Below are 107,701 nucleotides of genomic sequence, written 5' to 3' on the forward strand. Positions count from 1 at the left end.
TCTGAATAAACTTATTTTTTCCTGAGTCAGGTTGGCATCAACTCCACTGATTGGGCTTGTATATATATATATATATATATATATATATATATATATATATATATATATATATATATATATATGTAGCAAAGTTCATTAAACCAATCATTGGTCAATTCTCCAAATGAAGTCCATAGGTAATATGACATACTCATAGTCTGACAGTGTGTCTGCAAACTAAATAAAACCTAAACATGAAGAGGACCTTACACTTCAAGCTCAGAATCCTTAAGCTTAGAAACACTATTTGCAGCCACTAGAACTGCCACCAGTGCTCAGAGCAGTCAGTGATATCCATCCAGTTCAGTTTATCCTTGATGCTCCATGTCATGTTGGATTTGATTGTGTCCATGCTGCATGGTAAGGCTTCTCACATTTCCACATACTTTGCCTCATTAAAAGGATGTAACATGCATGCAGGAAGACTTGAAAACCATTGCTAGTATTAGAATAGCTTGTATATTGTTCAGCCTGTTTTGTCAAACTGTAAGCAGAAACTCAATATATTTACAGCACTGCTTAGAACAAGTGCATGAGTGCTTTCATCATACCCCTTCTTTGATATCCAGATGGACCTACCTTAATGATGCTCTCCGACTGCAGAAGTTTCCCCAGTTCTCCTTCCCCCATCAGTTCCTGGTTGGCCAGAAGATCAAAGATGTACACTTGACCTGAACACAAGCACACTTGGAGCATGGTCATAGGACCACTAGGCCCCAGATTCACACCTTCTGCATCCACACCAATTGGGGAGCCTGCCTCTATCACACTTGCCACAATGCTCCTACACTCCTTGGTGTTCACTACAATCCTCACATTTTTCAAGTTCCGTTGGGCTATGCTTTGCTCGGACAGAGACCCTGACGTCTGAGAGTTGTATGCATTTCTTGTCTGCTCAGTGTTCTGTGCTATTGTCTTCATGAGGATGTTTCCCACTCTCTGCTTCAGTGTCTGCTGCTGAAAGTTGGTTGGTGGGCAGGTTTGCAGAGATGCAGGTGGACTTTGGGGACTCTGGGCTGGTTCTTGACTTTGACAGGACTTTGATATCTGCTTTTCCTTGAGAGGCACTAGGGTGACAAGATTTGAGTGAACTGAAAACTTGTTTGAGTACATCTTGATGAAGGTGGAGAGGTCTTGGGGTGTCTTGAAAAGCTTTGACCACTTCTCATATCCAAAGTATGATGACACATTGCTGAACAGCTGATCAATGATGGTGGGGCCATTCACAGACAAGCATGTCTGAAGAAACTCGAGAAGGTCCCTGGTGAGTTCTTCATCTACCTTGGGCTGCTCCACTTCAATGTATGGGTGCCTCTCCTTGTCCTCATCTTCTGTCAGCATCACTACTCATCTTTAACAATGAAGACATCAGGAAACCTCTCTAGAAAGTCATGGAATTCCTTCACATGTTGTCCTGATATGTGGCGAACTTCAGGGGGAGCCTGAGATCGGTGACCAAGCAAAGACTTGATTGGAACTTCTGTGCCTGGTCCATACTGCCTCAGCTTGTTGCTAAAGTAGTCTGATGCCTCTTGTGCATAATCCCGAGTTCCACGCCCACTGTTGTCGCTTGCTGATGGCCCAGCAGAGAAGTCCGTCACATTGACACTATCACCTTCGATGGTGAAGATAGATGGGTACTGGCTGAGGAACTTGTGGAGTCCAGATTGAGATCCCCCAGCAATCTGTCTCATCTCCTTAGTGAATCCCTTGGTTCCGAACTGGCAGCTGAGGTCATGGAGAGTCCTGGGCTGACCCTTCTCGATGAGACGATCCAGGAAGAAGAGAAGAGTAGTATTCCGGACGTAGTCATAGTCCTGACCGTTCATTCTTGCATCACACCCCACCCTCACTTGTTACACTTTGGCACACTGGTCGGAAGAAAAGGAAAGAGAAGAGAGCCCGCTACTCTACTAAACGTCGTGTCTGCGGCACGACATGTTGCATTCTTGATGGGTTCGAGATTTCGACGATAGATGGCAATGAGCGTCAGAGATCGCGCTGATCTTAACACATGGTCAAAAGATTTGTACGATATTTCTCATTACGTAGAAGTAGAAAATTACAGTGCATTTGAAATCACTCAATTGCTTTTATGGCTATTTTGTCCTGAAAGTGTGTAATGGCTGACTGAAATAGTTCTTCAAAAACATTTGCATCACTATGGACCGTGCCAGAGACTGTATTAAACAGCTGACGTGGGAAACCAGGGCTGGGTGCGTTTGGCGCTGTAGAGACAATTATCAAGCTATATTGTCCAGCGTTTATTGGTGCGGCGTTTCGGTGGTTTGGTGCTGATTGGTAGCAAATTTACCGCATTTTTCTGTGCGCTGAATTGTTCTGTACGGAGGGGGTGCGGATTGCATAGGTGCTGAGCTACATAGTGATTTTACAGGCCCGTCATAAGGTAAGCATTTGTCTCTGAATGTAGGGTGATTTTGACCCGTCTTACCCCGCTTGCATTGCAGCCGGACTTTCTGATGGGGATTGGGGCGTGGACAACCATTCAAATGCTTGGGCTCAGTAATAGGACGATACCTTGTGATGCTGTCTAATGCTAATCATGCCTGATAAAGCAGTGGCATCACAGCAATTTCACAGCACACATCGTAAATCAGGACACTAAAGTAGGTGCATGGAAGCCACCAATTGCAGCACTTAGGGTCAATTTTGAAAGCAATTATAATGGGATAAAGCAAAATTCATGCAGAAGGCTTACAACAAATGCTTCAATAAAACACTACAATAGATAATGGTACAGCTACAATGACAACAATTAAGGACAGACATCAAATGCAACAATACAATAAGAAACATGCTCTCTATGCTTATTTCAAATTCCTTTTTTCAGTTAAGATTTCAAATTATTCACTTCTGCAGTGTTATTTTCTTAAATAAAACCCAATAATTATCAGAATTTTCACATCTTGTAGTAGGGGAGTGCTTTAACATTTGGCCACCTACATGGTGAGGATGTCAGTATTTTGTCATGTTGCTGCAACCCCAGCTTTTTCACTGTTTCCCCTTGCCTTGCTCAGAATTGATGAACCAGCACTGAGCTAGGTGGTGGCCTGTCCATCATTCCTGCACACCCCACTGAATGTACTTTAGAACACTACCAGGCCCACGCATGCCCCCTTTACAGCCTCAAGGCATATGAATTATTGTGTGGAAGTACCTTTATGCCTGGAGTTTCTTGCAGGTGACTCCCATCAGTGACAGGCAGCATGAATTTGTTAGGCTAATTAAGAAAGCAGAGGTACATGCTAAACCACACTTAGCAGCTTCCCACATGAAAAGCTAGTCTTAAAGTGCAGACTAAAGGGCTGATGGGAGAGTTCCACTGGATCTTAGTATTCCTTGGTATCAAAAATAGAAGACAGTTTTCAGGGGCATATGCAGATTTTAATTTTAGGGACAGGACCCTGCGATGTCTAACTAAAGATTCATGCTGCATGTAGACAAATTGTACGTCATGGCACAGTGCTAAAGCACCTGTTTTTTATGTGCTTATTTTTACACTTGCCATGATTTTTGTATTATTTACATATATGCAAATTTATATTGATTTATGAGAAAATGCAGGCCTGGTCTTGAAACAATTGTCACTCATTTCTACCATTTGCTGAGACTGCCCTGTATCATTGCCAGGACCCATACATGTTGATAAGCTGGGCTTCTTGTGATCACTTGGAACTCCTGACAGCAGTTGTGAATCACTTCAGGAGCTCTATTCATTAATCTGCCTGGGCATTCTAGACTGCTTGGGCCTGCCATGTTAAGTTTTTCTGTTTGCTGAGAGGATACTCACTGTCTGGGGGTTTTGCTGATTCAGAGAGATCTGCACACTTGCCAGGGGCCCCACATGTTAACCTACCTGGTCATTTCCAGTCCTTCAGACAACCACCACATGGGTCTTGAGCTCCTCTCTGTTGCTTGGAGGAGCCAGCACTGTTGATCCTGTGCAATTTTACATCAATTCTTGGTTAGCAACACAGTTGCACTCAGAAGAAGCTAGTTGCGCATGAGCTTATGTCAACATTAGGTAGACATAGTTTGACCAATGCCACATCAGACAGCCTTAAAGTACATAAGTGAGGGTGTGTAAATGGTCTACTCAGCCAGAGCATTTCAGTTGTTATTGGCCCGGACAACATGGCTTCATCAGATGGTTGAAGTCGACCTCTGGTTTGGCAACCCACCGTGAATGAATGCTTTTGTCTGTCAAAGGCTGGTTTAGGAACAAGACTGTGTTGTCCAGTTATTTGCATCCAGCCAGGTTGTTGTAGAACTGGGTCATGTGCTTCCCTGTTGTTGGTATTGAAGTGATGGCAGCTGAAGGATCCTCTGCCTCTATACAGCACATGGCCAAGCTCCTGTGCCAGTTGGTTGCCTATTGCTGCACCATTTCAATCCACCTCTGGTCTTGCTCATAGAATGGCTACCATGTGACTACCATGCTCCAGAACCATGATGTGAAGTGATAGAACATGACAGGAACGCATGTGGGGAGGGAGATTGGTGTGGCCCAGTTGCCAGAACAATCATCCTTGTTGGCAAAATGAAAACACCATTGAAGCCTGAATGGAAGTGGGTCTCACCACTGAAAAAAACATGTCCTACCACAATTTACCTGCAGATGGGACAATCCTATGAACAAGTGGTTGTGTTTTGAATATCTGCGCTGGAATGTGTGTTGTGCTGATATGAGAATTACATGTGCAGTATGTCACAGTGATGCTTGGTACTGATCCCTGGACATTGTCCTAAACACTGCAGTGAAGAAGGGATTTCGTTTAGAAAGCGTTTGGCCACCACAGCATGTGATGCCCCCCCCCCCCCCCTCCACATCTTCAAGTTGTCAGCATGACTTCCCTGTTCGCGCATTTTGTGCTGACCTTGTTCTTGATGTCACCAGTATGACGATGCTGATGCGCTGGGTGTTTATGGCGGCCGTGATCTTCGGCCCATGGATGGCCATCTTCACAAACCGATACCAGTCGCCTTGGCTGGACCAGAACCGACAGATGCTGCTGTTCTACCCCTTTGTCCTGATCGCCGCGTTTGGGGTGAGACTTATATATGTATATGACATTGCCTGCCTGGAATATGCAGTTTGAGAAAGAAATGTGTCATACAGGTTTTTTGGTTGGCTATGTTACAGACAGTAGTCTTTTAAGGATGGCAATCACCTCTGGATGTTTTCACCAACACCTTCCACAAGCACTGTGCAGTACCAGTTGTTTCTGTGAGCAATGCAGTAGTGATTTGTGGGGCACCTAAAAGGCAAGCAGCCATATGAGTGTTATAGTAGTTAATATCTATAAAAAATTATCAAAGAGATTAACAGACCCACCACAGTTAAAAGTATAATCATTGCAGGTCCTCGTGGTGGCTAGTAGCTAGCTGGAAGACATATGTTAAATATTCCAGCCTGTCAGCCACAGTGTGTCCTTTTTAATCTTTGGATTAGTTGATGAAGCTTGGGTTTATATACACTAAAACATTAGTCTGTGTCCTGTCCTCTCAACCATCTGACTCGTGCTGCTTTTGATTTTAAGGGAGTGTTCCACCTTTTTTGTACTCTTGTGCCTTTGTACTCACTGCTTTCATACCAGTGACCCGGATTCAGTTGTCATGTAGTCCATATTCTCTGGTCTCAGTCCACATATAGCAAGCAACTTGCAATGTGACATTTCTCATCATGTGGCAGGATTTGAGTGCATTTATATTTTTCCAGAAAAAGTATTTTGGCGAAATGAACCAATTGTAGTATCGTGTCCTTTGTTTTTAGGTCTGAAACCTGTCAACAGTGTTGTTAGCAAATTTATGCTTAATACATACAAGCATGCCATTCCCTCGGTTATGCTGGTCGGCGTGATGAATTCCGAACCTTGTACTGCTCAGACGATGCTACCACTTTTTTGGATGGTGCTTAATAAGCATTTTTCAACTGATAATGTAAACCTCATATCTAGTACCACGAAATATGGTACTAGATTTTAGATACTAGATTTGTGCGGTTGAGACATTAAGGGATATAATCGGTCGCTGTTCAGCCTCGTTCGTGTCAAGCTCTTAACGACTTTTCTTTTCCCAGGTGTATTCTATTGTCGTGATAGCCTGGCGGGTGTACAATTTCAACGACTGCGAAGAGGCCGCCCTGGAGATTCAAAAGGTAAAAGGTCTCATTTGGAGAGCAAGTAAAATGAAAACCAGCTCGTAAGATATGACCTTACACCACTCTATGCTGCATTTACTAACATTTAGACCTAGTTTCTCTACTTACCACTGTACTGGCATTAAACTGCATGCTGTAGCTGCAGCCTATGCGGAATCCGAGCCGTGTACCGGTTAGCGTGAATAGTTGAGCATGTGTGGCAGATCCGATCGGCAAATGCGATTGGATGCTGTCATCGGACGATACACTAGCAATAACAAACCCAATAAATCAAAACATACTGGCGCCCTTACCTGCTACGGATTTTAAAAAGAAGATTCCGCGAAACAGAGATCTGTTTCAGGGTGAATTTATGTGAGCAGGCACTGCCGCGTGATCTTCATGCATACGCCTTAAAGGGAAACACCCCACCTTTTATGCATTTTTCATGTATTGTTTCATCAGACGCATGCAATTTGATCAGTAACACCAGTTTTTGCGAAATCCTCTGATTAGCGCAGAATTTTGATTTGAAGTAGCCAGCCCTGCGGGAGAAATATAATGTGGTCTCCTGCTCGCCGCTATAAGAGTAATACATTTAATTTCCCTTGCTTTTTTGGACGAGTGTGTTCTGCAATATTTGTAATACACTAGTGTGTCAAAATGTTTGTGTGATAAACGCTATGGAAAGCTTGAAACACGCTTAGGCAAAAAGATAAGCGAACAAGGATCTATTATCCCGCGAATTCAACGAAACTTCAGTTATGGCTTCGTGTTCTCCCCTATCGTGGTTAACAGAGTGGCTCTTCTTGAGGCGCAATGTGGCTTTGAGAATGGAGGATCACATGATCCATGTGACGCACTGGCTCAAACTTTAGCCAACGAGTTTCTCGGCAACAAACCTGTGCCCGCTGAGCTCATTACAAACGTCCTCTTATTTGCGCCAGTAGGGATGCGCAGGGTGGTTCTCATGACGACGGTGGTCGGGAATGCGAGGAGGAAGCGTAGTGCTGTTACGAAGTGCTGACAGGATAATGTGGACCCAAGGATGGTTACAATTGATACCATGATTACGTCTTGACGGTGGTGCAGTTTCACCACCCAGTGTTGTTATTTGGCATAACTGGTCCAGAGGTTTCACAAGAGTATGTTCTTTGAAATTTGCCCCAAAGGTCTACGGCCTAGGGCCTGACACTGCCTTTAAGATAGATGCGTCCACCGATTGCAAACACCGTGTTTCTTTTGCAGTAAGTTGTTCTGGTCGCCGATGTTAGGTTACCACACGCCAGGCAGCCTTGCGCGCCTCCATACAGTCTGTGATCCCTGGTCCAGCGGCACCTGTTCATGTAGTCGTGCTGGGAATATGAGGCGCCACCTGACAGCAAACCCGATTAAGACCAGATGTCCGAAAAACATGCGCGAAAGGCGTTCCGAAACGATTTGAACGTGGAAGCAACCCCGAAGATCGCCGTGGCATCTGTCCGTCTATAACTGCCCTATAAGCTCCTGTAGCTGAAAGTTGCGATGCCGCAACGAATGGCCTCTCTGGTAGATAGCCCACGGGCCGGGATCACTGCCAGCGAGTGGACCATCACGACAACTGCGGTCTGCTTTCAGCCCGGTCCGGCGACTCCCGCAGCCGGGCCAGGGCTGGGCGACGCGACGACCCGAGTGCCCGCCGAACGGGCCGCGGCGAGGCGCCGCAAGAAGGGGCCGCCGGACGCGGTGGCTGAGGTTCGGGAGCCGGGCGGCGCGCGGCGCCAGCAACAGGAGCCGCCGGACCCGATGGCTGTGGTGGCGCCGCCGGCCGCCGCGGGGCGCCACCAGCCGCTGCTGCCGGCCGCCGCCGGGGACGCGGCGCCGGCCGACCTGGAGGTGACCGACCCGGAGTTGTACCGACGCCGCGCTGACGCGCTCCTGCAGGAGATCAGCCTGCCCTCGGAGGCGGCTCGTGCGGAGCTGTTTCGGCGCACGCGCCACGACCGGCAGGCGTGGTTCGAGGCGCGGCGCGGTCGCGTCACGGCCAGCGTCTTCAAGCGGATCGCCGGCATGCGCGCCAGCACGTCCTGTCGCAGCGTCGTCGAGACCCTGCTGTACGGCGCCGGCCGGGAGCTCGACACGCCGGCCCTGCGCTACGGCCGCCGGCACGAGGAGAAGGCTATCAGCGCGTACGAGCGCGAGATGGGCTGCACGGTTCAGCGGCCGGTGGGCCTGGTGGTGCACCCCCAGCACGGCTTCGTGGCCGCCACGCCTGATGGTATCATCAGCAATGAGCACATTCTGGAGGTGAAGTGCCCGTACCGGACCGCGGATGCGCGGCTGGAGGCGCTGGTACAGGACGGCAAGGATTTCTTCCTGGACGAGGAGATGAAGCTGAAGAAGAATCACGCGTACTTCGCTCAGGTGCAGTGCCAGCTGGCCTGCACGGGCGCCCGCGTGTGCGACTTCTTTGTGTGGACGCCCCGAGAAACGGTCTGCGATCGGATCACGTTCGAGCCGGAGTTCTGGAACTGGCGTTTGGAGCGCGTGCGCGAGTTCTACATGCAGTGTGTGCTGCCCGAGCTGGTCGACCCGAGGAAGATCCGTGGCCTGCCCTTCAGAGAGCGCACGTGCTTCACCGCTCTGCAGAAGTAGACGGACACCTGGAGAAGACAGTCTGCCGTTCAGTGCCGGTTATCACTTATAGAAAGTGAGGGGACCCACTCATAGAGTTTAGGTCACCGCATGACCATAAGATGGCTGTGGGTGATATTTCTACGCAGCAGGTACTGCATGGGATGTTCATATGCGCGTTGTAGACATCAGCTTTTCAGCATTTTGCACGACATTTAGAAGCTGCTGTGCCTGGAGTCGTTCAATGACGTAACCGGGAACTCGCCCTGGTGATGTCAAAGCGGATCACAGCGGTCTATCCCAGCCAGTTTTGAAACAATCACAGCGTGATTGGGAAACTTTCGAATCCCAAACGGAAAGCCAGATCTCTTTTCGGGGTGTAGAAGGCGTTCAAACGATTCCATCGCGACGTGGCAAATCGTATTTTGCCACATCGTGGTGTGGTCGTGTGTCAATACACTACCCGACGTAGTTCAGTCATGGGTGGAGGACGGTGATGTACGCTCACGTTAAGTCATCATGTGAGCTATGGCCGTGAGTTGCACCGGTATTTTTCTCGAGCGGAGAGGGTCGGAGGATTTATGGTGTTGAAGTCGCGTTTGGGATTTCAGGCTGTGAACAATGCCGTAAAGGGCGTTAGATGGCTGTGTGATTTAGGATGCTAAAGTCGAGTTTGGGAGTACAAAGCATCAGCTATGCCGTGAGCTGATGTTAAATGTTTTATGGTGTTTTTTTTTAAAAATCTGCATTGCGATGGCCTTTTGGTCTTATGCCACTTGTCTTGTAATTTGATACAAGGACAATATTTCGAAGGAAAAACAGCCAATCTCAACTTGTGTTTGTGTCGAAATCCAGTCTTGCCAGTTTTCCATAGAGATTGAAAACATGCATCGCCGTCTGCACATTTTGGTCTCATATATCAAGATAAAACTATGTGCACACTGAGACAAAACAGTATCTGCATATTAAGATAAAGCAGTTTATGTACAAAGTGCAACACCACCTTCGGCAAGCCATTCGTTTCAGTCGGAATGATTAGCATGGTAGTGATGGTAGCAATCATACCCTAAACAAAGTTTCCTTACCGCTTTGGGCGGTGAGCGTGATGAGTGCATGCCCTGGCCGCGGTGTGGCCATTTTAAACAGACAGCGGCCGTCTTCGGGATCGGGGCCGAACATGTGTTTCGAAGTTTTCCCTTGGTTTTGTGCGCACCAAAGTGTTATTGTAGTACCGGTGCATGATACACAAAGTATGTTTTAAAATGGGATTACATCTATGAATAAGAGCTTTGTATACGTATTCCTTTTCCCGCGCCATTGTTTTTTATTTCTAACGGCTTAAATTCATTATAAGCAGGTTTAGCCCAGGTACCAAAGGCGTTGCCGACAAAGGTTCGCGCGAAGGCGTACTGGTACCCAGCAAGTAAAAGTATGACCTCCACCGCTCACCACACCAATATATATATATATATATATATATATATATATATATATATATATATATATATATATATATATTGGTGCGTGCGTGCGTGCTTGCATGACCTTACTGTACGTAGAACTAGAACCGTGGTACATGTGGAAGGGCGTTGTGTGGGCCAGTATGAAATACTTCCATTCACTGATTGAAAAACGTATCTGGAAGAAGATGTCGCACCCATTTGACATACGTTAGCGTAGGAAACACGTGTGCGTAGCAGTATACTTAGTTGATACCAAGTCGCTGGAATGGTTTTATTGTAATGTATGCTTTTTTGGGCGTAGTGTTTATCCTCGCCGCTAGTAATTAGCGCTTTTGTTCGCTTCACCTTTTGTTATTCTTCCCATCCTTATGCGTCCGAGACACCCTGAATGCTCCGTAGGTGTGATATCGTTTGGTTGGGCCATGCGGCGCTGCCTTGATGAGATCTTCCGCTAATTACCACAATTGTGCTTTGCCAGCTGTAAGATGTGATATGCTCTTAATGTGGCCATTGCCTCAGTTGCCAGTACGTTCCCAGCAGCATGCTCCTATTACGCATTGCTAATGCCCCGCGCGTGATAAGTATAAAATGCTCGTTGTCACTAAGTCACTAAGCATATACCCATACCTTCGCAATGTTCGAAGCGATATACCATACCGGTATATGCCTACCCATACCTTTTGTCACTAAGCATATACCCATACTGGCCCAGCTCCGTGTCCCACCTGGAAATCTGGCCTCTAGCTCTGGTGTGAGCTAGTCGCAATAAGATGTTCGGAAACAGCCTTGGGTAACTGCTTGGTGACGATTGTTTCAAAGGCATGTATTTTTAAGTTCACTTAACCAATTATGCAGTCCAAGCAGGTTTTCAGGTGGGCAGGAGATCCGTGCATGGAATGCAGGCGCCGTCGCGTGTTTTGCCATACCTGTCATGCCCTGTTGTTGTACGTTTTCCGCTGGCCTTTACGCATGGAGGTGCCGCTGCTGTCTTTTTCTCAGATTTAGGCACTGCGCCTTTTTATGTCTCAGCCAGACCGAAATTAGCTACTACGATGTGGTGTGTTGTATATTACACGCATCAGCAATTTGTACTGGAACTCTGTCGTTCGACCTCTAATGCTCAATAAACGTTGGTGATAGACCCTAAAACAGGATATGTTCTGAGTCAGCGCGGCCAGGGGAAGGCTTGTGGAATACTGGTGCATGGGTGTGGTTTGCTATTCGGTTTGGGGGGTCCAGCCCCCCCCCCCCCACTCCAAATTTCAGATAGTTGGCTGAATCGGTGAAGAAACCAGTTTGTTAGTGTATTTAAGGGTAGGCTGCGTTCTTTCCCTGCTCAGACCCCCTCCCCAAGTCATGTTGCGAAACTACGCCCCTGTTCTGGTGCTGATCTGACCACTGTGCGTGACGCGGCGCGAGCAAATAACAATTTACCGATGAGGTTAGAACGGCCTGGGGCTAGCGTTGGTGGTGGTCGGCTCCGCACCCAAGGCAAGTGAACACTTGAAACTGATCCGCTTCACTTGAAATTTGTCCCCTCTGCGCCATTTGAAACTTATCAGAGCAGCGAAGAATATCGGCTGCCGCGTGCTAATCGATTGGACATCTGCCAGTTGTGAGGGGACAGGCAGAGTGAAAACCAAAATATAGCGATCAATAGAGCCCACAAGCAAGGCCTTAGAACTGCATAACAAGTTGGGTGTGGCTCAAGTAGAGGGTTCCTGCGCGACTGTTAGTCCGTAGCATTACATAAAGAACAGCGGGAATAATTATAAGCGACGCGCAGATCATCAACAAGTGGGATAGTTCGTCAGCAACTCTTTCAATCGGCAACGGCCAGACCAGAGCCAAAGCAGTCGAATCAAGCGTACTTCCGACAAAAGCGTACGATGTGTCGACGGCCTCTTGACGAACGTCTTCCCGACATGGAAGAACAGAACCAAGACTCAACCTGGCTTAGTTACTCAGCGCTCGACTGGGGTTAATGAATGACGTAGTAGCATAGGGTCCTATAGACACGCAAACGCCCTGGTTGGTGGGAGCACTGGGGTCAGATAGCCCTTTATGGAATCGTTACACATATGAATAAATTGCGACAATGCAACTAGAATATGGGCCTTATGATTAATATATATATTTTTCCGGACCGATAAAGGGTCTCTCCATTGCAACGCAAGGCCTCCTATTTCAGAAAAGACCCATTATATAGAATGTGCTCCATTTGAGAAAAGGGACTTCTCAGTTTATAACGTGAGTCTTCGTAGCCAGCAAAGGGCCTGTTGAACCCACAACGGGGCCTCCTGATCTAGACAATGTGGTGCCTAAATCATAACTGCCGATTCCTTGGCCAGAAAATGTGCCTCTTGATACGAAACGGGTCTACTGGGCCTGATTTTCTCTAGCTCATTTATGCGGTCTCCTTGATCCAAATTGCTAAATATGCGTAAGCTTCAAAGCAAGAGCGTAGTTTCGCTAGATGACTTGGGGAGCAGTGAGGAACCCACGCCGAAACACGCGACAAGCGGGTTTCTCCTCGGATTTGCCCTAATTTCAACCAAAGTTGAGGGGGGCGAGGCGGGGCGCTGCAGGACATCCTGCAGGACATCCCGCACACACACACTGAACAAGAAACTACACCCTCGCTAGGAAGCTTTAAGTAAAAGAGCTCCTCCAAAGTTTGCAGGGAACAAAAACATCCCGTTCCGCCCGTTACCAGTAGGGAGGGGAGACATTGCTCCCGCCCCGCCCCTCCCCCTCCCTCCCTTACCACCATCTGCTGCGCCGCCTTTGCGCGTTTGCGCTGAGATTAAACGCCGCCTAATGCCCCTCAGCATGCCCCAGCCAGTGTCAACACACGCTGACTGCCAGACATCTGGACTGTGGGAGAGGGCCCTTGTGATCCCGGGGGTCCACAGTCAGGCATGGCACCCCGCGTGTGCATGGTCGACGGTAGTGAGCCGCGGCACCCCGTTTTTCAGCAAGGAGCAGAGCCGTCCCGCGCCGCGGCCTCAGCTTGGCATGGCGTTGGACGGCGCTCGTGGTTTGAGTGTGAGCACTCCGATGCTGTGTTTGGTTAGCGGCGCGTCTGGGCTACTGACTTGGAATGTTAATTTGCTGATTTCCCCCTCCAAAACGCTAACAGCGCGGTTTGTTTACCTTTGACGTCATCTGTCGCCGCTAATTGTGCTCGCGGCATGTTTTCTTCGGCGCGCTGCGAGCTTTGCGACGGAAGCGGTGCCTGTCCCGCCTTTTTCATCTGTATCCGCGTCTGTTACAGTGGATTGGAAATACCGCGCCCACACATAGCTTTATGGTAATTCTACAGATCTATGAGGGCAGTCGTGTAGATCAGATATAAAGAGAGGTATGTGCTGGTGGACGAGAAGCTCTACTCTATCAAGTCATATATTACGTCCATGTTTAGGTTAGTGGTGCTAAAGTTTTTTCGGGGGGGGGGGGTGTTCATTAAATTGATACGTGTACTTAGTAGATCAGCTCCGCCCACCCACCTTGCAGCCCAACTGGGGAACGGCCCACTCACTCAGGGGGTGGTGGTACCGCCAGGCTACCGCAGTACTATGCGGGGCGAACGACGCCTCCCACACGGCCAGGTATAACCGGGGAGACCCCTGTCCGTCCTGGAAGGGGTCTCTGTAAGCGGGGAGCCGGTGTCCCCGCAGGGGTACCGGCGATCCTCCACCTTGCTTCATCCTGCGTCCTCGCGACACCCCGCTTGTCCGGAGTAGGCTGCATACGTTAGCCACGGGTGGGCCGAGAGCCCCGTAGGAAGGGGGACCCCGGCCGGGTACCCGCGCATGCGCGGTTTAAAGCTCGGCGGTTGGCCCCCAGACGCATGCACGTCTGCCCCACCGTTAACCATTGTCCTTCATCCCACAGCCCTGGAATGATCATTTCTGGTCGAAAGGGCTCTAATAAAAAAGCAGGGGTACCGGCTTTGGCTGGTGTAGGGGGGCAGCTACCCCTCGGGTCCCAGCTCCGTGAACGGGTGGACAGCGCAAGCTGTTCATTTCAGGGCCTGGCGACCCTGCCGGTACGTGAGCTCCTGTTCGTTGTCTTGCCCGCTTTCTCTCCATCAATCGCATTCCGGCGTCCAGCCCTGTCGCCACTTCTCGTTCTCGTTTTATTGGGGTCGCTGTTCCCCCTTCTCCCGCGTCCCCGGTTTTATCATATCCTGGTGGCTGAGGGACGCGTCGCACTTTGGCCAGATTGTTGGAGGGACGCTGGGGGCCGTAGCGTCCCTTACGGGTCTAACGGCTGGTCACTCGCGCTGCGGCTGGGTGCTCCGTGCTGGTCTCCTTGTGGGGCGCCTGGCCACGCCCAGCGGCGGAAGGGATTAAGGGGCGGCGGCGCTGGACCACGGGCGGGACGGGGAGGGGTCTCTCCGGTTACATCTGGCAGCACCACCACCCCTGGGTGAGTGGGCTGTCCCCCACTTGGACCCCGATGTGGGTGAGGAGCCTCGGTGCCGAATGATAAACCATACATTCATGGCAACTTCTAACAAAAGCCAAAAACACCCGCGCTCTTAAGAGGGGGGGGGGGCAAAAGGGGGGCGAACTAAGGTTGCACGGCATACCGCATTTGCTATGTTTTCACCTTCGTCGACGCTAGCTGAGCGTGCCTCCTGCGTGCCGCAACACCACGGATTTGCACGCTTTGCTACGTTATCACAGATGTATGGGGACTCAGCGTGATGCAAAGGAAAGCCTTGATATAATAAAGACAGGCCTTCAGCTGCTATTTTTTGGGTATCATAGCTATTGTGCTGAGTTATAGATCTTCAATAAACCAGGAGCCAGGAGGTACTGGTTAAACGACGTTATAGACCAGACATTGCTTACATGGACAGTGCTCAACAATTCAAGCTGTACCCGATAATACTTGCCCATTTGCGCATACTGAGACGCCTTGTCATCCTCTGCACGTCACGCATTCTGGCATGTGCCATGTCTGCTCATATTCAGCCCCATCATCGGTTCGGCGCGGCTTTGACGCCGGTGCAGATGTGGTCACGGCGGGCTGAAGGGCTGGCTGGCTCCGTGCGGTGTACAGACCAAATCTGGGCATTTGCGGTGCGTTGGAATTCGTGTCCAGGGCTAGATGGGTTCAGATTCGTATTCGAATTCAGGAATCAAATCATTCAGTCAATCAAATCGCTTTTATTCGAATGTTAAAATCGATTCATTGGACTAGCATAACGCGATGAAAAGGAGGACGGGTCATTCATTCCGATGCGAACCAGCATATGCTCATTCCATTCAGTTCATCTGAAGGAAGTGTGAGCCCGGCTGATGTGTAAAGCTTTTATCGCAAACTGATGGCTTTCCGGATAAGACGTAGTTTCTAGGATCATTCCTGATTTCAGCGTTGAAATCCTCGTTTTTATGATCTGAAGGAAATGTGAGCCCGGATAGTATGTTAAGTTTTCATTGCAAACTGATGACTTTTAAGACTCGACATCGTTTTAGGATCATTCCTGGTTTCCGGTATTGAAATTCCAATTTTTATTATTTGAGGACCCGCAAGATGACAACCTATTCAAATCCTGCGAATGCGACCGATCAGCAGCAGTACAGCGTGCCTTACGTCAGGCGTTGTGTGCGCCAGGATGGGCGCTCTGACGATCTGCCGGGCGCAGAGACGGCAGCTGCGGGCCGCTTGCCAGCCGCCCCGACGGCGCGCCGCTCGGTGCCCGAGTGGCGCCGCCGTCCCGGGAAATCCGGCCGCCGTATGGCCGCGCCGGGACCGACACCGGCGCGCCCGGCTGGCGGCGGTCTGCTCCGCTCCAGCTGGCTCATCATGCCAGCTATGGTCAACTCTGGTCAGCTGCGGTTAGGTCCGGCCAGCTGCTGTCAGCTCCTGACAGCTCCTGTCAGTTCCAGGCAGCTCCTGTCAGCTCCTGTAAGTTCTAGGCAGCTCCTGTCAGTTCCAGTCAGCTCCTATCAGTTTCAGGCAGCTCCTGTTAGCTCCTGTCAGCTCCTATCAGCTCCCGTTAGTTCCAGGCAGTTCCTGTCACCTGTCAGCTGCGGTCGGCTTCTGTCAGCTGTTGTCAGTTCCAGTTAGCGTACACCAGGCATGATCTGTTTGAACTAGACAAGACACACTCCTCATGGCGTTGCACACGACACTGCGGAGCGTACTGTACTAGCCCGACCTTGAATGACAGGGAGATGTGTAGAACTCGACGGGAGTTACATATTTGTCCTTTGGGTTACTTGAAATGGCGCTTCGCCCATCGTGTAGGTGTCCACGAACGACGTCTTGATGACACAGGGGCTGGCGGTAGCGGCAGCGGCAGCTCTAGACGTCAGCGATTCGCCACCTTCCGAAGGTGCTGCGTGGCATGGAATCTCATCGCTGCATTTGGACGACATGTGTGAGCGCACTTTAGGAAGGGGCTCCCTCCCTGAAGGGCGCCTGCTTCTCGCCTTTTAGGAAGGGCTAGACTTGGCCTGCCACACTGGCGCGCGTACGCCGCAAGGACCCCCCAGACGCCGAACACGTGCGTTCGAACATGCAGGCATGTCGCGCGCCGATAGAACCGATTTCAGTGGGAAGATAATGAACAGGTATCCTGGGCCTACCTGGGCATGGGCCATACGGCACGCAGGACGTCGCTGAGGTGGCGGCTGTGCGGCTGCTGGTACCCGGTACCCGGTACCCGGCTGCTGGTACCCGGACGGGAAGTGGCTCGCTAGTCTTCCGTGACGCTGTTGATTCCCGGAACACGGCAGCAATGGTCTCGCAACGCTGGTGGCGCATGACCCGGGTTTGTCTGACGCCTGCGTCAGTGTTTCCCAGGCCTCACTTCTGGCGTCCAGCTGAGGCCTTCTCTGCCCGACTTCTAACCGTCGACGTTTGGCTGACCCTGAGTTGTGTGTTTGAAGATGCAGTATTAACCACGCTCTAAGATGTGTAACGATGTTTCTTTTGTCCTCAGCAAATCAAGGAGGCCAAAGAAGATCTGACGAAGAAGGGGTTTAAATTCGTCGAATCATAAATGGACGACGTATAACGTCATTGGTGGTGGCAGACAAGGTTATCATTGTCTTTGCATTGTGTCTTTGAATATGTACCACAAACTGCTGCCGTCCTCGTTTTGAACCAGTGTGAGGGCCCGAGTGAAGATTGGCGCCCATCTTGATGCAGGGTTGAGGAAATTTTTATAGGTTCGTTATCACTTAAGGTGTGCGAAAAACGTATGCATTCCTCCAAAGCTGTTTTGTGCGATATTGGTGTCCGCCTAGACGAAACTATGAAACTGTGTGTTTTCTTGCAGTGGGAATGTTCACTACGTGCGCGTGGTGATACTCCGAAGGGCGGTTCAGCCGTCGGCCCGGTGGTGATACTGGTTGTGAGAGACATGCGTTTGGTGTCACCGATTCTCGGAAGTGTATTTGTCTATCCTCATGCAGCTCATTGCAATACATGTCGAACATCGTGCCACGACTTGTTTCCATCCGGCTTCGAAGATAACGACCACCGAGGCAATTCCATGATTTTTTGCGCTGGCATAGAAATCACGCGTTCGAAACGCACACGCATGTCTTGCTTCAAGGCCGGACGAGTTCGCCCTGAATGCTCAGAGGTGGACTGGGTTCAAGGGGGTCACGTGCCACGCTATCGTCACCGCCGGCGCCGTCACTGAGTCAGCAGCCGCGCTGCAGACCTTGGTCGCACCTGTGCCGTATCGAACGCCACCGAGTGTCGTGTCCGAACTGTCCCGGTTACAGGTCCGAAGGTAGTTCGCGCGCATCGCCCGCTTCTAACTCACGCAGTCTGCGCTGATTCGCATTAGGCATGTCCCGGTGTTTCCTCATGCGTTTGAAGGCGAAACGGACCGCTAGAATGGGCAACGGATCGACATCCAGATCGTTATGAAAAGGCAATTTGCGATTAGAGGGTGCGATTCATCATTCCAGAACCGACGAAATGGGATCATCGTTCCCACTGAGAGCTCTTGCAGGACTGGATGGCAAACATATAGTATGTCGCGGCTGGCTAAACTTGCCAAAATGCACAAAACTAGAAGAAAATGACGCATGACATTGTAAGAGACCTGGAAAGAGGGGTTTTCCGTTTGACGTGTATTTCTCCGTTTTGGTCCAATGACACTTCGGAACTGCGCGTTGGCCCATCACATGGGCTCATACACTTCGCTTGCGACTGGAAAGTAAACGCGAGGGTCCTAGAACGGATTCCTGAGGTTGCGAAATGAAAGCAAATACGGGTGACTCAGAATGGTTGGTTAATTGCCCGCCGTCAGATAGGACGCTGGCGTTGATTAAGCACGTGTGTCTGCTTATCTCCCCCGCGCCGCCACCCTGGCTGTGAATCACTCGACCCGATTTACATTTGCGTTCACCACGTCGTGAATGGCTCGAAGCACGGACCCAACGCCCTGAGCCAGCGATTGGACGGGTCTCTAGCTGACGGGACGAGACACTGGCTCCCGCTGGTGGAGGCGCAGCTGCCCGCGACGTGTCACCTCCCCGTGTGGACGAGACACTGGCTCCCGCTGGCGGAGGCGCAGCTGCCCGCGACGTGTCACCTCCCCGTGTGGACGAGACACTGGCTCCCGCTGGCGGAGGCGCAGCTGCCCGTAACGTGTCACCTCCCGTGTGGACGAGACACTGGCTCCCGCTGGTGGAGGTCGCACCTGCCTGTACGTGTCACCTCCCCGTGTGGAAGGAGGCACTGGCTGGCCGCTGGTGGACGCGCAGCCTGCCTCGTGACGTGTCACCTCCCGTGTGGACGAGACACTGGCTCCCGCTGGCGGAGGCGCAGCTGCCCGCGACGTGTCACCTCCCCGTGTGGACGAGACACTGGCTCCCGCTGGCGGAGGCGCAGCTGCCCGCGACGTGTCACCTCCCCGTGTGGACGAGACACTGGCTCCCGCTGGCGGAGGCGCAGCTGCCCGCGACGTGTCACCTCCCCGTGTGGACGAGACACTGGCTCCCGCTGGTGGAGGCGCAGCTGCCCGCGACGTGTCACCTCCCCGTGTGGACGAGACACTGGCTCCCGCTGGCGGAGGCGCAGCTGCCTGTGACGCGTCACCACCGTGTGGACGAGACACTGGCTCCCGCTGGCGGAGGCGCAGCTGCCCGCGACGTGTCACCTCCCCGTGTGGACGAGACACTGGCTCCCGCTGGTGGAGGCGCAGCTGCCTGTGACGCGTCACCACCGTGTGTTGAGGTGGTTGTCAATGGCAGCTCGGGCTGAGTCGTGTCAATTTGTGCGGCCGACTAACCTAGCGATCGTCGTGTTTACATTCCACAGGTGATAAGTTGCGGGGTCAAGTCGTGGGCTAATGAACTCATAAGCCATCTGTGTCAAAAGAGACCGTGACCTCGCACCTTCGCCAGTGCGCGTAAAGTGGCTGCAGACTGCGACCTGGCCGCCGACCTGGGTTGAGGTCATTGTCAACCCTTCATTGATGGATATCAGTGGATGCCCATCTAAGTTCACATGATTGCCAGCCTTTGCTGGGCATAAATTTTCACCAAGCGCAGACCCTCGGTTCAATTTTCGAGTGAATTGCGGGCGTTCCCGTTGCGCTGGTTTCAGAGCGTGGCGCGACCGGGCCATCCATGGAAGTTCAAAGTCCAGACGAGTTTAGATTTTGTATCGGTTGTATCGGCATCGTATCGGTTGTAATGAAATAGCTCAACCCTTAGGAACTATTGCTGGCGCCAGTTAAATGATAAGACGAGGTGAAATTTTAAACAAATCTAACGGAAACACGTAGATGAATAGTTTATGTTTCAGCAACTTACACAAGACGTTTTGCACGTTCGTTACCTTGACATACCCTCTCATATTTGTTATCATCCACGCGCAAAACGCGAAACAGTAGCGCAACTTTCCTTTGCGCACCACCGGGTCCTTTCACTATCGGTTCCATGGCCTGGCTTCCCGGCAATTGTGCACCATTCGCTGTTTGCACATAGGTGCCAAAGTCGACTCTTTGCTTCACCGAGGGGTGATTGCGTGCATTGAGTCAAGGTTACAGCATAGCAAAGCTTATGAGCGGCCAGCACTGGTTGCTGACCTGCATATTGGGGTAATTGGTCGCTGTTCTTGACATCCTGTGTGGGTCGGGTATAACTCTCTATCACTGCGTTGTAAATCTGGTGACAAATAATAATATGATTGCCGGAATATTGGCGAACGGTAACAGTGGTAATAGCGGCGTAACATGACATCTAGCTGCGAAAAAATTGCTGCGTTTAATGAATTCACGAGCTGAGTAGGTACTTGCTGCCCATGTTTGGCCTTGCCGTGTCGTGTCCCTCTTCTCCATCCCGACTCTGTCAAAGCAAGGCTTTGCGTGAACAGCTCGAGGCCCGAACGGTCTTGCCCTGCTCCCACGCTGCCCTTGCTGCCTGAGGTTGTTCTCGCTCGTCACACGTAAAACAGCCAGGACATTATGACCACAGCAGACACGCGAGACATGTCCGCCCGCTCTCCACTCGCCTCCCCCGCGGCTGCACTCCCCTTCCGCTGCGAGCCAATTCTCCTGACGCGCTCCACTGTCCTCCCGCCGCGGCTCGCTCCCTTCCCGCCGCCGCTCCACTCCCCTTTCGTCGCAGCTTTGTTCCCTTCCCGACGCCGCTCCACTCCCCTTTCGTCGCAGGTCTGCTCTCTTCCCGCCGCCGCTCCACTCCCTTTTCGTCGCAGCTCTGCTCTCTTCCCGCCGCCTCTCCACCTCCCTTTCGTCGCAGCCTTGTTCCCTTCCCGCCGCCGCTCCACTCCCCTTTCGTCGCAGCTCTGTTCCCTTCTCGCCGCCGCTCCACTCCTCTTTCGTCGCAGCTTTGTTCCCTTCCCGCCGCCGCTCCACCCTCCTCCCGACGTGACTCCACTCCCCTCCCGCGGCGCTTCACACCCGGCAATAGCCGTCCGTTGCCCACGTCCCCTCATTCGCAGCTGGTTTTTGCCCAAGACTGGCTGGTGCCAGCGGGCTGCGCGGCGCAGGTGCCGGGGGCGGCTGAAGGGGGCGCTGCGACGCGGCCAGCCCGGCCGGCGGGGCGCGGATCCGGCCGCCGCCAGACGCCGCGTGGCAGGGGTCGGAGCAGCGCGGACTGGGCGGAGGACGCGGAACGGTGAGCGGCGACCGCGTCAGAGGACTCCGGCTGTGGCGTGCCGTCCAGCAACGTGAACGGGTCAGCAGGCTGGCTGGTGGACGGATCAGCAGGCTGGCTAGCGGCCTGGTCGGTGGACCGTGACTGCCCAGTAGAGGAGTGGGACCGAACGTCGAAACGGAAGAACGTGATCGTCGTACTAGCTGTCGGGGTCAGTGACCGCGGCTAGCCATCAGGGAGGCCTACGATTGGCCATGAGGAGGCTGCGATCTATGTCCGGATCCGAGGGCCCAGATTGATCCGACCGCGGAGGGCCGCGACTGAGCAACAGCAAGACGAGTCGACTACCAGGGCTGATCGTGACCAGCACGCCCATGAGGATGCTGGCTGCAGCGAGGGCGGCGACGCTGAACCTCCTGTCACTGGCTGTGCTGGCCGCGTGCCTGTCGGCGCCGGTGTCCGGCCAGGGCGCCGTGTCCGCTCCGGACGCGGCCGCCTGCCCGCTGCCGGACAACCTGCCCGGCCTGCGCTGGCAGCAGACGGCCGAGGTGCTCAAGTGCTGTGCGCCGGACGAGGCTCTGGTAAGCCAGCCGGCCGGGGAGCCCGCGTGCCAGCCAGTGCCGGCGCCGCTGCGCTGGCGCCCACTCCTGCTGAACGGCCGCAGCAGGAGGCTCGGCCCGCCCGACGACCGCACCGGCGTGCGGTACGCCAACGTCAGCTGTGAGGAGAAGCACTTCTGGCTGGACGGCGTGCAGCCCGAGCAGCAGTTCGACCTGCTGACGACGGGCCAGCTGTACCTGCGCTGTGCGGACGCGCTGTTCCCGGCCGGGGGCTTCTGCGCCGACCGACTGCTGCCGGCCACCGCGCCTCCGCCTGGGGACGAGGCCGCCCTGGAGCAGCAGACGGCGGCACGCGTCTGCAACATCAGCATGCACCAGGCCAGCTCCCTGCTGGATCCGGAGACGCTGCAGCCGGCCTGTGCGCGTCACGTGTGCGCGCGCAAGTGTTGTCCGCGCGGCCTGCAGATCCGCGCCGCCGACCTGGCCTGCGTGCCGCAGCGCGCCCCCTGGCGGCCCGTCTTCCATACGGAGCACACGCGGGAGGTGAAGGTGGAGAGCTTCCTCACCATGCCTGGCAACCCCGTGTGCGGTCCGTCGGAGGCGGGCGCCTACGGCAGGGTGTTCGCGCTGCAGCCGGCCTACGACGACAAGGATATATTCTACTTGCAGCGTGATGGCACGCTCTGGGTGCCGCAGCAGAGCACATCGTTCGCGCCGTCGCAGTTCTGCGTGGATCAGGCGCGCTACGTCTACAACAGCACTTTCAGCATCGACTACGACTATGCCATCGCCTGCTTCGGCAAGCCGCTGGCCAGCGTGTACACGGCCACCTACGTGTACCGCTTCCTGCTGGTGGTGTCGGCGCTCTGCCTGCTGGTCACGTTCGTCATTTACGTGGCCATTCCAGAGCTGCAGAACGTGCATGGCCGGTGTCTGCTGTCGCACGTGGCCGCGCTCTTCACCGCCTACGTCTGCCTCTTGAGCGCTCAATCGCGCACGGTTTACGCCAACATGACCTTCTGCCATGTCACAGGTAGGTCAGTGGGGGAGATGGCGCCGCGGACGTCATGGGTCAGTCACAGGTCAGGTGGCAGGTCACGTGGCGGATGATGTCACGGTTTAGCCGAGTTCATATGTTAGTTGAGGTCGCAGATCAGCTGACTTCACTGGTCAGCTGAGGTCACAGGTCGACGGAGGTCACGGGTCAGTGACTGGGGCCGGTCAGCACTGCTATGGTCCCAACCACAGGTGCTGTCACGGCTTGCCCATAATCATTCGTCCGATGCCAAGTGGCAGAGGGCGGGAGGGCTTTTGCCATGCGCTTATCGCAGCTCACAGCCACGTGCTTCGTGCACCCACGACACTCGCGAGTCGTCCCGTGGTCCAACTCGCGGAAGCTATCTCGCGTCTTTCACGTTCTATGAATAAGGTAAATTTAGCCTCGGGCAAAAGTTGTCCTGTGATAGCGTGTAGGTATTGTGGTAGTATTTAACGCGCGTTGCTTTGTTCAGTCCCTCCGGCATTTCTTTTTTAAAAATTTTGGCAGATAGGTTTGCTGTCAGGTTTGACGAGGCATACTACTATCAAGAGGCGGTAGAGACCAGGCTGATGCTCGACTAAAACTGTTAATTCAACGACTTGGCCCGTACCCCCGATTCATGGCCCGGAAAACATCGCACCTAAATGCATGAGCCAACTGACAGCTGAAAAGCTAATGAACCAGAGCGTCATCTTTCCCACAACACGTGCATTACTGTGAGTCTGTAACGGGCCTTACATACAAAAACCGTTTGGTGGGAACGTACTTGTGCCCAACCCAAGATTGGAACGAATAGGGCTGAGTAGACGCACTATAGTAATAAGGTATGTCAACATATTCGGACCGACATTCGGCCGCTACGTCGTCAGCTGCCCTTTTTCGCAGCGCTTTTGGTTCGCGAGTCGTTAATCCCATGCGATTTGAATCCTTTGCCTTGGAAGTTACTAATGGTTTCTCTCGCATCCATAGCTTACCGCTGACTTGGGCTTTTCTTCCTGCATAGACATACATTCGTGCATTATTCTATCACGCAAAAAGTCTTCCATATTGTGGAAATCGCACCAACAAGTCCTTGGTACCAAAGCATGTCAACCTTGCAGTCTGGATATGGTGCGTGACTGGAAGTGCGTCAAGTATCTCCTCCGTCTTGTGACGAAATCACCAATAAATCATATGCCATGATTCTCCCAGTGACGGTATAGGACCGGCCTTATGTCGATCAGAGTGCACACCTTAAACCACAGTATCTCCTCTACCCAATTTCCCCATGCCAGAATGCCTGCAGGGCATAGGTCTTAAGCCCTGTGAATTGGCGTAAAAAGCACTTAGCTTGCATTTATTTCGGAAAAATATACTAATGGCAGAGAAGCAACGCTGTCCATGAGTGCTGATGAACACTTGGACGTTATGTTTAGAAGCCGAATGACCCAATTAAGCTTCAATGCGTTGCTTAAGCTGAGTATTGAAGCTGCTCCCAAGCACTGTGGCCTAATGGGCTGTTAAAATATATCACGAGCCATCTTCGGTGAAAGACCACGCTAAGTAAATCTGATTATGCAACTTTAAATTTGGTTGAGGATGTGGTTGGGGATTACAAAGCATGAAATTATGTAATTCAGTTTCTACATCAAACTCTTGACCACATTTATGGTACTCGTGAAGCTGAGATTCCTCTGTGGCCTTGAATGCAGCATTCCGTTGATATAATGCATAATAGGATTCAAATTATGTCCTGCATAATTGTCCTTCGCAGAAAACCAAGTGCCCAAGCTCTTAACTTTCTCGCAGGGCTGATTACCACACAATGTTAACCCATTTGAACAGCAGCGGTCCAGCCTCGTAAACTTAGTTTTATTTCAATTTAACCCCAGCCCGAAAGCCCCCAAAATTATTCTAACAGACATGGCGATTCCAGCATAGACTCCGCGTCTTTAACAAAAGGTGGGATGTCATCAGCGTACCGCGACACACTTAGTTTTAGCCCAGATATTTGTCTTTCTCTTATGCCATTAGACGTCCTTATTTTGACTCATAAGGTTTCAACCGCCAGTGCCAAAACCATTTCAGAGGAGGTCTTGCGTAATTTCCCTTTGAGGCAAAAACCAATGAGAGGCGTATCCGTTGTTAATTTTTGTAAGTTCTGAACGATTGCATGGAAGCTGCTCCCACTTCGCGAAACTTTCCCCAATTAAAGCGTCGCGGTATGATACAAATGAAATCTTGCTCAACAGAATTGAATACCGCTTTCAAGCACGCAACAAACTTGAACTATCGTCAAGTACATCCTGTATGTCCCCCAAATTACAAAGAATATTTCTTCCTTTGATAAATACATTTTGATCCCAATCGACCACTGTTCCTATAACCCCTCTCAACCATATCGCGAGAACCTTAGCAATGACCTCATGCACAACACCCAGGAGGCAAACAGACGCCTATTTTTCAACAGACTTTGATTACCTTTTTATTAATGAGCGATGTCACCCCACGACGCTGCGTATCAAACAATAATTCTGTGTCAAATGGTCCATTAATCTAATCAGCGGCCAGGCCACCCATACATTCCCAAAATCAATGAAAAATTACCTTGTAAAACCGGATTTAGACGTTACTTTTTCCCGACATTATGTTAAATGCATATTTATTTGTCATATGAAATTCTTCTCTCACACAACGCACGGTCCTTCCCTGCCAGCTGGAGGACATCATCCACGAAATATACGTGCCTATGAGACGTTTTGTTTGACTATGCAGACGTCAGAAGGTCGGCAATTTTTAAGAATGTTTTCGTCTCCCATAACAGCTGAACCGAGTCCACTATCCAGCATCTGGATTACTTTCTCCGCCGCCTGCTCTTGAAAAAGTGTGTAGAAATACCGAGTCGGCTTCTCATCATTTTCCAACTAATTTATCTCCGAGAAGAGTATGGTTCTTTTCCCAACCCTGCTTTTGTTTTTCCAATAGTCCCAAATTAGGGGTTTCTGCCGAGACACTCTATCTTCCTGGTTTTTTTTCGCGGACTCTCTTAGCTCGGGCTAATTTTTTACCCTCGTTCACGCACACTACGCTTATTTTACTTAAGGTAATTCAAGTAATAGCCCTAGGCTGCAATCCGAATAAATTCCGACGTGACACTCGGCAGCAAGAGTTTAACGACGCATCTAAGCTGCTGACTCACTACCATACAATAGGTCGGTATTCAATTTCCAAAAACGTAGGCCACGTTACTGCATGTTTGCCATCTGTATCTGCAATGTTACAATATCGTGGTCGCTGAAACTATTCGGCTTTGTACTACGCCCAGTGGCTTTCTGAGTATGACCAATCGCCTCGCTAAACATTAAGTAATAAATCCTGGATTGCTTCGACGAATTGAGCTGTTGCTTCAACGGATTGGATATCTATCAACCCTTAATCACTAATAATTTTGATTAACGATCTGCACAGGCCGCTGTATTCTTGTTTGTGATTTGTCCACATCAGTGCTACCTAAGTGCACATTTAAATCGACAGTTATTATCAGGTTGGACAACTTATTCTGCGCATTTAAGATCTCCCCCGCGTTTGAAAGAAATCAATTTGTTCTACCACCGATTGAGATGGTGCGTACGAGCATAATAATGCAACCATGACTTAAGCTAGGTTAAGGTTTGCTTAGCTTCTACCTTGACGAGTGGTATCCTTCCGTTCACTAAAAGTGCATGGCAGTCAGTCGTCTCGATCGAGCCTACGGATCTTCTGGAAACGAGAATACATGCATGATTAGAGATCCTATTACCATGCGAAAACGCTCTTCCACCACTGCTCGCAAGCTAAGGTTGAAGGTGTCACCTGGAGCACAGCAAGATCTTTTGAGGATTTTATGCGAATAGGTCTAGGCCTCGAACATTCCAGCTTACTAGATTTGGTGTGGTCATGAAAGTTTCTGATTGTATTCAGTGATTGTCCACATGTGTCTTCTTGTGCAGAGTCCTGGTTATTCGGAGTGGGGCGTCTGTAGTTATCCCTTGATTAATAGGCATCAGCAGAACTTAAGGTCGACTTCATCCATTTGTTTTTCGGCCAGTAGCTATTTTGTATTCCACTTTACTGATTTATATCTCTGGTGTACCAGACATCCAGTTTTTGCTTTCCGTATTCGGGTTTTGTATCGCCGCGTTGCGCTGCCCTTGGTGCTTTTGCGTTATCTGTCCCCGGCAAGGCTATCCGAATTCACACTTCTGCTCTGAACACGTGCGGTGCGTGTACAACGATGGTCCATCTGAATCCACTGCAGGTGGATTCGCGTGGACAGCAAGGTATGTGTACATGGTACGGGAGGTATCGTCTGTACGTGTGTGCACTTGCGCACTGATGTGTGCTCATTTCCTTGCAGCAATCGTGATGTACTACTCGTTCCTGGCCGTCTGCTTCTGGCTCAACGCAATGAGCTTCGACATTTGGTGGACTTTCAGGTAAGTTGTCATCAGACGGGCAATGCTGCTGAAAGGTTGCATTGACTGGACTTGTATCTGGATGTAAATAAGTTGCTCTCATTCACTTTGTTGTCTCCACTGAACATACGGGTATCATGATGCAATTTGTTTCGTTCATTCATATAGCCGTTCTTGTATTGTGTTTTTAGCTGTCTCATTTTTTGTATGCTTTCAAATAGCACTTCAATTTTGTTCAGGCAGCACCCCAGCGATTAAGGCCAGCCATTTCGCAGTGCAGGTGGCATTTTCAGGACGAACACTAACAGCGTTGTTGCCTTTACGTCTGTGTCAAACGTTCCAGAAAAGTCACATGCTCGGGCCGAATTCACACTGTAGGCTGGTGTATGGCTGACAGGTCCCAGCCTCACATTGAATCAACTGGTATCTTGTGACACATCGGCATGTACCAGACCTGCAGCAGGCACTCAGCCTAATGCTCCCCTGAGCCACTTCCATGCTGCAAATGACACAAAGGATGGCCGTTGCCGTCGCGTGAATTCTCCTCGCTGGGCGGAAGTCTCGCATTCTAATTGCCCCGCACAAAACCGCCGGAAATGAACACTTCATGCCGATGTCAGGACAGCCGCAACGCGCCATAATCTGGCCATTTTGCTGATCATTTTTAAGCTGGCGGTTCGTCTTGATGACGTGGCTACGCACGGGCCCTCTCTGGAGGGGGGGAGGCGGGGTGGGGGGGGGGGTGACGTCATGGTCGATGTGCCTGTCGTCGGCGCATACCAAATGAGCCTGGCTTGGCTCGGCTGTCATGAGAAAGCACCGGACGGCGGCACTGGCCGCCCTCACACCGGCGTCCCCATGCATGGAGACATTACGACCCCGCGATAGCGCGTGCCAGGTGGGCACTAATCACCGTCAGGCGAGAGGGCTCTAATGAAGTCAGTAGGTGGTGGCGGCATATGCCATGGACCTGGCCTCGCGTGTTTGGGTTGCTGGTGGGTACGTCCAGACCACGGATATCCCGCACATGTCTGATGCAATGGAGTCAACTGCCGGTGCGCTGGCTGTGGCCGTGGGCACTGGTTGCTGTCTCATTACTTTTACCCTGCGAGATGTTTCATCACCACGATCGATTTTGGCCTTGAATGTAATCTGCAAAGAGACGTTTGTGAAGTTCGCTTTGCATAAGCTTTGCTTTGAACCATAGCTTTGTGACTCATTCAGACTGTTTGATGTTTGGAAAACACTAATGTGTCAATATGTTTGTGTAATGAGTGCTACGAAAACTTGAAACATTCTGTCTAGACTAAGAGACATGCGGAGATTAAGCTGTTATTCCACGAATTCAACGAAAAGTTATACCATGGCTTTGATTCCTCCCCTACTTCTCCCCTACATGGTTTACCACAGGGGCTCTTCCCTAGTCACACTTCAGCTTTGGGAATAGGAGCATCACATGATGATATGGTTCAAACTGGGAACATCACACGATCGATAGTGGCTCAAACCGGGAGCATCACATGATCGATGATGATAGTAAGGCACTGATTCAACCTTCAACCAGCCAACTTCTGGGTAACAGGCCCTTGCCCGCCGGGTCAATCACAAACGTTCTTTTATTCGCACCAGGAGAGGTGTGCATGGCGATTGTCATGACGATGGTGGTCACAACTGCAGGAAAGGAGTGTAGTACTGTCGCAAACAGGGAGCTAGGATCGCTTTTGAACTAGGGTGGGAGTGAAAAAATCCGTCGCAAAAAGACCGCGTGGGAATGATAAAAGCAATTCACAAAAGATGGAACTTATGAGCTCGTGACTGATTCTTCAGCAAACAAAGACATCTATTTCAAACTGGCTGGACGTTATATCAGAAACCTGACAAAGCTGTTTTGTTTTTTAACATGCTAGGCGATTAAAGTAAACCAGAATACATTAGAGCATGGAAATTTCATGGCAGTGTAATGAGCATAAAAATTATAAACACCAATAATTTGATGCTGTACTTTGCTCTTCCCTTCCACAGCACTTTTAACACAAAACAAAGGAAAGGAATTCAATAACAAAATAACAACAGAAAATTCAACAAGCATAAAACACCGAAGCAAAAAGAACTTGGACTCCCACACATCAGCCCATCACCAAGTCAAACACAATAGACAGACCTCTGGCTTCTGTTAAGACGGGGTCGGGGAAGACAAACATTTTGTCACTGTTCCTTACGAAACACCAATGCTTATTTTCATGAAAGTAGACTAACTGTGCCTAACCTAAAGAGGCCTCACTTCATCTCATCCTGTCTAGCATGTTTGTATCACAGCACCATTTGTGAGTTACTGATTCTTGCACAATTCCTATTGCCACTTACCATGCACTTAACCAACTTAACCTAACTTAGAGTAGCCCATATGTTGAACATCATCTCAACTCACCTATCTGTTGACAGCAGCGCTTGTAATAAAAACATGATAAAGCTAATTTCTGGCTGGCTTCAACTTGCATTTTTATTCAGTTCATTTGCGTATGCTTGTTGACATCAGGCAAAGCTGACAACATATAACCAAAACAATAATGAGTATGCTCCACAAAACAATCTCTCTTCTCCAAAAGTAACATAACTTTTAGATGACCATGCCGGTATTGCTGCTTGCCTGTTCAGCTGCAGCAATTGCATCTATTTAGGCTTGTTTATCCATATTTAATGACAAAGTTTGAGATGATGGCTTCACATCTTGAATGGGATGGTCTGACTATTTGATACATACTAATATTGAACTCATATTATAATTGCTATGCAGCCTATAGTATCCCTGCGTTAAAAATATAGTGCATTTCTACAGAACAGTTATTTGCCAGTCAGCAAACCATGACAACTATAGAAAACATCTGATTAAAGCAGCCATGAGGGACCACTTCAAGAAATTGGGGACAAATAATCCAGAATATGGAACAAAATAAACCCATTGCATGCCTCGTGGCATCATAATTTGTCTTGCGACAAAATTCGATGGATTAGAACAGAACATGGCTAACTCTGGTTACCAATCATGTGTTGGAAGCAGGTAAGGTAAGCAATCACTTGGTCCACAGGAGACTCACTGGCTTCTTCCTGATCCCCACAACAAAGTCAGTACCTTGTGCATGGTCTGCTGGCAGACAGAGTCATCCCACTCGCCCCCCAAAAATATAAATATCAGTCGTGCCCACCAACCTACGAGATTAAAATGCGAAACAAGTAAGAGGTGTGTATGATAAACATCTCCATTGGGCAGAATTTCGCAATCAAACACTTCCGTATTAGCTGCGTCAGGTCTGTCCCAAAGCTCTGTATGGCAGCATTAGGGTAGCCTTGTCAGGTAGCCTGGTGAGTTAGACGCTCGAAAGGCTTAGATTTATCATTATTGAACACCGCCATGAACCAAGAAAACGGTTAACCGAGCATTTAACAGGGCAAAAATGACGTTAAAGATAAGTTCCGTGCTTCAAATTGTCTCCTTCGTTCCTTGTGAATTGTTCACTCTTGAGTGCATATCGAGGATGTTTGGGCGACTGGCGAGTTAATCCAATTTATGTATGAAATACGTACAAGTTTGCAGTTGGAGCATCTTGAAGAGAAAATGGTCAACATCTTAAGCAACAGATGGTGTCTATAAAGTCAATCAAAAAAGATGAATAAAGTGACATCGCACTCGCATGATACCAAGAAAAACAAAAGTAGCTACATAAATATAAAGACTGATACTTTTGTGGCAAAATTTTGTAATCGGCTGATTTGACTTAGAATCTGTTAACAGATGTGCTCGCATGGTGATATTCATCTTGTAAATTTAATCTAGAATTCATTTCATGAATTTTTCACTCCTGCATTTCGGAAGTGGTGCAATAAAAAATACGTTGAGTAAAATTATCTACCAGGCCTTGCTGGTGTTTGCGCCAAGCTCTACTTTCGTGGTGTGGTGGTGAGACCAAAAAAATAGGGGATGCGTGAACACCTTGCATTTGGCACACATCTGCCAGTTGTGATGCATTTTGTAAACAAACCAAACTTAATGCGTGCAAGCGGCTGGAGTCGCTGGGGTTCTTGGGCTTGGAGGTACCTGGCGCCCTTGCTCTGTGCATGTATAGACATGATTCAGATGTATGTGATGCAGGACATAGCCATAGGTGTCCGGGTTCTGTGGAGCCTCGTTTATGCTTGGTGGTTTTAAGTGAGCTCGGTTTTGGATGACATCTGAAAACCTCAGAAAGGGAAGTAGGGGTTTGGCATGTGTGATTAGACAATGTCAGGCAGGAGTGAAAAATGCACACAAAATATGGGGGAAAAGGAATGAAAATTCCTCCTGATAGGGTGTTGCTTTACACCCAAAGTCGGCAATTCTGGTCACAAAGCGTTGACTGTGTAGTTTGGACTAGGGAATAGTTAAGCTTTATATCCATGTTATGTCTTGACGGTGCTGCGTGGCATTACCCAGTGAGATCATTAGACGTAACTGGTCCTGATGTTTCACTAGTGTATGCTTTAAAAAAATTGGCCTCGAAAGTGGGCGCTCGCTTAAGAAAATAATATGGGCCTAAGGGTGCACCTGGGCCCCAGCCCTCCCCCCCCCCCCCCCCCCCACCCCTTCCGACCGCACTTAAGAACTGCGTCCTCCGGAAACATACAAACGCATAATATTTTCCATGCCGAGTTTTTAGGATCGACAAATCGCGGTGGTTTATTTGATTCTGGTCTATTTTACTCTATTAATTTTCTGGCACCGGTTGTTCACCATTTATTACATGCTAACCGTTTGATCGGTTGGTCTGGAGCCTTTGTCACATTTTTATATTGGCTCAGGCTGCTAATACATGTCATTCAGATTTACAGACACATTCCGTAGAGCTTATTTGGGCTTATTTGGAAAACTTTTTGGACTCCACTACAGGATAAATTCATTGTGGTGCTGATGACATCGAGCCCTTCGGTACATGACAACCTTATCAACAATTATGGTAAAAGTTATCTGGCCCCGGCTACAAAGCGACAGGTTAATACTGTGTCTGACCCATGCCACAAATGTATCGATTCATGTCTCATTGACGGTGAGGGCCTCCTAGACGCCGCCAGATGTCGCGCATTGTGCCTTCCGTACCGAACGCGACGGATGGAGACGCGTCGTCCGCGAATAGATCACTGTTGACCTCTGGAGCTGATCAGCAATCGTCCCGCCGGGCATGTAGTGTGAGCCAACAGTATCGGATTCCTCCGGCAATGGCACCGGCGCGACCCGCTTCTTAATTAGATGACCGTCACCGGCGCCGGCGGCCCTGTCGGGGCCAATCTGGGCGTGGCGCCCTGGCCGATATTGCGCCGCGTCGCTCGGGGCGGCCCGCCATCAAGCTGGCGCTCTGTGGCCCGCGGCCCAGCGTCAAGCCGACGCTCTGTGGCCCGCGGCCGGCCATCAAGCCGACGCTCTGTGGCTCGCGGCCCGCCACCAAGCCGACGCTCTCTGGCCCGCAGCCTGCCATCAAGCCGGCGCTCTGTGGCCCGCGGCCCGCCACCAAGCCGACGCTCTGTGGCCCGCGGCCCGCCACCAAGCCGACGCTCTGTGGCCCGCGGCCCGCCATCAAGCTGACGCTCTGCTGGCCCGCGGCCCAGCCATCAAGCCGACGCTCTGTGGCCCGCGGCCCGCCACCAAGCCGACGCTCTGTGGCCCGCTGCCCGCCACCAAGCCGACGCTCTGTGGCCCGCTGCCCGCCACCAAGCCGACGGTCTGTGGTTCGCGGCCCGCCATTAAGCCGACGTTCTGTGGCCCGCGGCCCGCCATCAAGCGGACGGTTTGTGGCCCTTGGCCCGTCATCAAGCCAACGCTCTGTGGCCCGCGGCCCGCCATCAAGCCGGAACTCTGAGGCCAGCGGCGCGGCCGTCGTCAGAACGCCGAGCGCGGCTGGATACTTTCAAAGTTAGAATCGAACATTCCGTTGTCAGCAGACGACAAATCTTGGCATGCTGAAATATCGCCATGGTCGAAGGAAAGTTCGTGGACAGTTTAGAAGTTAAGACGCATGGGTGAATGAACTTCCAACGTATGATGTGGCCAGGATGCTTTTAACCTTTACAGACGCCGCATCGCCTAGAATTTCACGTGTTCATTTAAAGTAACAACCTAGGTGACGTGGCGCAGCACTCATCCCTTTTCCTGTGCCGTGGGTCTAGGCAATGGTCAATTTTACCCAAGGTGAGTGACATCGCCAGTTCTTTGCGCACCCCTCTCTGATCTGGCTCTTAAGCTGCTATGCTCCTACTCTTGCGGTGTTGTTTTTCCTTATTGTGATTAACGATGATATTATATTTGTATTGATTAATATTGACATTGATGGCATGATGATATGTATTGATGATGTCATAATTGCTTAATTTGACTCGCATTCTGATAAGCTAGAATTTCATGGCCGCTGGGCAGCGTGGCGATATTGCCGGCCAGATTATGCGTAAAACTGCGATACGTCACCGGTATCCAGACGCGGATCTCCGGAATATTCCACCGATATTTGGACGCGGATCTCTGGGATATGCCACCGGCATTCAAACGCGGATCTCCGGGATACGCCATCGGCATTCAGACGCAGATCTTCGGGATATGCCCCTGGTATTCAGACGCGGATCTACGGCATGTCGGTCGAGTATGCGACCGTTCCACCACGAGAGGGGCTGACCAGCATGCTGATCATGGCTGCTGCCTGCGGGACACCTATGCGCACGAAGGAAGAGCTGCATGGACATTCCGGTACCACTCCACCGTATGGTACCACTCTACAGTGCAATAGAAGAAAACGCTGTGTGAACATTATGGTACCACTCCACAGCATCGTACCACTCTAGAGTGCAGTAGAAGAAAACGCTGCATGAACATTACAGTACCACTCCACTGTACGGTACCACTCTAGAGTGCAATGATGTACATGATAGCTACGAATCTGGATCAATCATGTGCATTGCTGTTGCGCAGCAGAAAGCAGCATTGGAAGCATATAATACTATTATGTGGAGCTTTGACTTTATCGGGTTTTGTTGAGAATTTGCGTCTTTGCCTCGCATCTAGTACGCATACGTATCGCGACGCCGTTGGAGCGCAGCACCTCACCACGCGAAGTGTTGAGTGTCTGCGCCATGTGACACCAAATCTTAAAGTGCTTTCGACAATTTGTGCTTCGGAAAATGGCTCCCTGCGTGAATATTGCCTATGATTTGTAAGAAAGTTATGAAGAACGGCATTTCTGAGTTTCATGTCATGCATCGGCAGTGTAAGCCAGCCTGAATTACCGCAGCTGATACGGCTAATGGCCCGTCTCGTACAGTCCAGGCTAAAAGTCGGTGAGAACTCACCTTTCAAGATGTCGAAACTTCCTGGGGTGATTCGACCATGAGATCACCAGAGCGCCGACTCAGGATGTGCAATACCTCCGTTTAGAAATGACTAACACGATTGCTACGGACTAAAACTCATCCCAATGCAACAGCGTAATACTAAGCACACACAGAGGCGCACGGTCCGTTTTGTCCCACGCCCCGCCACAACACCGCGCGACATGGAGCAGCCATGCATTCTCTGGAACAGGCCAGGCCCTGACCCCAGGCATTCCCCGTCGGATCCCGCCGGGCGCCGGCCGACGCCCCGGTCGGCGGGGCCGCGGCAGGTTTATAGACATCTCCCTGCCAACCCAAACAGCTCGAGCCCAGTTATGCTCGTGCCGGGACCGCCATAAACTGCTAACGCTCGCACAGTGGCAACAACGGAGGGCGCTGCGACCGCCAGTGGCGGTGGCTGGCCCCGGCTTCTGACAGTTACAGCCTGGTCGAGGACCCGGACAGGCCACGTGGTGCCTAGGCCGTCACCATGTCCGGTGCGTCGCCGAAGAGATTTCCCCGTGATTCTGACGAAAGGTGCAAAACATGCCCTGCGACTCTCAGTCCGGCGGGAGCTACCCGCATGGTCTCCTCACTCGAGCGACTCAATACTGATGTGATTCATGCTGTGGGGTCAGTGAGGTCAGGCTGCCGCACAGGCATGGTCCGGCGGCATTGTAACAAGCGTGAGCGACCAGCTCTCTTGGTAAGCGGTCACCCAAGGACAGGTAACCAGCGGTGTCCCTCCCTCTATCTCAGCGATGCATAAGCCGAACGTTAAGATCAGAAAGCATAAAATCAAGTCGCCGCAAAGCGAAGGGGGGGGGGGGGTTCAGACGTGCCAGGATCATTGTTTGCGCAACAGGCTATATATATATATATATATATATATATATATATATATATATATATATAACAGGCAACAACAATCACATGAAGTGATTTAAAAGAAGACTGAAAGTGGTCATAATGACATCTCCGTTAAAAACACCCAAAAGCTACTAGGATTCATTCAGCGTTGGTACGGGTGATCAATCACGCAAGTCAGAGGAGCGAATTTCTGGAGAATTTCATGCTAGTAGAGTAATGTTTTGGGTTAAATTGAAGTTCGACTTGTCTCGGGCGGTGCATTACCGCGCATCGAAATGGACATCTCCACGAAGCCTGCCAGAGATGATGCAGCGAATGTTGCGCTGCCCAATTGTGATCGGCATTGTTATCGATGTAACTCAAATGTCAGTGTTTCGGATATTCCACACGCGGTGTCGTCAGATGGCCATAGACAGTCAGGATTCGTTTGGTTCGTATAGCCAACATAAGTGATTGGAGGTGATCGGCGTATTCCCAAAACCACGTCATCTCGACCAAAGCGGTTGTCTTGGTAAATCAAGATCAAGTCGATGCCCTGAGTCATTAGATGCGCCGCCACCTTGGCAACCTGCCAGTGGCCATCTCCAAGTCATCGTTGAGTAACTTGACTTTTGTGATTGAAAACATGGAAGTCAGAAGTGCTTGAGGTATTGATAAAGTTCAGGTTTGGACTGAAGGTAGCGCTTGAATCTGAGCTGAGCTAGTTACCGTGCTGCTTGCATCATGCAGCAAGAGTGGTTCTAAAGCATGAAGTTTTGAAACCGCAGGTATTTAGCAGACTATAGTCGCTGGCGCATTTATTGCAAGTCGAAAAATAGTGCACTCAAGTTTTTACGACTTCAAAATAATAGATTTCGTATTAATATTGGAATTAGACTGTACTGCATTGGTAAAGAACCAAGTGACATGATTTTAAATTGATTGGCTCAGAGATTTTGTAGGTTAAATTGACTGTACAAAATGGTCGGGGCTTATGTTGATTAACTGGCTAGCAAATGGGCCACATTTGCCCACATTTCACTTCATTACAAACTGAGCTAAGTGATATGCTGACATGGACTCCTATTTTGCATAACTTGCTTGGATAAATTAGCCTGAAACAGATTTTATAATTTTTGTATTTGGGGAGTCAATCCAAGCTGCTAATTGGATTGGACGTGATCTTGGAAGCTCAATCCATGAAGGGCTCCGCGATGATTTCCCAGTCCTTTTTTGCAAACAGATTTTGATATCCCAGGCATCACAACTCGAAACATGTAAATTATCACATTCCACGTTTTCGATTGCTGTCAAAGTTTAGGAGGACAAATGTTATGCCATTAACCCCAGCCCTGAAATGAGCAGCCAAAGGTGAAGCCGAATCAGACGCCTTTTGTCCTAATCTGACTTATACACAACTGATTTAGCTTCGACTCAGCGAGTGCAACAAGTCATGTGTTTGTATCCATGGATGTAAACAATGGAAATTGATACGCGAACGAAAACATTGAGCTGACAGGCTGACATGGAAAGACATACAGTAGGGTAGGTTTAGAATGGGGTATCTTCACGGCTGCAAGAGACTGCGTTCAAAAAATCCTTTGGCGCAGGTTTGGATGCACGAGGTGTTACGTTCCCGACTTATGAAGCGCCCCATCGAAACGGGTGCACTCCTCGAATTCGACTACGAAACTCACCCTGTGAAATTGACGCGCACAATACATTCCGAGGGCCTGATCCATTACTGTAACGGGTCTGATCTGTCACTGTTTGGGCGCCTGATCTGTTACAGCTGGGGTGCCTGATCCGTGACCGCTGGGGTGCCTGATTCGGCGCTTCTGGGACGCCTGATCCGTTACCGCTGATCCGTTACGCCTGATCCGTTGCGTCTGATCCGTCACCGCTGAGACGTCTGATCCGCCAGTGCTGGCCGCCTGATCCGTCACTGTCTGTGACCGATCTGATCCGTCACTGCTGGGTGCCTGATCTGTCACTGTCTGTGACGAATCTGATCCGCCACTGGTGGCCGCCTGATCCGTCACTGTCTGTGACGGATCTGATCTGTCACTGCTGGGCGCCTGATCTGTCACTGTCTGTAACGGATCTGATCCGTCACTGCTGCGCGCCTGATCTGTCACTGCTGGGTGCCTGATCTGTCACTGTTGGGTCGCCTGGTTCAACGCTTCTGAGACGCCTGATCCGTCACCGCTGGGACGCCTGATCCGTTACCGCTGGAGTGCCCGATCCGTCACTGTCTGTGAAGGATCTAATCCGTCACTGCTGGGTCACCTGATCCGTCACTGCTGGTGCACCTGATCGCTCACCGCTGGAGCATCTGATCCGTCGCTGCTGGGTCACCCGATCCGTCACTGCTGGTGCACCTGATCGCTCACCGCTGGAGCACCTGATCCGTCGCTGCTGGGTCACCCGATCCGTCACTGCTGGGACACCTGACGTGCACCGCTGGGACGCCTGGTTCGTCACTACCAAGTGGTCACTCGGGTCATCGGACGTCACCTATCACCGAGGCAAATGTTTCGAGCCGTGACATCCGGCCCGGACCCAATCACCCGCCCCGCGGCTGTGCAAGCCGTGTATTTGCGTGGTCACTGTTTTCAAACATGCACGGTCCGAAGCACTTCGTGGTACACGCGATCATCTCCAGCAGCAACAGATCAACAGACGCAGCCCCCGATGATGGTGAGATGATGCAGAATGGGAGATGATGGATTGCAGGATACGGTGGCCGTGTTCGCGTCCAGCTTGGATTGCTCGCAGGGCTATTGACAAGACATTGCCTCGCATTATTACGGAGAGGTGTGCAAACTGGTGTTCTGTGTGACGCTGTATGGTCAATTTCACGGTAGCGCTGACGTGTTCGGAATAACCCCGCGGTTAATGCAGTTTGATGATGCAGTCGATTCAGGCACATCCGATCCGGGGGCTTATCACGGCGTTGCATGCACGAAACAGTGTGAGAGGCCTTCGATGCGGATTAAGCCGTGGGAAACCATGGCACTGAAGCCGTGTCTGGTCGGCGCCGAGTCAAGACAGCGGGTCCCGCTGTGGCTGGCGAGTCGACAGCGGGTCCCGCTGTCCTCGCGGGTGAGTGGCCGTATCTGATTGGCACCGAGTCAAGACAGCGGGTCCCGCTGTCCTCGCGGGTGAGTGGCCGTGCGCTGATATCGCCAGTCCAAGCGCTGCTCTCACGCGCTGCTGTCAGCCAGTCAGTCTCCCACGCGCCGCTGTCAGTCAGTCAGCCTTCCACGCGCTGCTGTCAGTCAGTCAGTCTCCCACGCGCTGCTGTCAGTCAGTCAGTCTTCCACGCGCTGCTGTCAGTCAGTCAGCCTCCCACGCGCTGCTGCCATTCAGTCTCCCACGCGCTGCTGTCAGTCCGCTGCAGATGCGGCCTCTCATCCTCGCAGCTGGTTCCGGCTGGATTCGTGAGTCGGTCTGAACCGATCTGCCGAGCGCCGTCATGAGAGGTCGAGAAGCAGCTGTGATCTCAGCCGGGAGGGGAAGGGGGGAGGGGGCTCCAGGCGTGCGAGGCCAGGTGGGGAAGAGCAACCCATTGGCGAGATCAGGACCGGCGCTGTTACAGTGGGCCAGATCTTATCACTGCACTGCGCGCTGCTCGTGTCATCGCGCAGGAACAAGAAGCGGCAGAGGTCAGGCGAAGGTTGGCTTGGTATGGCTTGTATCAGAGCCTTTTCGGTCAGTAATGACCATTTCAAGGCTATGGGATGAAGTAGAATGGATAACGATGGAGCAAAATTACATGCGCCTGAAGGTTTATCCGCCGAGGCTTACCCGCACAGGGACGCCTTCATGGGTTATGTGCTCGGCGCTCGTACGAGGCGCCCACTATGCGGCCCTTATCCCACGCATGGCTGGCATAGCTTGCTCCGGACAAAGGGGTTCATAGCGAGAATACAGGAAAAAGCGAGAGTGAGGAAAAAGGGCGGATGTAGGCAATCATTGACTTCCCAGTTGTCATAGCCGGGGAATGTGTTTGTGTCGCTGTCAGATGCACCGCATCCAGGCGCTTTAACGAATTGCTGGGGTGCAGGGGGAACAACGTGAGTTGTGCGTCACTTCTGAACCGAGCTGTCTGCAAAACTAAGAGCACAAGGAATCGATGCTGATTCATTCAGCAAATTATTGCGATGTCTGGCTCGTCAGAAAACTAATAGGTCTTGAGAATAATAGCATCATTTAGATTGCCAAGTCATGGTCATGGGTTTTCGGTCTGGAATGGATCGTTGCATGAAGATGGTCTGGCACTATTCCAACAAGAGCCAAGCCTTTCAAGACGAAGCCCTGTGATAGGCAGGATCAACAACATTCTGGACGTTTTGATGTATGGCTGCGTTACTTAACACTCAACAAATCCTTCAACTGTTTCTATACAGCTTAGTATCACCATTGTTTGCAAACTTTGTGATCGTTGTGGCCCACGGACCGAGAGGAGAGAGTTTTCACTTCGTCTAACAACAAACAAACCTGAAGTCGTTTCACTCCCGCCGGCTCAATGGCATCGAACGCTGTATGCGATTACGAAATAGCCGCGGGAAAATACATGTGCTTGTAAGCAAGCCGATGGAGTTTTTGCGTGTTCTCCGGTCCGACCGTGCTCGAGTTTGCATTTTTTGGCAATGGCATCTGCAGTGCATGCTAAGGCCATCCCCAAATGGAATTCGTTTCCCAACAAAGAATGCCAAGATGTGCTGACTTTTCGTGCCGCGAACAAAATATCCATGTCCGGCCAGGTCCAGCTCCGCTTCCCTCCAAGCCCGGTCATGGGTCACTGAACGCGTGCACCGCAGCGTGCCCGCGACCTGCGAAAAATGCATCATAACTCCGCCTGCGCGGCTGTTTCTTGATGCGACAGGGCTGGAGCGAGTGGCCTGTGAGCAGTGCTGCGCAGTGGATCGGGGTGTTTAGTTTCGGGGGGCACGATCTGGTGGCGGCCGCCGCGATGTCTTCCGGTGTTGGGTGGAGTTTCTGTCGCCGTTCGCCGAGGGCCGCAGCGTCCCGTGGGCGGAGCCGACAGCCGTGCGCAGTGCCTGAGCAGCTCTGAATCGCGCTCCGACAGCTGCAAACCGAGACCCGATCGCGGTTCGCCGGGACCGATCGGTGGAATGTCTGGCACGTGTCCAGCATCAGGCAGGGCAGGACACGGCGGAGCTCCCGGAGCGATGGCCAGTGGCGAGCAGATCAGGGCTGCCAGACAGGTCGGCGGGATACCAGATGACCCCCGAACGGTGGCCAATGGTGAATAGATCAGGGCTGCCAGATGCGTCGCCGGGGGGGGGGGGGGGCTAGATGATCCCTGTACGGTGGCCAGTGGCGATCAGACCAGGGTTGCCAGATCAGCCGGCGAAGGAGGAGACGAGCACCGAAGGTCAATTGGGCGTGATGATCATATCAGCGCGTGTCGAGACCCGTCTCTACAGGGGTGCGTGCGGTCCTGACCGTGCTCGGTTGGCGCGGGAGGTGTCTGCACAGTTACGTCCCTTCCGGTTATTCGCTGCCGGGAGGTCGCGAGGTGGTCCCGGCCGTCGGCTTAGGCGTGCCGGGAGGTCGCGAGGTGGTCCCGGCCGTCGGCGTGCCGGGGGGTCGCGAGGCGGTCCCGGCCGTCGGCGTGCCGGGGGGTCGCGAGGCGGTCCCGGCCGTCGGCTTAGGCGTGCCGGGAGGTCGCGAGGTGGACCCGGCCGTCGGCTTAGGCGTGCCGGGAGGTCGCGAGGTGGTCCCGGCCGTCGGCTTAGGCGTGCCGGGAGTTCGCGAGGCGGTCCCGGCCGTCGGCGTGCCGGAGGGTCGCGGGGTGGTCTCGGCCATCGGCTTAGGCGTGCCGGGAAGTCGCGAGGTGGTCTCGGCCGTCGGCTTAGGCGTGTCGGGAGATCGCGGGGTGGTCCGGTCCCGGCCGTCGGCTCAGGCGTGCCCAATGAACCGCGATAGCCTCTCCGCTCTCATCAGAGTGCCGCCATAAACTGGTACGATCGGACAGCGGGCGTGTATTGTACGTGTGTGGTCATAGGGTAGTCAAGGAGACCGCCGGAACTGTGACAAATATCTCTGGATTTCAGCGAAGTTTACAACACCCGTAGTGCTTTGCATGTGGCCTTGCACAATGTTACGCATGCACGCAGTGAGATATTGCTCGTCTCATAGAGCCTTTGGGAGGATCTGTCACATCACGCGTAAGCTGAAGAGCCCCAGAAGAAAATACCATCAGGTTCAGAAGCCATGCCCCGGGCCAGTCCGACCTCCAGACAGCCTGAGAGTCGAAAGCCGCCAGACGGACGTAGCATGATCCGTAAAGACAGGCACATCAGAAATTCCAGGATGGCGCACACCACTCATGCATACAGGGAGCGTTGTTGCGTCTGATGTACACGGATAGGCCCGAAACAATGGTCGATCATATCGGATAAATATCCGGCAAGCGAACGGCATGCATCGCCATACATGGCGTGGGAGGCGCATGGCGGTGGTGTGCTCTAAACGCTGACGTCACTGCTTATGCAAAAAGGTGCGCCAGCTGACGCCATTCGGAATGCGGCGCCCACCTCGAGCACACGGGTCCCGGCTCTGTGCTGCTCATACACGTAGGTCACGAGCGATTTATAAGCCGATTTCATATGAAGAGGATCTGATGCCAGAAGCCCAGATCAGCCATGCTTGAAGAATGTAGCTACACGTATCGAATGAAAAATTTGCATAACACTCCTCTGTTACGTACGACTTGTCCCCGGTCCAGCATGTACCGCTTCGCTCCTCACTTTACGTAATTAAGACTGGATTTTAACAGTTATTTCTATCCGTGAACCGAAAATGCACCCCGCACCGTCTCACGCACCCCGGACCGTCACATGCAACGCGGACCGTCACATGCACCCCGGACCGTCACATGCACGCGGACCTTCACGTGCATATACGGACCGCGTGCAGGAACTCTTCAATGTATTAGTAGTAGATTGAAATTTCTGGCGGTTTTGAAGACCCAGACTCTGGTTTCCCTCTTTTTGGCATTCCGACGCCTACTTATGTGTCTCTAGGTAGCGGTAGGTCATATCCTTTATATTACAACGCATCTGCGCCTCCATAGCCTCAGGTAAACGACGTGGCGTCATACGCTTATCATCTGCTTATGTGTGGGCCTCAGGTTCCGCCATCTCTGACCAGGAAACATCGGTATTTGGAACGGATAGCCGGCTAGTGATTTGTGCTGTTGAAGGATGGCCTTGCAGACAGTGCAAATGTCCAGTTGGCAATGACGAATGGGGTTCAGTTTCCAGACGTGTTGATGAAATTGGTTACTGTGTTAGATGATTCATCTCATTATGTACCCCAATCCATCCCAAGCCATACTGAATGTCTTGCTAGTGGTCGATGGTGTTGCCGCTTGCTGTCTTAGGCCGTCATAGACAAACCAGTACTGCACCGTGAAAGGCTTTCGGTCTGCTGAGAGCTCACTAACCAAGCTACACACCTGTCCCAGCTCCGCCCCACAAGAGACCACGGCCGTTCACAGGGCATCACAGCTCACCGGCGCCGCTGTGTCCATTTCAGCCGGGTCCGCTCGACCACGGCAGCCAGCAACAAGACGAAGCGGTTCATCCGGTACTCGCTGTACTGCTGGCTCTGTCCGCTGGTGCTCACGCTCGTCACCGTCTTCATGCAGTACGCGCCCGACGACCTGGTGCCGCCCGAGGACTACCTGCGGCCAGGACTGGGCACCGTCCGCTGCTGGTTCCCGGGTGAGTATTTGGTCCGGGGACACCCGCTGCTGGCGCCTGTGTGAGCACCTAAGCCGGGGATGCCTACCGCTGGTGCCTGTGTGAGCACCTGAGGCGGCGGGACACCCGCCGCTGGTGCCTGTGTGAGCACCTAAGTCGACGGGACACCCACTTCTGATGCCTATGTGAACACCTGAGGCGGCGGAACACCCGCCGCTGGTGCCTGTGTGAGCACCTAAGGCGGCAGGACACCCGCTACTGATGCCTGTGTGAGCACCTAACCTGGGGGCGCCCTATGCTGGCTCCTGGATGAGCACCTAAGCCGGGGGACACCCGCCGCTGGTGCCGGAGTGAGCGCCTAAGCCGTGGACGTCCGCCACTAACGTGAATGAAGACGCGGTGACCTGAACCGATCCTTGCCGGCATGATCCCGGCTTATCGCTGACGACACAGGTGCTCGTTAACTCCTCACGATCCGCGTGCCACTTGGAGCCGCTTTCGTATTTGCGGTAAGGCTTTGTGGTTTGCTCTATTAAACGTCGTTCTAGCTGCACGTGTGATAGCTTACCACGCTCCCGAGCGGCCGGCTGGATACCCTTCGTTCGGGTGGGGCGTCAATTAGACCGCTTGAGATTTCAGGAAATAAAAGAGCTAAAGACACTAAATTCACAGGATGTGTTAGCCTGCATCTGAACTTACGCCGGTAAAATTTTGAGGTTCTCAAGTCATGACCTTCGGGTCGAGTAAGGTCATACAATGTCAATCTCCGACTGGTCTCCAAAGTGCCCTCAGAACCTAGATACCTGTTCCAGGCAAAAGGTCGCATGATCATTTAAGGTCAGTGACCTTATGTGACCTTTCGAAGGTCATGGTGACCAAAATAATACAAGACTGCTTTGAGTTCTACATTTGAATAAGCGACAAATATTACGCTAGGCAGTATGTTCTTAGACACAAAATGTTGACCTGGGTCATTTTAGGTCAGCGACCTATTCTTACCTTTGAGGAGTCCATGGAAGATTTATAATGCGCTTCCTGCCATCAATAAATTTGAAATGAGCCTCAGAAACTACCCCATACATCAAACACTAGGGTGCTAAATCAGATTGGCTTTGACTTTGGTCTGAATTTCAAAACTGACCTTAGGTCAGTGCATTTGTTCATTTAATTGTTGTGTTGCCTAAGAAAGTATCTCAGAGATGTATGGTCTCGTCTAACACTCCATTGTCGCATTAGATTGAACGATTCCCTAAAAGCTCACTTCGCAAAATCCATGGCTGCACTTTGACCTGCCGTAGGCCAGCGACCCTACAAGGTGCTTTTAAATTTGCAATACCAAACGGTCTGCTATTCCATTGTCTGCAGCTACGCAAAATTTGGTGGGGTTGCGCCACGCCGTTCGGAAACCATTTTGGAAAAACTTTCGGGGATCAATTTGACCCCACCCGAGCGCGTGTTCAGCCGCAGCACCTTCTGCCGATCCTGTCAGGGAGTATGTCTCAAATGTCACCCTGTTGTGTAAATCGAGAAGGACCGCTGCGGCACGGCAGCCACAAAGTCTGTGTGGAAGTAATGAGGCGCCGCGTTTTCAGCAGTCTCTTCGCAAGCATGTTAACCTTGTATCCTGAGACTGTTTATTTGTTTTAACCACCAGCAGGCTTAGTGGATTTTGTGGCCTTGCACTAACACATAAATTAAATTGGTATGGCCAGAAGTGTACGTTGATTAAACACCTGTTTAGGTAATTAACAGGATTCAACTGCATTATGCCGAACAAGTTTAATCACGAACGAGGTCGGAGCTCGAGGAGTTTTACTTTATCTTTGATGTATTCCTGACTTGGCCGTTCAGGCACGACCTAGCCCGGCGACTCACTGGATAAAAGCCAATATATTTCCAACAAACGACTGTAGGCTCACGCACTTTTCAGCGACAAGAAGACTAGCTTTCTAAAACTTCAGTGACGTAATATTTTAGGCACATGCTTGGGAACCGCTTATTGGGTGAATTTCCCTTCGACATTGCATTATCAGCATGGTTGCATCTCCCGGCGTCATCAACATGGAAAAGGTAAATTTTGACATTGCAAAAAGGCTGAAGAATGCTGGTCGAAGATCGTCCTGATATCGGCGGTCTGGCATCGCGGATACAAGAAACTTAGTATTGGGTAAATAGTAGGAGTGGGACCCAAATCGGTTGCGTATTACTAAGGCGAATGAACGCATGAAACCTTTGTTTTGGTAATCCGTAGGAGTGCCATACGAAACCACATGCATAGGCATGTCATTTATTACGTTTTCATTTTATTGGTAAGTCAGTACTGAGTTGTCTTGCCGTTTGTCATGGAGGGGCTCAAAGGTGCAGACGTGCGAAGAACCTTTTGCTAGCTTTGTTAATCTATTTATTTTGATTCTGAAGTTATTTTACATAGACCATTCCACAGCGCGCAAAAATAAAGGATGTCGCAGTTCAAACAACGTCAAGACACCAGACGTCAAATGTCGCTCAGAATCTGAAGGCTCCTCGGAAACTAATGGTGCGGCTCAAGGATGGCCTGTCAAACTGATGCTCACCCTCAGCAAGGCAACGATGGACAAAGAAACTTACCAGAAGAGGTGATATGGAGGCCTTCATTGCGAAACATCACCAGGAAAGCAAATTTTGTTTCAGCTAGATCTGACATCTGCCCATTAGGCCCAAAGCGCCCTGCAGTTCTTGCGCTATCTGCAGATTCCTTAGGTACTGCTTGATGAAAATACCTCCGAGGCACAGCACCTCAGACCCGACCACTGAAGACCTGTCCGGTATGCGGAAGCAAGAGATCTATGTCAGTGGTAGGGAAGCAAGGTCGAAGCGCATGCTGAAGCAGTGTGATAAAATGGCCCGTAAGGAAACCGCTAATGAAAATAAGGAGTAGACAATAATGCAGAAGCTGCGCACGAAGGTGCGTTGTTTGACATGGCCTGTTTGAGGCAATCCACTGGTATGGTTACAAATCCTACTGAGGTGGTCATAAAGATGCCTCCAATGAGCTGAAATTACACCCATCCCAACTTTGCCTCATTTTGTAGCACTTAAAGGCTGATGCCAACTGAGGATAGAACGTTACAACGGTGCCGGCAATAATGTGCGCCGGTGGAACGGTGCATCGGTCGGATGGACTACACCATGTGGACGAAAGGGTTAACCACAAAATCGCTAACGGAGCTTAAAACTGTCTTGCCTGGTCTAACTGGTCTAGCGATACTCCATCTATGACTGGTGTAGACTCTCGACCGTGGCTGCACCACCGATCGACGTGAAAACGGGCAACGTCGCCTTTTCCTAACTTGATCTCTAATAGAACACGCCGCGGGCGGAACTGAGATAGCTTAGGCCATGAATGTAGTATAGGCACCTAGGCTGCTTATTGTGACTAATTTCCGCCCAAAATACTCGCGCTTATCGCAATAATTTTTGTCACGATTGCCAAAACTGAAAATTATTGAGAAGCCAACGATTTCATCTGTTCGAATTACAAGACTGGCGATAACAGACTCACAGCAGTCATTTTTCAAGCAATACCATTCGTGAATTAGCACACGAATGCAACGTTAGTGGAGCTCGGCTTGTTAAGTTCTCGGTACGGAAGGCTTTCCAACGCGTTTGTGAAGCACTTCAGCACTGTACGCTGGACGTGCCTGGCTCCATAAGCCTAGCTTTGGTTTCCTGCTGTTAAAAGCGTTCTAAGATATAAGCAAGGCGCCTTGCACGCCATGTGACAGCAAGGTGATGACAGATTTGAGGTTTGCCAGTTGCCAACATGTTAGGTTTTAGGTGTTTATTAGATCCCTTGAAAATAACGAGCCATTATATCAAGATGGTGGGTGTGTGTTTATTGGCCATGATGACAGTGTGCTGAGGGGTTTCAAGTTGACCCTGTGCTGGTCGGACGTCGAATATGCAAAATAAACTGGTCGGGCAGTTTACGAAATCTGCACGTCGATAGTGGAACATTGTCTGATTTGGGAATTTGGAAGGCATGTAGGGGCTCATGTTCTCATGCCCTCACATGAGAACCAATGAGCGTGATGGATATAAGTGGTACCAAAGGATGCTTTACGGCGTTTCTTTTGCTTTGTACCGCAGACGAGGTGACATCAGACCCAATCATACCCGTATTTCGTGTGATTGTAGATGCGTCGTACGGACTACACGTCACACTGTAGTCACACGGCATGGATGTCGTGTGATGCCGCACTGTTGCCACACCGTACGGTTCGTACCTTCGTATAGATTGATACAGTCAGATCGATTCATCCTTAGCTAAGCGAAGCCTCACCGCCGGCGAATGGCACAAACAATATCGGGTCTGCAAAAGACGTCTTGTTCTGTCACTCGCTGTGCCTTCCACTTGTCTGGTGGGCGACGAAGCTAAAATGACATTCGACATGATATCACCTACCGACAGCTCTTGAATAATGACATGAAGGTGCAGGTCTGATTATGACTGGCATCCAAAGAACAGCCGTAACCACACCACGGCGGGCCGTTTCGTTCCCTCTTCCAGAGCGGAAATTTCGGCCAACAAAAACACACAAGGCGGGCCTTTGGCTGGCGTCATGAGGCCACGTGCTGCAGGCAATCCGTCGTCCAATCTCCGAGGACGCCGTCGGGGCCCTGTCGCTCAGGCTGAGCGCTCAGACCATGTCCAGACGTCGACGCTTTTAATGAAAATAATCAACAAAGTCTGGCTGATGTGTGGCGCGGCCCCAGCTGTCCGTCCAACACAGACCACCCGGCCGTGTTGGCCCTGCACCATGCCATTTCATCCGCCAGTGTTGAGGTGGAAACTCTAGCCAGCAATGTCAACACTGCAGTGTGCCTCGGGCTGGTGTCAGACCCTTCAGCCAAAGTTTGATGTTGCCGTACGGGCCTCCGAGCAGTTGAGCAGGTGCCAGGGATCTCTCCTTGCAGCGGCGTTGATAATGTTGCCGTCAACGTGGCGATGGCCATGCTGTGCCTGTACTGGTCAGTGGCTCCATCGCTAAACACATGCGAGCGGCTGGTCACACTCACATGAGAATGCATTTCCAAGTGTCATGTACAAACTCCATTGCGCAAATCAAGCAGGAGCGTAAGAAGACTGCTTTGCGCCTTACTGTTACCTGTTGTATCCAACCTGGGACGTGCAAGAATGTCTCAGCTTTCCTCAGTCCTGTACGCGCCGTTTGGTAACGCAGCGACACCTGCACCGCCGCCAGGGAACTGGGAGATGCTGGCCTATCTGCACGGACCGATCCTGCTGCTGATGACGTCGAACCTGGTGCTGTTTGTGCTGACGGCGCGCTCGCTGTTCCGCTCCGAGCAGGACACGCAGATGGTGCGCAAAAAGAAGACGGGCGTCGAAAGGTAAGACGGAAGGATGAAACGTCGCGAGCTCTCTCTCTCTCTCTCTCTCTCTCTCTCTCTTCTCTCTCTCTCTCTCTCTCTCTCTCTCTCTCTCTCTCTGCTCTCTCTCTTTCTCTCTCCTCCTTCTCTCTCTCTCTCTCTCTCTCTCTCTCTCTCTCTCTCTCTCTCTCTCTCTCTCTCTCTCTCTTCTCTCTCTCTCTCTTCTCTCTCTCTCTTCTCTTCCTCTCTCTCATCTCTCTCTCTCCTCTCTCTCTCTCTCTCTCTCCTCTCTCTCTCTTCTCTCTCTCTCTCTCTGTCTCTCTCTCTCTCTCTCTCTCTCTCTCTCTCTCTCTCCTCTCTCTACCTCTTCTCTTCTCTCTCTCTCTCTCTCTCTCTCTCTTCTCTCTCCTCCTCTCTCTCTCTCTCTCTCTCTCTCTCTCTCTCTCTCTCTCTCTCTCTCTCTCTCTCTCTCTCTCTCTCTCTCTCTCTCTCTCTCTCTCTCTCTCTCTCTCTCTCTCTCTCTCTCTCTCTCTCTCTCTCTCTCTCTCTCTCTCTCTCTCTCTCTCTCTCTCTCTCTCTCTCTCTCTCTCTCTCTCTCTCTCTTTATTTATCGACTTCTCTTTCATCCCGCAGGAGTTTTCTCTCCTTCATCCTTTCGCTCTATTATCGTTGTTCTTGTTCCAACGGGACGTCTACATCTTGCTGTGCTTTCCCCGTGGGAAGTGTGCTAGACTAAACCAGCATCACATCAGGGTGCCTCATAAATATCCGTTGCTGAACTCCCCCGTTCTGAGATTCTCTCTTCAAAACTGCGACCCTGGACGTCGCAGTGTAATCAATGGTAACTCCTCGCTCCAAGAGATCGAAAGAGTCTAAACAGCCGGATTCTGGCCAGCTACGCATCCGGCACTCGCTCCAACCCTCTCCGGATCTAAACAAAGCGCTCAGGCGGACTGCGTCACACTTCTTGTGGCCAGCCCAGGGAAGAAGGATGTGATGACCTGGGTTTTTGGGGGGAGGGGGCGAAGTGATTTACGGAGCACAGCTGTTGCGCAGGGCGTGGGTGCATACAACCGGCATCGATACCGGCCAGATAGCTGCACTCTACTTGCATGATGCATATGGGCACAGGGCACCTCGTTTTGAAAAATATTGTGGAGGGGCTTGTGCTGTGAAATGTGCAATATTTTAATTCGTGTCCATATAAATATTACGCGGGATATGTCCGGCTGGCTTGAATAAAATGAACTGACTTCTGTTCCTTGCAGGCTGAAGATATACGTGAACCTGTTTATTGTAATGGGCATCGCATGGATCACTGAAGCGCTCTCGACTTATCTGGGACCGAAATATCTCTGGTGAGGATGCCGACGCCGTCACTGTTGGCGAACGTTATATCGGCCGCATCGCTGGCTGGCCTAGCCAGAACTGATACCACTCGCTCCCTTTGCTTTGCTCGTGCGAATTCCGCCACGTTTTTGCTGTTAAGTCACCACCCCATTTTGGTTGGGAAGGTTGTCTGGTCCTGTGAAAGAAGCACTTTCATTGGGAGGAATCTTTCAGTCATAATAAGGTGAGGTAACCAGATAACTAATCAAGAGCAGAGTATGGACATGTATGCTCTAATGCCTACAGCTTTTACCACAGAAAGTCGTTCAAAGTCGATACAAAGACATACCCGCTTTTTTATAGAACACTCGAACCTCAACGAATCAGTTATTGGTCCGTTACACAACTCACGGAAGATCCAGTGAGGTATAGCACCCGTTGTTTGAGGTTCGCGAAGTTGATTGCACGGTTGCCTCGACACCGACGGCTCTGCGGAAATGTTAACATTCCAACGTTAACGTTCCGTTAACGTTCCAACGTTACCGCAGACGGGCCCTGAAAGCCTGACCGGCGCCAGATCGGCACCGATGCTCACACTTGTGACAGGCATGGCGACGTGGCTCTAGTGCAACAGCATACATGTCTTGACGCATGACAGGGGAACGGAACTTCACAGGCCCATTTGGTACTCACCTACCACACCTGAGCTTTGCCTGCGGCGTTCTGGACCAGTGCCATCCGACGGCCAGATTCGTCTCGCAGTTTAAACAACTTCTCTGGAACTTGTGCGGCTCTAGGACTCGGCTCAGTAAGCCGCCGGAGGTGACGTTCCGTGCTGAAGGGTTTTGGCGGACGATGACATTGCTGCCTCTGCCATATCGGCGACATCGGCTGTTGTCTACCCCGGGCGAGGCCATTGCGGTTAGACTAGTAGAGATCATGCTTCTGGCAGGCCGACGTACCTACTTACAGCTGTATTTTCCAGTAGTGCACCCCGTTCGACGCGGAACGAATGGTTTGACAACGCGCCTGAAAGTGATCAGTTGTTATACACACTTCCTGAAATCTAGGTTAACGGAGCCAGCACTTTCGGGGACTCGCAGAAATGCAGGCTTGATCAATGCATTGCAAAGTTTATTTCTTTGGTGAAAGTTCAGCAGGTTGACGTTAACTGATGAAGCTTCCGTTTTTGGCTGGATTTCAGACTCAAGCAGGTCCAGTAATTTCAGCCACAGCCTTTGGCTGGTTTTGGGTTATCGCAGGTCCAGTAATTTCAGCCACAAGCTTTGGCTAGTTTCAGACTATAGCAAGTCCAGTAATTTCAGCCACAACCTTTGGCTGGTTTCAGACTAAAGCAGGTCCAGTAATTTCAGCCACAACCTTTGGCTGGTCTGAGGCTTGGGCAAGCCCGGCAATTTCAGCCGCAGGTAGCTCATGCATTTTTTATTGCTAACGTCTTTGATGTCGTGACCAAAGCGCTGTAGGAAATTAAAACGTCATTGGGGTATTGATCGCGATGAACAGAATAGCATGCCCATGTGTTGGTGGCGTTGTATTCTTGGTCTATTCTCGCTCAGCTTAGGCTCCAGCATGCTGCATACGAGACGGCTTCGAACAAGTCGCGTAGGCCGTTTCCCCGTTGATCGTTGACGCATCCGTAGGCTTTACAGTGTTGGGATCGCTTGGTAGTCGAGACACAGCGCATCCACATACGAGGCGCGGCTGACGTTGTCACGTCTTTATGGAATGTGGGTTACTTCTGACATGAACACCATAAACGGCCAGAAACGGCCGGTGCAGGTTCGCCCTCGTACAGGCGATCGTCTGCGCACATTTACCCCCTTCCGTTTTATCTGCACAGCGGTCTGTTCTGCTCTCCGTGATATGGCATGGGTTTGGTAGTGGTGCGGCCCAGGGTTAGTAAGATCTGGGCCTGGTCTCGCCGGTGTAGTGCAGCGTTCTACTGTGACAAAATGGCGAAGTTCCCCACGCTAATCAAACGAAGAAGATTTGAATTGCACTTCACGCCGCCGAAAATGTCTTGAAGGTGCGCTTGTTGTTCGCAAAGATCTTGGTCTCCAGGAGGCGTGGCTGCCGGATCGGCTCGCTCAAACCAGAATGCATATTGTTATTAAGTAGGATGCACTGGGCCTGCGGCCTTGCTTGCAACAACGAGAAAGATGGAAGGCGTAATGGGGATGGCGTGTGCTGGATAAGCCTTGAGGAAAACGGTAGCGTGAAGAACACCGTGAGGAGGAGTGCCGCCGTCCATACAGCCTTGATCAAATGCCATGGGTCAACAACTAGCATGCTTCGTATGCTCAGTGGCTCAGCGGCATTGACTTCGTGGATTATCTTTGGCGCATTACGCATTCATTGCGACCACCCAGCACGCAATGTAGGCTAGTTAAACACGTGTTGCAACTCGGAAAAAGGGCATGGCCTAAAACAACGTGAATGCTCTCTGTTGCAGGTACATAACAGACGTGATCAACAGTCTGCAGGGGTTTTTCATTTTTCTGCTGTTCACCATGCGCGGCAGGACGCGCAAGATCATCCGACGCCACCTGGATAGTTGGGGATGCTGCCGCTGGTGGCGCTGCTGTGGCCAGCGGCAGGCCGACGGTAGAACCTTCGCTCTGTTCGCTAGCTCTAAAACCCGCACCACCTCCCTCCCTACTGGCACTTCAACTAAGCGGAATACGATCGAGGACGCTGCGGCCGCCAGGCTGCAGGCCGAGTGACGCGCATGGTGTGGTGAGCTGTCTACTAAGCCGCATGTACGATCTCGATGTTTCGCCTCGTTACCTGTCGTGTTATTTTACCTATGTTACCTATTCACTACGCTCCTGATCTTGGAGGGTGCGCCGCCAACTGCGCCGTATCGCGGCCCTTGTCTGGATTGTGACTCTCTGCGACAGGACGGAGTCCGTCTTGCGCTTGTCTCTGTCGTCGGCCAGTAACTGCTGCAGCGCCATTTTCCGTGTGCAGACTGTCTCGTCGCGGCTCGCTCTCTGTGATGCGACGCGCCCCAAATGCAGGATCGTGCAACGTGTCGCGTTCTAATAAGGAACTTTTTAATTTTGTATCTGGAGCGATTATTACAGGCTTGTGAAGCCGCATTCGTCAGAAGGCGATCATTGGGTAGAATGTTCAGGCAGTGTGTTGCACTCAGCTATATTCCCCGCGGCAGATCCGCTCCGCGACTAGATGCTGGTGAGTGAGCCTTTAAGCCGCGCTGGGCGCGAGCGACCTGAAGTCACGAAAGCTCCGTCACCCTGGCGTCAATGTCGACAGGTGCCCCTGGAGGGTCTGCTACTGACTTAAGGAGCGAACCTTGGGAAGTTCTTCTGCCAGCCTCGCGCGTGGCTACAGGACGCAGTGCGCCCGGGCCTGTTAGTCTCATTGTCATTTGAATAGATGCTTGGATCGGGCACCGCGTGCTCCCAGATGATGATGTGGGCAGACCCGGTAATGCAGGCTTGTTTGCATTTCAGCGCGATCGTTTATGCGAAGCCTCTGGTGGACCAGGACTGAGTTGAGTAGGTGACCAGACTGGGAGTCATGACTCGCAGGCCGCGATCTTGTGACTGTGACCACTATCTCATTCGGCCAGAGGTCGGTAGAGACCGAACCCCGAAGTTCCGAGACGTGCGCAGAGATTCTCGTGATAGGATAGGTGGGACACGCGACGAAACGAATCACGCGACTGCAAGTTGCGTTTAAGTCAAGGCTGTGCCAGTTGGAGCTTTTTCACGGCGCCACCAGTCAATGGCATTTGACGGCAATCTACCATTTCTTCGTCAAGATGTCACTGTGCCGCTTTGGTCGTGCTTCATGTGCTTCATGTGCCTGTCGTGCTATACCTGTTACCATACTGCCTGCCCGCCACTCGCCACGGATGCACCAATACATGGAGCACCCAATAAGGCTGCCTCATACTCTTCATACCGAGGAAGACGAAGCACGTTGCTGAAGGCGTAATGGGACCACCAGTGGTGTCTGGCATCGCATGGAATAGCTGGGAATCGCTGCCGGTTCCAACACTGGGCCCGACATATGCAGGATACCGCCGCTGCGGCCGCTGGTGGCTGGTGACGAACCGACCATCGCCGCTGCAGCGGCTGGTGGCTGGTGGCGAATCGATGATCGCCGCTGTAGCGGCTGGTGGCTGGTGGCGAACCGATGATCGCCGCTGCAGCGGCTAGTGGCTGGTGGCGAACCGATGATCACCGCTGCAGCGGCTGGTGGCTGGTGGCGAACCGATGATCGCCGCTGCAGCGGCTGGTGGCTGGTGGCGAACCGATGATCGCCGCTGCAGCGGCTGGTGGCTGGTGGCGAACCGATGATCGCCGCTGCGGCCGCTGGTGGCTGGTGGCGAACCAATGATCGCCGCTGCGGCCGCTGGTGGCTGGTGGCGAACCGATGATCGCCGCTGCGGCCGCTGGTGGCTGGTGGCGAACCGATGATCGCCGCTGCGGCCGCTGGTGGCTGGTGGCGAACCAATGATCGCCGCTGCGGCCGCTGGTGGCTGGTGGCGAACCGATGATCGCCGCTGCAGCGGCTGGTGGCTGGTGGCGAACCGATGATCGCCGCTGCAGGCCGCTGGTGGCTGGTGGCGAACCGATGATCGCCGCTGCGGCCGCTGGTGACCGGGTGGAGTCGAACCGATGCTTGAACACGGGACCGCTAGATTACCGTGCGCCGCGTCACGATGAGTTCGGCTCGAGTCGTTGTCCCGCTTATCTGTAAGCTGTCAGTTCCACCGACTGACATTTTCACCGGCAAAGGCCGTGGCAAGGGCTCACGCGCCCTTCTTCCAATAATATTACGGTAAAGCTGAAGCTACATTGCGGCTGTACTTTCACTCATATCCTGGTGGCACGACACGACATATCACATAGATAAGCTTCTTTCGTTTAGATAAATGCTCGGAGAAGTTTATGAATTCATCTGGTTTGAACTGCGGGGTCGTGTCGGGTGGCACTGACACTCTGCCATGAGGTTCCACTGGACTTCGAGATCAATATTCTGTGGCGCGATTTCCAACTTAAAGTTCATGGCGTATCCAAGAGATCAAAACGGGTGATAAGGAAAATTGTCGATGCAGCTTTCTGGTTGAGAGAGTGTGAAGCAAATGCGATGCTGACTTCCTTTGTGATCGGAAAGAGGAGGTGTGAAGAATTTTTGCCATAATTGAAGCCAGTAGGCCTATGGGGGAGGGGGTAGCATTTTTTTGCGTATTCTAATTCTTAGATATGTACTGTATCGCAGTAACGGCTGGCCATTGCTCATTGTTTCATCCCCTGGATGTTGGTGTCCTGTAAAAACTGTAGCTTTCTGCTTCAGACAAAAATCTGAAAAATCGAGTAGGATCATTGACAGGCAATTTTATCCAGTTTTGCTATGCGTTTCGACAACGGCATGTTGCCGAAATATCAATGCATCTATATCTCCTTTCGCCTGGTTTTCTCCGAGGAATAAGGCTATCACGGCTGTCCAACTTGTAGACGAATAATCGTGGGAATCCGGACAGCCTTATTCACCGAACTACGTAGGTGAGTCGGAAAGGCACCATTGCGCACCAGTGAAAAGCGACTGTGGATGTATATCTATCATGGCAACAATGACATTTAATTATTCCCAAAATAGGTTCTGTGAATTAAGAGCGGACAATAACCTCCATCTCTACTCCCTCCCTCCCCGTCAACGGGCTTGCCTCACAGAAAACTCTTAAAGCAACGCTGAGCCTGCTCCCCCCCCCCCTCCACATTTTCTGAAACGTTCTTACGCCTATGGCTTAAAGGGAAGTCCTAAAAGGGATATCTAGATCGGGTTATTAAAGGGAGCGTCCCACATTTGGAGCATATTAAAAAAGACATGCTCACTTCAAACCTCGGGACCAGCTACGTCTAATAACAGCACTGGGTAGTGCCACGCACCATCGTCAAGACATAACATGAATATCACGTTTAATTGTTTTAAAGTCCAAATTACGCTTTAGGCCCACGCTTTGTAACAGGGCTAGGGCTCTTATATGCAGCTGTCTCGATCGCCGTCGCCATGACAACCACCGTGGTACCTCTACTGGTGTTAAAAGAACGTTTGTGGTTGGCCAAGCGGGAGGCAAGGGCTTGTTTCTGAGAGCGCATTAGTTGAAGTTTGAACAAACGTGCCACCATGAACCATGTGATATGCTCCCATTCCAAAAGCCAAAGTGCACTTCGAAAAGAGACACTGTGGTGAGCGCCATAAACGAGAAATCAAAAGCCATGTTACGACGTTTCACTTGTTCGCGGTATAATAGCTTCATGTTGGCATATCTTCTTGTCTAGTAGTGTTTAAAGCTTTCATGGCGTTAATCATAGGTCCCGAGAAAACTTTCGGGCCCCTCGGTATCTAAGGAACGGGAGTAGGTGTCCCCGTGCTCCCCACGCCTTCGCCACTGAGGGATACACAAACTTCACGCTTTCTGTCTTTGACGCCGCTGCCCTATATCATTCCACGAAGTATCCCCCCCCCTTTCTCCTCCCCTTCCCCCCGCCTGCTCCAGCGGCCCTGCGCGCATGACCTTCCCGCGCCCCGCCACGGCCTCCGCTGACTCGGACGTCTTCTGCGGCTACAGGCGACTCGTCTGCCCTTGTTTGACCTTGGCAGGCTCGTGGCTGCATGAAAACCAGTGCGCGGGGGGCGTGGCGAGCCAGTGCCAGGCGTGCGGTCGGGGTGGCGGCAGGGTTGCGCGCTTAAAAATCCTGGGAGAGCGTCTCTGCGCCACTCACCAACCGCATCTGCTGGACAGACGTCAGCTGCGGCCGCGACACCGATACCAGCTGCACACACGGTGAGAAGTCCGTGCCGCTCTCCGGCAGTAGTTAATTGAGGCCGGATGCGCAGTCAAAGGTGGGGCGCTCCCCCCGCTGTTTGGCCCGCATCTTTGTTTTGGCGCTATAAGCAGCTTCTATCAGAAATAAATCAACGTACGCATCCTCACTGAGCTCCGCTCCCCCCTCCGCTCCCAAAAGAAAATTCTGGTTATGACCCTGGCTGAGGCCACACTGGGTACCGCATGCTCGCCGAGTTACATCTGGGGCGGGGGGGGGGGGGCTTTACGACGCAATCAGCTGTTGAGGCCGTATGGCGAGCTGTATCTTGGTAAGGTGCAGATGATCACCGAAGTGCAGTTTACACGCAGTCGTAAGTATGGTCGAGTTCACTGTTGATAACCAGACTCTACTTGTGTGCAATCGGACGTAGCACAAGTCCAGGACGTCGTACGCATCCCACTGAATGTGTCGCCTCCCGCCGGTTTTGTCGCAGTCTTTTTCAGTCTTCTCTCTGCTGCGCTGACCCTGGGGCGAACGCGTCAAACGTGCTCCTAGTCCGTCAGTCCTGACCTGACCCTGATCTCTGAATGACAGCCAGGTCATGGCTAGCGCAGGGGAGGCAGGCAAGCTGTGGGGAGGCCGGTTCACCGGACCGGTGGACCCCGAGATGGACAAGTTCAACGCATCGCTGCGTTACGACCGGCGCATGTACCGACAGGACATCAAGGTAGGGGATATGTACCGACAGGGCATCAAGGTGAGGGACATGTACCGACAGAACATCAAGGTGAGGGACATGTACCGACAGGACATCAAGGTGAGGGGCATGTGCCCACAGGACATCAAGGTGAGGGATATGTACCGACAGGACATCAAGGTGAGGGACATGTACCGACAGGACATCAAGGTGAGGGGACATGTGCCGACAGACATCAAGGTGAGGGATGTACCACAGACATCAAGGTGAGGGACATGTACCGACAGGACATCAAGGTGAGGGACATGTACCGACAGGACATCAAGGTGAGGGACATGTAGTGACAGACATCAAGATGAGGGACATGTACCGACAGGACATCAAGGTGAGGGGCATGTGCCCACAGGACATCAAGGTAGGGGATATGTACCGACAGGACATCAAGGTGAGGGACATGTACCGACAGGACATCAAGGTGAGGGACATGTACCGACAGGGCATCGAGGTGAGGGGCATGTGCCGACAGGACATCAAGGTGAGGGACATGTACCGACAGGGCATCGAGGTGAGGGGCATGTGCCCACAGGGCATCAAGGTGGGGGACATGTAAGGGCAGGACATAAAGGTGAGGGGCATGTACCCAGAGGACATCGAGGTGAGGAATATGTAACGACAGGACATAAAGACGAGAGGCATTTACTGACAGGACATTAAGTCAAGGGACATATACCGACAGGACATCAAGGTGAGGGGCATGTTAACACGAACATCAAGGTGAGGGACATGTTCCAACAGGACATCAAGGCGAGGGGCATGTACCCAGAGGACTTCGAGGTGATGGATGTGTACCGACAGGACATCAAGGTGAGAGACATGTCCGACAGGACCAGACAGGTGAGCCGGGACCAGTGGCGAAGCCAGCAGTTCTGCTCGGAGGAAAGGGAAGTTAAAACAGGGCCCTCGTAGCCGATGTAACTTATGTGGTCAAAATTATATTGTGGCATACAATGAACATCGCTATGGAGGACTGGTCATATCCCGCATCCATGTGCTGATCGGTCAGGACGGGGAAAACGTAGCCGATAGATAGACATTCAAGAGTTTGCCAGGGGTCGGGCAGGGGTCAGGCGCGCGGTATGTATTGATTGTTTTGCGTTTTGTTAATGCGAGGCGCATTCTGCTTTACGGGAATGCTCCGCATTGGAAGATCTTGGAGCAAGCATAAGATGCGATGAAATGAGCTCAGTTATAACTATTGGTATATTTTTAGTGAAAACACCGCTCTAGACGACGCAGTTTCTCATTTTAGTAAATATGCTTCTTAACACATCATACATTGATCGCGTGATCGCACCTTGCTCAACAGTGATTGAGGGCCAATTGTCAAGGATTCGAGCGACGTAATTATGGGGTCATGGATGCTTATGTGACCTTGAAGTAGTCTGCACGAAAAAGTCCGCACACCTTTGCTGGCGCGTAACACAGAAACTAGCGGGGTTTGGGTCTTAGGAAGGGCAGGGCTGTGAACTACGCCGAATGCTTTTCAAGAGGGCTTTTTCAGTTCAAAGCTCATGCAAATGTGGAACACTCCCTTCAATAAGTTTAATAAATTACAGCAAGCTATTTCGGCTTCTGCAATGGCAATGAGGAGCAGTGACGCGGGCGCTGCGGATACTGATAGGGCTGTGCTTAGTGCAGCATTCGATGGGGCTCCCCTGGGCGTCGCTGAGTGGAAGGACAAGTTGAAGCTTGTTTGTCGCTCATTACATGATATAATGTAACAAAATTGTCCTGATCGCGTTGCCATGGCAGCTCGTTTCTGGCACATTCGCACGTCCATATTACACATGGCTAGGCATCATCTACTTGCAGTGCAAAAAGATCATTGTGCAGCAAATATATGCACAATGATACACGCACAGGAGCTGGCGATGATGTAGAGGGTGCGTCAAAGCTATGTCAATATTTCATGTTGCTTTATTGAAAGTGCGATAATACATTCTCAATATTTGTGTTGACAATATTATTCCATGGCATACTCAGAACCGAGCTAGTGGATGAGGTATTGTTCTTTAATGTCTGGGACTCCTTGATCTGCTTCACCCGCGAGCAGCTGGACACAAGGAACGAGCAACAGGCGCAACATGGCATACGCAGATTCTCTGGCACGCGCTAGACGACTCTTTACGAGGGTGTCATGCCCGCTCTAAAGGCGTCGTTCTCAATATTGGGCGGCTAATTTCGTGCTCTTCAAAAGTTATCGTATGCTGGGGGAATGGATAAAAAAAACTTACGGAAGCCATGTTGTTAGCAATTTACTTGGTGCGACTTCCTCCTGGCACGTTAATTACATGACACCAAGCATGGTGGTCACTGTAACATCCAGACACCATGAGATGACACCATACTCAGGTGTTCGGCACAAAACGGACCTTCATCTAGTCGCGTTCAAACACAACCTTTTTCATTCAAGCATCTTTCCGGACCGTGCTGCTCCTGATGATTGTCCAGTCTCGCTGAACGGCGGTCGAGTGTGACCCCGGGGTGTTAACATTTTTTTATTACACGCCGTTCCGCGAACGTCGCTTGCTGTCGTCCGGGCCTCCTGGCCTCCATTGGGGCTGGCCCTGTCACCGGGTCACGGGTGGCCGATGTGGCAGCACCCGCTGTGTTTCCATCTGGCAGTAGTCTGATTCCACCGGGTGTTTGGGTTTGACCGACTGAATGTCAGGTCTGGCGAACTGCCCGATGAGTGTCGCTGGACTGTTCATAGGCGCCTAGGTGGGGTCGCGCGGGCCGGGAGGGGGGGGGGGGGGGGGGGGGGGGGGAGGACCCGCTGCGACTGGGACTCGCCCTCTGCCGCCTGCAGTCCGCTCGGCCCCGCCTGCCGTCGTGGCTTTCCAGAACATAAACAGGCACATTCTGCTGGGGCTTACGACACAGGCGTCCGAGAGAGATGCCAGCGCGCCTTCACAGCCGGCGGGATCGCAGACGCGCTCCGGCTCCGACTGCAAACCAAAGCTGTCATGGCGCTGTGGTACCAAGAAATCGGGGATATACATGAACTTCTAGCGTTGTGACCGCGTTGCTCGCAAAACATCGAAACGAGTGCAATTGCTGTGTATGTCCTGCACTTATGAGCAGTTTTATAAGTGAGAATCGTTTAATTGTAGACAGTGCGTTCATTTATGTATGTGTGTGTGTGTATCTGAGCTTAACACGAGTTGCACAGCAAACAACGGCTGCGTGGTCAGGCAAAACAAACACGTACACCATGAACTATAACACGCACACACGACATATCCCAAATGAAAATACTACAGAAGCACATAGCTGTATTTCACTTTATCATAGTTTTCTATGTGTATGGGTATGACGAAGTCATGCGGTACGTTTTGTGACGTGATGTTGGTCGTTTTGCTAGGTATAAAGACAAAGATTCTCAAATTGAGGTAGGAATATGTCCTGCCTGAGGTACTGAATTTGGGAGTCAAGACTGGAGTATTGGATGCAAAAGAATGTTTTCGCATTGGGGAGGGGTCAGGTTTAGCAGTAATTATTTGGTCGAGATACATTTACCTAAATTCTGCTGAATGCGAATTCGCCTGGTGTTGTAGTCGTTAGCTGAAACGTGTCGGAAATTACTATAAGGAGCATAAGTAAATGTTTTATAATCAGAGCATCTTGATATGAAGCAGGACGCAATGAGATCGTTATGTAATATATATGCACATATATGCCAGGTCTTTTTCGGGATCGATATCAACTAATGTAATCTGAGGACCAATAGTGCTAATCAACGTCTCCTTCCGGCCAGGGCAGCAAGGCCTACGCTTCTGCCATTCAGAAGGCTGGACTTCTGACCAGGGAGGAGGAGACACAAATTCAGCGTGGGTTGGACCAGGTACTGTTGCCCTTTCATAATCTATGACTGAATATGTGCAGTGTTCCTACAAATGATCCCCAGCCACGCTGATGGATTCCTCAAACGAGACTGCGGTGTATGCTCCCCGGGAAAGGCGGATAGCTATCAAAGCTATTGACATTTTATTGTGCTTCTCTGTTGGCTGCCGAAAAAAAGCTCCTCCATGCTCGCTAGTGGCAGGGTAAAATATCGCCTTGGTGACTGAGCACCCTTGCGATCCATCAAAGGGCGCGCTTGGTGACATCTGCACTATGCGTATCCCAATATGGCGGCGGTCGGCGGTGCGCCGCAGGTCCTGTCCGAGTGGGAGACCGGCTCGTTCGAGGTGCGGCCCTCGGACGAGGACATCCACACGGCCAACGAGCGGCGCCTGACCGAGCTGGTGGGCGCGCCCGGCGCCAAGCTGCACACCGGCCGCAGCCGCAACGACCAGGTGGCCGTCGACACCCGGCTGTGGCTCAGGGATGTCATTCAGGAGCAGCTGGAGCCGCTGCTGCGCGAGATGATCACCGTGAGTGGCTACACTGTACAGGGGTGCCGCCATGGAGCAGTTGAAACCGATGATGCGCGAGATGATCGCTGTGGGTGGCTACACTGTACAGGGGTGCCGCCATGGAGCAGCTGAAGCCGATGATGCGCGAGATGATCACCGTGAGTAGCTACACTGCACAGGGGTGTCGTCGAGGAGCAGCTGGAGCCGCTGCTGCGGGAGATGATCACCGTGAGTTGCTACACCGCACGGGGCGTTGCCGGGGAACAGCTGCTGTCGTTCGAGCGTCCTCTGGATCGAACGTCGATGGACAGGGGGAATCCCCTTCGTTAAATAAACTGATAAGGTTGCGGTTTATCACTTAAGTGTTCTCTCAGCGAATGTTTAGCCTTGAGCTATCAGCGGGCACGTCCTGCCGCGTGATGGTGTTGCGGTCCGCGCTGATGGCGGCGCGGTATCCGTAGACGCTGACGGATCGCGCGGAAGCGGAGGTGGACATCCTGATGCCGGGCTTCACGCACCTGCAGCCGGCACAGCCCGTCAGGTGGAGCCACTGGCTCATGAGGTCAGCTACTCGCAGACTGGGCGCTCCCTCACAGTCACGTATGGGGTCTGGTGCATTGTTCGCGGATGGTCGTTGCTTCGATTTACCATTAATGACGGCGAGAAATGGCATTGCCTTGTACACGGAATGAACAGGCACCCTGCATGCCAAAACTGGTCAGGTGCTCAGGCGGTAGTCCGTGCCGCTGTTATGGTGGTGCAGCGGCTCATGGCCGCCCCGGCGTCGGCAGCCACGCCTGGTTCCTCCGCTCCGACCTGCGCCGCCTGCAGCAGCTGACGCAGCGCGTGGACAGCTGTCCGCTGGGCTCCGGAGCCCTGGCCGGCAACCCGTTCGCGGTGGATCGAGCCGCGCTCGCCGCCGAGCTCGGCTTCACGGCCGTCACGCCCAATAGCATGCTGGCCGTCAGCGACCGCGACTACATCGGTGGGAGACGATGCGGACCGCACCGGGCGGCAGCGCCGTGGCCGAGCCGCACCCCGCCGCGCTTGTGTGACTTCGAAGGGTCGCAGAAAGCTGAGAGACGGGGACGCTCCATTAGTCGATGAAACGTCTCAGTGTCCTCGTTTGCACGTTGAAAGAAGTTTGGGAAATTGGTGTCAATTTTAACCCCATAAATGCAGAACTTTCCTGCCTGGCTTTGTTCTAAATAACTTTTCGTTGCGGTGCAAGGCGTTGCGCAGAGCCTTGCTGAGTGGCAAAGATCCACCCCCTAGGAAGTTGTCTGTAGCAACACTGGCAAAGCCCCAAAACACACCCTTCCTACGAAGAATCGGTCGTGTAACAAACGGGATTTCTGGCAAATTTAGTAACCATTGGAAGAGCTCGCTACTGCTGGCACGGCAATTGAGTTATAACACCATCTCGGGAACATCTCTCGCTGGCGGCCCGCCTGAACGTGACGCTTCCTCCCGTCACCACCAGCCGAGTTCCTGTTCTGGGTGTCGCTGTTGGGCACGCACTTTTCGCGGCTGGCCGAGGACCTGATCATCTTCTCCACGCCCACCTTCGGCCTGGTGCACATCGCTGACGCCTACAGCACCGGCAGCTCGCTCATGCCGCAGAAGAGGTGAGTCAGTCCTGAGGGCCGGCTCTGGGCGTCCGTCGTCGAACCGCAACGGCCGCGGTGTCACCAGGGCTTGTGTGTGTCATTGGGGCTTTACGACGCGCTCAGCTGCTGAGGCTATATGGCGTCGCCTACCTGTCACCCTGGCAGGAAGGGCGGGCACCGCGGGGAATCGAACCCCGTACCTCTGGTTTCCCAGACGCGCAATGGTTAACGCAGACACGTTAACCACTATACTACCGGCACCCCGTCACCAGGTCTTCATGCCCAGACGCTAGTGCTGCACGTGACACCAGCAGTAGCATGGCGGTCATTCGCAACGGGGGTTGCCCAGCACTCGAGGCAGATGCGACGAGATAGTTTAGATGCACGACCTTTTCATGGATGCACGATCGCCAAGCCCGCGCCCTGTTGGAATGCTACGGTTTCAGCCAATGCCAAATCACTCAATGAAATAATCTTACTTGTTATCAGAGTCGACGCGTTGTCCTTCAGGCTTCTTGAGAACGCGGACCTCCGGTCCATTGGTGGATACAAGCGCTTCATAACATTTTAGTCGGTTAGTTCATCGCTTCTCGGTGCATGCCTCACACGACGACGTGGACGTGCTCGCCGCGCCCAAGATAGAGCATCCAACAGCAGGCGTTTACCGGATCTGCCCTTCTGCTTGGCAAGCGGCCTACCGAGCCGGCGTCACGGCGCGCTAAATCGGTCCGGTGTGAACCTCAGGAACCCGGACGGGCTGGAGTTGGCTCGGGGCAAGGCCGGTCGCTTCCTGGGCAACTGTGTCGGCCTGATGACGGCGCTGAAGGGCACGCCGTCAACCTACAACAAGGACTTCCAGGAGGATAAGGAGCTGCTATTCGACTCTGCGGACAATGTCACCGGTATTCGGCGGCAGCTACGCTATGTTTAAGAACGTTTCGGAGACGCACTGTACATTATATTACTGGGATGATCATATTTATATCAAGCACCCATATTGGTAGATCATCGCTTACGTCGCACTGAGTCAAGAACTATTAGCTCCAACCACGAGAGATGACCGAGGCCAGCGCGTGCGCGTGCGGAGCGTCACGCGCGCGGCCGCTCCGGCAGGGGTGATCCGTGTCATGACCGGAGTCGTCTCCACGATGACGGTGAGCGCCGACAGATGTCGCCAGCTGCTGTCTGAGGGCATGCTCGCCACCGACGTCGCCTACTACCTCGTCAGACAAAACGTGAGGACCCGCACATGCGGCAGAACAGCTCGCGCCAGTCGCCGGCAGCCCCTGCCCGTTCTCCGCCACCTGTGACGCCACCGCGCGATTTATGTGGACGCTTCGCTACAGCCTTGTGACTGGGTACCGGCCAAAGTGCAGGCTCTGGCGGCTGGCGGCTGGGCGTGAACATGTCTGGCGGCTAAGCGTGAGCATCAGACGATTTAAACGGCACGCAAGTGTACACAGCGTCGTTGCAGCCAAACCTCCCCCGTACGGCAGAGTGATTCCCAGTCCACCGATGAGCTCGAGCATAACACGGCACCGTATCTGCCGCAGGTACCATTCCGTGAGGCGCACAACCTGGCCGGCAAGTGTGTGGCTCTGGCCGAGGCCAAGGGGGTGCCGATGCGCCAGCTGTCTTTGGACGACTTCCAGGGCATCAGGTGGGCGGCGAGCTTACGACCAATGTATGAGAGTGCCTGCGTGCGCACACGCTCGCGTAGTTCTCCCGCGTATTATCTGCACGGCACTGGAAGTTATCCTGGTGCGGTGATTCGCTTGAAGCGGTCGTGATTTTCGTCTGTTTAACCTTGGCGTACCTAACATTGTCGTCTCAACATCTGATTTCCAATCGCTTATTTTCCATGGGTATTATACTTCGCAGGCAGATTTTTACACCGTCTCAGCCTGACCTCGTCCATTCCGTTTTTGACGAATGCTGTGGCGGCGCGTTCCAGCGCGGCGTTCGGCGCCGACGTTGCGTCCATCTGGAGCTTCGAGGCGAGCGTGGAGCAGTACCAGGCCGAGGGCGGCACCAGCCGGACGGCCGTGCTCAAGCAGGTGGCGCAGATGAGGGAGAGCATGGCCGCCGCCTAGTGGGAGGGCGGCCCACCCGCGCCGGTACAACGACCACCAGCGGAAGCCCGTGGCCGACCCCCCGGTAGTGCCGCTGACAGGCCGCGATTGCTCGCGTGCCCAGCGGCCCGACGGATCTGACCGGCTAGCGTATACAATCAAAGATTAGCGAATCTTACGGTGTAACTGTTGCCGTTTTGTACGAGATGTAAACGCATGGTATACAGAACACCCAACTACAGCCTTTTATTCACAAAATGAACCAGACTGCAGTTGCACAGCAAGCGGCGCCCAGGCCAGGTTGAGTACTGAGTATTTGGCAGTAGTCTGCCAGGGGCAACGGCACCACCGCCGTTCGCCAGCAGCCGACTCTTGACCAGGGAGAGCCTCTCCTGGAGGCGACCATCCAGCATTCGCCGGACACAAAACAAGTCATCATGCCGGTCAGCAGCTCACCGCGGTCGGCACACACACGCCACGCCCAGCCGCCCGTCCGGTCCGCGTCTCCGGTTGCCAACGCCTCTCTGCCGCACACGCGCTGCGCTCCCGCGCCGCCTCACCTCGCGGCCAGGCTCCGGATGAGGCGCAGCATGTCCGCGCGCATCTCGTCGACGCGCTCCTGGCTGACGGGCACGTGCCGCAGGTCGCTGCCGCCGCTCAGCCGACGCGCCACCTCCTCGGCGTGGCAGAGCGCGAACACGCCGCAGTCGTAACCGTTGCGCTGGCAGCCGCAGGCGGCCTCCTCCACCTTGCCGGAGAGGCCGAGTAGCGGCGCCAGACGGCGCGCCATGCGCCGCGCCTCGCGCTGGTTGCCGTAGGCGAGCGAATCGTAGTGCAGGCAGCGGCGGCCGACGGTCACCAGCAGGCTCCAGTGCGTGCCGCCGGGCGCGTCGGGCCGCTCGCAGTCGTTGATGATGAAGAGCGCGGCGCGCCGCTCGGCCAGCCGCAGCGGCGCCAGGAAGGCGGCCAGCTCGCTCTCGGCGCAGAGCCGCGCGAACTGCGTCACATCCGGCCCGACGAACGCCAGCCCGGCGGCGGGGAACGCGGCGTGCTCCAGGTAGTTGAGGTAGAACTGGATCAGCTTGTCATTGAGCCAGTGCGGCCCCTGTAGCAGCTCGCCGTCTGATTCGTGCAGCACCGAGTCGTGGTAGCTGAGCAGCACTGGCTCCGCCATACTCTCGGCGCCCGACGTCCTGTGTGCGCCCAGCCTGCGCTGCTATGCTGGCGCTGTACTGGATTACAGTGGAAGGGAGGAAGACGCGGGGTAACGCGTGCTCACGCTGTTAAAGACCTGCGCCGCGTTGGCGGATCGCAGTCGCTGCCGCTCTCACGGCGACTGTGGAAGACACGTGACCCGGCCGCACTGGGCACCGGGTCCGGCTGGCCACCTCAGACCGTGGGCGTGCTGCTGCCGACGGGCGTGGGTGAGCCCTCGCCGGCCAGCAGGCGGGTACGCCGACGCGTGTAGTGTTGCCAGTGCAGGATCTGCTGGTCGTCGATGAACTTGGCGCACTGCGAGTTCACCAGCTCTTTGCGGAAGTGCTCGTATTGCAGCAGGTCCAGGAAGTGCAGGCACATTGGGTACCTGCAGCAGATGGGGAACACCAGTGATGTGTGCATCCATTGCGGCTTCTCGCTCAATGGCGTAAGATGTTGGTAGGCCCGAATCTCCGTCATCTTACACAAAAATCATTCATCATTATCATCACAAACATAATCACACTGGTGGGTGGGTGTAGGTAGCTCTATGTTCAGCTCATGATGCAATGGATTCAGGATTACCATGGTGTGCAAACAAACGCCACATTACAAGCCCCCAACACAGTGGTGTCCGAAACTAAACAATGGTGAGCTGTTTCTTATTACATGCACAAGCCACAATGGGATACTCTACACAAAGCTGTCCAGGAACACTGGTAAGGTAGATGGCAATGGATTTATAATTCAATCATTGTGGGAATATACTGGCAAACATGATGTATTATGTGTTAAATGAACAATACTGACCACAAGCTTTCAGGTCTGATGACAATATGTGGATGGTTCTACCTCATTTTCATCAAAAACCACTAGCTTGTGTACTTTCTTACACAATACAATGTTTTAAAGAATCAGTACTTACTTTATGTATCTGACATACTCTGGCTTTGTCCAATATTTCAAGTACTTGAGGTAATTGATGAAAGCTTGCTGCTTGAAGTATCCCCGCTGAGCAAGGACTGCAAATATACAGTGTGTTTTGTTGAACTGATGTTGTGCATGCAACTGTGCTGATAGTTGCATTACATCAAACTGATCTTTTATAATCACAATCTGACATTCTGAGGCATCACTGATTTTCAGAGTAAATGCAATGGAAAAATCAGTTATTAGATCTGTAACAACTCAGTGATGCAAGCTACCATGCATCGGTAAAGAAATTATAATGGTAGACATATTTTTGGAATGTCCATGGCAAGTTAATTGCCAATCCTTTCTAAGTATTACCCAATAAATTACTTACAGTTCAGGTAGTTTGGGTTAGCCAAACATTGGACAAATTCTAGTTCAACCTGGAATCTTAATTTCTGTTGATCATCACCCTCTGAAAAAACAAGTGCCATTAGCAGTGTCAAAATGATGTTGGCTAGAAACAAGGTGCGCAACAGCATATTTCACAACTACCACAGACTACCAAACAATCTCAACCAGGGTCGAAATATGTGAACAGGACACCAGGCAAATCCTCACCCAGCTGCTGCCCTCTGAGACACTGTATCATAACATCACAGATGGGTATGACCACATGACCACATGAAGTGGGGCCAGTGCAGTTAAGGATCAAGCACAGTTAAAAAAGATCAAATTTAAGGATGCATCACATTTAACAAGCCTTAAAATATGGACAAAATGTGCATTAAGTGTATCAGTCAGGCAGGCCAGTTTTCCATTGTAAACTTTAAAACATAACCCCCAATCTAGTCTGAAGAATGTTAACCTATCATGCGATGTTATCAACTCATTTCTTTATTTCTTGATTATATCCTTGTCCATGCAACACTACTACTAAGGGCAGCTTCTTCAGTGGTTCCTTAAATCTTACCATTGCATGTGCCATCGCCCATCCTGAAATGATTTAACATGACCAATATAGCATTTACTATGATTATTTTATAGATTCATAGCACATAGTAAACAGCAATGAGCAACATTCTGGTGTTAATATCAAACTGGAAAAAACATTGGGGACATATAAACCTAAACCATTGGAAACATATCAACCCAAAGCTTGACCCTCCTCCAAGACCTTTCAAGGATAGAAGGCTTGCTGTGTGGTCATAGTTGAATTAATGGATTAAAATTACAGCATAAATCAGGATGTTCTACAACTCTTCCTCTCTGTCTCTGTCTCTGTCTCTGTCTCTGTCTCTGTCTCTGTCTCTGTCTCTGTCTCTGTCTCTGTCTCTGTCTCTGTCTCTGTCTCTGTCTCTGTCGCTGTCTCTGTCTCTGTCTCTGTCTCTGTCTCTGTCTCTGTCTCTGTCTCTGTCTCTGTCTCTGTCTTCTCTCTCTCTCTCTCTCTCTCTCTCTCTCTCTCTCTCTCTCTCTCTCTCTCTCTCTCTCTCTCTCTCTCTCTCTCTCTCTCTCTCCTTCCTCCCTCCCTCCCTCCCTCCCTCTCATTCACTGTCTCCCCCTCTCTCTCTCTATACATTACATATGTTTTATATACTATCATATCCTGTTCATATTTCATTAAATAACTGACCAGGAAAAAAACATTTGATTGAAACATTTTAATTGGATTTCTGCATTCAGAGCTTCTGCTCAGCAGTGCTTGTTGAGTGAATTCAGGCCCCTACCAACCAATCATGCAATTTCAGATTAAAGGCAGAATTCGGTAGTGGATTTTAACGCGCTGCATTGCTCAGCACGATTCATCCAGCCCCCTCACGTCATTTGACCTTTATCGCGGCTGCTGCCACCGGCCGCAGGACACCAAGGCCAAATAGCGAGCACACTTAAATGACTCAAATCAACCCCACCACGGGTGAGTGGATCGGAGGCAGGCCCTCCAACTAACTGATTCATCGGGACAGACAATAGCCATCTGAATGTCAACTAACGACACAAAAAACATGCCGTCAAGCATCATATTTATTCTTTCAGTCATAATCGGTTGCGAGCCAGCGCATCCCAACTTCAAAGGCAAACTTACCAGCCATAACACAGCAAAACAGAGATCGTCTAAAATGGGTATCCTTTCTCGCCTTATAAGCCCAAAAAACTGAAAGGCCCTGCAAATACCGTTAAATTCCCTCGCAGGCTCACGTTCGCGTTACCCGAAGGACTCGCACGCCGGCAACAAGCGGCGAAATCCAACGAACACAGCGTCACATCTGCTTCCGTATGTTGCTTACTGAGAGCAGTTACCTTGGGCTGGTTTGTTATACCCCTAGTGGGTACCAATAAAATACATATTTTGGAGGCAAAAATATGGCTAAACTTTGGTTTAAGGGACATTTTTCAAAATCAATTTTTCAAAATTGTCTTGAAAACTATATGCAAGAAGGGCATAAACAAAAATAAAATAAAACTGAACAACGACAGACATAAGCGAAGCTCTTCCTGGTGCATGATAGACAAGGAGCGGCGCAAACACCTGTGTACGATATTGATGAATGAAGGTGTTTGCGCCGCCTATTTCCCAGGCAGGTGTGTGTGTGTGTGTGTGTGTGTGTGTGTGTGTGCTTTAAGTCAGGGTTCTCTCCAGCTGGGCTAGAATATGGATAACGAATTTTCCGGCTTCTTAATCGCGCGTACAATTGTAAAGAGAGCTATGATAACAGGCGCCGACAGGACGGTGAGCCATCTCTCATTGAACTGCTAACATCCATCCTCGTTGACTGGTAAAACAGAACAAAAAGCGTGGGAAAGAATTCCTTGAAAACTACTTCGAAAATGATTTAAGTTAATATCATGCTTTACACAACATAGAGTGATAGCCAATTGACGGTCATTATATTCAGAAATTTTGTTCACAAGACCCAGATATGACTGATATGACAACCACATTTGTCGTGGCCTTGGTCACTGCATGGCCGATGAAGCGGCAGGATTTGAATAATGCTTTTATGGTGTTATGAATGCCTGGGTGATCTTTCACAAAAAACTTAGTGCTAGCTCATCACAAAGTGTGCACAAAATAGGCTGTGCATCTTTGTGGGTGTGTTCCTCAAACTAGAGGGGTATAGGCCTTAAAAAGGAGGTTTGTGAACTGCACCAAATGATCTTCAAGGCTGCATCATGGCTGGCTTCATTGCATGGCTATCATGGCATGGCTTCATAGCTGTATCAGTTCCAAATCTCATGGAAATGTGGAATGCTCCCATCAACTGAAGCCCTAAGGCATATACATGTCATAAGCATCTACTTCACCCAACAACATGACATGTCTTTTTGGTGTTTTTATTAACTCACTGTACATTTTCATTTCTGGTGCAGAACTGCAGAGCTGTGAGGTGCAGCAGTTGTTAAAAAAAAACATACAGATGGCTGGCAGGTATATTGTTAATACCTAACCATGATTAACCACTTGAATATGTGTTTGGATGGGAGAGTCAGTTTGACCATCCTATTTGCTGTCTCTATGAGGCCTCATTTAAGAATGTGTTTCATCTTCCTGGAAGCAATGACAAAGCTCATGATGCTTTTTAGTTTCATGCCTGATATACAAGTATCTATTTGGGTGATTTGGATAGTGGTATACACAAAATCAGTTTCATGAAGTTTTAGTAAAGTCAGAATAATGGTTGATGAGTTTTGCCCTTTGGTGCTTCTGTGTGATCACATGGCACTGTGGCAAGTGTTGTAATGGAATGTAACTCAGTGAAGAAATGTTTACCCATAGAATCATTGGCCTGTTAAAATTAATAAAAAAAATAACAAAATAAAAAATAAAAAATAGCCTATAAAAATAAAAGAAACATATGGATCTTTTGACTTGATTCCATCTATAACCTTTACACCATTCACACAATGTATGCAAATATGATCAAGTGCAAGCATTTATTTGCTAAAGGCCAGGGCTTGTTGAGTAAGTGTTTTACATAGATATATTTTGGCCATATTGGGAGAGAGCAAGAAGGTATAGAAAATTGAGCCTCATTGACAGTTAACATGGCAGCTAATAAAGTGGAAGTAAATGTGTACGGTCCATAAAATTTTAATTGGCAGTCCAAAGCTGCTTTTAATTTTTGATTGACTATTTACCAAGTCAATAGTTAATTTGGTTTTCATGGTGCCATCCATGGAGTCAGGATGACTCATCCTTGCCTTGATATTTGTGGTGCTCCTGATTAATGACACATCTTTTTTTGTCGCAATAATGCATGAGCAGATGAAAGATATTGTTGCATTCTCTTAAATAAGATGTTGGGCAATATACAACATGGCTGATTCTGAACAAATTTAAGGAAATGGGGTGCTTAAAGCAGTTGATTCAGATCCTGCATGCCAAATCATGACAGTGGTGAAATAGATCAGGCACTTGTTGGGGTGATATTCAGGGCACTGCTGAGTGTCCTGCTCATTGATCAAATCTTGTGTGCAAGTGTGATGTTTCACTATCAGATGGAGAGTGATAAGTGCCATCGGCTTCATCACTTTCTCTGGGGAAGATGTAGTGCGGTCTTAACTGAGATTCCATAAAAGAAGTCACGGTGAGGTACCATCATACCTGGGATTGGTCACATACCATGATGAAATAGTGGCGTTGCAACGATGAACGACGTCGATAATCCATGATGTATCACATCTTACTGCTCATGTTTTTCCTTCTCAACTACCATCTTGCCAAGATGCGGGCTTCCGATAAAATTGCGGCATTGCGCCATACCACTGGAATTAATGTGTTGATCAGACACTCCTGTTAAGCTCTTTATCTGACAAACATACATTGAACAAGCATTCACCACTATTCGATCGTGCGTACATTCGGTCGTGGTGTCGGTGACGGACGAGCCATCGCGGAATTCTCGTCAATGTGTTGCCCCATCTCGGTCCGGAAAACGAGCACTCATAGACCGGGAAAAATTTGTAAATACAGTTTCGAGATGAATGTCGCTCCGCCAAATTATGGATGGTCCAGTTGCTGAGTGTCAGAGGACTTAAGGTCGCCCCAGGTCACATAAAGCTACTTAGGTCGTGTAGTAGTGGTGGTAGTAGAAGAAACACTACACTTCTAGTAGTAGATCACGTGACATTAGTTCAGCTTAGGAAGTGACGCCACCCACACCAGAGTGTAGGAATAATGTCAGAAACTCTGGTTCTTTTACGATGTTTGCGATGCACTATCTCACACAGAGGGATCCTCTTACATGGTTGGAAGGTGCCCTTGCTGTGTGACGTCACAACATTGTCTTTGGCTTTAATTCGTGAACAGGCAATCTGATTGAGCTTGAACTTCATGAACGGATTTTCCATCTAAAGTTATCCTACAAATACCTTCAGTTGAAATCTCCGAGATTAGTTTTCCAACACCATGTCTTTGCGGACGATTTGTCATGGAATGCGTGTTTGTGTCACTCATATTCCTAATCGATCCGATTTTTATTGCGTGTTAAGTTTTTTTGTTGTTTGCGTTTGACTTTGATGCATCAATGAAATGTCTCTCCAGGTGGTGACAAAACCTATGGAACACTGATTACCAAATTACCCATCAAGATTTGGGCCCAGTGACGGGACAAACATAGTCAAGGCCATGTTCTCGGTACCAGATAACTACTTGCAATCAGAAGATATTGATGATGATGATTTGATAGACCTTCCTCCAGAGGTGCTGGCTGCCATCGAGCAGGTGAGTGGGATGCCGGGGAAAATACGTTATTTCTGACTTTGTGTGGGGTTATCATAGCTTTGCGACTTGATAAAGGACCATTCTGTAGAAACACCCGCTGCGGCTGCGGGTGTTTCTACAGGATATACTCATATGTGTACCCATATGTGTATAATGTACAGGATATAGGCAGTACCCTCTGTTCTGCTCATCTACTGAAGTACCGTCGGGGATTCCGTTGACCAAACTTGTGATGTCTATATCCCTTGGCTGGTGGTTGCCGTTCATATCCTTCAAACATGATGAGGTAGTGCATCTGGAAGTATCTTTTTGTATCACCAGGTGAACATTTTTGTCTTGTTTGTGCAGGTCTTGCCCAGCAATGACCCGTTGGACCGCCACGATTTTGACGTGGTGGACTACATCAACCAGCTGTTCCCCAACGAACAGTCGCTAGGAAACATCGATGATGTCATCTCATCGATGACGGAGCGGGTGCGCAGCATCGACCAAGAGATCAGGAACGTGGTCAGAGGGCACACCAACGCCGGACAGGTGAGCTTTGCCCGTGGGGTCGTGACCGTAGTCAGGCATATCGACTTAGATACATTCACCGAGCGGATGCCGGGTGCCGTGTGGAGCCGGCTGCGCTGGTCGTGTTTGTTATTGCGTGATGTAACCCATTGTTTCTCACTGAGTGCGTCATTTTTCGCGCCACAAGATTTGAACGGTGACGTGATATAATGTATTCATTTGTTTGATTATTGTTGTGTGCGCTGTTCCGAGGGCACTGCCTCCGTTGTGCCCTCTGCCGAACCTGACGGTGAAGGAGATCACCACGTTATATATATATATATATATATATATATAATATATATATATATCTCATCATATATATATATATATATATATATATATATATATATATATATATATATATATATATAACCCATTGCATACAAGGAAGCATTAATTGGTGTGCGTTCGCGCGTCTGGTAATCATTTCCATGCCTAGCTCGATGGCTCTGTGCTGGTCGTTTTAGTCCTGTATTTCGTAAGACGGCTTCAGACGCGGAGCGCCGGGCGCTTGGAAAACTGACCTGTGCTGTCCCGCCCGACGGCAGGACGGCAAGCGGGCGCTGGAGGAGGCCCAGAAGTCGATCATGCAGCTGTTCAACAAGATCTCGGAGATCAAGGGCCGGGCCGAGCTGTCGGAGCAGACGGTGAAGGAGATCACGCGCGACATCAAGCAGCTGGACCAGGGCAAGCGTAACCTGACGGCGACCGTCACCACGCTCAACCACCTGCACATGCTGGCCGGCGGCGTCGACACACTTCAGTCAGTACACCGCTGCTGCGGGGCGGGCGCCAGTGGCGGTGCTGCTTCAGCGGTCCGAGCGGATGCCGGGTGCCGTGTGGAGCCGGCTGCGCTGGTCGTGTTTGTTATTGCGTGATGTAACCCATTGTTTCTCACTGAGTGCGTCATTTTTCGCGCCACAAGATTTGAACGGTGACGTGATATAATGTATTCATTTGTTTGATTATTGTTGTGTGCGCTGTTCCGAGGGCACTGCCTCCGTTGTGCCCTCTGCCGAACCTGTCGTTGTTGTGAGCGCCGTGTCGGGCCGGCGCTGCGTCTGTGCCGGACACAGTCGGGCCGTGTGGCGTCCCCTCCCGTGGGGTGACACGGTTACCCACCGGACACAGTCGGATCGTGTGGCGTCCCCTCCCGTGGGGTGACACGGCTACCCACCGGACGCAATCGGACGTGAGGCGTGCCCTGCGCAGCTGTGGGGTGACATGGGACCTGATCTGGCCAGGTCTCAGATCTGTCAGCGCCAGTACAGCGACATCGCCATGCTGCTGGAGGGCGTGATGAAGGTGCTGGAGCACTTTGACAAGTACCTCGACATTCCGCAGATCAAGGAGCTGGCCGATCAGGTATGACCCGCCACGTCGTCACTAACTGCGCTCTAGGGATGTTGAGCACAGCGTTCCGTATCAAGCTGGCAATGCGTAACGCCACCAGTTTTCCGGGCAGCTGCTGTCTGCCTGTGCCGTGGCTCTTAAAGAAAGAGGTATAGCTTCTAAACAAGGGGCCAGGTAAAGTGCAGTCTTCAATGCAGCCGAACCGGTTGCGTTCGCGTACCATAGTCGGCCTCGGCCGCCACCTTGGCGGACATGACGTGCTGGCTGTAGCAATGGTCAGGCAGGCGCGTCAGACAGCGTGCACGTGCTGGACGGGGGATGCTCTGCTGCGGCCACGGGCGCCGCGGGCTGACCCTCGGCGGTGCGGCAGGTGCACAAGATCAGAGCGGACCTGGCCGAGCAGATCTCGGCCGACTTCCGCGAGGCGTTCTCGGCCACCAACACCAAGAAGGCCATCCCGAGCCAGCAGCTGGGTGAAGCCTGCCTCGTCGTCAACGTGCTGGAGCCGAAAGTCAAGTGAGGACCCGGCCGAACGCTCCCGTCGCTGGCGACAGTAATGACGGCCGCACAGTAACGATCTGGTGGTGGGCAGCTGGCTGCAGTGCTTTGCCACTGGCCGGCGTTGCATGCCATTGCAGCGACACACGGCCTCCCGGACCACATAATATGACTGCTGCAGGGGGCTCGTTGGCCGTTCACTGCCGCGGTGTCTATTTATATACAGCGGCTGGCCGAGGAGATTCACTAGCTTTTGCATCGATCTTCTTGGCTCCGGCCGTCAGTGTTGTTTTCTCTTCTTTGCTGGCTTGAACTTGCAGTTTGTCGTGTGCTTACCGGACCTGACGCGCTGATTCCTTGTAAACTTAGATCGCGTGTGAGATTTCAAGATATGTTGCGTACGGCTGTATCACTCCAACTACACTGTAGCGTAATTAGCTCACGAAAGGCATGGCGCATGTATCATTTGTGAACGTAGGTTATGCAGCGTCGCCCAGAGCGTGAAAGAATGGGAAGGTAGTACTGCGATTTGGTGTTGCCTATTTTATCCAAGTAGGGGTTGTAGTTTTTTTATTCTTTTTGGGTGGGATGGGGTCTATTCCATGAGTTGACGGGGGTCAAGTGCTTTTATAAACCGTTTGTGCTTATTTAAAGGGTATTTTTGTGTAGTCATTTCTCCCTACCCGAGCCATGCTTATTTTCCGAAACTTTATCCCTCCCCGTCCCTGGCTTGCGTATTTTCTACCGACCCGAACGTCTCCCAAGAGGAGAGCTGTATTTCCAGTCAGTGTGATGTCCAGTCCGACTGTCGCGCCGCCGGTGCCGGGCTGTCGGCGGTCGCGGTCGTGAGTGACGGTCCGGCGATGGCGACCCGCCGGTCTGCGCCGCTGGCGATGGTCGCGCCGATGACCCGCCAGCAGCGCGCCGCCGGTGACGGCTGCCCAGCGGCTGGCCGTCTGGGCGGCGCCGCTCCTCCCGCCCTGCGTGACGCCGTCGCCCGCGCGCCGGCAGACGGGACCTGCTCAAGTGGTTCGTCGGCCTGCAGCTGGCCGAGTACACGCACCTGTTCGGCGCCAACGAGGAGCAGGCCTGGCTGGACAGCATCGACAAACGCTACACGTGGCTGAAGCGGCGTCTGATCGAGTTCGAGGAGCGCTTCGGCCGCCTCTTCCCGCCCGAGTGGGAGGTGTCGGAGCGCATCGCCGTCGAGTTCTGCCACGTGACGCGGTACGACGGTCGGCCGGCCGGTCGCGGCGGCACCTGTGCTGCGCCTGCCTGCCACGTGCCCTGACCCATTCCTGGTCCGGGGGGGGGGGGGGGGAGGGGTGAAAGTTTCCACAGAGCGCCATGTTTTGTGTGGTGTTGATCTGCGGTTGTGCTCCACGCGGACCACTGGGCACTGTCTGGCCGACGCCAAGCGTCGCCTGCAGCGCCTCAGCCCTGTGCTCACCTGCAGGGTGGAGCTGTCGGCCATCATGGCGCGCCGGGTGTCCGAGATGGACGTCAAGCTGCTGCTGTTCGCCATCCAGCGGACATCCGGCTTCGAGACGCTGCTGTCGCGCCGCTTCTCGGGCGTCACGCTGCAGCAGGAGCGGCGGCCGGCCACTGCCGTCCCGCCGCCGCCGGAGGTCAGTCAGCCCCGCCCGCCTCTGGCGGGAGGTCGGCCCCGAGTGCGGCTGGCGCTCCCCACGGACTGTGAGGCCGGCTTCAGGCAATGTGCTGAAGCCGGCCTCACAGTCGGTGTTCGCGTGTCACCCAGCCCACACCGGGCAGGGCTCAAGGTGGCGCGCTCCGACCAGCTTTGATGATGATGCGATATGTATTTAGATGCGTTCTCAAAACGGATTTCAGAGCATTCACCTCAATGTACATGCATACATACACTCGTGATAAAAAGCTACTGAAGCAAAGCCCGCACGGTAAAAAAACATACAGGTAGAGACAAGGTTAACACTGGTATGACGTGTTAGCCAACCAGGGTACAGCCGACTTCGGGCCGCTGGCCCCGCGTCGCTCCTGGACGGCTGTGCGTTGAGTCATGCGAGCAGCGTCAACGATGACCCGCCTGCAGTGTGTGTGTGGGTGTGTGCATGTATGTATGTGTGGGTGTGGGTGTGTGCGTGCGTGTGTGCGCGCGCGCCTTCCGCCTCGTGTCCACCGCCGCCGGCGAGATGGCGCGCCGCAGTAGTAGATTGTTCGCCTCACTGCTGCCAGATCGCCCGGTGATGGGAGACTACGGCCACGGTCGTGGTATGTCGATGGTTTAGCGAGATTGTCTTCACTGAAGCGCTGTTCAGATAGACTGCGGCCCTCACGAACGTGACCCCGCTCCGCGTGGCGACCGGCATCGATCGCTCCATTGACCAGCATTGGCCTCCCCAGTCGACGAACCCGTTCGGGGAGCCGGAGCCGGAGTCGACGAACCCGTTCGAGCAGGAGGAGGCGGCGGCGGCGGCGGCGGCGGCGGCGGCGGTGCTGCCGCGGCCCGAACAGCCGGTGCCCTCCGACCCGTTCCAGGGCATCATCAGCCAGTGTTTCGAGCAGCACCTTAACATCTACATCGAGAGCCAGGACAGGTGCGGGGCCCACGCGAGGTCCAAAGTCGCTGGGTAATAGGCTGGGTCTTGGTGGCGGTTTCATTCAGAGGTGGGCGCATGATCCTTGTATGCTCGATACTGTGGACCACCAGTCATTTGGAGCCTGCTGTGGGAGACGGACACCAAGTGCAGGTGTTGCCAAGGCGTAGGCATATCTCCGTTAGAATTTGCCACAAAATGTCGGCTTCCCGTTTCGTACCGTGTCCCTCTGTAGTTGTGCCGTTGAACATATTGAACATATATATTGAACATACATATCATTGTTGCAGTGGCTCCCAGCGTTGGTTTCAAGGTTTCACCATTACTGCAGTCGGCGCCTGTCCTATATGCGGTGTCCATGCGCCAGTTTGTCTCGATGACTCTGGCCTGGGCTGGCGGCAGGAACCTGTCGGACCTGCTGGAGCGCTTCAGCCAGGAGCTGAAGAGCAAAGGTTTCCCCAGCCCGGCGTCCGAGAGCTCGCTCATCCTGCCCAGCTGCGCCGACCTCTTCATGTTCTACAAGAAGTGCATGCTGCAGTGCTCGCAGTTGAGCCGCGGCCGCCAGCTGCTGGCGCTCACGGCCGTGTTTCAGAAGCACCTGCGCGAGTACGCGCTCAAGATCCTGCTGGCCAACCTGCCCAAGTGAGTTGCTCGCCGGGAGCGCGGGTGAGGGTCGGCAGGTCGCCAGCCCAGGTCGAGCAGGGGAAGCGACTGGCTGGGAGGGGATTGACTGACTGCTCTTCGTGATGAATCTCGATTTGTTCTTACATTGGCGTGCCCTGCTTTGCTGGTACGTCGGTTGGTGCGCTCCATTATCTACCGTTTAGAGTATAGGCTGTCTGTGGTATAATGTGGTGAGATTTGAAAGATGGGTGATGTGGCGCTGGTTGTCGCGTTTCCTTTTGGCAAAGTCTCTGGTTGTTTTCTCGGCCGATGCATGGATCACAATTGTCCCTGAAATGGCCTTGAAGAGAGTATTACCTTCGCGCGTGTCGTGACTGGCCGGTTGACCTTCCCCAAGTTCCGCCGTGGTCCATGAGGCACCGCCGCCACCGGCAATACGCCGCTCTCACTGCCCCTCCCCCTCTCCCCGCCGCAGGCAGACGGTGAGCGCAGCCGGCGGCTCCTCCGGCAAGACGCTGCCGCTCGACCTGAAAGACCTCTCCAACCTGTCCAACCTGCGCGACATGGCGACTGCCGGCTTCCTGCACAACTTCCAGAGCCTGCTGAAGGAGGGCGAGATCCAGCGCCTGACGCGGGACGACCTCGGCAGAGTGTGCAGGTGACCGGCGCGTCCGGCGCGTCACGCCCGGCTGCGGGCCGCGCCACCCGTCCCCCGGGCTCGTGCTGCCGCTCAGCCGCCAGGCCTGACGACGCGATCGAAACTTTTGCCGCCATCGGCGTGCTCTTGCGCCGTGCGGATCAGGCAAATGCTATGCACCAATGTATGTCACGACTGATTGGCGCGTTCACTTAGCTGTTGCCGCGGTGTTGGCGCTGTGAATGTGGTGGCTGCAGATAGTTTCGCCGCGGCCCTTCACACCGCCTCGTCCGGATTCCAGTGTCCTGACCACGGCCGAGTACTGCTTAGAGACGACTCAGCAGCTGGAGAGCAAGCTGAAGGAGCGGGTGGAACCGGCGCTGGTTGACAAGATCAACCTCAGCAGCGAACAGGACGTGTTTCACAAGTAAGAGGCGCACTCGGCCGGCGCTGGGCCAGGCAAGTCCAGGTTGCGATGCCGATCGTGTTACGTGGCCGACGACAGCATCATCAGTCATTGAAAGCCTAGCCATGGAAGGGTGTAACGCTGCTACTAACATGCGGCAGTGATATCATGATGCGATGACGAGTCGTGTCAGTTTGCATTGGGTTATAAGCAATGCATTTTCTGCATATCCACAAGCCCTTCACTTCGGGTGCCAATAGGACCGAGCTGGTGTCAGCTTTCTTACTGCGTATCATCGCAGCATGCCTCCGTACCGACCCCCGCCTCGCCGACTCCCCACTCTGGCCCCGAGCGTTTGACTCAGTCCCCGCTCGGCCCCCGGGCATCTGACTCCGACTCCCCACTCCGCCACTAAACTTCTGACCCAGGACTCTTCTCTTTCCCTCAAACGTCTGACCCCGGTTTCCGCTCTGTCCCTGAGCGCCTGACCCCGACTTCCCGCTCCGCCCCCGCGCGTCTGACCCCGACTCCCCGCTCCGCCCCCGAGCGTCTGACCCCGACTCCCCGCTCCGCCCCCGAGCGTCTGACGCCGACTCCCTGTTCTGCCCCTGCCTGACCCCGTCTCCCTGTTCTGCCTCCGAGCGTCTGACCCTCTTATCACCCCATTGCAGTGTGATCGGCAACTGCGTGCAGGTGCTGGTGCAGGACCTGGAGACGGCCTGCGACCCGGCCCTGGTGATGATGACTAAGGTCAGCCTTGCCTGTGGCAGTGTGGTGCTGCCGACAGAGGCCAGTTTGTGGACTGGTGCAACTGATGCGACCGATCAATGCGTTGGGCGCTGCGCAGTGAGGTCCTGCCAACCTCTTGGCGTTTCCAAGCCCCGCTCGATGACTATAGTTTATATTCTTTGCGGCATTTCTAGCTCCCTCAGTTGGGCAATTTTCCGTTTTCGTAAATCTCGAATACCAATGACCAACCGTAGCTAGATTTTAACAAGTCTCGTGACTCAGAGAACCAGAGCCAGAGTCAGAGTCAGAGCCAGAGCCAGAACCAGAGCCAGAGCCAGAGCAGAGACAGAGACAGAGACAGAGACAGAGCCAGAGACAGAGACAGAGACAGAGACAGAGACAGAGCAGAGACAGAGACAGAGACAAAGACAGAACTGAAACAGAGACAGAGACAGAGACAGCGACAGCGACAGCGACAGCGACAGCGACAGCGACAGCGACAGCGACAGCGACAGCGACGGCGACGGCGACGGCGACGGCGACGGCGACGGCGACGGCGACGGCGACGGCGACGGCGACGGCGACGGCGACAGCGACAGCGACAGCGACAGCGACAGCGACAGCGACAGCGACAGCGACAGAGAGAGAGAGAGAGAGAGAGAGAGAGAGAGGAGAGAGAGAGAGAGAGAGAGAGAGAGAGAGAGAGAGAGAGAGAGAGAGAGAGAGAGAGAGAGAGAGAGAGAGGGAGGGAGGGAGGGAGCGAGCTCAGCTATTGAGCTAACTACAGCTGCCCAGCCTGTACGGAGTACACCAGCTAAATGTTACTGATCTATTAATGCCGTAAGCGCCCGGCTCCAGCGCGCCGCCTGAACGCGTCCGTGGAGCTAACGTCGCTCCTGCCGCAGATGAGCTGGCAGAACGTGGAGTCGGTGGGCGACCAGAGCGGCTACGTGTCGACCATCACGTCCCAGCTGAAGCAGACGGTTCCCGTGGTGCGCGACAACCTGGCTGGGTCGCGCAAATACTTCACGCAGTTCTGCGTCAAGTTCGCCAAGTAAGCGGCCGCGCGCCGGTAGTGTGCGCCTGGAATGTGGGGCGCAGCATGTGTGTGCCGGGATCCCGGATGGATCCAAGTCCCCATACGGTTCTGTGGGTGTAGGATCCTGGATCCTGAATCTGGGAATATGTTTTTGGGCTGAAGACACGTGTCTGGCCCTGATTATCGGAAAGCTTATCATCAACCGCTTGACAAGATGATTCGTTGGCATCTATCAGTTAAGAACCATTACGAATAGAATGCTGTTTGATAGAACCGCAGATGTAGTAGATGAGACAGTTCTATCAACCTTATTCCCCGTAGTGTAACAAGGAGAATAGAGGGGCAGGTGTATTCATATTTCGGCTACATGCCCTTATCGAAACAAATGTCAGTAGCAGGAGAATCAGTAGTAGAACTACTGATATTCATTTCGGTAAAGGTATGTAGCCAAATTATCATCACATCTACCCCTTCAATCTTCTGGTTTTTGTACGAGGAAAAGGGCTATTAGTGCTATCTTATCCACATGCATAACGTTCCTCGCGAATGCAGTGAACAACTTACAAATGTGACAGTGAAGAAAGCTGAAGCGCGCCATCACTTCCCAGCGTGAAAGTGTAAAGGAGCACAAGTAAGCATAGCGTGACCTTTGACCTACGTCGCGGGCGGTGGCGCGTGCCGAGCGGGCCTTGGCGCCAACCAGCCAGAAACTTGGGTGGCTTCCGCGGCCTGTCCCGGCCGACCACGCCTCCGATGGGCTGAAACCCGCGACCACACCTCCGATGGGCTGAAACCCGCGACCGCGGGTCGTACCTCCGTCTGAATTTGCTCTGCCCAAAAAAGCCGGTTTCTTTAACGGTTGTACCGTGGTATTTCCAGAGTATTTCATTGCGAGGTGTTCGACCAGTTATGTCGGTTCGGCCCGTGCGGATTCGGCGGTGGCATATTTCTGCAGCGTTGGAATAACGTAGTCAGACAGTTTACGCGCACGGATCGGGTACAGGTCCATATCTGGGCGACCAGATGTCGCAGTGGCATACTACTGACAGATACTGCCGGGGGAGTGAGCACACTCACGCCGGCGAGATATTGGCCCGATGTCTCCAGGCCTGGCGCACTATCGCACGTGAACCGCGGATCCGCCCGCCTTGAGACTTTTTTGGGGGTTGATGTCAGAGCTCAGCAGCCGGAAAAGGTGAAGACGTGGTACCAGCTATACAGTGAAGACGAATGTACCCGGCACAGCTCACTAGCACCTCAAAAATTGTTCGGCCACAGGTGCACCAGCGGCCAAATGGAGAGGGTCGTGTCCTCCTTTGTGGGACTTATCTCCGATGCAGGAGGCTTTGGCTTAAACTGAGGGAGATTACGCCATGCACACTAGGCAGGCGTTTGGTCCTGTTCCCCCCGGCCATTGTTCACCCTGATGCTTATTTTGCAATAATGTGGTTGCGATAGTCAAAGCTGTTAGCCATTGGGAGCTCATCGTTTTCTCGGGTTGAAAACGTCCGGCCAGGCCAGACGCATTTTAAGCTGGTTTTCATGTCATGACGTGAGCAACTCAGACAAATTGAGTGGACATGAACTTAAATCATGAAACTCCTGGACGAAGGATGTTTCAGTACACTCTCAGTCTCATTCATATGTGTTCCCAAAGGCTCCTGGTGAGGGCTGTATTCGCTGATATATGATGGTGTCACCTACATGGTGATAAGAATCACGTGGCCATGTCTATAATCACCTCGCTTGTCCTATGCCGTCAAAGGCGTCTTGCTGCTGGCAACGCCCCACAGCTTGTTGGTCATGTTCTCTCGCTGCTTTTGGCATATACTCCATGTGACCAACTTTAACATCCATGGTTTTGTTGTTTGCATCAGTGGCCACCCCATGTCGGAAATTGTTGATGCGTGGTTTGAATCTACATCTTCCCTCAAACCAAAAAAAGTGCACTGCAGCTCGATTCTGAATGTCATAAATTTACCAGACCTCTACAATAGTTACGACAGCGAAAACCAAAAAGGAGTGCACTGTAGCGCGATTCTGAATGTCATAAATTTGCCAGACCTCCACAATAGTTACGACAGCGAAACCCTTGGTACAGGAAAGGACTGTGCAGTTTATCAGGGTGATTTACCTGCATTGTCAAATGAAACGTTTCAAGCACGTCATGTGGGTAACTTAGGTGTACAGGTACTTTACCAGTATTGTATTTGGGTGCTCCTGGAAGGTACATCGCCGTTATTTTCCCTGGATGGCACTGGTGGGAAATCAGCAAACCTTCCAGACTTGATGGGATTACGTACAGGCCGTCCGCTCCAGGTGATTCGCCGATTATGGCATGGTTTTATTCTACTTCCAGGCTGCCATTGCGGCCCGTCATGCCGGTGGCATCATGTAGGGCACGTATATTCCTCGACGGAAATCGTTCCCGAAACCCTCAGATTAAGAATGCACAACACACTCACCATTCTGGAGGGCTGTTCGACCTCGCTCCTAGCAATAAGTTGCCGTGGTGCTCCGCAGCTCGTTCATTCCGAAGTTTATCCAGCACATCTACAAGTGCAAGCCTGTGAGTACGGTGGGTGCCGAGCAGCTGCTGCTGGACACGCACTCGCTCAAGACGGAGCTGCTCGACCTGCCATCTCTCGGCAGCCAGGTGCAACGCAGCGCACCGGCCAGGTATGCGGAGCTAACGGCCCACTGACACGCTGGACGGGCCGAGCCAGTGGGGCCGTCAGCGATTAGGGCATCAAGCAGCGCCGCTCACTGGCCGTGGCAAACCCTGCGAATACGAGGCAGCGATCTAGATTATGTGGGCCCGGCGCAGGAAACATGTCCAGGTGGCATGTACGGCGAGTAAGTCCTATGCTCCCGTGGAAATTAGATCAGGCATCCTGTTGCTAAGAGAGCATAAGACTGCCCATCCAGAGAAAATGTTTGCGAACGGAGAAAGCTGGCTTGTTGGTTCCAGCTTGTTATAGGGCATATTTGCCTTGTTGGAGTCATGCGTAGACATGATCTGATCACTGTGCCGTGTTTTGTCGTGCTGATCGCTTTGTTATAAACCTCGAATGCACTTTTGTGCTTTCCGGTTTGCTAGGACACATGTGCCGCGTGAGGTATTGGGGGAGAGCGTAGTTCCTTTTTCAACCAGTTAGTGAAGGTGGCGATAGAAAGTGGTGGCTGTGACCTGGAGTTGTACGGGTAGCAGAGGCTCTTTGGTGCCCCAGAAGTGACGCCGTAAGATGAACTTGAAGTGGTGATCGGAAAATGTGCACAACCACCGCGCAAAAAGCCTTCGTTGGCCAATTCTCAAGGCTTTCTTGCCAAGAGCCCTCCATATTCAGCACAAAAAAATAAACCAACAGGCAAAATGTGACAAGCTGAGTGGCAAATCGTGCTATTTGCTTGCGAACCACATGCCGAAGCTACAGATCCACGGCACTGCTCTGCGATCTTCCCACTCGCTTGCGGTTATATTCACCTGCGCATCCGTCCCTGCGCCAGCCCCGTGACCACCTTAACGACTGTCCCGTGTCCCGGCGACGGCAGCTACACCAAGATCGTGGTCAAGGGCATGACGCGGGCCGAGATGCTGCTCAAGGTGGTGATGTCGCCGCACGAGCGGCCTGCCGACTACGTCGAGCAGTACAGCCGCCTGCTGCCCGAATCGGACGCCGCAGAGTTCCAGAAGGTGCTCGACATGAAGGTCAGTAGAGGGTCACGCAAATGTCAACGCGGGGTCTTTCGAGGGTTATTGCCGCCGGAGGAAAAATAGATGGTGATAATCGCTAAAGCCGTCTGACAAAAGACTGACAACGTTTCATAACGGTCAGTTCAAGGTCACGTGAGGGTCAGTCAATGGGGTCACATCAAGGTGACTGACCGGGTCGCCGATATGTGGCCTGGTTTGGACGGACGTTGTCATGGTTAACGTCAAAGTTGAGTGTGTTCCAGGCTCGCTCGAGACGCCAGTCTTGAGTTTGCTTCAATATTCTGACGATGGTTTAATTACATCAGCGCGTTATAGCATGATTATCTCCATAATTGTCTCGAAAACGGGCATAGGCAGCCGTCGTATGAAGGTTGTGGTGTACACCGAACTTCGTATGGCGCTGTATTGCCTGGATATGTCAGAACCGGGGTGTTTGCCGGTTCATCATAATAATACATTTTTTTTTAAAGAGTTGAGGTTGGAGTCGAGAGGGGCAGGCGTCAGGTGTTGTTTATCGCGTGGTGAAATGTCGAATGGCCGCCCGTCCGGCGGCGTCCCTGCATGTCCCTGCCCTCCCTGCCTTTCTCGCCCGCCTCCCTCGCGCCGTGCGAGGCCCCGCGTCTGGTGGGGACCGCTTGGTGCTGACCCGGTACGCCCCTGCTCTCCCCGCCCGCCTCCCTCGCGCCGTGCGAGGCCCCGCGTCTGATGGAGACCGCTCGGTGCTGACCCGGCACGCCCCTGCTCTCCCCGCCCGCCTCCCTCGCGCCGTGCGAGGCCCCGCGTCTGATGGAGACCGCTCGGTGCTGACCCGGCACGCCCCTGCTCTCCCCGCCCGCCTCCCTCGCGCCGTGCGAGGCCCCGCGTCTGATGGAGACCGCTCGGTGCTGACCCGGCACGCCCCTGCTCTCCCCGCCCGCCTCCCTCGCGCCGTGCGAGGCCCCGCGTCTGATGGAGGCCACTCGGCAGGGGGTGCGCCGGACGGAGCAGAGCCAGTTGCAGGAGGCGTTCCGCAGCAGCCGGCCGGGCGGCTTGGCCGCCGGCGGTGTCCCCAGCGGCAGTCCGGAGCACGAGGCCGGCCGCATCCACCGGCTGGAGAAGCTGATCAAGCGCAGGATGTAGCGGAGGAGGCGCAGGAGGCGCGCCGGGCGGGGCGGGGCGGCCGTTTCTGGGGAGCTTTACACTCGCGGATGCGTGGTTGTGTTCTGTTGTTCGTGGTGATGTCTATGATACATGGCGGGAGTATACTATACACGGTTTCGAAGATTTGGTTATTTTTCTGGGCTATGCCGGTGATGCACGATCTTGTGTCGCTTTATTTCAACAAGACGCGGGTGGTACATGCGGCTCGGTAGTTGGATAATGAACAAAACTGATGTGCGGCGACCGCTGTCTGTGACAGTTGCTTGGAATCAACTATCAGCTTCCTTGTTTTTCGTTTTCCAGTGCCAATTCAGAGCGCCAATTCCACCTAGAACGCGCGGGTCACTGTGTTGTCGGTCATCACAGTGGAACTTGGACGGGCGTCAAAGGAACGGATGACATAAGAGAAAATCTGACGTGTAGTACATACCCGAAGGCGCTCAGATTGAGATCCAAGGCGGCTTCCTCGTCGCGAAGCAAATCAGACCTGAGGTCAAAATGCCCGCTTCAGTCATCATAAATATTCAAATATGTGCGAACGCTGCAAGCCATGTACCGCTGCTAATCGTCTAGAAAGTTGTTCAAAACCAGTTACACACTAGACATTCCGACACGCAACTTAATTCCCTATGGGGCCCTCTCCTCTAAAACACTTACCCAGCATGACCGAACGGGAGATGAGAGAAAAGAGCATACCTGTGCGCAGCGACAATAGCAAAGTATGACGCGTTCACCAAGAGCACGACGTACGCTAACACGCCGGGTAGAGTCGAGCCATGTGCACACATCCGACTCGTGTAACAGTCTGGGAACAAACCAGTCAATATTCAGAAGTGTGAGGCGTCCACGTAGCTGCCTGCCTGCATCGCTTGGACGGTCGGTTCTATCCGTTGGGGGCTTTAAATGTCTACTATGCCTGACTGGAAAGGATCGATGTGCGTCGCCCCGGCTGACGGGGATCGGTGTCCGTCACGTCATTGTGTTTCCATGAAGCGGCCGTTATGCACAGGCCATGTCAGTTATCCTCACGATGCACAGCATGCTATGGTGCTTGTCGCGCTGCCTCCATGGACGCCACCAGGGCTGTCCGCGCGCCCTCAAGCCCAAATACCCACCAGCGTGTGGCGGCCGACAGGCAGCGGCCGGTCGGAGACGAGAGGTGAGCCATCGACTAGCCGCCCGCGCAGCGTCCCCGCTAGATCGATGTCACTCGCCGGCCCGCTGATCTATCAGCGGGAGGCCAGCGACGGGTCCCGGATCGGCGCGCTTTCGCGTGTTGCTGACGTCAGCGACACGGCAAAGGGTAATGTCTGGCATGACAAACGATACGACGCCACGGCGCCATGATGTGCACGGCACGACAGACGGTCGTGTGCGGAATTACGCCACGCCCCTGCGAACCACTGTGTTTATGTTGCTGGCCACCTGCGTCGGTACGGCTCTGTTGGTCCGAGCGCGAGCCTCGTCGCTCACGCGCAGCGAACGGTCAGCCTACTCTCTCGACTGCCAGCCTGCCCTCCAAGACCTGGTGCCGGATGTAAGGCTCGTGACCGGACCGGTGCAGTCACCAGACAGGGGTCACAGGACTGGCCAACTAACGCTGTCCGCTCGACACCGAGGAGCGTTACCGGCCGAACGCTTGAATACAGAGCCCGGCTTGCCGAACCTCACATCACGTGGAGGGCGTGATACAGGAGTACCACCGAATGCGATATGAGGCGCGCAAATGAAAGAGCCGCAGGCAGTCGGCCCCCAGGTGCCGCCGAGGCCCGGTAGGGGGCGCCCCTGCGCGGGGCGACCGAACTCGGTCCGGGAGGTCCGCCGATGAGGGGAGGTGGGGGGGGGGGGGGGGGAGGATCCAAAGACGCGGCCATCGAGCAGTGCTGAGAGCTGTTTAGTCACAACACCGCAATGTTCCACAGTTGCATAACTGTATGGGGTTTTGAACTGATGTAGTCATCTTGAAGATCATTCGATGCAGTTCACAGCCCTGTCACTCTCGAGACCTAAACCCCTCTAGTTTCTGAGCTGAACGTCCGCGACGATGTGCAGACCATTTCCTGGAGAACATTTCGAGGTCACCCAGGCGACCATGATGACATGATGACGCCATTGAAATCATGCCATTCCATTAGCCATGCGACGATCATGGCCAAGACAAGCATATTTGTCGAGTCGTTCATAAATGGCGCTCGTGAACACGATTTCCAGATGTAACGGCCGTCAGTTGGCTCTCAATCAGTGTTGTGCAGGGTACGATGACGTAATTAAACAACGACGCATTGACGAGCATATTTACTATGCAATTTGTGTAGTCTAAAGCAGTGTTTCCCACTTAAAAGTACACCAAAAGTTAAAAATGAGCTTATCTCATCATATCTGATGAGTTAAAAATGAGCTTATCTCATCATATCTGATGCTTGCTTCGATATCTTCAAATGTGGAACATTCTCTGTCATGATGTCCAAGTTTGTAATGTCCATCGTTTGTGATGTCCAAAATACAAAATAATGTCCAAGATTTCCGATAGTAAGGGTGTCCGAAATACAAACGTTCAGAACAGAGATTACGCTCATCTCCTTTAACAAGAGACGGAGAGAAGGATAAATTTATTTCAAGCCCAACTTACAATGCACCCGCCATTGAAACATCACTCAGGCTTTGGCGGCCGGTCAGCGCCAAACAACACATAAAATGGTCGTGCTAAATGTGGTGAATCATCAGTCTCGTACAGACGGTTGAAATATCAAACTGACGCGTGCTATCTTCCAAACGCATTAAATCCACTACCACACAGCTGCATGGCCGATGGCCGATGAGAGACGAGAAGCCTCGTCCCTCGGGTGGCCGACGGGTCGGCGGCCGCGCAGCTGGCGGCTACAGACACTGCGATGGCCGGACCCGGCCGCTCGCCGCCGATCATCGGCAGCACGTCACCGATCCCAGACGTGCTCCGCCGATCGTCGACCACGAATCTGTCAGGGCAAGAATTCAATCCCACCGGAACCCTTACTGTTAACCTTCCCGGACACTCATGATTGCACAGGGGTGCTCATTCATGTACGCTGGTTTTGGATAAGTTCCTTTTGTTCAGAAGACACTTCGCTCTGACTGGGGTCCTATATGTCAGCCTGTCGGGGCACTTCCGTTCGTTCAGGGGCCCACCACGTTGGACTTGGGTGTTTCTCTCATGCTCTAAGGACCCTGAACTGTTAACAAAAGGCTCTTTGTTGGCCTGCCGTAGCACCCTCGATCGCCCCTGTCCCGTCTCAATTGGCCTCGGTTTTTCCATGCTGTCGGGGGGCCTATGTCATCGACGAGGGCCGAAATCTTAATCGGCCGGGACACTCACGATCGTTCTAAGGCCCTCGACATTGGTCGTGAGCCCTTACAATGACGTTGGAAGGACCTTGCTCTGTTGCCGAAACCTCTATGTGTGCTTACCAGTGTCCGGGCACTTCGCCCACTCGTGTGTACGGGCCTGGCTAAATTACTTCATGTGCAGAATTCCGAGACTACAGGATGACGATTAGTCTTGACGCTCTAATCTTAGAGCAACAGTCGGAACTGTGCCGATGAATTTTTACGCGCCATTGTTGAACATAATTTCGCGTGCCGTCGACGTTGTATATGCCCTTTCCGTTGGATATTATATTTGTGTGGCTTATTAGGCTTGAGCATCAGGGTCTTAATGCATTTTGTGAATGTTTGGATATCCTTTTTTAAATTCCGTCAACCAAATCAAAACTCTGCATGAGCCATCAGCCATCAGCTGACAGCATTGATTAATCGCCTAGCCGTAAATAAGCTAGGGATCAAGTTAGCGTTTGATTCTGATGATGCTTAGCAGCCATCTTTACCATCTTTTGCCGTTTTTTTCTAAACCACTTAACCTCAAAATGACAGGATCCATCATGATCTTGAGAAACTGAACAAGGCGCATGGTCGGAATGTGAATATCTTTGGGGGCCCAAACTCTAGGAGGCCCCACAATGTGGCAGCCTCCCCCCCCCCCCTTGACGAAAACCTGAACCCGCCACTGCCTCAGGTTTTTTACTGCATCCTGAAGGGGGAGGGGGCTGGCGGGCGGGCGCGAGCGGCTCCTCAAGACTTGCACCGATGGCGAATGAAACGTTTGGGCGTCACGATGCCGCCAGGAGGTGCGTCATCAAAATTATATTGCTGGGGAAGGGGGAGGGACGCTGGCTGGGGAAGAACGGGCCCAGCGATGGTGAGTACCTCAGTGACGGCCCAGCGTCTGCAGTGGTGGATGCCCAACCTCTGCAACGGTGCTGGACGGCTCAGCCGCGTGATGGTCCAGCGAACCCGTTATTTCTCCTGTATTGATCCTCATCGTGTTTAATTTACCTGCTACAGCCGATATTTTCCCAATGGCTTACGCTCACTGTTCGGCCCCTCCTTGTGTTCGTACTAAAATCTTACGCCTGTGCAGCTGGACCCTGTGGCATGCTAGGCAGACAGGTCAGTAACATCCGCAACCGTCGTCCGAGGCTCAACACGCAAACGTCGTCATTGCGCCGGATTTGAGCGGCGTCGCTTAGGTAACTTGCGTCAACGAATCGCTTTTTAGTCGTTGCTCTATTTAGTTGTTGCTCTAAACACTGATGCCATGCAGCAAGCGGCTTTCTTACCTCGCACTCCACACGGGTCATCGAAACATTTCGGCTCTGTCTTCTGTGTTTCAGGCAGCCCCTCGGACAGTCCCATGCATCGGACCACGTGCATCGGGGTCCCCCGTGCATCGGGGGCCCCGTGCATGGGCCCCCGTGCATCGGGGGCTGTTACGATGTGGGGGCTTGAATGATAGGAATGTGTGTGGTGTTCGTAATATGCTCGTGACGCCTGATAATTCGTGGCACCCAACTTTTCTAATCTTATATTCGCCATGGGTTATCGATAGTATTTTATTTTTATTGCGTGCATCAATCATGAAATAATCCCTTATTTAAGCAAAACAGAGGTCATGACCATCAAATAATTCAAAGAAAGTAGGCATTATGGGATACACGCACGCAGCCAGAGCGTTCGGCAACGGAGGGGGGGGGGGGGGCACAGGGTTGACAAAGGGTTCCCGATTACTGAAAGTCTCCCAAAATCGCCAGATATGGTCCATTTGTAAATGAGGATATGTTTTCTTTTATACGTGTTTTCATTTTTACCTTCCACAATTCGAGTAGAAGCCAGAAGCTACTGCCAGATCACTTCGGCTTGAATTTCTATTCAATAAGCTGAAAGAACATGCTTTAAATGACTACGTGAAAGAAATAACCACTAAGCTTTATTTCTAACTGGGCAGGTAGATTTTTCTAAACTGACATAACTCAGAAGCTTTGTCAGAATTTGTATCTGGATTCTACATATATAAAAAACCCTGCGAATGTAGAATGCAAATCGACATGGGTCAACAATTTGCATTAACGTGGCCGGACCTTGTTTGTCTCGAAATGTTCGACAGTCAGTCAGAATCGATTAGTCATGCAAACTGTGTAAAGTAGTTTTCAATATGAGCGCTCGCAAGTCTTAGGAACAACGATATCGTTCCCAGGCAATGCATTCTATATAGGCCGCGCTGCGCCGGCTCTGTGGCTAACACTAAGCTACGCTGTGGCTAACGGGAGGACGAAAATGATGACGCATCTGAAAAGAATACGTTTGAACGCTTTAGGATAACACATCGTGCGTTTAAAAGAAAGTTCGTGAGTAGATTTCACCGGTGCCATTTTTAGATTAATGAGAAGAACGGACTGGCATTACAGCACCGCGGAGTGGTGCTGGAACTGAAAGAGTAAAGGTAGAACCCCCATTTTTCGTTTTCCTGTAAGTAGTTATCTGAGAGAGGACAACCACAAAGTTTTCACATTCATTATTGTCTTCATTGACTTATCTTCACTGACTTGTCTTCATGTCTTGTCTTCACTGACTTGTTTTCATGCCTTGTCTTCATGGCAATGTCTTCATTGACAAAGAAGACATCCCATTATTACAAGCATTGTGTTTCATGAAAGACATAACATTATTTCACGACAGGTCGTTCTCGCGCGCAAGACGTCAGTCGCCCAGTATTACTTGCAGTGGCTAGCGTCGTTTGGTTTTACGGAAACTGCAACTCAGAACATCGCGGTCCTTGCTCCCGAGGTTGTGAGCACACAGGCACAACAAGCCTTTTGATAATTTGTTTCACGAATCGAAACTGCAAAAACTAACGTTCTCAGACCAACACGCATGGCCGTGTTTGTTTTGAAACTCAGTTTGACCCATTTTATTCAACACTATTGCGACCCTCTTTTCCTTTCGGGAATGGAGCCCTCTTGAGTAGAACATCAGGGACACTATTGTTCCCGGTCAAGGGCTGAAGGGTCGCTCAGTCCCGCCCGATTGCCATTCTGGCGACACGGGCGGGATCCCCTGGCCGACCCGGAGACTCTCACGAGGTAACATTGCGTCACATCACATTGGTCCCCTCCATGACACGGGAGGCATTCTGATTCGCGCGGTTGATCCCAGATAGACGCAGGAACAGTCAGTGACGCAACAGCATCCCTGATCGTCGAGGGTGGTCTAATAATTGGCACATAGGCCCCAGTTCAGCTTAACGGGCCCATGCTCGAATGTGGTTGAAGGGCCATCCACTTGGTACCGGGAGCCCTGACTCGCATTGTTGTAGGAGCTCCGACCAATGTAAATATCGGGCCCTGCCTTGCTCATGCTCGGGAAATGGGCTCCCAGGGTTTAGGCTGACAGGGAGCCACCTGTTCGGTGTTGGTGATCTCTGGCCGAAATAGAAGGACCTCTGTTCCAGGAGCCCCATTACTACCAGATGCCGTACGACTGACATTTATGTTCACGCCCCTACGAGGGGGGGAGGGTTCTTAATATGACCTACATCCAGGTTTTTGAGCCCTTCGGTCTTCCAATCGGGCACTTGCTCTTTGGTCTCGGGAGACGCTTCGGCCCCTCCTCGGGCCCCTCAAACACCGTTCCCGGCCGACTCGGGGCCACTGGCTGCTACAGGACCCTTGTTAAGCACTGTGGCTCCTGACCGACACAGGAGTCCCTCATTGTGCCAAGAGTCACGAACGTAGCAAATCACGGCCCGACCTCGTTCCTGCTTCGGAAATGGGCCCCATGCGCTCAGACGGACATCAAGCCAGCTGTTTGGCTCCGGGTCGAGGCTTGATGTAATAGTGAATTCCCTTCGGATTCCCTTCTGCTATTGTTCCGATAAAGACGTGTTGCCAAAATATCAGCGCATCTTTTTCTCCATTCTCCTGGTTTTCCCCCAAGGAGTGCGGCTATTGTTATCGTCTTAACTATTTTTCTGCTTCTTTTTTTTTAGTGCGTTCTCATACATCATACATAAAGCACGGTACAGGACCTTTCCGGGGAGGTCCGCTAGTGTTGTGCCACGCAAGGGATGACCGTGAAATTTTCGTGTCCGGCTACGCAGTGTGCGTCACAAATCTGGTCGTGATCGTCACCAGCATTTTTAGCCAAAAGCATTTTCGTAACAAACGTCGCGTGAAAATCTGCATTTTTCTCGCCGGCTTTTTGTTTTCCAAGTCGTGGCGTTGTGCTTCCCCTGCGCTTTCTTCGCACCTTTTTTGTGACCCAGACTTATGATCGAATCAGCCATGCCTGCGGTAAGTCGACTCAGATAAAACGAATGCAACAGCGTATATTCCTAGCAGCTCACACGTGCACCAGACGTTAAGATCAGGCACACATAACTGCACCGGCATGAGAACAAGTATCTATTTGAAGGAATGGTGCGTCTAAAAAGCTAGTTCCAGAAACAAGTAAATGTCTCTGGTAGAAAAGTGGGTTCCAGGAACAGATAAACCAAGATGGTACAAGCCCAATGGTAGCACCATTTTTGCTATGGGAATGCTCTACCCGCACACAAAATTCTACAAAAAGGACCGGCCGTCTCGACCATCTGGGGTGTCATAAACCTTTGGTGTCTTCCTGCCCGCACGTCTAGCAGGAGAGAGAAGCCGTGTCGTGCGGGGTCGGCATCACGTCACGTGCGGGGTCACGGGGTCACGTGCGGGGTCACGGGGTCACGTGCGGAGCCACGTCACGGTGCCTGGAAAGGGTCATCTCGATCAAACCCAGCTGGCCTTGGCCCGCTTGGTGCCCAGACCACTCTCGACAGCCCGCACACGAACGGCAGAGGCTCCTCGCACGACGCGACACTCGCCACAGCCGTGGGCACCGCCATCTTGGCGCAGTTGGCGGTCGGGCTTGGCTGCAGATGGGCGCCAGACGCGTCCCACTCGAGGTACCATGCCATCCCGTCCAAGGCCACCCAGCTGCCGTCGGTGACCTCGTCGTGCACGCCGACCCAGAGGTGACCGGTGACGCCCGTTTGCGTGGCGTGGGCGGCCAGGATGGTGTGCACGCCCTCCTCGGGCGGCTGGCTCAGGCGGGCCCCCTCCGCCAGCTGGCCGCAGTGCTGGTCGGCCGCGTGGAAGGCCAGCGGTGCCGTGACCAGCAGGTAGCAGCGGGCGTCGAGATCCAGCCAGTCGGGCGGACAGCCCGACAGGAGACCACGGGGCAGGCGAAACTCGCATACCGCACGAAGGATAGGGCCGGAACATTCGCGATGCCTGAGGTAAGAAGTGCCGTGTTGCTGCGGGAGGTTTATGCAGTCACCACCACCGTCCAGAGCCGATACAGGTATGGGGACTTGAAAGAGCGTTTGGTCTGGATTCATCCAATCTGTCGTGGTTGATGATCGCATCGGTCCGACCCATTCCGTGCCGCCTGGCCGACTGGGATGATGCAGCAGAAATCTCAGTTCCACCTCGTCATTGATGGAGACTAGTCTTGCGCACCGGTTCAAAGTACTGCATTTGTCGTTGGATGCCCAGCGGTGATCCTTCTCCACGTTCCGAAAGTAGCAGCTGCCGCGGAACGGAATCCAGCCGGGGTCACATGGGGTGTTGAGGCGCGTGACGGATCTCCGGGAGTAGCTGTCGCCCAGCTCTGGCAGCGCTGGTCCAGAGGGCAGGCAGTGCTGCGGGTCTGTCAGCAGGTCGCATTGGCCGGCCGGTCCGTACCGAAAGGCGTCGCAGTACTCGGGCTCCAGACGGCCGCAGAGCGAGGCGCATTCAAGAACGCTTGCAGCGTGGTGTGATGAGAACGCCTCGTCAGTGAAGCTGCCAGCCTCGCGATCGAAGAAGTCGCCCGTCAGGGCCGTTAGGCCCGCTGTCAAAGCCGGCAGAACGACGACCAACAACCACATCGCGGTAGGGGTTGGTGCACGCCCCCAATACCTTCCGTCGCCTTCCGATTCTGTCTGTACACGCTGGCTGGCCGAACCCGTAGGTTGCAGTGCGGCTGCAGGAGGACTCCGAAGTTGCGTGGCCCCGGCTGCAGCCGCTGTCCGCTACTGCAGACGGACAGACTCAAGCCGTTTGCATGCTGCAGCCGGGACCCAACGCCAATGGCGTGTCAGTGGTGCGTTTGGCTGCAGTATTACCGGCGGACGCACCGACGGTTTCTTGACTTGAACCACACCGCAACAACCGCGACGCGTTAGTGGTGGTTGCCGGATATGCAGGTGCCTTCAAACCTAGACAGCGAGGACCAGTCAGTCACTGGTGTGTCACCTTGCCGGCGTAACACTGTGCGTTGTCGGCATTGCCTAGTCACGCGCAAATGTAGGGTGACCACATATGGCAACTGTAACGGGGCTATGGACACTTTCGTGACTGTCGCTTTAAAGCCAATACAAGGAGAGGGATCGAGTTGATCAGGCTGGCAGATACAAAGCAAGGCTGCTGTATGACTAAAGTAACGAAAGTTGAAGAGTGGTTGAAACTGGTCAACGTGTGGGCGATTACTGTTTCTGTCTCATGCATGGCGACAACAGGGGTGAATCAATGTATGGGGAGATTTGCGGTTTCCAGGGATGAGCAAAAACCTTCCCTAGTCATGTCAAGCTTGAGACCTTTAAGGCGTGTATCACTGGGAGCCTAGAACTTAACCCCACTGTGGCCAATGGACGAGATAAAGTGCCGTTGAATTTGGTGTACTATGGATGGGCCGCGGCTTAACGCAGTACTTTACTATGCGCACAAGGATCGTCTCGACGCAGCATATCTGTCAAGGGTAGTGGCGGGGGTGAAAAGGTGTCTGTTTTGTCACCGACGAAATTTGGAACAGACTTAATTGTCGCGTAGAGTCAAGTGTAGGAGAAACTGTCACGATATAGGTGTTAATGCGTTAAGCCACACAAAACAAAGAAATAAAGTGCAAAAAGTCATAAATATCAGGAATGTTTTCGTTCTGGAAGATTGATTTACATTCTAGTATCATTTGCTGGCCGTGCCAAAAGCCCCGTCGATTAGGACGCAGGTCTGAGTGCATGAGTGACCGGCGTAGCGGGCCCTAGACTAGTGAGCACATCGCTAGCAGGTTTTAAGCGAATTCATGAAATAAACAGCCCGCGCTCTTCATTTCACAATGACCCAGTGCATTCTTTCCAAGCCCGTAACACACGACTTAACCGGAATGTGTAGTTGGGTAAAAACCAAAACAGTTTGTTGTGAATTAGAAACCCATGACGACGAATGTGTCTGGCGTTCAACAACAAAAAAAACACAAAAAAACGATGACAGCATACTCCGCGCTGGTCCTAACTCACCCCTCCGGGTTGACCGATGAAACTTTTTTCACACAGCCTCACCCTGTCTGACCAATCCTTAATCCTTCTATCTTTATTTTCCCCGTCGTGACCAATCAGCACACCACAAGACCTATTTCAACAAAATTATGCTGATCACGTTGCGATGGCAGCTTATCACTTCAGGCATACTTTCATTTGCACATCCACTTTACAACTATAGCGTCAGTAGCTCATGAAGCATAATAGAAAAGCACCTGCACCGCCCGCGAACCACTCCCACAAAGCACAACATGGCGAATGGCAGGATGACGCAGTTTCATGCGCGATGAAATTACGCCTAAGCCAGTGGTGCCCGGATTTAGCCAACCTCTGAGGTCTAGCAACCCTGTGCGGTATGGGGATGGGGGTGGAAGTAGGGCGTCCATTTACTCTGACGCCGCAAGACGCAAAACCTGGGGTTTCTGGAGGTGCACGCAGGCCTGTTTTTGCTGCGTGCGCAGTGAAGAAACATATCCGTGCTGAGTGAGAAGAGCCCACCCTCCGCCTGCTCACTAGGACCCATTTGGCTACCCAGAGGCCTCTTTTACAGAAAGTAAGCCTCAGCAGCTGACCACCGTGTACCCTCGAGCCGCTAGTTAAGTCCCTTCTGTTATGTGGCACATCAGTACATAGAATAACCTCGAAATACCCCTTTACTTCTCAATACCCTCATCCCCATTTGAGAAACTTTTTTGGGATTGCGGTGCCAAGTTACCCCGTTGCAGCCTCCATGGCAACACCATTACGAGGGATGATAGCAAAGACAGGAGGCGTGTGGTGGCTTACGGTTTTGTACGCATTCTTACTAAAAATATTTGGGGGGGGGGCAAGCCAATATGGGGGGCCCAGCATTACGGAGGGGGGGGGGGGCAGGGTTTCACAACACAACATAGATTGACAGCAATGTCCTGACTCACAGGTTGGCCTGCGATACGTGGGTAACATCAGGGGGCCATCATCGCAGCTTGAGAAATTGGTCGGGCTGGCGCCTGGTTAACATTAACCGGCGACGTCACAAAGTCGCAATGGCTCGCGCTGCGGCGTTGCATGGCAACGTCGACTGCGTCGCGTGAAATGCAGTCGTCACACGGAAATGCTGTGGTTGGTCTTGTCTGCTTTCGTAAAGGCCGTGTAATACCAATGTAAGGTACCAAATGTAATATCGTGATTATCGTGCAGTGAAGCATAAAGTTTGTATTGTTGTGTGGCCTCAGCGCGTGCTATTATATCGCGGATGGGAGAATTTTGAAGTGGTGTGTGGGCGTAGAGCAAAAGTGAGCATCGGTCAGTTTTTTGGCAGCAAGACTCCATCCTGTGAAATGGCCTCTTGCAAGAATGTGAAACAGCACAATAAATATATTTTTTAACTTCTCCAAAATACGATCCAACTGTCATGAAAACACGACCGTTGTTCAACAAAACCGTTGTTCTTGGACTAAGACTATAAAGGCGGATAATGCGGTAATCTGATCTGATCATTTTCAAGATTATGACTATGATCCTGGCCATCTGGTAAATGCCAGTCTCATACCCAATGTTAAACCATGCCTTTGACCAAGTGCGGTTCCTTCTATGCGACTGTACATCGCCGACACGCCGAAATGGGTATGCGTGTGTTTAAAAGGAAAATTGCCGTGTTTTATGAGGAAATCTTTGAGCCCAATTCAAGTCACTAATGTATGCATGATCCATGCCGCTCTGTGCAGTTTGTTGACTACAATACGAGACTTGAGCAAGATTTTCCGACCATAATCTTGTTTACAAAGTGCGACCTGACTACCACACAGTAGCAGTCTTCAACGACAGGGACGCTGCAGGTTATTTATCGGTTTTGATATTTCTTTTTAGGACCTTTTTGATTTTTTTCAAGCTATTGGTTGGCAAACACCGGCTAGAACAAAAGGTAGATCTTTTAATACGTAAATAATCATATAAATACACCAGTAAAAGTTATTCTCAACGGGCAAGAAGAAACCCCGCTTTGGCCTTATACTTAGATCATAATTCTGTGGCGACGCTCTGTAGACCGATGAAGAAATTTCATGCTTTTGTTTAATGACCCTTAAATGCATTTCTATCACGTATTCAGCTCGGATTCCTTGGCGGAGAATATATATTTTCTCCAACTCTAAATCCTCCCCAAGAGCCGGAAGTTCGAGGAACCGTGGTTTTCCGCGTGCCCAAACGAGTGATTGGGTTGGTGTTTGACGTCACCATTATACGTTCTATACAATACCGATTTTTGATAGTTCCAAATACAACATTAATAAAGGTGCTGGTTAAAAAAGAATCAAAAAAGTTCATTCATCAATATATGATATATTCAGGCTATATTGAAGGGTGCATGTAAGTGTGACATCATATACTTTTGTATCAGTTTTTCTTGTGTTACAATGATTTCGACGTACAACCTAGAAACGTTGAATCGTGCCGTGTACGAGATATTCTCTGCGCTTCTCCCTGGTCCGCCGAGAGACGCTGTTGTTGTTTTGGGTACGGGCTCGGGCCCGGTGTATGAGCGCGTCGGTGTCGTTATTGGACGGTAGGTGGGTTAAACATGTGCTGGTGAGCCGCAGCAGAACTGGGCACTGAATGCATGGAAACAGGCACTGAATGCACAAGGAAAGATTTTGTGTGATACGGTAGAGAGATTCGGCTGCAACCCACAAGCGGTATCCGTCGTTCAGCCGTGAGTCTGGCGCGTCATGCTGTTAAAGTTGCAGGAATAGCTTGCCTCCATCGTTCACAGGGAACAATTTTTTGCGTTTTTTGGGTCTGTATTTGTGGAGAACAAAATGTATTGGGGCTCAAAACACCAAGAAACACCCAAGTTTCAGACACTGCGCACAAGTGGCACAGCCGTCCATGCTGCGCGGGCGAAGGGGGGTGAGGGTCAGGGACGTAGCCAGGGTTTGCGACAGGGGGAGGGGGAGGGTAAGTTCCCACGAGCGAGTCGGCCCCATTGACAGTACATCTACGCACTGCGAACTGACCAACAAACCACATAACCGTTAATAGGTACAGTACTTAGCGCATCAATGTGCTTCTAATATTGGTTTGCCCTGGTGCCTTAAACAGTTATCTCAGTTGCGTACCGTACATGTTCACTCGACTTTTTGCGAGTCTTGTTGCCTTCGAAACACTTTTGGGCTCTTCGTGTTACTGTTCATGGTAGTGTCTAAGATTTCAAATAAAGGCTATTTGCCAGGTCACCAAACTCCGGGATCACGTGCGGTAATATCGTGGAAAAAAACTGCTGCTGTGCCTAAACCGTAGGCCTTGAACCTCACAGGCAGAGACGAATGGAGGCGGCAGGGGGGGGGGGGGGGGGGTGTTGGAGCCTTGGTGGGCCGTGCTGCTCTGGTGTATTTTCGCGTCGAAAAACAGTAATGGCGGGGCCAGCACCCTGGGGCAGCCGATGTAATCAAATGGGACCATGAAACGGGTCCATCCAGACAGATCCGTGGTCATGGCCAGGAGCAGAAGATATCAGAGTGGTGCACGCAGTACGGTACTCGTCGGCTGTTGGCCGTCCCTCTTACCTGTTCGGATTATGTCCCGTTGGACCACAAAAAAGGTGGTTGTGTATAAAAAGAAGCATGCGATAACGAAAGAATGGGCATGTCCGGGTCCAAGACGTTTTGCTGTCGTAATGAAAAACAAAACTGGTGATTTGTAAAAGGCTCTGATTAATGCGCCTGGTAGGTACACGAAAATGACTGTTTCGTTGTGTGGCAGATCCAAGATCCACCTGTGGTGGAAGCGGCAGCGCATACGGACGACGTGGAGGCCGCCCACCAGCAAGCAGCCGCGATGCCTCCAATGCCCGTCCTGAACAAAGTGGACGAGAACGGCGGGTTCAACGAGTCAGCCAAAGGCGATGGCGATGACGGCGAGAGGGCCGAAAATGGCCCCCGCTGCGGGAGGAGATGGACGAGGACACACACATCGAGCACGAGGGACTAGCCTTCGTTGCGGGCTTCGTGGCGGTCAAGTACACACACCTCGATCCAAGCATGGGACTGTCGACCCGAGAGGCACCACCCAGCTGTGTGCCAGACAGCTGGATATACACTATTAGACAGGGTGGTCTGATGGTGCCGTTGCCGGCCTTGAACGAGCGTTGTCGAGGCTTTCGAGATCGTGTTCCAACTAGTGATGAACCGAGGCATGAACCGAGCCATTTGCACCGTGGACCGCCCCACAAAGCTCCTGCTGAGAAAGTTCTGCGCTGGACAAACGGATTGCTCGGAAGCTGGTGAAGACGCGCATCCATCTGCACCTGAAATGGTTTAATCAGGCTGGGGCTGAGCAAGCTGCTGCCACGCGCGCAGCTAAAAACATGTGCGACATCAGGTGGACAGCGCGAAGTGAATATAGTTGCGTTTATGTGAGCATACGAAAGTGAGCTTAAATGAGCATCGTTATACCTTTTTTTGTCTTGCATGCCTGTGTGTCTGTCTGAGGCATAGACGGTTCCTTCGTACATAAACGTTTAGGTTGTTTCAGACTGGTTATCATGTTGCATAACTTCGGATTTATGCTGAAAAATCTATAGCTGTGTTTTACGCCCCCCCCCCCCCCCCCCACCCTGTTTATTTTTGGTCCTCGCCAAGTGTGCGCAATGAGGTGTATTCTGGGCGCAAGAATCGTTTTAGGAAAATACTGCGAATTATGAGTCGTACGTGTGTTCGATAAACTGGCTGCATGGCGTGACGGATATGGTCTTGATTAACGCCATGCGCCACGACCTTCGGAGGCTTCGCGGCATAGTTGACGCAATGTGCAATGTCCACAATGTCCCATGTTCTACCAGGCAGCATACCACTTCCGTCGTCTCAAACTGCCTCAATCCCACACCAGTGCAACCCGACGCGTTATTATGTATAGTGCTGAGGTTCAACGCGACAGGTCGGATGATGATCCTGGTGCCGCTCCGTTCTTCCTTTGGCAGTGGCTGGACCTTGGGCAGATTCGCTAACTTGCATTTAAGCAGCTGTAGGCCGGCTAACTTCAATGCATCGCTATAGACTCAATGTATGGCATCCTCAGCAAATGGGAGTGCCATGGAATATGGGTTCCTGGTTCCTAGGCCTATGTTCGCTGTTTTACAACAGGTGTGACAAAAATCCCCTTTCATATTTCCCCATAGTTCTTTTTGAAGTGTCCTGTGGCGATCACCAGATGCATTTGTTAGCCGCAAAATTCCACGGATGACCGTACCTTATTACATGGCCTTGGGTAATATAGGCCGAGAGACTGTGGATAATGGTGGCATCATTTCTCCTTACCTACCTTACTCTGCACGTGGATGCAGACACTTCTGATAAGAGAAGTACGGTGTAGTGTACTAGTGTACCGAAGGTGTACGCACGGTCCTGGAGTGAATTGCCAGTGAAATGTTTTCCCTGCAATGAAAAAGTCCTGTTCTTTTTAATATCGATGAGTTTGAGGAGAAACTAAAATTTCACCACTTAAACTATATATTTCTACCATTGAATTACCATGACTGAGTATTGAAGGAAATGTTCCAACTTTGATATGGGGATTTTCAATGAAATGGCCATCATGAGGGCCTTTTGATGCAGTTCACGGTCATGCCCTTTTTGAGATCCAAAGCCCTCCGGTTCCTGAGTTCCACGCCCGCAAAAGTGGCGAAAGGTTTATTTAGGGACTATTTCAAAGCCACCTCCGCAATGGTGATGTCATAGAAACGTCATACGATCGCCATGACACGACAGGCTGTTTTCTGCTTATGGTCAAAAACAGCATGGCCGCTGATTCACATAAGCGATGATGCGGCACATATGATGCAATCTGCAAAAGGTGATTGGCTGTTAGATTTTGCTGCTGAATGCGTGTCGCAAACGTAAGCGTGAGCACTTCCGGGCTGTGCGGCACTCCTCGTCAACGGTGCGTTTTCCTCATATCTAGACCGGGGTCAAAGTTATAACAAAGGAACGGCACTGTCTGCAAAAAAAAATGCGACACCGAAAAAAAGAATGGTGCTCTCCCGAATGTTTTAAAAAGAAGACGCGTCAGCAAATCTGTTTTTTCCACGGCTGGCGTTTCTTCTTCCATTCACGTATTTCTTACGGACAGCTGGGCTGTCGCCGTGCGCACCGGAGCAAGGAATCTTGCACGGGTTTATGGGTTAGCTAGGCATTATAAGATTAGGAAAACATTACAGCGATTTTAAAGATATATTTGGCAAATATTTAACACATATTGCACGACAAATTTCAATCTCGAACAAGAAATTGTGTCTTTTAAGCACAACCTCTTGAGCCGCATTACTATGAACCCCCGTTGGGACTTTGGAAGGGAGGTCACGGGGAAATGCGGTATTAAGACCGGAAACCTGTGCGGAAATTGTGAGAAAACCTGTAATTTGATAGTCCCGCGGGCTGTGCAAGTGTGGAATTAACATTATTGTATTTAGGGTGTGAGTCGGGCCTGAAATGGATGTGATCACTGGTGGTGCGTGCCAATGGCTTGCATTGATCTAGATGTGATAGAGAATGTACGTGCGAGGTTTGTACTTCTCAGAGAAAGCAATGTTTGGTACTCTTTAAGTCTACTGACTCCCAATAAAATGTGATATATCGATACCCGCCTCTACCTTTATGTTCGTGTTTGAGCAGGATGAGGTACCGATGCTCATAAACTGAAAGAAACACGCTCCTATGTTGCAGTGGTGTGTGAAGGCAATTTGCTACTTCATTATGATCTTGCCAACATTTGAAACCTATTAAACATTACAGCATGTAATTAATGTATTGCACGCTATTATATTACCCATTCATTTTGGCAGTGAGGGCTGGCCTGTGCAGCCCTTTAATGCACATGCTTGGTACTAGCTCACATGATACAACTTTGCAGAATTGTCTTTCCCTAAAGAATTCTAAATTTTGTATGCTGTCATAGTCACTGCAACTTGTGAGATGCTGGGTGCTGAGAGAGGTGGGGAAGTACTTCTGTTGGTTCTTGGATAGTCTTCACTAACATTTTTACCATGAGCCCTGTGTGCATCAGCAGCTTCACTAGCTCCTTGCTTTTCGCCCATCTAACCACAACTACATGCATCTATCATGTCTCCAGAGTTGTGCAAGGTCAGCAGGTTTGCAGTGCCATTTCACATGTAATATTTTCTTGTTATACATGTCTAATTACTTGTGTGAACAATATTTTGGAGTGTAGCAGACTGGTGCTGCACCATATTGCTTGGTTGTGGAGGCGGAAAACATATTTGCATATTTGTCACCCATGTTTATGGATTTACAAAACGGACTGAGCGAGTGATGTCACGTATTGGTTGCGTGATTTGCTGAAAGTGATTTGTATATTGTATTTTATGTTTTTGGTCAGTCATGTGTCAGATGCGGAGTTAGCACAAGAATGCATGCTTGCCCCATTTGTTCATGATGGCATTTACTATGAAAACAGCAGGGATTGCAATACAAAAATCATATCATTGTTCATTATGCCATGCCACAGTACAGCACTGAGGTAGTGCCACGATGGCACTGATAACTCGTGCTATTACACAAGGTATGGCATTGGTTGACTCCTCTATGTCAAGCCTATGAGATAACAGCTTATAATGTATGAATTACTAGAAACAACTGCTTTTAAAAAGCCGAAGGACTATCAACAGTGAGAATGTTGTTGCACCACAACGGTTACATCGGGGTTTACTAGTAATTGCATCAATATTCCTAAGCAAAATAAACCTTTTGGCAGTTAAACCTTACCAACTTAACCATAGAAACAACAGTGCTTTGGTAATCAATTCATAGCAATGTCACATATTTATTAATTTTTTCATGCAACTGCATTTCCAGTTACATGAAATAACAAAAAAAAACTCCTGTGCACATCACATGATGTCAATGTCAGGACCAAAACACTGCAGGCAAGGATAAGTCGATGATACAGTATTCACATTCTCAACAGTCCTGGGCAGGTTTCGGTACGAGATTCATGACAGTCTTCACAGCATATCGTGCTTTGATATTAATAAACTGCCCTAGAAGCTAGCAATCGCTACGTTGCGTCATGTCAGCCAGCCGACCAAACCTCTTACGACCAGTACCAAGACCAAGAATCCACAAACAAGCTATTCACTAATCCGTCGCCCAGTACAGCGCCCGCGACGGGAATGGCTTGCTGGAGTCAGCTTTCGTGCATTTCGAGGCATTCTTTAGGTCTTGCTGCCAGATGCTGCCAGGTATTGTTGTCGCCACAAAACCATTCCATGACGCGATGAAACAGCCACGTAATAGGGCGCATTTTTTTTAAAAATTTGAAATTTTGCTACTTGAGGTGGTTTTTGAACCTTGAAAACGTACCAATGGTTACAAGTAAGCTTTGCCCGCCATATCTGGTGCTTATGTGATGCTTATGATGCTTATTACCTGATGCTTATCTTCAAATGTGAAACATGCCCTTCAAAATATGATGAAAAGCTGTCACGTTAGTGTTCGGGACATGGGGGGGGGGGGGAGTAAGCCTGCTTTCAGTGCACCACCATGAATTCTGGGAAATGCTCAAGTTTGCCCAAATAACAACCAACCTGAGTTAGCGCGCCTTACTATACCGATAGTATTTCCGTGAGAATGTTCACGGTAGTTGGCATTGAAGAGTCAACATGTTTGCACTTTTACGTTTAGGATACCCCATGGCTCTTTCAGCTGCGCAAGACCTGTTAAGCTGCTCAAAGGCCATCTGGTTACCGAGGCGTACTTCAGATGCTTTCAAAAGAGCTTCAGCCTTATGCATAACTGTGCTGACGTGTAATGAAGTCCATTCCCGCATGAAGTGGGCCGACGGTGAAATGCCAAGAGGTTCACTGTAACCTACATAGAGTTGCTCGGTGCCTTTTAGTGAGATTGAATTTGATAGTAGTGAGCGCAAAATGGCCTCGATGCCGACCCACCTGGAAACACCAAACCAAGCTACCACTGACATGCATAATTGTAACAAACCTGCGACCCTGGATCGGCGAATAGAATCCGAGTGGGGTCTGTAGACGAGATATGAAAGAACGAAGACCTTGGCAGAGTCACACACATCTAACCCAGAACGGCATACCTTTGATTTGCAAACAGGGTCTCCAAAACATAGCATACTGATCTGTAACCGCGATGATCTGAAACGTGAAAGGGGCCTTCTTGTCCAGAAAATGCCTCCTTACCTAGAATAGGGGTTTCTTAATACCTAAAGCGACCTCCCAAACCAGGAAAAGTGTCTCCTTAACACAAAATTGGGCCTGCTTATCTAGAACATGAGCTATCCATCTCATAAAAGTGGTCTCATGAGCCAGAAACCGGCACATTTTGATGCAGGGCTTAGCTCTCTAATTTAGTTATGTGCCCTCCTTGATCTGAACGCTGGTACTCTACGGGAAGCTATAAAACTTTTACTTTGTGCAAAAGAGCCTCCTACAAATTGGGAGAACGGAAAAACATTCTTGCACATTCCCCCCCCCCCCCCCACTCCACAGCTCTGTACCAGGGGGCAGGGGGCATTTCCAAGACAAGAAACTGGCATCGAACACGGTTATGAACTATGAGATGAGATGCTATACTCTGAAAAGGAGCGACGTACCTACCACTACGGTGGCCCATAGAGGCGTGGCCGTGGCAGTTCACCACAACGTGCCTTCGAGGTCGCTCTGTCTCCGTACCACGCTGCTTGCGGTAGCAGCATCCGTGTACGTAATTTATTTCCCCGTTACTGTATGCTCTGTATACATACCACCCACCTCACATAAACCCCTCACGGGCTTCGTGCGAAAGGAAGTGGGAGTGCGGTAGTATACCCCTGCCCCTTCCCCCACCTCTGCACCCAAATACGGTTGGCTGCGGTCTTTCGTAGTTCGTCGTGATTGTGACATGACACATTTTTGCCTTTTTATCCACCTCTGTCTGTTTTACGACTCCTGCCAGCTTTGATTGAGTTACTCAGGTAAAAATCATCGGTCTACATATACGACCAGAGACACCAAGGGTAAGACACTAGACACGGCATCCGGCAAGCTCTTCGGAAATTTTGTGCCCTCAAGTTTGGACCTCAGTTGGCGGTGTCGAGGGGCCCTTCCGACCCTTCGGGACATAAGGCATGGGGGAGGAGCACGTGCTCCAGTGTCACTCTCCCTGCGTGTGCTAATTGAGTTACGGCTCCCCTCCCAACTTTGAGAAGGA

The 107,701-nt window shown here is 51.9% G+C and overlaps 4 protein-coding genes across 6 annotated transcripts; 3 read left to right on the forward strand and 1 right to left on the reverse strand.

Moving 5' to 3' along the window:
* Positions 1 to 21,867: 21,867 nt before the first annotated feature.
* Positions 21,868 to 53,980, forward strand: LOC119114792 (G-protein coupled receptor Mth2). Its single transcript, XM_037238822.1, has 6 exons — positions 21,868 to 22,970; positions 27,352 to 27,430; positions 43,214 to 43,401; positions 48,624 to 48,771; positions 50,019 to 50,108; positions 52,553 to 53,980. Exons 1-6 carry the CDS (start codon positions 22,307 to 22,309, stop codon positions 52,821 to 52,823), a joined length of 1,440 nt encoding a protein of 479 aa, XP_037094717.1. The 5' UTR covers positions 21,868 to 22,306; the 3' UTR covers positions 52,824 to 53,980.
* Positions 53,981 to 56,790: 2,810 nt separating this feature from the next.
* LOC119114791 (Argininosuccinate lyase) lies at positions 56,791 to 65,929 on the forward strand. Of its 2 annotated transcripts, XM_037238820.1 has the most exons (11): positions 56,791 to 56,920; positions 57,498 to 57,630; positions 61,418 to 61,504; positions 61,818 to 62,036; positions 62,480 to 62,580; positions 62,810 to 63,003; positions 63,502 to 63,646; positions 64,373 to 64,530; positions 64,742 to 64,863; positions 65,182 to 65,288; positions 65,583 to 65,929. In XM_037238820.1, exons 2-11 carry the CDS (start codon positions 57,505 to 57,507, stop codon positions 65,719 to 65,721), a joined length of 1,398 nt encoding a protein of 465 aa, XP_037094715.1. In that variant the 5' UTR covers positions 56,791 to 56,920; positions 57,498 to 57,504; the 3' UTR covers positions 65,722 to 65,929. The 2 variants fall into 2 exon arrangements, with proteins under 2 accessions (XP_037094715.1, XP_037094716.1); XM_037238821.1 differs by lacking the exons at positions 56,791 to 56,920; positions 57,498 to 57,630 and adding an exon at positions 58,369 to 58,464.
* Positions 65,930 to 65,946: 17 nt separating this feature from the next.
* LOC119114793 (sentrin-specific protease 8) lies at positions 65,947 to 70,077 on the reverse strand. 2 transcript variants are annotated; one of them, XM_037238823.1, is made up of 4 exons: positions 69,982 to 70,077; positions 68,204 to 68,284; positions 67,823 to 67,919; positions 65,947 to 67,285 (listed from the first exon to the last, which is right to left on the reverse strand). In XM_037238823.1, exon 4 carries the CDS (start codon positions 66,872 to 66,874, stop codon positions 66,257 to 66,259), a length of 618 nt encoding a protein of 205 aa, XP_037094718.1. In that variant the 5' UTR covers positions 66,875 to 67,285; positions 67,823 to 67,919; positions 68,204 to 68,284; positions 69,982 to 70,077; the 3' UTR covers positions 65,947 to 66,256. The 2 variants fall into 2 exon arrangements, with proteins under 2 accessions (XP_037094718.1, XP_037094719.1); XM_037238824.1 differs by having other exon boundaries at positions 70,006 to 70,065.
* Positions 70,078 to 70,420: 343 nt separating this feature from the next.
* On the forward strand, positions 70,421 to 86,919 carry Vps53 (vacuolar protein sorting 53). Its single transcript, XM_037212361.1, has 17 exons — positions 70,421 to 70,537; positions 73,352 to 73,531; positions 73,880 to 74,065; positions 74,635 to 74,849; positions 75,331 to 75,451; positions 75,810 to 75,955; positions 76,949 to 77,164; positions 77,394 to 77,565; positions 78,320 to 78,513; positions 78,916 to 79,155; positions 79,613 to 79,795; positions 80,076 to 80,201; positions 80,852 to 80,930; positions 81,815 to 81,963; positions 84,472 to 84,627; positions 85,501 to 85,657; positions 86,630 to 86,919. Exons 2-17 carry the CDS (start codon positions 73,436 to 73,438, stop codon positions 86,780 to 86,782), a joined length of 2,589 nt encoding a protein of 862 aa, XP_037068256.1. The 5' UTR covers positions 70,421 to 70,537; positions 73,352 to 73,435; the 3' UTR covers positions 86,783 to 86,919.
* Positions 86,920 to 107,701: the final 20,782 nt, after the last annotated feature.

This window comes from Pollicipes pollicipes, unplaced genomic scaffold (genome assembly GCF_011947565.3).
Source record: "Pollicipes pollicipes isolate AB1234 unplaced genomic scaffold, Ppol_2.1 Scaffold_3087;HRSCAF=3621_pilon_pilon_pilon, whole genome shotgun sequence".
Lineage (NCBI taxonomy): Eukaryota > Metazoa > Arthropoda > Thecostraca > Pollicipedomorpha > Pollicipedidae > Pollicipes > Pollicipes pollicipes.

Coding starts and splice junctions, on each gene's coding strand:
- Vps53 (XM_037212361.1), top strand. CDS start 73,436: ATGTTCTCGGTACCAGATAACTACTTGCAATCAGAAGATATTGATGAT. Junction 75,452..75,809: donor TCAAGGAGCTGGCCGATCAG/GTATGACCCGCC, acceptor GCGGTGCGGCAG/GTGCACAAGATCAGAGCGGA. Junction 77,566..78,319: donor CCGTCCCGCCGCCGCCGGAG/GTCAGTCAGCCC, acceptor TGGCCTCCCCAG/TCGACGAACCCGTTCGGGGA.
- LOC119114791 (XM_037238820.1), top strand. CDS start 57,505: ATGGCTAGCGCAGGGGAGGCAGGCAAGCTGTGGGGAGGCCGGTTCACC. Junction 57,631..61,417: donor TGTACCGACAGGACATCAAG/GTAGGGGATATG, acceptor CCTTCCGGCCAG/GGCAGCAAGGCCTACGCTTC. Junction 62,581..62,809: donor TGGAGCCACTGGCTCATGAG/GTCAGCTACTCG, acceptor CGGCGTCGGCAG/CCACGCCTGGTTCCTCCGCT.
- LOC119114793 (XM_037238823.1), bottom strand. CDS start 66,874: ATGGCGGAGCCAGTGCTGCTCAGCTACCACGACTCGGTGCTGCACGAA.
- LOC119114792 (XM_037238822.1), top strand. CDS start 22,307: ATGCACCAGGCCAGCTCCCTGCTGGATCCGGAGACGCTGCAGCCGGCC. Junction 48,772..50,018: donor AAGAAGACGGGCGTCGAAAG/GTAAGACGGAAG, acceptor TGTTCCTTGCAG/GCTGAAGATATACGTGAACC. Junction 50,109..52,552: donor CTGGGACCGAAATATCTCTG/GTGAGGATGCCG, acceptor TCTCTGTTGCAG/GTACATAACAGACGTGATCA.